Raw genomic sequence first — 144179 nt, forward strand, 5'->3', positions numbered from 1 at the left:
TCTTTAAAAGTCATTAGATTTCAGGTATGAAGGTTAGCTGCTTTGTAATAACTCAGTGGGAGAGTAGAGCACCAAGTTCAGCCAAGTGTCCAGAAAGGTGCTCCTAGTCCTTTTCCTAGGATTGCCTGTTGGTTTAGTTCGTATTTGTGCAAAAACAAGCCAAAAGAGGAGCTGGTTCCCACTGGAAGTTAACATTAACTATTTATGTAATTTTTTTCATTCGACCTTGCTTAGGTAAGAATGGGGTTTTCCAGAATCAAGTCAAAGGTGATTTGACACATGGATCCTCCGACAGGGACCCAGTGGAATGCTGCACGGGGGAAAATTGGCCCCAGATCACCCTGACTAGCCTGTGATTACCCTGCAATACTTGAAATGGGGCAAAAATCCTGGAGTATGGCCCTTGTTCTCTGCACTCACCTGCCCATTGCGTGCAAGAGGAAGCTAGGCTCCTCTGTCTGGTAAATGATTTTCTTGAGTGTTGAAACTGGGGAAGGCTTATCTAGTGGGTTATCTGTTCACCTGGTCTAGTAGGCCTGTTGGCCAGCTGACAAGTATCTTCAGGGATATATGTTGACACTTTCTGTTCTCAAACTGCTATGCATTTGCAAATGAAAATCATGAGTATCACATGGATCTGAGCTCATTAGAATGGGTTTTCCTCTTTTGATCTGCCCTGAGACCTGATGCAGGGGAATTTCTTTATTAGGGCCAAATGAACTCTCAGACTCTGATAAGTATGACAGAATGTAAGAGCAATGGTGAACCAATGCACGGATTCAGTTTTTCAATGAATATGCTCTTTTACCAGGTACTTTTCAAGACAACAGTAAACAAGCCAACATCCCTGTCCTCCTTGAGTGGAATTCTGACAATTCATATACACTAAGTATAATGAACTTCTTGTGCCTTTCTTCATGCTATGAGACAAATGACTACCTTAATTCCTTTCCACAAACTCGACTTCTCTTATCTTCCACTCCTTGGCAGAGAAGGTAGAATTTTACACTGAGGCAGATTTATAGACATGGCTCCTCAGCCCAGGAATTCTTTGTGGGCAGGGGAATTTAGGAAGGAATTGATCCTGAGATGAGTAAAGAGATCAGGTCCTAAGGCAGGCTGTTCTCCAAAGGAGGATGAACTTACTGCCTCATGCTCATAGGGAAGGCACTATTCAGGTACCTCCCTTGAATAGTCCTCCAAGTTTAAAGTTGAATTTGGCTTACCCCTTTTGACTCAGACAGATCATTTTGTGTCATCATTTCCATTCTGGCCTCCATAGCTGGAGGTATTTGGGCTGGGGCCAAAATGGATCTTTGGACCTCAAATTTGACACTCTTTTGTCCATGCCTGGACCATCCATATTAACTTGAGGCAGCTGGATCCTTCACCTAAGTCCAGGAATCCAGTATAGAGCACTCAGAGGTCCTGAGGCATTGTCTAAATGAATCTGTGTTCCTGAAATGCAGGTGCATGAAATAAAGCATAAGGGTTAGCCATGAAAAAGCAATTTCTGCTGGAAAAGTGAAGAGGCGCAAATGAATTAAAGATATATAAACAAATATATTAAACAGAATTAAATGTCATTATGTAATATAAATTTATATGTATAAGCTATATATAAGTATATATAATATATAAAAATTATACATAAATATATATAAATTATATATATAATATATGTGTGTGTGTGTATATATATATATATATATAGTGTGTGTGTGTTAAGGAGATCTAGAAGAGGAAAATATTTAATTACTCCCTCCCAGGCTTCATGCCCTAAACCTGATACTGCTTCCTTATCACATTGACAGGTATTAAATTCTTTGGGATGAAGGAGAGGAAAGGGAGTATCGCCGCCGCTGTGCGTTGGTCCACTCTGTGTAGAACATCAGGTTTCCTTGGAGGGGAGGTAGTGATACTGAAATGCCTGAGGGTACTTGTGTCACAGTGATGTAGACTTTGCACGCCTCCATTCAGGACACTGAGATGTGCAATAAGCAAAACTTCCAGAACTGAAATTCAGTTTCAAATAGCATTCAACTTTTTTTATTAGAGTTACCTTTGAAATATTCAACCTTTCCAACTTTGTTTATTTTTTAAAAAATATTTTATTGATATGTAATTGATTTACAATGCTAGCTTCAGGTGTACAGCAAATTGATTCAGTCATACATATACACATACGTATATATTTTCTTTTCAGATTTTTTTCCATTGTACGTTATTACAATAAACTGAAAATAGTTCCCTGTGCTATACAGTAGGTCCTTGTTGTTCATCTATTTCATATATAGTAATATGTTTCTGTTAAATTCCAACTTTGCTTCATTGGGATAAAGCAGGGAGTGAAAAGTCAAGTCATGGCCTCAAAGACACTTGTCATTTCCCTAAAAGCCAGGCATAAGAAGTAGTCTACATACAAGATCTGAGAATTTATTATCTATTCTGGTTTATTAGTCCCAAATAAGAGTACATCTGGTCTTTGAAATCTGCATAATGCTGTTTGTTTTTTTTTTTTTTTTAACAATGTTTGAGACCCAGAATAAAGGCTGTAGATCTGTTTCCATGCCAGTCTTTTTAAAATTGATTTAGGTATAGTTGATTTACAATATAAGTTCCAGGTGTACAATGTAGTGATTCACAATTTGATAAAATCAGAAGTGTTGAATGGGAGTTGCTTTTGACCCATAAGAACCCTTTCCACTGAGATCTCTTAGCCAGTGAAGTCTCATGAATTTTCTGGACTTTATTGATTGTTCTCAACTTTATCAAGGAGTGTTGGTTAACGTGCTCTATTCCTTTTTGTTAGCTGGCAACAAGCTTGTTAGGAAACACATCCTCACTTTCATCTACGGCCAAAACTGGCATTATGCTTTGGTGTGGCCTGTGGACTAATTGCTGTACATACAAGGTGGTGCTTTTGTTCGGCAGTAGTGTGATGAAGGGAACTCTCCACTCATTCCCCAAGTACTTGATGAGCTCCTACCAAATGTGTGGCTGGGACACACAGAAGCAAACAGAAGGACAGGCCCACTGAATAGAACTTTCAGTCGACTGACGGGAGAGACGAAATCATTTACAAACAACAAACCAAACTGTCTGATTACATGAGGGCTATACAGAGAATGAAACGACTAGATGACTGAGCGGCCGGTCTAGGTCGCTTTTGACTAGGTACTCAGGGAAGGCCTTCCAGGGGAGATGATATTAGAGCAATACTTACATGACAAGAGAACTCAGATATGCAAAGATCCCATGCAGAGGGAACAGCAAGTACACTTTAAGTGGGAATCAACATTGTATAGACAGTTTTTAAAAAATGAATAAATAGAAGTATAAAAACCACAACCAAATGTCACTGTTCCTGGAGCAGAGTGATCGAGGGGAGATGAGAGGTAAGAGTAGGCAAGGGCCACATTATGGAGGCATTTTGGACCTCGGGGCATCATAAAGAGTTTGGATTATAGTCTAAGTGCAGTGGGAAGTCATCAGAGTAATTTAAACAGGGAGGGACATGATGGGATTTAGTACCTATGGAAAAAACCTATCATTTTGAAGGGCAAGAAGCAGCTTCCTGGCACAAAATCCTATCCCCCATAACAAAGCAAATAAACTAGCTCTTCTATCATGGTCGTTTCCTTTAGAGCATCTCCAGCATTAAGCATCCTCCAGCACACTCACATGCATAAACATAAACATCCAGTGCGCCCATGAATGGCCAAAAATAAGTAGGGAGTAAGTTCCAAAGCCTGGTATTTCCTTCCCATGAGAAAGGTTCAAAATATATAACTCTGAATCTCTCTTAGCACCTTTACTCATTCCATATTTGGGGTGGTGAGTGACTTGCCTGATCGGTAAATGGGACAAGTAAATGGGTGTGCTCGATTCAGCTCCCAGATAGCCTTCATGAGAGTGAATCTGCACACACAGAGCAGATTCTGCTCTGTGCCTCCCCAGCAAAAGCACTACTTAGGCTCCATCTGGGTGTCCCACCTCCACCATCATTTCTGTGACCGGGTCAGTGAGTCTACCTACGTCTGAGCTCAGCATTAGCAAGTGCAGTTAGTTAATCTAAAGCCTGGTTCTCCAGTCTAGTCTCTGTTAGGCATAAAAGTGATATTTTGGACTTTAGTGGATATTTGGTCTGTTATCTCTCAGCTTGATTAGAAACAAGTTGGGGAAAATAAAGTACCATTTTTGGGCCGAGGGGTGCTTAGAGATCCCAGCTTCAGATGCCCACTGAGAAGACAGCACTGGCTTAGCCTCTACTAAAGGCACAAAGGGAAAAGGAAATACACCATCCATACTGAGGAAATTTATAATCCTTTGTGCTAGAATATTGTCTTGCTGACAAGGAAAACAGTTTCTCAGGCCAAACAGAAAATCTAAACTCCAGATTAAAAAAAAAAAAAAAGATTCGTTTAGAGTCCCCAAGGACTCTGCCACATGGTCTTTAATAATTACACTGTCTCCAGCACAAGACAAGCACACAACACAGAAGCAGAAGGAAGGACTCGTGGAAAGAATGGCCACCTTTTTCACTCAAGATTCTCCTTAACTGTTCATTGTCTTTTGTCGTCTCCCAAGTATTGATCTGCAAGCTTTGGCTCCAAACACTGCTTTCGTCTCAGTGACTTTTGACTCTGTTCTCCACTTTCTGTCCCACACCAGACAGTGGGAGAGGGATGCTGTTCTCAGCGCCTTTTCTCAAATGTCTCATATCGTCCATTTGGACATAACATTACTGAAGCTCTATTGCTTAACACACAAAGGAAGATGGTCATGTGGCGTTTCACAGTTTGCTCCAACTCTCAGCCCATACAGTGGAAGCTATCCAGTGTAACTTCCTACCTAACTCTCGTGTGGGAAAGGTGAGAGGTGGACAGCAGCACTTAAACTCCTGTCTGAGAGAAGCACTCTGGATGTAATGGAGACTCATGAGGTAGAGACGGTCTATTTTGTCAGCCTTACAATGAAACCAAATCCAGATCTGTTCATCTTCACTCTAGGAAATGAAGCTCTGAATCACTTACTGGGTATGATGATTGAATGAACTGAAGCTCCAACTATGCTTGATTTGCCTCCACATACTTTTAACATTTTTTTTTCACTTTTTTCAAGTGAGATAAAGAACCACCTTATTGAATTTTACAATTAGAATAAGGCACATATGTGTATTAAGGTATCATATAAGAGCTCTGTGTAACAGTTTTTATATATTTGCTTATTTTGATTTTTATTTCTTAGGTCCTTCAAGTTTCATAAATGGACTGTTTCTCAGTCCAAATGCATGAGGCAATTACAATACTTATTAGTACACATCTGAGTGTACTTGATCACAATTTTTGGACCTACTCTAGAACCCCTGCCCAAGGTATCTGGTCATTCTATTGGGCTTGTTCCAGGAAAAATGAAATAAAAGTGATCCTAAGTATAAGTGGCTGACCATTTTTTTTTTCTATTATAAAACTTACCCAAAAAGTCTTAGAAAGGATGGTCATAGCCTTCTTACCTGATACGTACCCATACCCAACAGGTTAAGACAGGAGTACTGTAGGTGTATGAATTAAAAGTTGTGGTGAATTTCCTGTGGTGTCACAGGCAGTAAGTGAGCTTGCAGAAACCACTGTGTAAGCCATTGCCCCCACAACTGACGTTACAACCTTTAATCCTCTAATTGGCCTCCTCTAAGTTCTGGGGAATGAATCAGCCATTTGGCATCCTGCCTTACTTCTGACTGACTAGAAGTACTTCCATAGCAGCTGCCACACTTTTTTTTTTTTTTGGAAAAGAATGGGTGGAGTTGCTCCTGTGAGTCATGAGGAGAGCATGGGAAAGACAAGGGTAAGGTGAAAGGTGGGTCAGAAATCCCAAATGCATCTCTCATGGAAGAGTCAAGGGGTAAAAAAGACCCAGAGTCAAATTTCTTCTAGAAACTTTTGAAGGAATTATTGATTAAACAAATTTTTAATGACTACTCTATTTCTGAAAGTCATCCTTTCTTAGCCTAAAAAATAGGAGAACTAGCTGGTAGTGCACTTGCTTTCCAGTGGCAGGTTTTAAATCTGGGTTTATGATACAACTGTTTCCAGACACTGGACAACGGATAGCACAGGGCTGAGATCCTTGAGAAAGGGAAACACTTAAGGTGAGCTTCACTTTCTCCCCTTTTGGCTGGACACAATTTCCAAACTGCAGCATGGAAGGTGGAGCCTGAGCAAAAAGTATTGTTCTTCCTGGTGGGTGGAAGAAACAGAGACTGGAGTTTGGGCCCTGGAATAAGGCAGCTAGAATTTGAAGAGGTAAGATTTGAAGAGAAGGAGCCCCAGGAATCTGTGTAGGAAATAAGCATCCACAAACACTCACACATAGTTGAGAGAGAGAGAACAATTAGCACTCATTTTCAATCCCCTATCGCAAATACAATTTTCCCATAAATTCCTTCATATCATACAACTAAACTTAACATTCTGAATGATTGGTCATAGATTAATTGAATGAAATCAAGCTTTTTAGCTCCATGCTTGGCCATCAAACAATGCATGGTCTTAGAAAAATCTATTTAAACACCAAGAATACAGTTTGATTATCGATAAGAAAAAGGTTTTTTTAAAGTTCAACCAGAACCCAATTTTCAGCAAAGCCCATGAAAATTGATTCTTTTAAGTTAATTTACAATTAATAATTTAATATTCCCAAAATAATATAACAGTATATGGGTCCAAGACTTTAATCCAGTAGATCTAATGAGAGGGCAGCAATCATTGACTGGGAGCATTAAGGCTCTGAGAACATTAGCTTAACACTGGCCAAAGCAGCAGGATTAGAATTTAACCAGTAAGTCTCCTCCATCTTTTGGAAGATAATTATGAGCCTATTAGAGACCCAAACTGAATTAAAACTTTGTTTATAAGTCAGTAATCTTGTTAAAATTTTTAGCTCCCTAGAAAAAGCTTTAGAAAGGACTTTCTTACCCTTATTTTTAAAGTAGACATGTCTAAGTTTCTACTGATTCAAGGTCTGACTAGACACTGAAAATAAGAGAAAGAAAGAAATGAGGTTTTCCCAAAAGATCTCTTCCAATGTGTCTATGGATACGGGGAGTGGTTGCACAGCCTTGCTCAGTGGGCAGGAGCACCAGCTGTCATGGCAGCCTGGGTTGGAATCCTGGTTCTGCCTCCTCCTCCTTTCTTCATCCCCTTAGATAACTTTTGACCTCTCCATACTCCTCTTTCCCCATCCTTAAAATGAAGATGGAGACATTACTCATCTGGTAGCATTTTAGAGATTAGGTATAATTTGCTTAGAACAGTGCCAAGTACATAAAAATTCCTCAAAAATGTACACTAGAAAAAACATGGAAGTCTGGGTAAGATAGTGGCCTTTTGCAGGTTATACAGCAACAGAGCTGAGATTTGAACTCAGGTCTCTGAACCCCTCACCTACAAGCTACAGACTTGGGGTTTTTATTGCCATTTCTCCAGAATGGTGTGAACAATTGTCATGCTAAGTAATTGGTGAAAATTAATTCAGCACTTCTGCCAAATAGAAAAATAAGGTTTTTTGTTTGTTTGTTTTTGGCAAGGGTTGGTGGCTTTAGTGATCTCTTCTGAGCTATTTAAATGTGTTAAAATAAGAAATGCTGCACATGAGTTGAGGTCTGGAGTACGGACTTTAATACTGTGACTAATGGGTTGTTCTTTCAGGGACCCATTTTACCTCCAGGCCTCTAAGTTTTGAAGAGCTGCTCTGAAGACCATGGTACAATTTGTAACATAATCATATTTTCTGTCCCAGGAAATTGACAGAGCTAGAAGGCACCAGAACAATGTCATTATCTTTAGTTTAATGTCACAATCCTTTGGGTCTCAACAAAACATTTGCTGACTATTGAAGACCCCATTTATCTTCTCACAGTCATCATAACCGTTGCAGGTTGCTAGTCTTTTTCCTCAAAGGGATGAATTTTTGGCCCTAAAGTAGGAAGCTGGCTGTGACACAAACTCCTAGCCAAACAAGACTGCATTTTCACTTGCTGCAGGATAAGACAAGCAAGCAATGGATGTGATGAAACACAAGTCCCGGAAGCAACGGCACAGTGGAAACTGTCAGTTACTGAAGATTCCTTTTTCACATGACTCACTTAGGTAAGATAAAGGCCGTTAGTTTTCACACACTGGTGGTCTAGGGGCACAGCTCATCATAAAACCTTGAAGGACGTTCTCTGAACCGTTCTATAAATTATCTGCTGACCCAGGAGAATGCCCAGGAGGGCCATGTTGGGGTCTAGTCTGAATGTGATTCATTCTTCCACATGCAATTTTTGTGTAAAGAGAATACATTAATCTATAACAAACATGTTTGGTTTCCACTCATCTCACCCGATCCTTATTTCCCAGTAAGTCCAGCCCAACCTTGAGTTCTTTAGATAAATTGGCTCTCCAGTTGTGATGACTGTTGTGATAAAATTTGAGTAGGAGTTTGTACAACTGTCTCTCCACCCCAAAAGAGATTTCTTTGATATAGAAAACTTAAATAACTGACTACTCTTATTTCTTCAAAGACACTCCATCCCTCTAGAAAAATGGTAAGTTGACCTGGAAACCACTTTTAAAAAGAATTCTGCCTTTCAGGTACCTAAATTAGGTAACCTAATTTAACAGTAATTTTTCTTATCGAAGGCTCAGTGACCAGATTCCACATACTTACCCTGTCTCTCAAGTTGCCTGTATGACTGTTTACTAAGGGTTCTGCCAGGAACAATAACAAGGTGTAAAGTTCATCTGTTGCCACTTATGGGATCCAAATAAAAAGAAACAAACCCATCTCCTTGGAAATATAAGTACCAGAAGAAATACAAGGAGCCTTAAAAAACTGTAAAGATTGAGAGCTTAATTTACTTAAAAAATGAATCAAAGATGTTTTTAAATGGGACTGTGTTAATATAAAGACACATATCATAGTCCAGAAGTAAGGCCACAAACACGTGATCAACTAATCTGTGACAAAGGAGGCAAAAAAAAGATAGTCTCTTCAACAGTAGTATTGCGAAAACTGGACAACATCATACAAATCAATGACATTAGAACACTCCCTCACACCATATATAAAAGTAAACTCAAAATGGTCTACAGACCTAAATAGAAGACATGACACCATAAAACTCCTAGGAGAGAACATAGGCAAAACTTTCTCTGACATAAATCTTGGCAATATTTTCTTAGATCAGTCTCCCAAGGCAAAAGAAACAAGAGCAGAAATAAACAAATGGGACCTAATCAAACCTAAAAGCTTTTGTACAACAAAGAAAACCATCAACAAAATGAAAAGACAACCTACAGAATGAAAGAAAATGTTTACAAATGATTCAATTGACAAGGGGTTAATATCCAAAATATACAAGTAGCTTATACAACTCAATAACAACAACAACAACAACAAAAACCCAATCAAAAAATGGGTAGAAGACCTAAATAAACATTTTTCCAAAAAGACATACAGATGGCCAACAAGCACATGAAGAGATGCTCAACATCATTAATTATTAGAGAAATGCATATCAAAGCTGCAAGTATGCACTGGTATGCACCTCATACCAGTCAGAGTGGCTATCATCAAAAAGTCTACAAATAATAACTGTTAGAGGTGTGGAGAAAAGGGAACCCTTGTACACTGTTGGTGGGAATGTAAATTGGTACAGCCACTATGGAAAATAATATGGAAGTTCCTTAAAAAACTAAAGATAGAGTTATTATGTGACCCAGCAATCCCACTCCTGGGTATGTATTCAGAAAAAATGAGAACTCTAATTTAAAAAGATACCTGCACCTCAATGTTCTTAATGGCATTATTTAAAATAGCCAAAACTTGGAAACAACCCAAGTGACCATCAACAAATGATTGGCTTAAGAAGATGTGATATGTATATATGTGGAATATATATATATATATAATGGAATTTTACTCAGTCATGAAAAAGAATGAAATATTGCAGCAACGTGGATGGACCTAGAGAATACTATACTTAGTGAAGTAGGTCAGACAAAGACAAATATATGATATCACCTATATGTGGAATCTAAAAATAATACAAATGAATCTATATACAAAACAGAAACATACTCACAGGTATGGAAAACAAACTTATGGTTACCAAAGGGTGAAGAGAGAGAGGGAGGTAGGGACAAATTAGGAGTACGGGATTGATAGATACAAGCTACTATATGTAAAATAGATAAACAACAAGATTTGCTGTATAGCACAGGGAATTATATTTAATATCTTATAATAACCTATAATGGAATATAATCTGAGAAAGAATAGAATTCCTTTGCTGTACACCTGAATAATACAATATGCAAATTGTATACTGTGAACTATACTTTAAATATATATGACATATGTAAATAAATAAAGTCACATTTAATAAAACAACACAAAATAGTATTGCTACAATGATGTAGAATGCATGGATAATGACAAGGGTTGGAAATGCATTGAGAACTATAGGAAGGCATAATTAAATTCCATATTTTATGGAATTTCCTTTAACATAAATGATTGAAAAATAATATATATGATTGAATTTGTATCATTGAAAATTCATATACATTGCAGAAAAATTCCTCAATGTGTAGAATCTAATTATGGAGGACAACTGATGTAAGAGATCATTTTACTAGTCAATTCTCTTAAATTGCAACACAGTTTATATTCATTCCATACACTAGAGGTGGAGATATAATGCTCAGAAAGATAGGCTTACTCACTGCCATCCTGGGGTTTACAGTCTAGTGGAGATTTAGTCAAGTTACCAGGCAATAACATTATCACCCTGTAGTGTTATGATGTAGTGTGTACAGAGACCTCAGGGAACATATAGGATGCACATCTTGTGGGTTCCAGGAGGCTCACTGGAAGAAGAGAAGGGAATTCTGATGATGGTGCTGAAGTAACCCAAAAAAGACAGGAGCTAAGAAAAGGAAAGAAGATAATTCAGGCAGATGGAAAAGCAAATACCTAAAAGCAGGAGAGCACTAGCTTTATAGATGGTCAAGGATGCCTATAAAATGAGTTTCAATTCAAGTCCTAGAGTATTCCGTCATGACTTACAAGATTACAATCATACGAGAAGTAGTTGGCAGTTATCTTTGTCTGAAAGTGGTACTTTTGATCCACAAGATTATTAGCAGACACACCAAGAGTACGATCAGAAATATTCTGATACCAGTAACTATAAAGATACAAAGTTAGAAGTTTCATTTCAATACCATTAAAGATGACACACACAAATGGTTAACCCCAAGATCACCCCAATATGTTTAATCCTCTGGATAGAATGTCATGTACAAAGGAAATGACAAAGCTCTTTGGAAGAGTGTTACATGTATCCTCTTTGTCGGGTTAAATCTTCCTTCCTCCCTAGTCACTCCAACAAAAGGTATTATTGTGCACATATTCTAGATAATAAGAAATACAAAAAAAAAATTATTAAATGGCATAGTTTTTGGCCCCCAAATGGACATTTTTCTTGGAAATGAAGGTAAATTGATATAAAAAAGCAGAAGATAATTAGCAATATTGAGCATCTTTTTCAAATCAAAACTACAATGAGGTATCACCTCACACCAGTCAGAATGGCCATCATTCAAAAGTCCACGAACGATAAATGCTGGAGAGGGTGTGGAGAAAGGGAATCCTCCTATACTGCTGGTGGGCATGTAGTTTGGTGCAGCCTTTATGGAAAATAGTATAAAGATTCCTCAAACAACTAAAAATAGACTTAACATATGATCCAGCAATCCCATTCCTGGGCATATATCCAGAAGGAACTCTAACTTGAAAAGATAAATGCACTCCAGGGTTCATAGTAGCACTATATACAATAGCCAAGACACAGAAACAACCTAAATGTCCATCGACAAATGACTGGATAAAGTTGTGGTATATTTATACAATGGAATACTACTCAGCCATAAAAAGGAATAAAATAATGTCATTTGCAGCAACATGGATGGACCTAACGATCAGTCAGTCTAAATGAAGTAAGCCAGAAAGAGAAAGAAAAATACCATATGATATCACTCATATGTGGAATCTAATAAAAGAAAAAAGAGGACAATAATGAATTCATCTACAAAACAGAAACAGTTTGGCTTTATTACTAAAATTAGTAGGAGGAGGATGAAGACCTCTCACTGAGTTGATAGCATGCAGTAGATAGAGTTATATTAATATTGCCCATAACAAACAAATCTTTTTGTAAATGTCATTTTAACACTACATCATATTTTCTCAATGATCCCTCTATTCTTGGATCTTCTTGGTTTATTTTTTTAATCATTCCCTGAAAATAGAGTCTCAGAAATGGAATGACTGTTTCCAAGGATATGACATCATAAAGATTTGGTGTCAGAACTGCCAAAGCTTCGTTGAATGGAAAAGCTCCTGCTGCCTTACTCTCTCACTCCACTTCCACATGAGACCTCCCATCCTGCTGTACTGTCACCCACCCTGAGTGATGTCCGTTTTTATAATCTTTGCCAATTGTAGCTCACTGTCCTGCTAAACTGTACTTAGCTCATTGTTATTGAGGTTGAATATTTTTGAAACATTCTTTTGGGTATTTTTTTTTTAGCATGTATCCATCTAGTTCTTAGCAAAACTAAGAAAACTTAAGGTTTTTCCTTTGATCTCCAGGAACTCTTTATACACTAAGTATATTTCTTCCTATTTCATAAAGTATAGTTTGAATAGGAAAAAAACCACGTGACATAAAAGTGAGCACAGAGCAGCTAGTTTTCCTTCCTGAACCCTGTAACTTTTGAGATACTTAGGTAGCTGCAAGTGTCATTTTTCCTCTTAAAAATCAGGTTCTAATTTCTACTTTTCTGTTACCGTTCTTGATTAGAAAGTAGTTCTTGAGAGATTAGACAACACCTCATTGGTGAGAAGTGCTAACCAACAAGAAGTCAATTTTGAAATTGTATATGACCTCTTGCTTTAATGAAATGAAATCACTGCTTTTAATGTGACACCTCTTTGACATTAGAGGTCTTTCACTCTTTTTCCCAAAGGCATTTCACCCTCACCCCAAGATGTCCTGGGCAAGATTCAAGAGCTGCCCCCCTCAAAAGCATGCCCCCTTGACTCTGACCTCTCTCCCTTTTATTTTTATAGCTGTGTTTCCAGAGATTGTCCTGGAACGTGAGGTGAATACCCTCACATTTAATCTCTCTTCAGATAAAACTCATCTGGCCTGGCAGTTGTAATTTTAAAGAGCTTGCAGGTTTTAATGACGGCTTTATCGCTACAAAACCAAGATGTGCGAATAGCAAGCCCTCCTGATATAGCCGCACCCTTTTTGTTGAAACACTTCCCTTGTTTTATTAAGCAAGGAATGTTTGTTTAGTAAATCACGGACTTTTATGAACAATGATACATGGTTCAATATTGTGTAGCATTTCCATGGACGTCTAAACACAAAGCCATCTTCAAAGAAGCAGAGGTCCCCAGGTTTGTTTGGAAAGAAACATAATTAACACGTAGCACAAGGCCACATTTAATCAGCACAGGCTTTGGGAACAGGGTGTGTTTTCTGTATGTGGCAGTGCCTTTTATAAAAGCAAAAATACTTAACTTGTTGGAAATGAGGTTCTGCTAAGGGATTTTTCACCAAAGTTGCTTTTGGTTTTGTTTTGCCTTGTTTTGTCTGTTTGTGTCATACTTAGTCTGTCCTCATCGAGGACATGGGGCAGAAGTCGGGAGGTAGATGATGGAGGTAGATGGTGGGGTGACACTGGGTGGGAGTACAGTGAACAACAAACTAGAACAGTGGTATAGACTAAATGAAAATTCAATACACTCCTTTTTTACAGTTGTCCGAGAGGGTGGTTGAAATGAATTTGAAATTACTTGGATGTGGATCCCAGCCCTTGATGTGAAGGAATGGATGTTATTCATTTTCAAAAAGCATAGCATTAGAAACAAAGTCACCCGTTTACTCGTTTGACTTATAGATTGTAACTGCTGCAAGCCCAGCGCTGCCCACCTAAGGCGAATTCAGAAGCGAGGAAGTCCAAGTTCCTGCTTGCATAGCACATTCAATCTACTTTAAAAATAATTCCCTTCCTCTCTCCCTTCCTTCCTTCCCTTTCCATACCAAAAAGGCAGTTATAAGAGAGTGGACACAAGGGTCCAGGAGGATGGGGGACAATATTCCCATAAAACTTTAAACTCCTTGGACCTCAGACCCCTTTATGCTGAAATAAAAGTTACAGTATGTAACATAAGGGGGAATCTGAGAAACAAAGTAAATATCTTCAAGGTGGCCCACAGAAAGCAAACACTCAGTAAATACAGGTTTAAAATGTTGTCTTTCATTAGGCAGAAAAGGAAAGACATGTTCTCCAGGCTGAGGGAATGTCCTGTATAAAACGTGCCAAGACAGGAGGTTTTGTTCAGAATCATTAATGCTTCATTATGCTTCTTGCTCAACAGAGAGATGGTACAAGATAGAAAAGAAGAAGCAGGCAGCTCTCAAGGGCTTTGGTTTCCTTGCTAGGGTGCTTGGGTACGATCCAGCAGGAGGGGGGTTTCAGCAGGGAAGCAGTGTGACTGTTTGTATGGAAAGTGAATGACGCTGAAGCCAGGATGATCAGTTAGGTGTCTGTTAGAGCAGTGAGAGCCAACGAGAGACAGACATATGACTCTGGATAATAGGGATAGAGATTTGCGGATGTTTAAGAGAAAAAGATAAATATGACTTGCATAAAACAGATGTTCAACAAATCTTATTTCAAAAAACTGGATGGACCACCAACGTAGTACTGAGTGTCAGAGTCCCTTCTGACCCTCCACCCCCTCGCTTTCATGTCACTTATTCTCAGGAGGAGCTGAGAAACATGAAAAGCTACTGGTATTTTTGTTTGTCTTACTAGCTCAGTTAAGAAAAGAGGGTTACTAAGATTCCACTTTTATTCTAAGTCTGGTGTATAAGGAATCCTCTATGTTTTTCATAGGAAAGTGTTCCAGCCTCTATTGAGCTCAACAATCCTATGAGTAGATGTTATTGGTGCCACTTCACAAATGAGGAGCCTGAGGATCAGAGAGGCTTGGTAACTTAGCCAAGGTCACACAGTCAATATGTGACTTTCTATCACAAGATACCAATCGAGTGTAGTCAACAACTTACTTCTCAACACTAGTTCAAGATCAAAATTATTAGGGGATTTTTTTACACAGAAATGTTTAGGTACCATCATAGACTTACAAAATCAGCATTTCCTGGGGGAAAGTGGGGGCATCTATGCTTTTTAAGATATCTTTGAAAAATTTCATGTGTGAGCAGAGTTGAGAAATTACTTCACAGAGGTAAGAACAAAATTCCACTCACATTGAAAAGTGAAATGAAATGAAAGGATTTATATCCTTATTTATTGGTTGGGAGGATTATGGATTATACTTCTGTGTAGGGCTTATGTTCACCTTTACAAGCAGATCATACACTATCAGAAACAGTGAACTACAGCAGGGTGGAAAGAATTAAATTTCACGTCTTCTCATCTCAGATTAACTAATAAGTAAATGTGGTACACAGTGCTCCAACAATTCTCACCTCAGATGTGAATTGATAGATAGGACACTTCCAGATTAGAAGTACCCATCATGCGCTGACACCGATCCAGGGAGTTTCTCCTCCCCTTGGGAAGGGAGATTTCTTCTCCCTTTGGGAAGGTGGAATTGGGATGAAAACCAGGAAGTGTGACCCCAGACCCTTCCCTCCCTAATGAATATTCTACCAACTCATTTTTACACTCTGTGTAACCAGCTTGCCAAAGAAACTCAGCACAGCTGCTCACCTGAGCCTGCCCGCTCTCCCCTTGAGAGTGCCTATCCCTTTTTCACTTTCTTAACTTCCATGTCTCATCTCTGAATTCTTTCTGCTACGAGACAAGAACCTAATCGCTGCTAACACAAGAATCGAAACTAAAAGCTCTAAGTTTGGAGTCAAAATCTTTCCCTCTCTCTATCCATCTTCACATGGCCAGCTCCTGCTGAATCTCAATGAATCAACTCAAAGGAGCCTTACCTGACCTCCATGCTATTTTAGAGGTCTCTCTGTCTAGAGTATAAGGTCCCTGAGGACAAAGGCTGCTTCTTATTCCACTTTATAGTCTCACACTCTAATGCAGAGCCTAGCACAGAATAAGAGATCACTAAAGATTTGCGGAATGAATGAATAAAAGGAAGGAAAGAAGAGAAGGAAGAAGGAAGGGAAGAAGGGAAGTAGGAAGGTAGGAAAGAAGAAAAGAAATTGGGAAGAAAGGAAACTAGAGATTTCCTTCAGAGATTATTGTCAACACAACTTCTCTCCAATCTGAAGTATGGTGCAAAACAACTATTCTAGTAATTAAAAATAAAGAAGCAACAGGCAAATACATTACATCAGATCCCTAGGAATGTAATAAAGTTGGAATTTCTTACAAGATTTTTTTTAATTGCATATGCATTTACTTTCATTTCAGCTAAATAATTTACTTACGGACACCAATAGGTAAGAAAAGGCAACAGTGCCTCCCTCAGGCCAAAAGCAGCAGCTTGGGAAGCAGCCAAGATTTCCTTCTCATTGGCTGAGCACTCAGGGAGATCCCAGGGAATGACTAAGACAAAAGGCAGGTGCCTGCACAGGATGGAAACTTGAAGGCTGAGGGCAGAGGGTGGGTGAGGAATTAAAGGGTATAAGAGAGACTCTTCCTTTCATGTTCCTTTTTCACTTCAAAGCACTAAATGCAGTTTAGTTACAGAAAATACAGTCTTGGCGATTGCAATTGAGCAGCTACACCAAAGATACTACAAAAACTTAAATAAAATAAAACAAAAATATGCTGTAGAGAAACAGTTGTAATATTTAATTTTAATATTAGAAACTGAGTAGATGCATTGGATACATCCTTGGGTTAATACCCATGAAAGTATGAGGACTGGATTTTCAATTGCTGCATTTTCATTGACTGCTAGGTTATCTGGCATAGAGTAGTTGGTAAATGTTTACTGAACAGATGAACGAATGAATGAATGAATGAATGAATAAATACAAATGCCTATGTGTTTCTTTAAGATGAAACTCCAAAATAGAGATCAGCGCACCTGCCTGCCTGACAGCTGACTAACGTGCATCCCTGGCTTCTCAACTGGGACACTTTGTGCTGAGCCTTCTGTTCTCAGCATCGTTGTTTATTATGCTTTCTTATTAAGAGGTTAAACCAGCAAAATAGTATTAACAGTCATTAGCCTTGGAAATTAAGAGTAGGCCCAAGCACAATTTAGTACTTCCTAATAGCCCATGATGAAGACAGGAATCATCAAAAATAAGTAACCCATTAGGTTGAGAGGATCATTGTCAACAGAAGCACTATCTCCTCATCTGCCGGGTGTGAGTCAGCCGCCGGACTTCACCTATGCCCTACATGGCAAGAATATGCTCCGATGCTTCACGGCCTCAAATCTCCTACCCAACCTTTGTCCCTTCAGCTCGGCTCAGGACCTTCACATTTACTTCACTAAGGACGTACAAGTTGCTGAGAATTTCCTCACCTCCCAACTGTGCTCTACAAATGCCCCTGAGTGCTGCAGTCCTCTTGCCCTCTTCTCCTTTGTCCCAAAAGAAGATGAGCTCCCTCCTTTGGCTGAGTGGCACTCTGGACTTCCTTCCCCTGCAAGCTCCTTTCCCACAGCCTCATGACCATCACCATCCCAGCCCAGTCACCCTTCAAATCACAGCACCCTTGCTTGGTACCCACCATTCCACTAAAACTGCAACGATAAACATTGTCAAGGACTTCCAACCCAATAGGCTAGTGGACTCATCCACCAGCGTTTATCTTTCTTGACATCTCCCTCCACTGCTCCCTTCCCTCCAGCAGTGAAGCACTCAGAAAAGGCACATCACATAATCTCCCCTTCTCGCTCTACTCTGAGCACCCAGGTAGAGTGACTCACCCCCCCCTATCATGAACAAATTTCTGCTTATGCACTTTCAAACTATACTTTAATTCATTTGTTTCCATTTCAGTCTTCTTTTTCAGATTATGACCTTCTTGCAGGCAGAGAAAATGTCTGCTGTATCTTTGCCTTACAAGTGCCTAGCACAGCACTTGGCACATGGAAGATGACCCACAATACTTTAATAAAAAAGAGAAAGAGGGAGGGAGGGAAGTAAAGTCTGAAGGCCATCTAGATATATCGCATGAATTCATTGATTTATGATGTCTGTGTATATAATGCAAAAAGACGTATTACCTATACCAGAGATGACTCTGTGTTTTAGGCAGCATGGAATTTCAGAGCATTGGATTTCCTTAAAGGTTATTTTAAAGTGAATAGAGAGAAAGGAAGTTGAAATCATTTGTCAAAATCCACACAACGAATTAGTGGAAAAACTCAATCAGGACTCCACAACTCCAAATCCAGTGCTCTTTTTGTTCTGCTACATATGTACTTCCTTAAAAAATCAATTGGTTAATTAACTAATTAATAAATAGCCTTTAAAATATTGGTTGAATGTTAAGCATCAGGATTGTTCCAGGTGCTCAAGGAATAAAACAATCATGGTCTCTGTTCTCATGGGGTAGACAGACAATATACCAACACAAATAACAAAATGTCAGATAATAACTGTTAGGGTGAAAAATAAAGCAATATTAAAGGACAGCTAGTGACTGGGGAGACTGCATTTTTTTAGATGAGCTGGTAATAAAAACTTCTCTGAGGAGATGATATTTGAACATAAAATTGAATTATGTTTTGAATGATTTAAGAAGCCCACCATGCAAAGATATAAGGGAAAAGCAAAAATAAAGACCCTGAGATGTGAATGATCTTGGTGTGATTGCAAGAGAGTCATGAAAGATAGAAGCAAAACAGGGTGTTAAGTGATTCTGGCAGCAGTCAGATCATGGGAAGTCTTGGAGAGCACAGTAAAGATTTAGATGTGACATTGATATTATAGGTTTGGGGTTGAGAATTAATGCAGTCTGGTTTCTGCTTTAAGATCAGCCTAGCTGCTGGAGGAATTGACTGTAAGGGGGTAAGAGAAGAAGTACAGAGATCATCTAGGAGGCTAAGGCAAGAGTCCATGGGAGAGACTGGGAGACGGGTCAAGGCAGAGCAGCACAGGCTGGAGAGCGGCCAGATGTGGATGCATTTTGAAGACAGATCTTAGATTAGTCAGCTGAAGGATGTATGAAAGGGGGGGATCAAGCAGGACTTCTAAATGTTTATCCAGACAAACCTAATCAATGATAGTACTATTTGCTGACACGAAGAAGACGGGGCAGGTAGCAAGCGGTTTGGCTGTCATGGAAGCAAATCAGGAATGCTGCCTGGGACACATAGGTTGAGGTGTTTTTTGGACATTTAATCAATAGATCATTTTACCTTTCATATCTGTTGTTGCTGAGAGTGATTCAGTTTTGTGGATGTTTTTAAAATTTTACTCTGTGTTATTGACCCAATGCCAAGTGCTCAGAAGGAAAAACGCTGGCTTTCCAGAAGTATCCTCTCAAACAGCCAGGAAAACAAGATGCATTCAAAGGCAAGCATCAAATCAACATCTATGAATCAGTTTAAGCCTCAGATTATGTAAATGTACACAGTACAGAACAGAGTACAGCCCCCCACTGTCCCTTAAACTTTATTTTTGGGAGTCACCTTCCTCTGGCCCTGAATGAAGAATTGAGTGAATCCATGACTTTTCTAGTTACACTTAGATAAGATTTCAGATCAATTTTACTCAGAAAATAGTCTGCATTTGGAACTTAAAATGACCAAAATCCATGCAAGAGTGAACATTCTGAACTTAGTTTAAATGTCCTCCCATTCCCCAGCTCAAACCTGATTCTGGCTATTCTTTCACTGGACCAAGCAGGGGAGGGAGGGGAGATTGAAGAAGACGAAGAGGCTCCCACTTGGCTGAGAGACTTTGGACTCTCAGCAGCGGGAAGCTAAGACTGTCCAGCTCAGGGGGCAATCTTCAAAACCCTCCAGCACGTCCCTGGACCAAGGCAAATGCTTCTCTAGGAGGCTGGTCTCTTGAACCTCCTTCCTCCTTGGGCATCCAGGAGCCCATCTCTCTCTCCCTTTGGATTTCCTGGTGGGAAGAGTCAAGCTCTGTCCAGAGTCCCTCTCAGCTTTCCAGGCATGAGCTGGCGCCTGCTCTCTGTGAGCCTATTTCCTAGTTCTCTGACTGGCCCCCTGAAATCCATTTCTAGACTAGGGTTTGGATGATAGAAGCCCCATTATCCTGCTACTAAAGAGAAAGAGGATGACGACTCACTGCTATCAGGGCCATACATTTCGGAAAGAGTTGCCTTTACCAATCTTATAGCCACAATCCCTCAACAACATCCCCCTCACCTGTGACCCCTTTTCGTAACCCGTTTAACTGAAATGGCAAAGGTGTTGGGCAGCTTCTCTTGGAGATCATTCTCCTTGTAAATATGCATATAAAGCATGGGAAGTTAGCCTCACGCCCCAGCTGAGTATCCGATATTTAGTTGTACCAATGCGTTCAAGTCTGTGTGTGTGTGAGAGCGGCTGTAGGAGGAACATCTCCACAGGAAGTAAGGCAGAGAGCTTCTGTCTGATGCTCTGAGTCTGCCTCCCAGTCAGAGCTATCTTCTCCTGTGTGCCTTTGATGACCCGCTTCCCTTTCCCTGTTTTGCCCACTAATTACCAATTTTCATCAACTGATTTACAGTAGTTAAAAAAATTAACCACAAATACATCCCCCAGCATAAGCATTCGATTAAAAAGGTGGTTTATAAAACAGTACCATTTCCATTTATCTCTCTTTTTGTGTTTCAAGGTCTCTGTAGCTGTTCCCTTTTGCCCATGTAATAGCTTGAGTAATTTCGCCCTCTTCTGGTGAAGTCCAAGTCCTGCAGAGTAGAAGACGGCAGTCGCATTTTGGACCATGTCTTTTCCGTATTTTACTCCCTAGATGTTTGGGTCTACCTTCTCCGTGGTGAGTCTAAACCTGAGTGATATGAGTGTTTCCAATGACTTTTAAATCTTTACGTTTCAAGTAATTTTTATCATGTGAAACATTTTGTTTGAAATTAATGTTAAGATCCCATCTCAGTGCAAAGCTGTGAGACACATGTACAGTTTCTCTCTTGTTACGCGCACCTGAGACGGTAGAAGTAAGCCATCTCCATTTTCACTCCCTGCTTTACCTTTTTTAATTGAACTTTTAATTTTGAGATAATTATAAATTAACATGAAGTTGTAAGAAATAATACAGAGATTCTGTGTACCCTTCATTGAGTTTTTGCCAGTGGTAACATCTTACAAAACTATAGGATAATGCAGCAACCAGATTATTGAGATTACTGCAGATGGAGACATTGAGATATACAGAAAATTCTCATCACCATAAGGACCCCTCATTTTGCCCTTTTTTTGGCCACACGCTTTGCCCTCCTGCCCTCACTCACTGTCTGGAAGCCACTAATCTTTTCTACATGCCTATAATTTTGTCATTTCATTTCAAGAATGTGATTCTGTAAATGGAGTCATATAGTATGTAACCTTTTGGACAAGGCTTTCTTCACTCAGCATAATGATCTGCAGAATCAGCCAGATTGTTATGTGTACCAGTTTGTTCCTGTTCCTTGCTGAGTAGTAGCCCACAGTATGACTGCACCACACGTTATCCATTCACCCAGTGAAGGACACCTGGTTTTTCCAGTTTGGGGCTATTGAAAATAAAGCTGCTATAAACATCCATGTGTAGGTTTTTGTGTGAACATAAATTTTTATTTCTCTGGGATAAATGCCCAGGAGTGCAACTGCTGGGTAGGTACTTGCTTAGCTTTTTAAGAAACTACTAAACTGTTTTCCAAAGTGGCCATACTATCTTGTACTCCCAAAAGCAGTGTCTGAGCCATCCAGTGTCTATGCATCCTCGCCAGCACTGTCACTGTTCTTCATGTTAGCCATTTTGATAGATTGATACTTACATCACATTGTGGTTTAAATTGGCAGTTAACTGATGGCTATAGGTGCTGAGCATCTTTCCATGTGATAATTTGCCATTATCCCCTTCAAAATTGTCTCTTCATGTCTTTGGCCTATTTCCTGATTGGTTGGTTGGTTTGTTTTTAACTTTTGTTTGTTTTAGCTTTGAGAGTTGTTTATATATGCTAGATACTGGCCCTTTGTCAGACATGTGGTTTGCAAGTAGTGTCTCTAAGTCTATAGCTTGTCTTTAAGTTTTTAATGAAGTCTTTACTGAGAAAATGTTTTAAATTTTGATGAAGTCAAATTTATCAATTTTGCCTCTGCTGGACCATACTTTTGGTGTCAAGTCTAAGAATTTTTCGCCCTAGATCCCCAAGAATTCCTCCTGGTTTTTTCTAAAAGTTTTATAGTTTTATGTTGCATGTGTAAGACTGTGACCCTTAATTTTTGTATAAGATTTGAAACTTAAGTTGAGGTTCATTTTTTTGCCTCTGAATGTTGAATTACTCCAGCATCTCCTGTTGAAAATGCTTTCCTTCCTCCATTGATTTTTGCCCCTTTGTCAAAAATCAGCTGGGCAGGACACAATCAAGAGAGTGGAAAGGCAACTCAGGGAATGGAAGAAAATACGTGCAAATCATATCTGGTAAGAGGTTAATATCAAGACTATGTAAAGAACTCCTACAGCTCAGTAACAGAAAAACAAGAATCTGATTTAAAAATGGGCAAAGATATATCTGGAGAAGACTATACTTTGAAAAGATACGTGCACCTCCATGTTCATAGCAGCACTATTTACAACAGCCAAGACATGGAAGCAACCTAAATGCCCATCAACAAATGACTGGATAAGGAAGTTGTGGTATATTTATACAATGAAATACTACTCAACCATAAAAAAGAATAAAATAATGCCATTTATAGCAACATGGGTGGACCTAGAGATTATCATTTTCAGTGAAGTAGGTCAGACAGAGAAATATCATATGATATCACTTATATGTGGAATCTGAAAAAAAAAGATACGAATTCTATTTACAAACCAAAAACAGACTCACAGACATAGAAAACAAGCTATGGTTACCAAAGGGGAAAGGGCGAGGAGCGATAAATTAGACATACATTACTATGTATAAAATAGATAAACAGCAAGGACCTACTGTATACCACAGGGAACTGTATTCAATATCTTGTAATAACATAATGGAAAAGACTCTGAAAAGAAAAAAAATATGTACATATATGTATAACTGAATCACTTTGCTGTACACCTGAAATTAACGTTTTAAGTCAACTACACTTCAATAAAAATTTTAAAAAATAGTAACGGGCAGAGGATGTGAATAAACATTTCTCAAGAGAAGATAAACATACGACCAACAAGCACATGAAAGATGTTCAACATCACTAATCATTAGGGAAACACAACAGAAAACTGCATGAGATGCCACTTCACATCCATTAGTATGGATGCTATTTTAAAAGTTTTTTGAGTATTGGCAATTATGTGGAGGAGCTGGAAGGCTTGTGCGCTGTCAGCACATGGTGAGGTGTAAAATGGTGCACTATACAAAAGAATATGGAAGTTCCTCTAAAATTTAAAAATATAATTCCCTTATGATCCAGAAATTCCACTTCTGGATGAATATCCAAAAGGAGTGAAAGCAGGAGCTAAAACAAATATATGTGCACCCACATTCATAGTAGCATTAATCACAATACCAAAAGGTAGAAGCAACCCAAATGCCCCTGAACAAAGTGTACTCGTCTCAAATCTTTGAGGATTTCCACCAACATCTTCTCTCCGAGTTGTCTGTACTTCCATTTGTTGTATCTTTTGTTTTGATCTTCCAAGCAAATTCAGTGTCCGTCACTGCTAATTAGTAACTTTAAAAAGAAAAAAAGCTTCTGCAAGCATTTAGCAAATTAATTTTCTGAGATCTATTTGTAGTTAGGAAAAAAATGGAGAACATATATCTTAATTTTATTTATTTTCTTCCAGTTTTTTTGAGATATAAGTGTAAGCTTGAGGTGTGCAGCATAATGACTTGACTCATATATATCATGAAAAGATTACCACAGTAAGTTAAGTGAATATCCATCATCTTATAAAAATACAAAAATAAAGAAAGAGGAAAAATTATTTTCTGTGTGATGAGAACTTCTAGGATTTACTCATTTAACAAATGTCATGTATAACATAGAGTAGTGTTAATTATATTAATCATGTTATGTATTATATCCTTAGCACTGATTTACTTTATAACTGGAAGTTTGTAACCTTTGACCACCTGCCACCAATTCTCCTTCCCCCCCAGCCCATGCCTCTGGCAATGACAAATCTAGACACTTTTTCTATGAGTTTGTTTGTCTTTGAAGCATAATTGACCTACAATGTGATTTTAATTCTTAGTGCACAATATACTGACATGGTATTTCTATACATTATAAAGTGGTCATCATGACACTCTAGTTACCATCTGTCACCATACAAAAAATTACATCATTATCAACTATATTGCCCGAACTGTACATTTCATACCTGTGACTAATTTATTTTGTAACTAGAAGTTTATACTGCTCAATCTCCCTCACCTATTTTTCTTATTCCCCCTTCTCCCCCCCGCACTCTGGCAACTACCTGTTTGTTCTTTGCATGACTCTGTTTCTGTTTTGTTATGTTTGTTCATTTGTTTTGCTATTTAGATTCCATACATAAGTGAAATCATACAGTATTTTCTTTGTCTGACACTTCATTTAGCACTTAGTAACCTCTAGGTCCATCCATGATGTCAAAAATGGCAAGATTTTATTTTTTATAGCTGAATAATATTCCATTGTATATACATACCACATCTTCTTTATCCATTCATCTGTTGATGGACACTTGGGTTGCTGTCATATCTTGGCAATTGTAAATAATACTGCAATGAACATAGGAAAGAATATATATTCTGCTGCCTGTAGATGGAATGTTCTATATTATCTACTAAGTCTATCTGGTCTAATGTATTATTTAAGGTCAGTATTTTCTTGCTGATTTTCTATCTGGATGATCTGTCCATTGGTATAAGTGGATTGTTAAAGTCCCCTTAACACTAGTACTGTGTTACTGTCAATTTTTCTCTTTACGTTTGTTAATATTTGCTTTATATATTTAGGTGTTCATATGTTGGGTACATATATATTTATAATTTTATTATCTTCTTTTTGGATCAATCCCTTTATCATTATGTAATGTCCTTCTTTTTCTCTTGTTATAGTCTTCATTTTAAAGTCTGTTTTGTCTAACGTAAGTATTGCTACCCCAGCTTTCTTTTGATTTTCATTTTCATCCCCTCACTCTCAGTCTGGGCATGTCTTTAGATCTGAAGTGAGTTTCTTGTAGGGAGTATATATATATGGGTCTTGTTTTTGTATCCACTCAGCCACTCTGTCTTTTGATTGAGGCACTAAGTCCTAAAGTAATTATTGATAGGTATGTACTTACTGCCATTTTGTTACTTGTTTTCTGGTTTTTTTTTTCATAGTTCTTGTTTGTTCCTTTCTTCTTCTTTTCTCTCTTTTCTTGTGATTTGAAGTTTATCTTTCTTGTTGTGTTTGGATCCCTTTTTCTTTCCTGGGTGTGTGTATCTGTTATAGATTTTTGGTTTGTAGGGGAGGAAGACCACAAAGGTAAAATACCTTTATCACCACATTATATCTAGGATATATATTGTTGATTACTTATCACTGATGATGTTAACCTTGGTTACCTGGCTGGGGTAATGTTTGTCAGGTTTCTCCGCTGTGCAGTTACTACTTTCTGACTGGACATACTGTGCTCTTTGAAAGGAAGTCACCATAGCAGCCCATACGTGAGGAGTATGCTTCACTTCCCTGAGGGAAGAGTATCTACATGCTTTATTTGAAATTCTTCTCCATGGGATTTTTGTCTCATTTCTCCCATGTATGTATGTATGTGTGTGTGTATTCAGTTGTTTACTTATATCAGTTTAGACTAATGGATATATATTCCATACTTTGAGTTATAATACAATGCTACTTTATTTTCTTGATCGAATTACTCCAGATTTGATCACTGGGGGCTCTTTCAGTATGATCCTCTTTCCGCTTGACCCCATGATTGTGAAGTTTTGTTGTTGCTGCACTTTCTTACTTTCTGACCCTATAAGATGTAACAGGCTCATCTTATGTATTTTCTTGCCCCAGTCCTAGAATCAGCCATTTCTCCATGAATTCCTGGATCCTTTTACTGGAGAATGATATTTAAAATCAACATCCAGGTGTTGACAATGCTGGTTGCCAGTGTGGTATTATTGCTTCAAGTCCCTCTCAATTTATGGAGCAAGGTGATATATGAGCTTATCAATAAATATTTACATAGTTATCCATCTGTATTAATGTAAACTATAGTTAATATTGATATCTCCAACTATAATTCATTGCTACATGAATCATTCTAGCCTTCTCCTTGTTTGCCTATAAACTTTCATTCCAACTGGCTTGTCTATAACAGGTGAAAAGCCTTGCTCTTCTGGGGATTTCTTTATTCATTGGTCCCATAAGTAATTTTGATTGCCTGTTATGTGTCTAGTATCACCTATTATCTGAAATAGATAGAAAGGATTGGGCAGAGAATAAAACAGACAGAAGTTCTGCCCCTGTGAAGCTTATGTACTAGCAGTCAGATGAAGTGAACATGAAACCTCTTTAAGGGATACATATTCAATCCAAGCCTCAGATTTTACATTTCTCACTTGCTTGCTAGCTCAGTGATATACTTTAAAAGATTCTTTTTTTATATTCATCATGTGTTGTTTTCAGCAAGAGAGTGTTCAGAGTATGTAATCTGCCATATTGCCAGAAATCAACAATTTTTTAAGTTAATTTCTTTTGAAGCTCAGTTTATGAAATAATCCCTGGATTTCAAGATCAACACTGCACACATATTTAAATGTACTTAGTCCTAGTACAATATACTAATTCTTGTGCTTTTCCTTTCTCATTTCCTTGAACGTGGCCTTTCCATTACTCTCTTGGAGGCATTCCCAATGCCTAAAAGAGAAGTAATATTATTGAAGCAAAAATAAAGAGGAAGAAAGAGTCTGTGTTATCAAGGGGAGGGTGTGTGTGGTTTAATTCTACAATAATCTTTTGGTAATCAAAAAGGAAGTTCTTTAGGAACCTTGGAGATTGCATCATAATAATTGAATGGGAAAAAGAATAGGGAAAGAACCAAACTTCTTCTCCCTCTCTAGATCCCTGACCTTGGAGCCCTGGTAACTTGCCTGGGTTGTTGGGAAAGTGAAGGAGGATCACTTGGAGAAAAGCAGAGACAGCCCCAGGAGCCTGGCTCTCCTGGCGGCTCTAGCCAATGAAGCCAGTGGAGACTAACTATGTAGGGATCTTTGGTCCTTCAGAGGAAAAGAATTACATTAGCTGTTGTCTCCTTGCCCTGCGGTATGCCCCTCCTCTGGTCAGTTCGCTACATAATGCATGTGACCCATCCAGTGGAACACCCAACCACACCCCAAGACTTTGCTGAGGCCCATCCAAACTGTCTTGTGAGGACGCCATCACCCTTTTTTCAACAGCACATGACACATGAAGCAAAACAAAGGGTGGAACCCTCGGTACCTAAATGAACAGTGGGGATATGGGAATGAAAGTCCAGCACAAGTGTTTGGTGTGGAGCTGAAGATGCACACACACATATGTGCTGCATTGTGTGTGTGTGTGAACACGTACACACTCACATACACACATACACACTCACATGCACACATACACCTTTTCCTTCATTTAGATACAGAGTAGAGATGCATCCAACCTAAATACATTCATCTTAAAATAAAATAAGTAAGGAAACTTTAAACCAGTTTTGCTGCCAAGTGTTATTTGGATGAGGATGAGGATGGACTTGGAAGCTGGAACCTAGTGTTCATTCTGCACTAGACTGAGCCTACCAGGGAACAGCCACAGCTAAGACATTCTCTAGCAGATACTTCCTAAGATGGACAAAAATCCACACCTTTTAGAAACACATTTAACTAAATAATTTATCATTGCAGGCTTTAAGGCCTATTCTTATGACAGACTACACACCAAACCTTTTAGGGAGTAGGGAGGCTTCTGGCAACGTGAGCCCTAGGATTCCGACAGCAGACCTGTCGGCAGGGCAGCCAGTTAAAACAGATGCTCCTAAAAAAAGCGACCTTCCAGGGAGAGATGTGAGATTTCACATTCAAACAAAAGCCACTCTGCTGTGGCCTCTACTTCTGCTAACCATGGACTAAAAATACCAAGTGAACATTAACAAACCCACACACCTCATCCATCTCTGTCCTCAGAGGAATGCCAGCAAACCTGCAACCATTCCAGGGAAATGTCTGACCAGACAGGGCAGAGCTCCAGGAAGCTGAGAGGATGGGACAGAGGCTTGAAAATTAGGCCAGACAAAGACTTTTTACAGAGAAGAGATTTCATCAACAATTTTTAAAATGCCTTTTGAAGTGGAAGCCTGCAAATGCTTATGACAGATGAGTATTTTAAAAGGAATCTTTATAGCACCTCTTTATCAAAAATAGAAGAAAATTTGTGGGCAATTTCAGAAGCATATTACATCCAAAGCTCTTACCTTACTGAGTGGAATGATGACTTTTTAAGGTGTTTATTTACACATAGTGAGAAACATGAGAAACTTCACTAGACACGGAGGATTAAGGAGCTCCAAAGACCCAGGGTGGACAGACCTCTAGTTGTCCGTCCTTTCCATGTCTTTCAGTATTAAATGTTCACCACACGCAATACACTCTTTCAGTAACTATCCATAGTCTTCTCTCCTGCCCTAGAACAGAGAACTTAACACATAAACAATGTGCAGTAAAAGGCATTTTTATCCAGTGTAATCGGAGAGCAGAAAGTATAATTGATTCTGTAGGGCATGGACTCTGAAAAGGTTGTCAACTAACTGAAACTTCCTTTTAAACATTGGTTTCTTTTACAGAAAGCTTCACAGGCTCTTTATTTCTTTCCTGAATTGTCTTCATCTTTCATTCCCAGTTTGCCTTCTGTTAATTCCCATCGACAAGGGCTAGTTACCTCCCCTAAGAAAGTAACACCAACAGTGTCCTCAATTTACCATGGCTTGAACCATACTCTTTATCCCAGGACGACTCCTCTGATTAACCCAAGTGTGGCCCGCAATCAGTACTCCCTGTGTTTGTCTTAAAGACGTATCCCAAGTGTCAGGGGTGCAGATGGCTGCAAAGTACTCCACCTTCAAGAGTCATCTTCTCCTTTAAGACATAAATAAAGGAAGCAGAATATCTATTTCACATACAGTGGAAAATCCGAAATCTCCAAAGATTCAAGGGAGAGGGGACCTTAACTTTCCTTCTTTCTTTTTTTGAAGTATAGTTGATCTACAATGTTGTGTTAGTTTCTGGTGTACAGCATAGTGACTCAGTTATACCTATATACATATTCTTTTTCACTATAGGTTATTGTAAGATATTGAATATAGTTCCCTGTGCTATACAGTAGGTCATTGTTGTTTATTTATTTTATATATAGTTGCTTGTATCTGCTAACCCCAAATTCCTAATTTATCCCTTCTACCCTTCCCCTTTGGTAACCATGTTTGTTTTTTATGTTTGTGGATCTCTTTCGGTTTTGTAAATAAGCTCAGTTGTATCATTTTTTTAGACTCCACATATAATTGATATCATATGACATTTGTCTTTCTCTGTCTGACTCACTTCACTTAATGTGATCTTCTCTAGGATCTTAACATTTTCCCAGCCACCTTTAGTGCCTGTCTGCTGCTCAGTTCTTTAACCCTTCTGCATCTTATCTCATTTCACATGACCCTCTCCCTCACCTGTTTACTGGCCAGCAGATGTTTCCCTGCTTCTTGAAGTTCCTACCATGCCACCAAAAGTGTGAGTACAGAAGAAATCATCTCAGTGTAGCTCTGCAGTCAGCCTAAAATCTAAACTAGCCCTACTGGTTCTTAAAAGTTTCTTCTGGGTTCCTGCCACTAGGAACAACAATTTCTCCACCTCCCCGATGCCTCAAGGTTTCCTAGGAAAGAACGAAGCTGCAGGGAGACTGAAGCCTACACTATTTCCAGGACCCTTTTTAGGATGAGTATTACAAAGTTATGGATACAAAACTAGATACAGGACCTTGGAAAGTGCCATCCAAATGAGCCTAAGCTTCACCAGCTTCCCTGTCTCCACATTGCTCTGACATTGACTTTCTTCCTTGTACACAACAGCCCCCAACTCTTCAATCTGTGATGTTTTCCTTATGAAGAACCAAGAGGGATCAGCTTTCATAACCAGAAAATGATAGAATATACTCCGCAAAATAACGTAATTTTCTCTCCAAATATTTCAGAGCCTACAGCTTCTAAATGAGCATGCTGAACTTCTGTTGTACTTAGCTAGCAAATGCATTTTGAGTTCCAGATTCCCTCTCCCTTTATCTACTTAGAAGTCACCCTTTCCCTCCACATGTGTCTACCACAACCATTCTAGCCAAGACATATAATTTCAGATTTCACTGAGAACGTAGCTCCCTTAAGTTGAAGGAGCTGGGATGTATTGCTAGCTGAGATATGACAGTTCCTGCTCAGGGGTGTGAGTAAACTGAGTGACAACTGATGTGTGCTCCAGTCTTTGGTTGAATAGGGAGAAGCACTTATAGAAGAGAGGCCCAGCCCTCTTCTGTGAAATATGAAGTAGAAAGGACATCATGATCTATTCAGCCAATTCTAAAAGCATTTTTCAAAATCCTGTATTTCAGGGCAAAAGCTGAGCTTCAAATGGTGGTGAGAGGTGGGAGCTATCTATCAGGCTATGTGGTAAGGAGACTTTGAGGGAAATCTATGTCCAAAGGCAGGTAAGTTGCTCCCAGCAAAGCTAGGCCTGATAAAATCTCATGAAGTGGGGTCCTTGATCTGTATCTTATTGGTGATGATAACAAAGGATAAATAGGGAGTTCGAGGTTTGCAGATACTAGCTACTATATATAAAATAGATAAACAATAAGTTTCTTCTGTATAGCACAGGAAACTATATTTAATATTTTGTAGTAACCTATAATAAAAAAGAATGTGAAAACAAATAAATGTGTATATATATATATATATAATTGAAACATCATGCTGTACACCGGAAATTGATGCAACATTGTAAACTGACTGTACTTTGATAAAAAAAGAGAACAATAACAAAAATAGCTGCCAATTACTGAGAACTTATTTCCAGCAGAAACTGTGCTAAGTGTGTTGGATAATAACACACTACAAATGACTCTTGCCCAACAAGGATTTGAATTGCATGGGTCCACGTAGACAAAGATTTTTTTCAATAATGAATACCACTGTGTGACATGATCCACAGTTGGTTGAATCCCCAGATACAGAACCGCGGGTGTGGAGAGCTGACTGTAAAGTTACACACGGATCTTCAGCAGCATCCCTAACTTCCATGTTGCTCTGAGGTCAACTGTAATTCTCATACCAGTTCTGAAAGGGAGATGTCACTATCCTCCATTTTACAGGAAGGAGACAGACCCAGGATCTGAAGTGATGCAGCTGATGGTGTAACTTACAGATTTAGAGTCAACTTCCTGACTATTTTAGAGCGGTGGGAGTGGGGGAAGTCAGCAGACTTCTCCTGTAAAGAGCCAAACAGGCAATATTTTTGGTTTCATGGGCCACATTGCCTCTGCTCACTACTCAGCCCTGAGGCTATGGTGTGAAAGTAGCCATAAACAGATGGATGTGGCTGTGTTCCAATTAAACTTTCTTTACCAAAATAATCTGCGTAGTTTGCCAACCCCCAACTAAAAGAATGCTTTCACCAGGTTTTCTTAAAGAGATTAGAGTAAGAGAACCATCATTTGATCTAACAGAGAAATCCCAATGGATGCAGAGGGCTTAAATAGATAAGGAGGCAAGATAGCATTGTGGCTAATAATCTTGGCTCGGGGGTCAGACTGCTGAGCTTTGAATTTCAGCTCAGACACTTGTTAGCCATGTGGCTTTGGGTAAGAACTTCACCTGAGCCTCAATTTTCTCATCTGAACAATGGAATAGTAATAATACCTACTTCATAGGGTTGTGAGAAATAAATTTTAAAAATCAATGTAATATCTTAGTGCAATGCTGGCTTATTATAAGCACTCAATAAATATTAATTAGTTGGGTGTTCAAGGGTACTTCCCCAGGTGTTTTGGCTTTTTCTGGCTAAATCCTCATAGCTAGGAACCCAAGTGATATGTCCCTACACTCTCTGAAGACATCTGCTCTTTACAACTTCCAAGCAGTTTATTCAAAGAGAGCAAACCCAGTGCTGAGACCATCACTCCATCTAGGCTCTGTTAAAGCACACTTGGCCTTCAAAAGGAGGGCTGTTGAGAATGGAACGCATGGAGGTAAAGTGGGGAGGTCAAGTGGGGGCCCTCTTCGCTTCACCTAAGCCAAGTAAGGAAAAACCTCCAGAACAGCTATTAGAGATGGAAGAGGAGACGGATATCTCACCCCTGTTCACTAAACCATGGAAGTGCAAGTCCAGGTGCTTCCATGAGAAAGAAGGAGAGCATGCCGAGAGAATTAATGGGGGGGAATGACATAGATACCTTTGAATGTATGGATTACAAGAACATAGAGGTTGATGCTGGTTTCCACATGGAGCATGTTGAAATGCTGGTGTATTCTAGGAGAGGGGAGCAAAAAGAGAAGGGTCAGCAATTAGGCAAAGTCCAGTCCCACCACTCAGTGATACAGGATGCATGAATTTCCCATGGGTCAATTATAGCCAAAACATATCCAAGCATGAGCTGCTGTACATGGGCCCTATTCAGAAGTGCCAGCACTGGAATGGAGGTGGTTTACCAGGTGGTCAGGGGGTAAATCTGAAGGGTTTCAATAGTCACCTAGATATACTCTGTCTGCATCAAGGAGTGATGGAAAACACTGGCAATCCCATCACTACAGCTTCAGGAGGGTATGACTCTGCACCTTTTTTTTCAATTCTTCCCTCTGTCCTAACCCTGGAGAAGACAGGGCAGGAGGGTTTACAAGGATTAAAGAGTGAACAAAAAGAGACCATGCCCCTTTCTCCTCACAGAAATCCCCAAACCAAAGGTCACTATTCCATTACTGGGGAGGGAGGCAAGTTTTTAATTGGATATGAGATTGAAATTTTGATTTTTCTACATTTTTTAAGGTCTGACAGTCAGAGTCACCAAAAATGGCTATTTTTCTAAGAACTGAAGTCAACAGAAAATATGTGAGAGCTGTCAAAAATTACATCCAAAGTACAGAAGGGAGATCAGAAACAAAATGTTTAAAGGGAGACGTGGGAACAAACTAAACCCTTTTTTGTTTGTGAGCCTGCTGACTTCAGCCCACTTAATAAACTGGTTGCATTTGCTATTATTATTATTATTATCATTATTGTTATTATTATTAAGACTGGACATGTGCATGTACATGAAGGTAGAGAATAAAATGTGTAGAAACAGTAAGGGGATATTTTAGCTAAGGCGTGTCCAACGTGTGGGATAGACAAGGGGTAAAGGGAAGCGATGTGAGCTCGAGCAAGGGAAATATACACTCATTGAGTAAGAAGACAGATCGTGGATCTGCAGGGGCACATGGATGCTCTCAGGCACACCAGTGGAGACTGTTTTCCCCACTGTCTTAAAGCAAAAGCTGTATTATCCATAGGAGAGGAGGATGGGCAGATCACAGATGTCTACCACTAAGAGCAAGCTCTTTGGCTGTGATTTTTCATACATAGAATCAACCCAGAGAAAATAGACAAGAAGCCTACTAAATGTTTAAGAAACTATGGTGGCAGGGGACCCCAGGCCTGGTGGACAAGCCTTGTGAGTACTTAACACATAAAGCAAAACCAGGGTCCCTAAACTTGTACCATTGGGAGGGGCTAAAAACGATGTGCAGTCACCAAGTGGGGCATCTTTCCTGTGTTCATGGAGGAGGACGAATAATGAGAATCCTCCCCAGGGGCACAGAGAGGGGCTGCCAGTTTGGTTAACCAAGAAGTAGAGTCCCTTTCAAGACAGACAGTCTTTGCAATTCTGCACCAGCATGATTTGGTGTTGCCTGTGAGCCAGACACAGCTCTTTGCTCACTGTTTCCATCACCGTATACTGTGCATGTTGAAGACAGATAATTTTGGTTTATGGGTCACTAGAGCATGAGCTCCATTCAGAGGACACCATGCCACAGCAGGTTTCTGAACTTGGAGCTGGATATGGTAACTGGATGAGACTGAGTGTGGTCTCCCTTGGGAAAGGGAGAATGTGTTCGCTGATAGGGAAGAAAGGCCAGAGAGGATGCTGGGGAGCCAGGGGATGGGCAGAGTCAAATATTTTGGATTATCTACCTTAAGTCTATTCCCTGTGCCCTTCCCCTGGACCTCCTCTATTACTAAGGCTGAAAAGCAAAATACCCACCTTCCCAGACATGCTTGCAGCTTGAGGTGATTGAGTGACCCAGAACTGGCCAATGAGGCGTAAATGGAAGTTACCCATGAGACTTCTAGGAAGTATTTTTTTTAATTGGAGTATGGTTGATTTACAATGTTGTGTTAGTTTCTGATGTACAGCATAGTGATTCAGTCATATATATGTATATATATATATACAATCACACACACACACACACACACACACACACATATATACTTTTTCAGATTTTTTTCTATTATAGGTTGTTACAGGATATTGAATATAGTTCCCTATGCTCTACAATAGGTCCTTGCTGTTTCTTGATTGTCTTTTAAGGAATGAATTTGGCCGCCATTCTCTTTAGCCCTTCCTCCTTTTTTGCTGACCTCCTCTTTTCTCTTCTTGCCTAGACTAGGTGGACAATCCCTGGAGGTGCAGCAGCCGTTCTACAGTAGAGAAGATGGAATTTAAGAATAGAGGAATAGAGAGACAGAAGGAACCACTTTGACATCACTGAGCAGCTGCCCCAGATCCTCACATCGTCTTATGTGAGAAAACCAGACCTCCATCTGGTGAAACTACTGTGATTGAATTTTCTGCCATTTAGATTTGAATTAATTCATGTGATAAAATGCTCTGCAGCAGTGAAGCACATGTTGTAGAAAGGAGAGTATTTATCAAAGCGCTAATAGATTTTTAATTTAAAAAAAGCCCTAAGATCAAACAGTTTGGGAAACACCAAGTTTAACCTGATTAAACAACTTGTTTTATCTAAGGAGGTAGAGCACAGTTTTGATCAAGCTTAACCACAGGGCTCCATTTCAATATCTAGCTCAGTGCCCTAGTTTTACTAGAATGAAGTTTGGGAAATTTTGTTGCATAAAAGATTAATAATACAGGAAATAGTTAATGACATTGCTAAGTGAAAAAAACAGTTTATAGTTTATATATTTCTGTTCTTTAAAGTTACGTCTAGTGAATAATTTTACCTCTCTATCATCTTGTTTTCATTTTTCAAACTCCCTCAATAAATTCCAACTACTACACATTATTTCTACAATCAGAAAAACACAATACTTTTTCCCGGTTGCTTTCTGTGTACTTGTGTGGAGTGAATGGAAGGAAGAGTGTTAAGCTCTCCTGCTCTGTAATAAGTAACAGATCTGCATTCCTGCAAATTACCCACCTGGATAACATGACCCTTCTCAGGTTGCCTCACAGTTCAAGAAAATACTCTGTTGGCTTTAAAACCTGCTGACTGAGCACATGACAAGTGGGGAAAGAGGGCACATGAAGAAGTAAGGGGAGGGGCCCAGATCAGACTGGGGGAGGGTTCTGAGGAGAAGATAGAAACTCAACGGTTTAAGGATAATCTAAAGAACCCCTCCCATGAGTTCCAACGGGACAAGCTCCTAGTGAGTGTGTGCTCTTCCAGTTCCTTCAAAATAATAAACATGCATTAAAGGATAAAGTAAAGAAAATTAAAATCACCAGAATATTATTCCTTTACATGTATTTCAAAGTATAAAGTTGCAATTAGGTCAAAAATATTTTGCCACAAAAAAACAGCAATTATTTGTAATTTATTTTGACAAAGATTGCTTTTCTAGGCTTTTTTGGTGAGTGCAAAAAGAAAAATATCAATTATCAAATCATTTTTCTCTGAGGGACATTAGAAACTGGAATGGGATAAGAGAATTATATGGAAATAATATATGAATATCAATTTCCTCATTTTGATAGTGGTCTTGTGGTGATATTTTTAAGAACTACCCACTAACATATTTGGGCATGATGGGACATTAGTTTGGAAATGTCTTCTCAAAAGGTTCAGTATTTTCCTTGCAGTTTTTCTGTAAGTTTGTGAGGATTTCAAAATATAAAATCTGAACTTTTTAAATGATGGTAAAGGAAACAAATATACTAAATTTCACTCTTCACTATTTTATTCCTCTCTCTAAACTGCATTGCTGTGGAAAGGCATTCTCTCAATATAGTTCTTCCTAATGAGCCCTTGATAGCATCTGTATTTCTACTTGGAGGCTGAAAATAGTTTATTTAAATAAACTATTTTCACCAATAAAAATATTGAATACTCAAAAAATAGTGAAGACGACTTTATATTTTTAATATTTCCTTCGTATTTTCCAAGACATTTCACATACCTTACATCACAGGGTTCTCATCAGATCAGCAGGCAACTTGGAGGAACTGAGAAGGACAGGCTGCAGACAGATTAGAGACGATGTGGACTGTGATTCCAGCCCCGTCAGTTCTAGCCATGGGACCTGGGGAACATTAACCCAGGTCTCTGCCCCTCTGCTCCATTGTCTGAACCTCCTTCATAGTAAATTTACTGTTTACAAAAATTACGCCTCCAATTTTGAAGATTTAATGAGGTATAAATCATAACCCAGGATCATCCATTCGTTCAGCGGACAGTCATAGTGCACCTGCCAACTTCCAGGCACAGGTGGTTTAGCCGTGACCCACAGGTACAGTCCCTGCTGTCACAGATTTCACAGTCTGGTGGAAGCGGAGACAGAGAGGACAATCAAACGGTGATGTCACAGAGTAACCGGGAGTAAGGTACAGTGTCTTTAGGTAAATCCAGTCACAGGAGGCTTCTCCCAGAAGAGCGGAAACTTCAGCAATGTGAAGCATCCCTGCTAAGATCTGGACAAACTCTGCTCCATAGTCACCCACCAAAGACAGCCCTCAGAGGGGCAAGACTGCTCTGTGGAAATACAGCACTGCCTACCACGGGGCCAGTGCCCTGTGATCCCCGTGACAGGCCTCAGGGGTTGTGAGACACCACAACCTGCCTGTGAAGCCAGGCTTCTCCCGTATAGAAAGGTGGTTAATCATGAGGCGTCGGCTCACTCAACTCTGGAGGTAAAGAAGTCCCTCAGTCTGCTGCCTACAAGCTGAAGACTCCAAAACACAGTGGTATAATTCAGTCTGAGTCTGAAGGCCTGGGAATCAACGAAGACGGTGATGTGAATCTCAGTCTGAGATGACGTCCCAGCTCAACAGTGAGGCAGGATAAAAGGGGGCAAATTCCTCCTTCCTCCACTTTTTGTTTCATTCAGCCCCTCAATGAATTGGGTGATGTCCACCCATGTTGAGGTGGAGGGGAATCTCCTGGGGGAGGGGGCGTTCTACTGAGTCCACCAGTTCAAATGCTGATCTCGTTTGGGAACATTCTCACAGACACACCCAGAAAAAGTGTTTAATCTGGGCACCCAATGACCCACTCAAGTGGACATGTAAAATAAACCATCATGTCCCTCGAAACCTGTTCTTGTGGAACATGCCTGGAGAAACCATATCAGGATGAACACATGTGCCCTATGCACCCCACCCTCTAACTCAAAGAGAAGAGATTCGGCCAAAGCACCCCCTAGGCTTCTTGGGGGTATTTTTACAGCTGGTTTAGTATTGTGTGTGTGTGTGTGTGTGTGTGTGTACTACGGGATTTTTTATTTCATATCATATTTTATGAGAATATTACTCCTGAAAACAGCTCTTCCCTGTTTTCCTAATTCAAACATTACACTCCCATTTAAAGACTACATTAGGGCAATTATCCCCAAGTGTGATTAGGAGCTAAAAAAAGAGCAAATGAAGCCCTTGTGGCAACATATAGGCAGACTACATTACCCTTGAATCGCCCTGATTCATGTAAGAAGCAAGACAGTAAAGAGAAGAGAAGTTATTCCAACTCTAAAACCTCCAACTGCCTATCCTAACAGTCGTGGATTATCCACAATCCGTGGACTATTGGTTTTATTGCCGTTTATTTTGAATGTTCACATCCAGAGCATTTTTATCGCTTGATTAATGCTTCAAAATTGCTTAATTAAAGAAGTTTTCATGACTCAAAAATGGAAAACTCCTGAATTAGAAAGCCTCATTTGCATTTTATGTGTCTGTCTCTTGGTGCTGTAAATGATTTCTCAAGTCGACATTAACATTCCAAGCTTAGACTGCTCTCAGAGAATTCTGAAATGCTTTCTATATTTGGTAGAACTGCTTCAGAGACCAAAATATGCCCATTTAATTTTAAGAAAACATACCATGCTTTACATGTAATTCTAGCTCCCTTTTCCCTTTAGATTTTTCTTCCACAGGAAAAAAAAATGTTCTCCAACTATTGTTGACAAAGGCCATTTGGCCTCTGACCAAAAAAATCTCCCAAAGATTTGTGGCTTCCTAGGAAAATGAGGCATCAGTCACAGACAGCGTGGTTCAGAAAGCTGGGCACACAGATCACCCCCAAGATTCTTACCCTCTCCCTCCCCATTGATCTTCATTCTTAAGAAGCATTCAAGGACACAGCAGTGTCAGGTAAATATTCCAAAATTAACTAAATGTGCAAAGATTGCTAATTTTCTCCCAATATCATCCCCTGCTTCTTCTTTTTTGCTCCTTAGTACTGGCTGAGTGAAAGTCTGCCCATCTGTAGGCAACATCTCCCATCGAAGTGGGGTCCTGTAGCCACGTGCTGAGTGCAGATTATTCCTCCAAGGAACCTGCGTGCCTCCACTACCCTTTATTATGGTCTTTGGACATAACAGCTTTGACCACGCAGATGAAGACAAATTCCTCAGGGGTAGTAAAGCCATGATATAAAGAATCCCAGCCCCTTGAATGACATCATGGAGCAAAGCCACCTACTTCTGGGGTGTTACAGGAGAGAAAATAAACCTCTGTTTTGTCTGAGCCACTGTATTGTTGAGTTTCTTTTTGACAGGAGTTCAATTTTTGTCCCGACTAACACCTAAGCAGCTAATTCAACATATATTCCACCACATGCGTTCTTCGTGCCACTGTAATATGCTCCGTGGGGAATAAAAAAAAGACAAAGCTTGGTTCTTGCCCTCAAGAAGCTTAAAAACTAGTAGAAAAAGATATGGACAGAAGGGACTACAAAGCAAGGGAGGGCACACCAGTTCCTCGGGGAAGGAAGGGAGCTCTGTGTCCTACCAGCTTCTCACACTGACACCCATGGCATTTCCTGATCACCCAGATATGGAATCGTGAGCTCTCCTTCCCCTAAAATAAGAACAGTGAAGTATATTTTCACTCCTATTTCCTGCCTGTTTCGTATTCTTTCTTCCACCACCAGGTACCCACTCTTCATGTTGCTACGAGCCTCCCTTGCAAAGCCCCATCAGTTTTGGATGGTACCCTATGTCCACTTTCCCATCAAAATATGTGTGTCCAGCATCCTTGGTCCTCAGGATCCTATTGCCTGGATGGCTTTGAAGTCAGTTTGAGCTCAAGTGTTAAAGGGGTAGTGAGTTGCTTCTTCTCTAATAACAATAGCTAATTTATAAACATTTACTATGTACCAGGTACTATTCTAAGTTCTTTATATGTAACTCCATAAGATTCCCATGAGGAAGGTACTGTTAGTAAGGAAACTGAGGCTCAGAGAGGTTCAGCAACTTACCTAAACTCACAGCAAGTAAGTGGTCCACCTTTGAATCCAGGTAGTCTGATTCCTGAGCTTCTAGACCCTGTGCCCTTAACCACCATGTTGCACAACTTTCAGCATTTAATCTTTCACCTTTGGAAAATAAGAGCTTTGAGTGCTAAGTGATGTGATCACAAAAGTTGAAGGTGCTTTGGCAGGACCATGAGGAAGGAGAATTTGGAGTAAAAAAAAAAAATCCCCACATCAGACCTTATAGACAAGAACCTACCAATTTTGTGTCAAATAAGCCCACTGCCCTCTTCATGAGATTAAATGAAGACTCCTAAGAAGATAAAAGATAGCTTCTGTTATCTCAAGGGCTTACTACCTGAAAGACATCTGCAGCATTTCCGTCTGTTCTGTGACGGTTGGTGATTCTTTTGGGAATGAGTGGGCGCCTATAAACAGGAAGAGAATCTATCTGGGTACGGTTCTACAGGACGGCAGTATTTCCCCAAGTGAGGAGTGCTGTGTTCACCTCCTCTTCACTCCGCCGGTGAGGGAAGGATCCCCTCCGAGGATTATGGAGATAGCTGGATGCAGGACATAGGACACTGGAGAGAAGAGATCACAGCAGCTTACTAGTCACATATTCTCAGCCTGGGGGAGGAGAACGCAGCACGCAAACCTGGAGCTGTTCACCTGGGAACAGAGTGAACCAGCAGGGCTTGTGGGAGGCCGTAGCAAGAGGGCAAGATTCCTGCGGAAGATGTGATTGGCTCACTTTCATAATCCCAGAGGCAGGCAGGGAACTGAAGCCTGCCAGTGAGGCATAAGCAGGCCCTGTGCCTCGTCACTGTGACTTGGAGGGTGGTTTGGCCAGGGGACTTTATCCACAGAGTGAGGGGCCAGGTAGCTTTTGGTCAGACCATTCAATCCCTCCCACTTTCAAATGTCGAAGCAGCACATGACAGGAAACCTCAATTTCCGACCTTAGACCACAAGAAGGGAGGGGCGCCACGGTGGGTAGTGAGACGGCTCAGATGCAGGTGGCTTAGACACAGTCTCATAATCACACTGAATCTTCGGGTGAGAAAGCTGCTCCCTTCTCAGGTCTCATTCCATCTCAGAGTTTGTCAGGGAGGAAATCTGGACTTAGTGCCAATGTGCCTTTACCACCTCTCTCGCACTTGCTAATTTCTCTTTCCGACAATAGCCAGGCAACCCCCTACCTGTTCCTTGGGCAGCTAACACTGTCCAGCCAGCAGTAAGAAATGCCATCGTCTTTTCATTGCATTCATTTGTTGTTTACCTTCCACTTCTAGTGGGTGAAACTGATTTTCCAGTGATGCCACAGAGGTGCCTTTTAAAATAAATATAAATTAAAAATGCAAGTATTAAAGGAATTTTGAATAAATGATACTATAGACAACAGTACACACAGAAGTAGTATCATTAAACAAAGAAATTATTAACATTTGGAAACTACTTCTGTAAGGGATATGAATTTCCTGGTTCATCCACTCTGGATGGAGAGCTAACAACACTTAATATTAATTGAATTCATCAAGGCTGGGTAATAACAATGATCTGAGGAAGTTCTTTTAAATTCCAGACACTTGAAGAATGAAAACCACACAAAAAAAGTTTAGTTGCAAGGACTAGAACCCCCACTATGGATCAATTATATACAGTTTTCCAACGAGCAAATAAACACAGCAGTTCAAGTAATGATATTAACTGATGGTAACATCCCAGGATAGAAATGAAGACTAATGTGGAGTAACAGAGGTCATGTCTCTCTGGCTCTAATCCTGTTGGCCTTAAGGCTACACTCTTACTTCTTTGTCATATGTTTTATGCACTCTTTTCCTTGTTTCTGAAATGCCATTGCACAGTACACAGAAAAGCAGAACTTTGCAGTGAGACAGACCTGGGTTCAAATTCTGACTCTGCTACCCTCTTGTTGAGTGACTTGGGCAAATTACTTAGTCTCTCTGCACACAACTTCCTCATCTATAAAGTGAAGATTATTTGAAAAGATGTTAGAATTAATTCTTGAAAAGGGTCTAAAAGGGTGCCAAGTCCCTGAGAGCTGGCAAATGCAGACAGTTGGCAAATGCTCACAGTTTGGGATTAAAACATATTGCTTCTCTGCCTGGAGTTCATATGACATCAAGTGTTTCATCCTCTATATTTCTCTTATTTGCTGTTGCAGAAACCTAACATCCAAAGACCATGTAAAAAGGCATCTCCTCCTTTTCCAATGCTTCCCAGCGAAATGCCTCTTAGAAGAATGCCTGCTCCAGGCAATGAGAAGGGTTCTGTCAACCAGCCTTTTTAAAGATAAGTCTCTCTCATGGGTTTTTTTATCCAGTACAAGCAAGGTGCCCAGAGCTAGAAGCCTCTGAAGGGCCCACAAAAAGGCTTGAGACTGGGAAAAACATATTGATACCAACACACAGAAATAAAAATCTGACTAAATCAAAATTGATAAAAGTTTATATGAAAAGCTACAAAATGTAACATTATACTGTAGTGGGCTAAATGATGGCCTCCAAAACATGAGGTCCTATATATCCAGGGGAAACTCTAATTCAAAAAGATACATGCACCCCAATGTTCACAGCGGTGCTATTTACAACAGCCAAGACATGGAAACAACCCAAATGTCCATCAACAGATAAATGGATAAAGAAGATGTGGTATATATATGTACGTATGTATATATATATACACACACACACACACACAATGGAATACCATCAGCCATAAAAAAGAATGAAATAAGTCATTTGCAGCAACATGGATGGGCCTGAATATTGTCATACTAAGTGAAATAAACTAGAAAGAGAAAGAAAAATACCATATGATATCAATTATATGTGGAATTTTAAAAAATGACACAAATGAACTTATTTACAAAACAGAAACAGACTCACAGACATAGGAAACAAACATGGTTATCGAGGGGAAAGAGGGTGGGGAGGGATAAACTGGGAGTTTGAGATTTGCAGATACTAACTACTGTATATAAAATAGACAAACAATTCTACTGTATAGCAGATGGAACTATATTCAATACCTTACAATAACCTATAATGAAAAAGAATATGAAAAATATATATAAACTGAATCACTATGCTGTACACCAGAAATTAACACATTATAAATTGATCACATTAAAATAAAAAAGTAAATTAAAAAAAATCAAGTCTTAATCTCTAAAAGTCTACAAATGTTAGCTTATTTAGAAAAAGGATCTTTGCCAATATAATTAAGTTAAGGATTTTGAGATGATGAGATAACCCTGGATTATCTGGGTGGGCCCTAAATGTCATCATTTGTGTCCTTATAAGAGATAGATAAGAGATTATACACCCAGAGAAGAAAGCAAAGTGCAAATGGAAGCAAAGATTGGAGTAACGTGGCAAGCCAAGGAGTTCGGGCAGCCTGCAGAACTTGGAAGAGGCAAGGAACAGATTCTTACCTAGAGTCTACAAAAGGGAGCATGACTCTGTCAACACCTTGATTTTAACCCAATGAAACAGACTTTGAACTTCTGGCCTTAGCAACTGTGAGATAATACATTTCTCTTGTCTGTAACCATCCAGTTTGCGGTGGCAGCTACAGGAAACTAATACATATGCCAACTTGTCACACACACCCCTTTCTCATATAAACTATAATAAGGTGTATATCATAAGACTATAAATTATTAACAGCCTTCAACTTTATAAAAGTCCTTTCATGAATTTTATAGCCCAAAATGATATGTCATATGCAAAGCTGGTATATTTTCACATATTTGTAGGATGAAGAATGGAGCCTCCAAAAATAAGAGTTCCTAAGAATGTAAGCATCTGAAGATGTTCCTGGCTTTGTGGGGTCCTGAGATACTCCGTAATTACTCCAAAATGCTCCAGTGACATTTTCCAGGATAAATCATTGGGATTAAAGTCTAATTTACTGCTTAACCACAGATCTCTTGTGGTCCCTCTCAAATACAAAAATAGGGAGATTAAGCACATGGCTAGAGAAAAAATAAGTGTACTTTTGACAAGAATAATGTTTTTGCCCAGCCTTACTTTTAATTATCATTTTTATAAAGTCCAAATTGTGAGATGCATTTACATAATTACCATTAGAACAGTCCAGGCTTTGTCTGCAATTCAGAACGTGTGTTTGCTTTCTGCAAGCTGTTGTTCTCTGAGAAACCTTGAAGATTGGAAAATTTAATTATTTCCCTGACACAATTAGAAAATAAAATAAAATAACTGAACACAAAAGGCAGAGTGATGTTGGGCAGAATGTCCTGGAGGAGCAGTCTGTGAGCTTGGGTGTACTTAGCTGTGCAGGCTCCGCACAGACTCACCTGCCTGAACACTGCCTTCATCTGTAAACCAAGGGGCTAGCCTGACTTTTAAAGATACCTTTATCCTCCTAAAATGTCAAAATCAGTTTGACATCATCTCTGGCTGGTGATAATGGATGATTTTTCCCTGTCTGATACTTTTTTGTACAATTTGAAATTTTTGACAGTGAGCAATATTTCACTTCAAAATCATAAAACAATAGAAATAAAGGGGGTACCTTAAATTGCATTCAATACGTATTTATGTTCAAAATGGGAGCCTGGACTCTGGTTTCTTTGCTTCGGTGCTTACTGATTATGAAAGTGGTATTCTTTGCATTGCCTGAGTCCCAGTCCTGGTCCAAGATTCACTAATGAAGAGCCTGAGGTACAAAGGGAGTTCCCCTCTTCACTCTGTATGACTCCTTCCCAGAGTCATTAGGGTCGCAAAGGGCACCTTATGTTATGGCTTGTTAAGGCACACTCTGAGCAAGTCAGCCCTGGAAGAGAGTTTCTGATATAACCTGCCATTTATATAGCAACGTCTTTTTAGCTGAGATGAATTTAATTCTTAGTCTCCCTTTGATTTGTAGGATGGCCCAAGGAAACTTATTTTGACCCAAGATGAATTCTAAGTAACTATAAATCTTTATTATTCTTATCAAGCTGTTGCATGTGTTCTCTTATTCAGGCAGAGACTAATCCACAAGGTTTGGCAGCTTACATATGGAGAAATATCATTTAGCTTTCTGAAGAGTTTCAGTTTTATCATCACAAGCACCATTAGGTTCACCCTGAATATAATTAAGGTGAGGCTCACCCAGCTGATAATTCAAAATCCACAGACTCGGCTCTGTGTCCCTTCTCTTTTTCTCCCTCTCACTTACTCGGGTAGTTGTGAAACAGAACCACCCCCCCCAAACTTCTTCAGAAAGTTGTCACAGATCATTGTGGAAACTACTCCAAAAAATACTGTTGCCATGGGGATAGGTTCCTATCATATCTTTCTTTTCAACTAAAGCCTGACTGGAATATTTTTATCCATGGATGGTAAAATCTGTTTATTAAAAGTTGTTATTAATTTGTGCAAACAAGTTTCTGTGGGTTGAAAGCAACTGTGAATCACACATATCCATGTTGGCTAGAATTTTGTTTCGAATCTGAGCTTCTAGATCTTTTCACCATGAGAGTTATTTCCTTCCAGAGCTAATTACTAAAGGAATCAAGTCGGGGTGAGAAGAGAAACAGTCAAACCAAGTGAGAAAAAAAAAAAGGAAAAAAAAGACAGATTAAGCATTTTTCTTGGGATCAGAGAAATCTCAATCATGTAACAATTTTTTTTTTTAACCCTGCTTGGCGAAAAACCAATTTCACTGACTTAAGAGAGATGCTTAAGAAGAGAACTGGGTGTCTCAGGAAATCACGATTGCCCCTGGTACCCAGGTCCCACAGCTGTAAACGAGGCCTTGGAGCAGCTCGGTGGTTTCTACGTTGCACTTGGAGGAATCTGGAGGGTTCCAAGCATAGGACTTAGGGGCAGTCTGGACCTTCCCTCCTCTAGCTTTTATGTGTTTTATGTGTTATATATGTTAACTCACATGAGATTTTGCTGGAAAGAAGTAGAGTCTGGGGCATAAGTGGGATTTTGTTTAAGAAGAGTTGAAAATGGGACTGTTAATGGTGGCTGTAATAATAAGGGGTACTGTATGGATGTATTGCCCCATGTTTTCTATCAGTATCCACCACTTCTAGTCCTCACAACAGCTCTGCAAGAGAAGAAATATTATTTCTGTTTTACAGACAAGATTAATGACCACACACAGTCCCTTCCTCCTCTCGTATTTTATTCAGAATGTCACAAGCTGTAAATGAGTGAATTACAGGGAAACCACTTCCATGGCCAGCACCTCTATTTCCCCACAGTTTCAGTATTTTTCCCAATTTGGAACTCCTTACATGCTTACTGCTTCTCTCTCTCAAGAAACAGGATACAGAGCATCAGTCCCTAGATTAACTCCCCTCACTAAGGGTGAATCAGTGACCTAAGACAGACCCTGCATTCACAGACTCTTCTACTTACTCCTCATTCATTCACTCCAAAAAGCCCTCTCTAGAGCAGGCGCTGGATATGCAGCAGCAGTCAAAATAGAGGCATGCCCTGTTCTCGTGGGGTTTCTGACCTGTGCCCCTGGAGTACCACCCCCAGTCTTTTCAACAGCATATCAGACCCTTAAAGCTGACTTCCGAGAGCAAAACGGGCACTTCCAAAGGTTTCCTCAGTGCTTTTCCCAGCAGGCCCTTTGGTTCTCCTTGCAAAGATTTGCAACTATTGCAACATTTACTGAGCCATGGATTGTGTGGTTCAGTCACCAAGCAGCGTTGCCCTCCAAAGCAGAGTTCAGAAGCAACACAGAGTTTTGAAGACTGATTTCTCAAATCATGGGAAGGGGGTACTGTTTCTTTGCACAACCCCTCTTCTCCCAGCAGCTTCTCTGACTTTTCTGCTCTGCTTCTCCTACCCACCCTCCCTGGAAAACTCCTTCCTCAGCTCAGTCCCATCTCATCCCCCTTCTCCTGTCCTATGTCTTCTGGATTCTTTATGGCAAAGGCCAAAACAACCAGCTTAGCAAGGCAAGAACCTCCCCGGAGAGCAGGATAGGCAGGCAAGAGGGAGGGAAAGGCCAGGCACATCTGTGAGTTAATCATGTCACCACAACATGAAGGGACAGAAGGTTTCTGCCCACCTGCCCTAGTGGGATACATCCTGGGGAGAAGCATTCCCATCAGTCTCATCTACATTTTTTTCCTCCTGGGATATAGACAGACAGATAGATATGTAGATAGGTATTCATACATATGATATATATGGATGTAATAATATCCATCTATATCTATGTGATATATGGATATAATTGTATTATATTATTTTAATATTATATTATATAGAATTAGTGTCACCTTTAGTTCCACGAAACATTCAACCAAGGTGGTCTTTCTTCTGCTAGTTGGTTGCATTTTATGAAGCATAGATCTATATATATAGAGAGAAAGAGAGAGAGAGAGAGGGAAAGAGAGAGGGAGAGAGGGAAAAAGAGAGAGGGAGAGAGAGAGATGTTTACCTATTCATTTATATATCCCAGGAGGAGAAATATATGTTTATATTCAATATATTTTATCAAATATGTTAATAATGCTATAATTATCTATAGCCATATTTAAACACCTAAAATATATTTCCATATATCTGTATCTATGTCCATATGACTTTATGTCTTTATATCTAGAGCTCCCTATATGGGTATAAATATAGATATATAGAAATTTATAAAATATATAGAAATGTATAGAGAGAAAGAGAGAAGGAAAGATAGATACAGGTGTAGATCTATAAAAATAAATATATAAAGAATCAACTTCCAAACACTAGTCAGAGATCCCTCTTTACACACACATGTGTGCACACACACACGTGCACGCACACACACACACACCAGCTCTGGTACATGGCCGTGACATGAGGTTCCATCTGTTGAGATGCTGTCTCTTTTCCAGCTTAAAGACACCAGCCAGCCCTGCAGTGCTGAGCACTTCATTTGTGACATGGTCTCCAGTAGATCATAAAATAACAGAAATGGGAATGGCCTGAAACTCCTTATTAGTTCTAACAACTAAGAATTCCAAAAGCCAAGTCAAAGTTCCAGAATGGAAATAAAATTTGTAAAGGATAAATTAATTCACTCTTGGCACTATTTGTTAGAGATGGTCCAGATATGACAAATCCATATTTGTGGTATCTTTAAACTGGAAGGGTTATTAATGATGTTAAAACCAACCCCCTCAATTTACAGATGAGAAAACTGAAGACAAGAGAAGTTAAGTGTCTTCCTCAAGATCACAAAACTAGTGTAGGGAAAGCTAAGACTCAAAACTAGTTCAGAGATCTTTAAACAACCAGAAAATGCACCTCACAGCTCCAGGCTCATCTGGAATCAGTGTCGCCTTGAGTTCTGTGTAATGTTGAACCAAGGTGGTGTTTCTTCTTCCAGTTGGTTGCATTTTATGAAGCATCCCCAAATAGGATATGAATTGTGTCTCACAATGTATCATCGTTAATATTGACCAATTTTAAATAAACCAGGGCTTCCCCCAGGAGCATGCCTATCTCGAGATTTCTGCGCACCCCCCTTCACTTTCCAAGTCTGGATCCTTCTACATTTATTTGCCTGTATCAAACTAGAAGCCACCTTTGCTGACTGTACTCAGATTAAGCTTGTCTAAGCCAAAAGCTGTGTCAATTTTAATATTTTTAATAGTTAATTTAAATGTAACTTACACAACAGAACTTCAAGTGGGAAACATGATATTTTATAGCATCTATTTTTATAACAAACAAAAGCTATAATCCTGAAACCCAAGTGCAATTAATTATACCTTGATATAAAAATATGAAAACAGAAAGAGTAATCCAAAATCATCTATTTCACTATAATCTACTTAAACCAATTGTATTAAATTGTGACTGTCTTAATGGAACAATCTCCCACTGGGAAAACAAGCTTTAGACCTAACTCCTCCAACAATAATCATGTGAACTTGGACAATCCAATTCTCTACAACTCCTAGGTTGTTTTTTTTTTTTTTTTTCTGTACATGAAGGGAAAAAAGGACTGGAACTAACAATTTCTCAGCCCCTTTTTAGCCCTAAAATGCTATGGCTTTTGGTCTTCAACACTCCATACTCTCCAGGAAAAAAACAGAATTTGTAACAGAGCAGGACCCTATGGGGTCTTCCCAGAACAGACTTCCCCACTCATGTCCTCTGCTTGCTTCTTGTCTGTAGAAAAACTTTAGCTTTCTAGGCCTTCCCTGAGTTCCAAAGGGTAAATTTAATCAGAGAAATGAGAAACTGTGGAAAGAAAGGAAAATAGCCAAACAAGACAAAATAATAATAGTTTAGCCATTAAACAAAGTCAAGGACTTTTAGTTCCTGCTCAAGGGCTGTAGATAATATTCTGAGCCATATCTTTTGAGCTGTTTTGCACATACTGAAACCCCAACCAGGTGGAAGAATTTAACTGTATGCTGCCCACACTCAGGTAGACCCCAAACCGGCTGGAACCAGAAGGTTGATGATGCTGACTCCCAATTACCTCACCTCAAACCAATCAGAAGAATGCCTACGGGCTGGTCACGCCCCCCACAACCCTCCTCCCTCACCTCGTCTTTAAAAATCTTTCCCCAAAAGCCTTCAGGGAGTTTGGACCTTCAAAGCACTGGCGACCTGGACTCCTTGCTTGGTGCCTAGAATAAGTGCTGCGCTTTCCTCCATCACAGCCTGATGTCAGTAGATTGGCTTTGCTGCATGTGGGCAAGCAGATCCAAGTTTGGTTCAGTAACAACTTCATATATATTCAATATAAAAATGTTAAATCTAACTCTGAGCAGAAATCTGGAATACATTAGTGTTTGTCCTATGATAAAGTAGATTTTGTGTTGTAAATTCCTGAAATCTACACCCCTTTTATGACAAACAGTAGGTAAGTTATATTGTGTTTGATTACTATAAGCCACCAGAAAAGAAAAAGAAAACGTGGGTATCAGAACAGCTACCTGCCCTCAGGAAAGAGTGTAACAAATGCCCTTCCTCCACTGTTAGAGACACTGTTTTTCAAGGCAAAGCCTTAAAGAAACTCTGTCAGCATCTCCTGAGGTGCTTGTTAATGTGCAGAGTCCTTATGTGCCCCTTCCATCGCCTAAAAAATCAAAATGTTGGCTGTAGTGGGGGGAGGGAGAGGATGCGTTAGCTCAGACTCCCATAATAAAATACCGTATACCAGGTGGCTTTAAAAACAGAAATCTATTTTCTCATAGTGCTGGAAGCTGAGAAGTCCAGGATCAAAGTGCTGGCCAGTTTGATTTCTGGTGAGAGCTCTCTTCCCCACTTGCAGATGGCTGCCTACTCACTGTGTCCTCACACGGCCTTTCCTGAGGCATCTGTGGAGAGAGAGAGAGAGAAAGAGAGAGAGAGAAAGAGAGAGATCTCCCTCTCTTCCTTTTCTTATAAAATTACCAGTCCTATCAGATTAGGAACTCACCCTTTTGACTGCATTTACCCTTAATTACCTCCTAAAAGCTTTATTTCCGAATACAGTCACAGTAGGAGTGAAGACTTCAACATATGAATTTGTGGAGGACATAATTGCAGTTCACAGCAGAGGTAGAGTCTGCAATTTTAACAAACTCTCCAGATTTTTCTTTTGCAGAATAGTATCTGGGAAGCACCGGCTAAGCTTCAAGGAGAATTAACTTAGCTTCAACAGCAAAATTTGAGATCACATACCCCTTCTTACTTTCACATCATAACGAATAAAAGGAACAGAAAGAAAAAGAGAAGAGAGAGAGAAAGAAAGAGAAGCAGAGACATGACAGAAACAGAAACAGGAATAGAAAAAGAACGTGCCAAGTTAAAATGAGATTTATAGAGAGCTTGTTTCTCTGAAACTTTGAACAAGCAGAAGACCCCACGATGATGCTGATATGTCAAAGGGACATAGGTGTCAAATGAAAGAGCTCCCCTGGACAAAGCTAGAACAATTTAAGCAACACAACAAATGAGCAGTAATGATGAATTATAACCCAAAGTATAAAATAAATATCCATGAATCCATCCTAATATTAATTAATTAATAGGGGGAGAATAGACAAATATCCTATGTAGAAGAATTTCAAATAATTTATGTAGATTCTCCACCCTCAGGCTAGTGGAGCGTAACTTCTCACTTTCATATGTGGGATACACATAATGGCTTCTTTCCAAAGGATACATTATGGAAAAGCTGCAAAGAGGACTAACTTGACCAGGAAGAAACCTGGCAAACACCACCTCAGCCAGCTGACCAAGGTCAACATCAACAGTGATAAATCATGCTGATAGTGTGTACTATTGATATAGTGTGATGCAAATGGTTCTTTACCTCTGCATTTTTCCTTTGACAATGCATGATCGCAGTCTAATCATGAGAAAAACATCAGACATATCCCACCTGAGGGACATTCTACAAAATACGTTACTCCTCGAAACTTCTCAGGTCATCAAAAGCAAGGAAAGGCTGAGAAACAGCCACAACCAAGAGAAGCCTAAGGAAACTCGATGACAAAATATAATACGGCATTCTGGATGGGAACTTAGAACAAACAAACAAACAAAAAAACAGTAAGCAAAAGCTAAGTAAATCTAAATCAAAAATGGATTTTAGTTTATAGTAATATACTAACATTGCTTCATTAATAATAACATTGTACGATACTAACGTAAGATGTTAATAATAGGAGAAGTTGAGTGTGGGGTATAAGAGAATTCCCTATCATCTTCACAATTTCTCTGTAAATCTTTATTTTGTTCTAAAAAAGTTTACTTTTAAAAGTGATTTAAATGAATCAGACTCTAAATGTCAAGAAACTTTAAGAATAATTTAATTTATTAATTTTTACCTAATTCTTAAAAAACTTTCAATAGGAATAAAGAAAGAGTTCTATATCTGAAGGGAAAATAAAAAAGCTTGTGAACAACTGTAATGCCTCCTCAACCTCAAAAGCAGGAAAAAATAATAAATTGCAAAAATTCGATAAAAGTATTTCCTTTATAGAAGGCACAATATTGCAAGTGCATTTAAAAGTAGCAGGGCATAACATTTATTTCCTTGACATCAGTCTTCCAAAGAGTTCAGTGTCTGAGTGTCAATTAAAAAAAGGATTCATGTGAAATTTTTATTAAACCAAATTTACTGTGAAGTTACTGCCCAGATAATACTTTATTTTGATCTTATTGAATTCTTTCCTGACTATTGAGCCCTTTATTAGAGCTTTCAAATATACCAAATACCTTAGAATGCAAATTTTTAAACTGCAATTACAATACCCTAATGAATTACATATTGTTTTCCTTTACCCAGATATGTCACATGGTAGACATCTAGTAAAATACTGAATGAATGAATGCAATTGCCTCTGATTCTTCATTCAGAGCTCTAAGTTTGTCTCCTGACTATCCCAACGGTGTAATCATCAGTTGGTTCAGTATCTTAGCTTTCTTCTAAATGCATCATCTCACAGCATAATCCTCACTGGAAGGCCTGATTATTGCAGCTAGAGATCTTTGTTCATTCTGGATTTGTATAGTTATTTGTGTGTGTGTGTGCATTAGTTAAATCCAGAGAATGGAGAGAAAAGCTGCTATAGCACGTGGATTTCCCTGCATTGTCTTAAGAACAACTACTCACTTAATACTATGTTATTAAAGATAGAAATGGAACTCCCTCCTCTCTACCTGTTGCCTAGCTGTGCAAATCCAAACAACATCACTGAGCATTTGCTGTGTAGCAAACCACCTCAAAACTTAATGGTTCAAAACAACAACCATCTCATTTATATCACGATTCTCTGGACTATCAGAGCTGGATGAGGACTTTCTTAACATCAAACTTCAACCTTCAGGAATGCAGGCTTTTTCACATGGAGGATTCCCAGAACAAAAAGGAGCAAACCCCAATGCACAAGAACTTTTCAAGCCTCCGCCTCTATTATGTTTTCTAGTGCCCCATTGGCCAAACAAGTCCCATTGGTAAGTCCATATTAGAGAGTGGAGAATAGATTCCACCTCTTGACAGAAGGAACTGCTAAATATTGTGGCTATTTTGTCTCACCTACCACAGTCCATTCCCAGTGCAAAATACACTGGCCTCCCTATGGCTATTCCCAAAGTCTGATCCAAGAGGGTGTCAGTCTCAAGGTCTAATACCTTGCAATTTGCATCCTGTTTAAATGTGGATGGAATCCTGGAGTGTGGCATCTTGGGTGCACACCTTCTTTGTTCAGAGACCTGCAAACTTATGAGAAGATAACTGCTCTTGACGCACTTAATGTGCAATGAAAAAACAGGGACAAAAGAACGATAACAGAGACTCTTATTCAAAAATGGAGGAATCAGGACAATACAGCAGTCACTTTTTCATAGCAATTCTGAAGTCCAGCTGAGTATACGTTGTCAGATACCCCACTAAGAGGAAAAGGAATGATCCTTGGTAAGAATGAAACTCTGCTCCCAGGAAGTGGTTACCTTGTCCATTGTTATGTCTTTTGGTTCCACTCCTGAAGCTCGCCTCCACCATCTGAGATGTCCATCATTGTCCGTATGAAATTGCACATTTGCAACTAAGTAGCTTTCTCAGTCTGCTTTCTCCCTACTTATAAAAATTGGGGGATCCAAAAATTTTTTGGGCTATCTCTGTCCATTTTAGTCCAAATTTGCCTAGTGTGGGGTTTCAGCAAGACTTCTGAAAGAAACAATGTTTAAATTGAGACTTGAAGAATGAAGAGAATTTTACCAGGCAAAGGAGAGGGTGACCAGTAAAAGAAAATACCATAAGCAAAAGAAATATTTTCTGCCTCTGAACTGTAGGACTGCAGGCAAGTTCCTTGAGCTCAGATTCTGAACCTGTTTCCTTCTCTGCACCTAGGTAATAGTACCTATATTATAGAGTTAGTATAGGTAAAGGAACAAAGAGGAACAAATCAGAGTTTGTCTAGTGCTTAATACCATATCTAGGATATTAGTAAGTACTTAATAAATATTCTCTAGCGATGATAACAGTCTGGAGCCAGACTTCCTGCATTAGATCCTGGATTTGCCACTTAATTAGTTGTGTGATCCTGGGCAAGGCGTTCACCTCGGGTCCTTCAGTCTCCTCTGCAGGGAGACACCAAGTACCAGTGCACAGGGCTGTGGGGAGGATTCCATGAGTTCCTATGCGAAGTATGAGAACACTTCTTGACACATACTATATGCTATATGAATGTTAGCTTGTAGTAGGAAGAAAGAAACCCCGCAAGAGTCCAACTGAGACGTTCTACGGCTTAGTAAAGAAATCGAGATGCACAAAGTGTAACTACCTGCCCAAGTTCACCCAGCTAACAAGCTCCGTGGTCTGAACTCAGACAGTTTCTTATCCGAGCCTCACCCCCTGATGCTTCCCTACGTTCCAGTAAAAACCGCCTCCTTGAAACTTCAAGAAACAATATTTGGCTAATTGATATAATAATATTACCATTGATAATAATGTTCCTTGGTCCTTGCAGTGAAGATGAATTTCCTGAGAAGTATCTGAGATATGGAGAAATAGGTGGGAATTCTTGTCACTCTGAATTTCTTAGGTCAGAATATTTTAACTATAGCACTAAGCAAATGATGCTTTTTAACAGGAAATCTGTCTCAGATTGGAATATGAGCAATAAGATGTGTAGGGGAAAATGCACAGGTCCTTGAAGTGCTCTTCTTCTTTTCAAAACAAAATGAGAGCATTTCAACTGACAGAATAAATTGTCAAGATACACTTAAGTAGCGTCTCCAATGTCAAAATGCTGATGGGAAAATATCACCAAAAAGCTGAAATGCACACCCAGGTCTGTCTGACTTTAAATCCCTTGTCCTGTCTACCACATCACTTCCACCAGCACATGCTGCCACCAGAGGTCATTTGCAATTGCTTTTTCATAAGCTCCTGAAAAAGGGGAAAAAGAAGTAGAGGAAAGATTGGTAAAAAAGTACTAACCTGCACAGAAACTAAGGGTTAGGGGTGTCGTTAGGAGTCACCTGGTATATCTCTGAAAGGGAACTGGGGTTCACATCTTCAAAGACAAAAGAATTTTTTTTTTTAGGAAAATGTCACTGAGGCCAAACAACTCCTTAATATTCAGCCTTCTCTCTCTATTCTCTCTTGGTTTGGTTTCCATGGCAACCTACACTTGTTGGGCAATTCTGTGTGTATTTGCTAAAGGCAGGTGATTGCTTTTGCTCAGCCGAGAAGGGGGGAAAGCAGTCTGGAGAGAGGTCATTTAGAAGAAGGAATATTATTTTATTTTGTGGGAACTCTAAGGCTGAAACCTTTAAAAATAACTGAGTTGGTTTCTTAAACTTTGAGGTAGGCATTATCAGAAAGATGAATTCAATTAAAACTAATTATAAGAACAGGAGGAGGAGGAAGAGGGAGAGAAGATGAGAAGAAGGGCAGGAAGGAAGGAGGAAGGGAATAAACACAGATGTGGTGTGTGGATTTTCTCTGAGGACCCTACTAAAGTCTAGCCATTTCCACTGCTTGCCTTCAGACTCCTAGGACGTCTTGCTATACCCACTCCTTTCTCCACCTCTCTTATCCTTCTGCACTCTGACTTCTACTCCTGTCACTGCAGTGAAGCAGAAGCGAGAGGCTGGCAGAATTGCAGGGAAGCCATGTGCCAAAACCACCACCACCACCTGGACGTCAGTCTCACAGATTTAGAAATGCTACCATCCCCCCGTCACATGACTCCATCTCTCTGCTTCTCTGCCTGAAGGCTTTCTCCAGCATCACATATCTCTACATGTGATCAGGACAACCCCAAAATACAAGGTGTTTAACCCTCAGCTGATGAGGGACAGATGTCTGTGGACAAAAATGCCATCTTGACACAAGCCTTGGTGGGACGCTTCTGAGGGGTATTCCACACGGTTCCTCAGTGGACCCAAGAGGAATTAAGCTCATTGGTTGTCTACAGCAGTAATTCTCTCACTAACATGCTCTTCTGGAGCTTCTCTGCCTCATTTTCCCAATTCCTCACTGGTATATCCTAGAACTTGTTCCCAAATAAATAGTTACTTCCCAAGTGCTCATCTCAAAGTCTGCTTTTAGGTGAAGACAATAATTTTTTGGCATTAATGTCTCTGGGAAATAATAATAATTAAAATGATCAATTATTAAACAATGATCATTGAAATTATTATGGGAAATAATAATAATTAGTTGAATAATTCAATTCAACTAATAATAAATATAAGAGGGTAATAATTAAAGCAAAAGGAAGTTGATATTTTTGTCATTGCTCCAATGCCTCATTCTGAGTTCCATCAGGGAAACAGAACTCCCCTGGGTTTCCATCTGGAAGGGTTTTTCTGCAGGAAATTAGACACCCAGACAACCCCTGGAAGAGTTAGGGAGTCAAAGGCCAGGAAAGCTATAGCTCAAGGCACGTGATTCTCAGGAAAGCATGTGGAAAGCACTGCACACCATATGTCTGTCATCTGTCAATTAGAACTGCTGCTGGAGAGAAAGAGCTTCTCTTTCCTCCCATCTTCCGAATTTGATGTGGAGCCATAAGAAGAAAAGGATTCCGGAAAACCGGGCTCCAGTTCTCTGCCCTGCACTGCAGAGCGGAACAGAGGAAAGGAAAAGGTAATTCTAAGATGATGGAGCACACACAGGGAGAATGCCCCGGGGGAGGCCAGACGCTGCCCTCGGACAAGGCTGGATCAACATTGACACGTTCTTACTCCCCGAAGTCTTCTGTTCTAGACTCCCTGAGGGCTGCCATGTGTATTATTCAACATAGTATGATTATGAAGAGAAGCTCCATTTCAACCAGTTAAATCAGACAACAAGCCTGTCTGAAACGTATATACCCAGTGACCCTGACTGACCAGAGGTCCCTTCTTAGGCTTCTCAGCCAAGCATTTACAAAACACCTCAGTGCATCCAAATCTCAAATCATCCTCACCATTCTGTCCCACCATCACCCACCATCACCGTTAACCCTGCTTCTCCTGCCAGGTCTCTATTTGAGTTAAACCAGTGTAACAAGTGTATATTGTGCATATGCTTTGTCATCTACAAAGAGCTGACTCTTGGGAGCTTTACTCCAAGAGGTCCTGTCTGCAAAAGGGTGGAAAACTTCCCATATTTTCTAGAGAACAGATAGAAACCTCTGACTTTTTCTTAGTTTCGTCCTAGTAGCACAAGCCACCACAGGTCACTGTCCCCAACTCGTTCCCTTCCTCTGTTCATTTGGTTTTCCTCACAATGCACTTGCTTTGTTCTCGTCCCATCCCTGGTCTTTCCTTCTGCTCCATGGCTGGGCCCTCTTTCTTCTCCAGTGGTTGCTCCCTTCAAGGCTTTACCCAAACTTTTCCACCTTTATCTCTATAGAGGTTCTTAACACTTGAGGGCAGGAGAGATCACTCTGAGGGTCTGATTAACTAAAGACCTTCAACCTAGGAAAATGACATAAGCATATATTGGTGGGGGGAGTATTAATTTTAAATTTCACTTTTCTCCTTTTGCTTCACGAGTGCACAACCCTGCCCCTGTCTTCTCTGTCTTGATAGTCAGCTACCCCCATCCAGAAAGCTTCATTTCCCTGTAGGCATCAGTTTCTTTGTAGCTGAGTTGAGAGCTAGTCGCCCTGTCATGTGGCCTGTTGCAGCAGAGTGAGATAACACTGTGGAGGCTGTGAGGGACCACTGGGTCAGAGGCCAGGTCAGGGAGGAGGGGATAGAAGACAATAAGATATGAGAAGTCACGTCAGCAAGAAAGGATAGTTGCTGCTCCCTGAGATCATGCCTGGGCCATCAGATAGGATGGTGAGGTCACCTGCCTCGGAATTCAGCATCCAAAGCCAGCCGAACACATTGCAGTCAGGCCAGGGGACATGCCCCCTGACAGCAGTGGATACGTGCCAGAACAGTCCAAGGACCCACATGAGGTAGGTCCCTTTTCCTCATCCCCTGCATACCACCTTCATGAGAGAAGCAGGAGGAGACGGCCACTCACTGAAAGCCTCAACTTCTTATTCCAAGGGATTCAGAAAGTTTCTGGAAGGTGCTTTTTACATTACACAGTTGGGCTAAGTTTAACCCAGACTGAATGTTTCATTAGCTGGCTTTCCCACTTACTAGCATGTGAGCATTCAAGGGAGAAAAATTAATCAGTAATGGACTGAATTAATTTATTAGATTTTTTTCCTGCACAATCAATTTGGAGTGAGAGTTACATTTTTTTTATTGTAACACACACAAATTTTCATCTCTTTTCAAGGATTTCATAGCACCTTTGATGGCTAAGTGTGCTGTCTATATTTGTAGTGAAATGCCATTCACTTGTGGAGGCTCCACCTATTTGCAAAATCTTTATTTTCAACCCTTGTATGTGCTTTAGATATTGTGACCACTAGCAAGACATCTTAATTTAGATGTTCTATAGACAACCCGAAACCCAATGAATGTACAGTAGAACCTACCTTCTCTCCCTAAAGTCAGCTCCCCCCTCACCTCTTTCTTGCTGTCATGATGTCAAATCCGGCAATTTTTTTCTTTTGAAGCGGATCTAAGCTTTACCCCTTATCGCTCCATTTCCACTTTCACCGCATTACTGCACATCAAGATGCTGTAGATCCTCCCAGCTCCTCATGACCCGAGCACCTGGGCACTTTAGTTCGTCTTTAGTACTCTTGGATGATTCTTCTTTTTATTTTTATTTTTCTTTTTTCACTGAGTTATAGTTAGTTTACAATGTTGTGTCAATTTCTGGTGTGCAGTATAATGTTTCAATCATACATGAACATACATATATTTGTTTTCATATTTTTCACAAGTTACTACAAGATATTGAATATAGTTCTCTGTGCTGTACAGTATAAACTTGTGATTATCTGTTTTATACATAGTAGTTAGTATCTGCAAATCTTGAACTCCCAATTTATCCCTTCCCACCCTCTTCCCCCTGCTGGTAACCATAAGCTTGTTTTCTATGTCTGTGAGTCTGTTTCTGTTTTGTAAATAAATTCATTTGTGTCATATTTGAGGTTCCACATAAGTGATATCATATGGTATCTTTTCCTTTCTCTCTCTGGCTTACTTCACTTAGAATGATGATCTCCAGGTCCATCCATGTTGGTTCCAGTGGTATTATTTTATTCTCATTTATGGCTGAGTACTATTCCTTGTATAGATATACCACAGCTTCTTTATTGGATGATTCTTCTTGAGGCTGCTATTCCATTATGTCTTTCTCCTGCTCAAGCCTCCTCTTGTTTTTGACCTGGCTTTTTTCTTGATCTCCAGGTTTACAATCCCAGTTGCTTGCTGAGTTCCCTACAAAGATGTTCCCAGAGTCCTCAACATCTCATTTTTGGAAACCAAGGTCATTATGTTACTACCTCACCAAACCTTCACCTCGTCTTTCAATTCGTATCTCAATCACACCAAGAACTGCCTGGTCATCAGTTTGCAACTATCAGTCTGCTCGCTTTCCTCTTTCACACCCCCAAATTCAACAGATCACAAAATCGTGTTGATTCTTTCACCAAAATGCCATAAGTCTATCACAGCCTTTATGTTACACCTCTCAATTCCAGCTCCTGTCATTTCTTCTTCCACTTCTAAGCTTTCCAGTTTACTGCTCACATCCCTATAGAATTATCTTCCTAAATGATATAGATTATCATGTCACTGGCCTGCTCAAAACCTTTTGTCATTCCCATCCAGTAGAGCTCAAGAATTCTTAGCAAGACATTCTTGCTTGGTTAGATGCTTAATAGGGAAATAGTGAAAGCCCTTCATATTTCTCCACCTTGTCTAGGGAGGGGATTGGAAGGAAGTGCACCAACCCCAAGACAAGGCCCATCCTATTTGTGAAAAGACATAGGCATTCGATGGCTAAGGCTGCTAAACTTGTCAGACGCCAGAAGGACCTGAGGAGACTGAGAGGTTTTGGTTTTCTTTTTTTAATTATGTGTATACATGGGGTTTTTTTTTTTTTTTTGGTCTTTTTAAAAAATTGAGGTATAACTGATGTACAATACTATATGAATTCCAGGTGTACAACACAATGATATACAGCATTTAAAAGTTACATTTCACCTATAGGTACCACAAAGTGTTGTCTGTATTCCCTGTACTGCACAATACATCCATGTAGCTTCTTAATTCCATACACAGCAGTCTGCTCCTCCAATCCCCCTCCATGTCCTGCCTGTCCCTCACCTTCTCTCCACTGTTCTCCACATCTGTGAGTCTACTTGTCTTACCCTTAGATTCCTGCAAATGGCAAAATTTCATTCTTTTTATGGCTGAGTAGTATTCCATTGTGTATATATGTATACCACATATATGTGTATACCATATTTTCTTTATCCACTCATTTGTTGATGGACACTTAATTTGCTTCCATATCTTGACAACCATAAATATGGTTATGAACATTGGGGTTCATGTACCTTTTCAAATTAGTGTCCTCATTTTCTTTGGATATATACCCAGGAGTAGAACTACTGGATCAGATGGCAGTTGTTTTCCTGATTTTTTGAGAACCTCTGTACTGTTTTCTACAGTGGCTGGACCAATCTACACCCCATCAACAGTGTACGAGGGTTCCCTTTTCTCCACATCCTCATCAACATTTGTTATTTGTGTTTTTTTTGATAATAGTCATTCTAACAGGTGTGAGGTGATATCTCACAGTGATTTTGATTTGCATTTCTCTGATGATTAATGATGTTGAGCATCTTTTCATGTGCCTGTTAGCCATCTGGACATCCTCCTTGGAAAATTGTCTCTTCAGGCCTTCTGCCCATTTTTAAATTAGATTTTTTGTTTTCTTGATGCTAAGTTGTATGAGCAGTTTATATATTTTGGATAGTAACCCTTTATTGGCCATATCATTTACAAGTATTTTCTCATATTCAGTAGGTTGTCTTTTTGTTTTTTTCTATGGTTTCTTTTACTGTGCAAAATCTTTTAAGTTTAATTAGGTCCCATTTGTTTATTTTTGCTTTTATTTCCTTTGCTTTAGGAAACAGATCCAAAAAACATTGCTACAATTTATATCAAAGAATTTTCCACTACGTTTTCTTTTAGGAATTTTATGGTTTCCCATCTTACATTTAGGTCTTTAATTCATTCTGAGTTTATTTTTGTATATGGTGTTACAGAATGTTCCAACTTCATTCTTTTACATGGAGCTGTCCAGTTTTCCCAGCACCACTTATTGAAGAGACTGTCTTTTCTCGACTGCATATTCTTGTCTCCTCTGTCATAGATTAATTGACCATATGTGCATGTGTTTATTTCTGGGCTGTCTATTCTGTTCCATGGGTCAATGTGTCTCTTTTGGTGCCAATACCATACTGTTTTGATTACTGTACATAGCCCTAAATCAGGGAATGTGACTCCGCAAGCTCTGTTCTTCTTTCTCAAGATTGCCTTGGCTATTCAGGGTCCTTTGTGCTTCCATACAAATTTTAAAATGATTTGCTCTAGTTCTTTGAAACATGTCCTTGGTATTTTTATAGTGATTACATTAAATCTGTAGACTGCCCTGGGCCTTGATTTGGAAAGAGGAACTGATCCCAGAGAACAGGGAGGGGAGAGGGTACTTGAAGGCAGAATGCTATGAGGGGGCAGGTAAAGAGGGAAAAGGTAAAGAATGGGAGTCCCTGTGAGGGCCCAACATGATGCTGACTGGGTCCAAATTCCTCTCTACCTGTTCTTAACTTGAAGAATTAGGGAATATTCACAGAAATCTTTTCAGAGATGAAATGGGTACACCACAGGGCTGTCCAGCACGGATTGCTTTAAGCAAAAGTAGGTGAGGCAGCATCTAGAACAAGAAGAGAATGAGTACCCCTGTATCTCCTGGTCACAGACAGGCTGGCCATCTCTTCAAGGTGGACTATTTAGGTCACTCAGAGCATCTCACACAGACAGTGACCCAGCGGGAAAAGGGTTAGATCGCAGCTTGAACCTTTCTACAGGAAGCTAAAGACCAATTCTAAAGACACAAAAAAAAAAATCAGAAAATAAGAAATGGTTGAACATGGCCAAAAGGTACAAACTTCCAATTATAAGCTAAGTCCGGGGATATAATGTGCAGCAAGGTGACTGTAGTTAACAATACTGTATTCTATTTTTAAAAGTTACTAAGAGAGCAGATTTTAAAAGTTCTCATTACAAGAAAAAAGTTTCTGTACCTATGTGAGATGATAGATGTTAATTAAAAGTATAGCCGTGATCGTTATGCAATATATAGACACATCAAGTCTACGCTGTATACCAAAACCTAATACAACACCATGTGTCAATTATATCTCAATAATATTTTTTTAAACCTGCCACATGACAACTCTTTATACTGTAATTAATACCTTCTGCCTCATCTATGGGGAAGGGTGACTTATTGGGGATGTCACTGGGTGATCCTTTGGGAAATAAAATTGCATTGTTAACTCATAGTGGACAGATGTGCTGCTAGAGATTGCATAAATATATTTCTCTTCCCTTCCAGGAGTCGGCAGGCTTTTGTGATCCTAAACTTTTGGCCTTTTTGGCCCAGAAGGTTACCAGCTCTTGTACGACCTTGAAAAAGAAAAGTTACTAGAGGAATGAGGAATCAAACTGATGAAATCATAAGCCAGACTTTGTGTCTAGATTCCATTCAATTTTATTGCTTGATAAGATTAAAGAAATGGACTTTTCATGTTTCAGGTGTTGAAAAAGTGAAAGCAACCCTGTTGCTTGGAAAATGGTTTGGGAGGAGGGGACAAGAATCTGGTGAAATGTGATCCCTCAGAGACTCAAAACCCCTAGAAGGTGCTGACTAATGGATCCCCATAAGGACGGGGCATGATGATCTGAGAGTTATAGAAGGCCATCCTTGTCTGAATTTGACCCACAGGGAGTGAAAGTGCTGAAGGGGCTGCCTGCCTTACAGCGGATCACTCTGGCACGGGCAGGGAAGACCCCCACTCTTAATGGAAGGTAATAGAGCTCTGAGGACTGGGGAGCTCCTTCCTGGACTGGGTATGTCTCCCAGTGTTGATGGACAATTCAAAAAGAGGAAAGGAACTTTGTCTTCTCCAAAATGCTATTGCATTTATAGTCACTATCAGTTAGAACTTCCCAAATGTCTCTATTCTCTCCTTCCATTTCATTCTGGTTCCCCTAAACAGGAAGCAAGGGCCATAACTAATGCAGTGTTTTCTTTAAACTCCCATATCCTCATGTCTGAGCACAAGACAAATGCTCAGTAAACATGTGTGTGCCCACAAATTAAGTACAATATAGCCAGGCCCACCAATGCTTTCTGAATGCTTATTCTGCGGTGAACAGGACCAACTATAGATAGATAGGTAGATAGATAGATAGATAGATAGATAGATAGATAGATAGATAGATAGATAATGTGCATGTTTATATATATACATATATAAAGTGCAGTTCAGTGCCAAATGAAAATACTGGGCACCATTCTCAGCATAGGGCCCATGTGCTACACAGGTCAAATGCCCATAAAGCTGGCCCTGGCCAGAGGCTTTCATGAACAGTATTTCAATCATGCTTACCACCAGTCTGTGGTGGAGTGGGTATTATTCTATCATATTTACAGACTAAGAAACTGAGGCTAAGTATATGCAGGTGATTTGCTCAAAGTCCTTTCATAAGCCAGGAATGGAGTTCACATTTAAATTTAATCCTAAGAACTTTATATTAAATCTCTAGAATGTTAGCAGGAATAATGAAATATAAAATTCATTAAGTCATAGTGAAGATTTTGTTTGTGGTTGTTTGTTTATGGAAAATTGCATGTAGGGCCTGCTGAGTTTAGTCCCTTCCCTGCCTTTTGTCGATATCAGCACTGGGATTAGAGTGAGAGTGAGGCTCTCACTTGCCAAAATTTAAGGAGACCAATGAGACATAAGATTCAAGATAAATAACATGCAATGTGATTTTTAAAATCAAAATAAATGCAAAAAGCCCATGATGAATAAACTGTCAAAATTATAAATAAAAATAAGCAGTGGCTATTTATTTTACAATCTTGAATTATATATTATGCAGTGGAAACAGTCTGCCTCAAATCAGCCTGCTTTCATCAGGTCCCCGTCAGGGCAAGTTTATGAGGGCTGACCAGTGCATGTGAAGAGAGAGGGCAATACAGGCCTTTATATATTAGTCATTTTTTTCCCCACATATTTGGTCAAGTTTTTTGATTATAGAATTTTTATTAACTTTCTTTTCATGGTTCAAAATGTAGGAGGATATTTTGTCATAGGGACTCACATTTTTCTTTTTGCCCCAGGCTGCAGTGTGTCACTGTTGATAATGTGGTGTATCACTGTTGATAACTCATTGTATTCTTGGGTATCAATTTACATGGTACCTCTGATTTATGGTGTACTCCTCACGGCATGCACTGGTACCATATGCCCCCTCTGACCATAGAAGTCTTAAAGAACATTTTGACCTATTGGGCAGAATACACTTCATTTGGTAGCAGACACTCCTCTTGGCTACATGTACACTTGTCCTGTTCATCATCGTAGTCCACATGAATATCACGCCAGGGCATTCCTAGACTGCTTTAGATACCTGGTTTAAGCGAGCATATTCATCCCTAACCAGTCATAGACTCCCCTGTGCTCTCATCTGCACTAACCCAGGCACTTGAACCTTCTCATCTATACTTGCCTCTCACATCCCACTCATTCTTCCAGGCCTAGATAAATGCCACCTCCTCTGAGAAGTCTTCCCTAATCCCTTCAGTCCCTGGTGCATGCTGGCAAGGCATCATTTGTACATGTAAAACTCTCACCTTCTCTACTATAGAGTAAAATTCCTGGGAACGTGGACTAAGTCTGTCTCATCATTTTATCCACAGCTCTAATGATGTGCGTATAGTAATGCTGAATATTCATTGGATGAATGAATGAAACTCATTCAGCTTTTTATTATAATTTTTTGTGTACTTGAAGAAATACACTATCTCGTGTTCTCCTCTCCACCCTCCCCGCACTTACAACACTTTTGTTTATGTGCCTGTTATCAGTTTTTGGTAATATTTAATCAGTTGAATTAGGATTTGAAGGTAGTTTACAAAAATGACAAGTTTAATTTCAAACATGTACTGTCACGTGAAATAATAATATTACCATGAAAAAAATATTGCTGCTGAAATGTATTTCTACATTCTCCAGGATAGATCACATATTGGCCCACAAAGCAAGCCTCAGTAAATTTAAGAAAATTGAAATACCAAGCATCTTTTCCAACATCCTTTCCAACCACAACACTCTGAGAGAAATCAACTACAAGAAAAAAAAAAAAATCCCGAACATGTGAAGACTAAACAATATGCTACTAAACCACCAGTGGATTTCTGAATAAATCAAAGAAGAAATCAAAACATACCTAGAAACAAATGAAAATGAAAACACAATGATCCAAAACCTATGGCACACAGCAAAAGCAGTTCTCAGAGGGAAGTTTATAGTGATACAAGCCTACCTCAGGAAACAAGAAAAATCTCAAGTAAACAACCTAAACTTACACCTAAAACAACTAGAGAAAGAAGAACAAACAAAACTCAAAGTTAGTAGAAGAAATCATAAAGATTAGAGCAGAAATAAATGAAATAGAGACAAATAAAAATAGAAAGGATTAATGAAACTAAAAGCTGTTTCTTTGAAAAGATAAACAAAATTGATAAATCTTTAGCCAGACTTATCAAGAAAAAAAGGGAGAGGGCCCAAGCTAATAAAACCAGAAATGAAAAAAGAAGAAGTTACAGTTGACACCACTGAAATACAAAGGATCAGAAGAGGCTACCACTGTGAGCAACTATCTGCTAATACAATGGAAAACCTAGAAGGAATGGACAGCTTCTTAGAAAGCTACAATCTCCCCAGATTGAATCAGGAAGAAGTAGGAAATGTGAACAGACTAATTATCAGCACTGAAATTGAATCAGTAGTTAAAAAGCTCCCAACAAACAAAAGTCCAGGACCAGACGGCTTCTCAGGGGAATTCTACCAAACATTCAGAGAAGAGTTAATACCTCGCCTTCTGAAACTATTCCAAAAAACTACAGAGGAAGGAAAACTTCCGAATTCATCCTATGAGGCCATGACCCTGATACCAAAATCAGACGAAGATATAACAAAAAGAAAATTACAGGCCAATATCACTTATGAATATAGGAGCAAAAATCCTCAACAAGATACTAGCAAATTGACTCCAACAGTGCATTAAAAGGATCATATACTATGATCAAGTGGGATTTATCGCAGCGATGCAAAGATTTTTCAATATCCGCAAATCAATCAATGTGATACACCACAGTAGCAAACTGAAGAATAAAAACCATATGATCATCCAAATAGATGCAGAAAAAGCTTTTGATAATTCAACATCCATTTGTGATAAAAAAAAAAAAACACTCCAGAAAGTGGGCATAGAGGGAACATACCTCACCATAATAAACTCCATATATGACAAACCCACAGCTAACGTTATTCTCAGTGGTGAAAAGCTGAAAGCATTTTCTCTAAGGTCAGGAACACGATAAGGATGTCCACTCTCGCCACTTTTATTCAAAGTATTGGAAAGGTTTTTAACATTGATACCTTTGTGAGTTTTAAAAAATACGATTTCTTCATTATCGTGAAGGTAAACACCTGCCTATTCCATGTCTAAATGGTGACAAATGCTGATGGGTGGGGTTTAAATTAATGAAGTTCCACTGAACTTAAGGGACTTGAACAATATGGAGTTAATTTGGGGTATCAGAAAAATATTTTAAAATAAATCAGTTCGTATAAAATTTTACTATTTGTAAAAGCTTCAGGAACAGCCAAATACTCTCCGGGCTTTTTACTTCTTCATATCCTTTGTGGTTCAAGAGATTATTTTGGTCCTACCAAATTGAGTACTCTCCAATAAGAGCATTATATATGTACCTTGACTTAGTGCGCATGCCCTGTTGCTCAATCTACATGTGTTTTATTTAATGTCATTTTCTCTTATTTTTAGATATTTTAACAGACTTCAGAAAAGATAGCTAAACCTGTTCAATCTGGCTGAAAGGTTGAATTCTAAAAACAAGCAAAGCTAATCAGCTGGTTGCCAGTGAATCCTTTTATCTTATTCCTGTTCAGTTTTCACTTTTGAAAATGTCTCAAATGCTGTCACACGTAGTAGTCATTTACTGAGCTAACTGGCAGAGTCTACATTTCTTTTTCTCTCCTTTGGAAGGTAAATAATTTCAGCTGTACTTTTATTTCAAGGTTTGAGATGCCAAAGTTAAGAGGCAGGTGACAATGATTTACAAGTAAAATGATCTGGCAGGATCTGTATGTAAGCCTCCTGAGCCTTAGGGTCATAATCATGCAAATGTGGATAATGATTCTTACCGTGCAAGCACACTGTGAATAAACAGTAAGAGAGGTTACTCCCTAGCCCAGGCCCAAATTATTTTTAACACCTCCAATAACGTTGAGTTTACAAGTGGTAAAGTCCAACTCCACATCCCAAAATAGCAGACTTATCACAGCACAATTTAAAAATCATTAGGCCTTTAATTATTAATTATTATTATTATTATTAATTATTTTCAATAGCATTGTAATAACTCTACTTCAGTTTATCTCATTGGGTTTTTTCAAGAAAGGAGTAGGGAAGGGAGGCGGGAAGAATATAGAGAGAGAAATGAGGCAGTCTTTAGGGCCAGTCACCAAGCTGGAATTCTTTACCTAAACATGGCTTGTTCAGACAAAGCAGAAAGACATTCCTTTCCATAGGGATCATGAATCCTTAAAAACACAGAAAACTTTTACTGCATCAGTGCACTGATTTCACTTCAGAAATGAGATCCTTGTTTTCCATAAGGGTAATCAGAGAACATCATTTTCATCATTATCACCCTTAATATTATTGGCCTTTCTAATAGTAATTAATATTAATTGAACGTTTACCTCAAGAATGCTTAAAATATTCCAGGTGTGAGGCTAAACATTTTGCTGGCTTTATCTCATCTAATCCTCTCAGGCCACCCTATTTATTATTTATTGTCACCTGGTTGATGAGAACATTAGTAGGGTTACGAAACTTGCCCAGGGGCTCCCAGTAAGTGAGAGATCAGGGACTGAAGCCCAGATCTGTCTGAATAAAGATCCTATGCTCAAAGCCTTTGCATTATAATAGCTCAGAAGCAAATTTCCCCCATCCCTATGCCATTTATAGAATAACCAGGACACTGGTTTGGTTAAGAGTTCAGAGATTTTGATGTGCAGATAGAGTTAAGAGGCAGAGAGGTGACAACCCAATATCCAAGACCAGATGATCTTCAGGAGTAAAATAAACAAAACCAACCAACAAACAAAAAACACTATGCAAATGATTCTTTTTTTTTAGGGTTGCTAGTTCTGGTTCATTGAGTAAACAAATGTTCCTAAGGTGTTAAAAAAGAATATGCTAAAAACAGGTTTATTAAAATTAGCTTATACATTGCAGTATTTCAAAAATGGTTTTACAGAGCAAGTTGGAAAAAAGTTCTCTCTCACTTCTTATTAAAACCCAACATATGACAAATAATTATCCAGTTTGGATCACAGAGCTTCAAAAAAATTTATCATTCTGCACACACCATACAAGAATAATTATACTTGCCACAGCAGCAAGCAACATTAAGGAGTTCTGTGTTTGTGGAGAATTCTGTTTTGTTAGCTTCTTTTAAATAAACTGAAGAAGGAGAAAAAAGAAAACAGTTACTGAAGTACCTCTGTTGCACTATTTTTTTGGTAACTTAAATTTGAGTAAGAATAATAAAAATGGGAGGAAAAAGTCTTTAAAAACATGTTTAGTTAACATTTCTTTTATAATACAAGCACGGACTATAATTGTAGATTAAACATTTCTGGATACCCACATTTTGAAATTTCCAATAGCAGAAGCATAATTTATCTCTTGAAAATAATTGCCGATATAGTTTTTGAAGTTATATAATTTATTTAGTTTCCTAATATAGAATTTCAGACTACTTCAAACACCTGACAGGTCCTGAGGGCAAATGAGTTTACAGAAGTGCCAACTAGATATTATTATAAGATACATATTCCCAGGATCAGTAACATTAGCAAGGATAGACTATTTGCACATTATGTTCCAGCATTAACACTCAGTTGCCAAAGTTGATCACATGGGAACAGGCTCCTTTGCCGAGAAATACTCTGAAGCACAGAGGATCCTTTGAAGAACAGATGCCCAAATACAGCACCTATGTTCATCAACCATAACAAAAAAAAAATGTGTAAACCAAGATTTTTACCCAAAGAAACATAGTTATACTTTTTTTTTTTGCTTTTGATTGTCATTATTAAAATATTTGAATTATTTGGGGATCAAAAGAAATGGGCTAATCTTACCATATACTGGGTTATTCTGTGAATGCTCACCTTGACTTTCATGCTCCAAGACAGTGGCATAGGTTAAAAGTCTAATGACAATGATCTCTGGATAACGTAACCTCTTGGATAAGCTTTGTTTTAAATTTAATGCTAGGAAAAATTATAGCCACTGCAACATAAGCTAGTGGGACCACGAGGTCATAGATTTTTGTTCACTGATGAGGTCCCAGAACCTAAGGTACTCAGCACTTAGTAGGTGCTTAATAAATATTTTTGAATGAATGAACGACAGCAATTCCCCAATACATTTGGGTTCTCATAACATAGTATATGCAGAATATAAACTAAATATATATGCAGAATATGATACTAAAATAAAGGTCTCATTAAGGTCATAGCTTGGTCTTAAAAGCATGGGCATTTAAATATATCCTAGACTTCCTTCACATAATTTTGCACAAACCAGGGCCTTTTCAAAAAAGCTAGTTATTTGACCCAGAATGTTTGACTCCACTCTCTACATAACCCTCCTTCACCATGGACAGTAATATAGATTGGGAAATGTAAAAGGGCCAAATAATACACTTTAGGGAAGAAATCAAAAGCCCTTCTCCATCTCAACCTATCGCTTAATGATGTAACATCACTGGAACCAGGAACATCTCACCTGACAGCTCACGTGCACATATTCTTCACCCAGTCATGCACGTGTGGTGGACGTTCTGAAACAAGGCATGAAGCCTTGATGCTGTCTCTTTCTTTTATTCCCTTGTAGCAACACTTATTAGTCTCTCTACTGCTAGAGCTTTCCAAGAAATTCCGTACAATTTGACAAGGATCCAAGAAATATCTGGCCTTACCCGGGATTTGGGGCAAAGACCTTTATTTCTCAGAGCTAGCCATCAATTCAGATGTAATTTCCTTCAGGGGGCTTCTCCAATTCCTGATGAAGCTGGCTAAATCATCCTCCTCTCCAATCCCCTAATACCTTAAGCCTTTCCCAGAGCACCAAATTGTATTGAAATTATCAATGAGTAGTTGTTTCTCCCACTAGATTATAAATTACCTAAGGGACCATGTCTGATTCTTCCTCATTATTTGTCTTGATGGGTGGCATTGTGCTTAGAATGCAGGAGGTGCCCAATCAGTGCTTGCTGGGCTCTCTGCTCCCAAGCCCATGCTCCCCTGCAATTGCTGTCCTGAATGGCTGTATGGTGAATACGCAACATTGTTCCTAGAAGTGTTCTGATACAACTGAAGGCACACTTTGATAGTACTGTTCCATAAAGAATGTTATTTATGCTTTCAGAGACTGTTATCCACAATCTCAAGATGCACCAGAGTAGTCAGGATCTTGGTTCCAAGTTACACAAATCCAAACAGAACTAGCTTAAGCCAAATGAAGAATGTATTATAAAGATACTAACATGTCTCATGGAGCCTGCACACAGGAAGGGAATAAAGCTAAACTTTAAAAATGCCCACAACAGTAACTCAAACTGCCAGGAAATTTATGTCTCACCTCCATTCTCTCACAAGCTCTCTTTGCTTTTCTGGTCCACATGTAGCAAAACATGACTGCCAATAGCTTCAAAATGCATTTTTATGCCCCACAAGGACTCAAAGAGGAGGAACTTTAGTTCAAGCTCCCAATCCCCCTGGGAATGGCTCCAATTGGCCAACTTCATTAAGTGCCTACCTTAGAGCAACCAAATGCAGCTGAAGATGGTGTTAAAAAATAGGGCCAGGCTGTGGGGCAGACAATCTCCTAGGTGGCTAGCGCACTTCTCAATCCTTCAGATTCTAAGGAAAACATATGGTCAAAATAGACTATTTCACATGTATTCATGATTGTTGCTATAAAATATAAACTTTTTTAAGGCAATAATGTTCAAATTTATTTTGATTAATAATTCATGGTAACAATAGAAAATTCCTAAGTAAACATACATTTGCTTTGTTTTAAAAATAAATTTATTTTATTACATGATAATACTGGCAGTCTACATAAACAAGGTCACTTAGCATATGCCAAACAATTATAAAATACATTTTGAAAAGATATAAATCTTTGAAGGTCTTTCTTGGTAGTTCAGACCTACCAAATTTCAAGAGACACCCTTAACATTTTTAGAATCAAAACAAAATTCCCAAGCTTGAATTGGCTTGAGAGTTTCCATTGGTCAAGCAACCTCAGTTCAGGAAAGAAGCAGCATTAACAGCATTGATTTTTTGACTTTAAACATTCTAATAAGCATTGGTTTCAAGCACTTTTAGTATCAAAGAAGACTGAGAAAGGGAAAGAATGACTCAGAAGGAGGCTTTTGAAAATATAGCATATACAATAGGGTTCAGTTGAATATAATCCTATTTCAAGGATGTTAAGTCAGAAGGAAAAATGGATTTAGAAAATTATCAGTGGTTTGACTTAGCCCTTATTGATATTTGAGCTATTTCTGTGTTACACCTTAAGCACAGCCTCAGTCTCACTTAAAACATGATGTGTGATAGACGGCAGTGTACAGCTTCACCTTTTCTCTGAACTCCCTTTTCCCTTGGTGTATGGCATCTACACTGCCAGGCAAAAGTTACAAAGATTCTGGAAAAGCTGCTTTGCTGACAAGCACAATAGCTAACGTGCCACAATTTGGGGACATCTGTCATCAGTTTTGAAAATGGTCCACTCAGTCAGAGTAGAACTTTCCATATTCTATGGAATTCCAGCTAAATGTGCATTTTGTTTTTTCAGTTTTAAAAGAATCTTTATTCAATGTAATATGGAGTTGAAGGAGCATTTGGCAAGATGATTCCAAGTAATAGATGATTATGGTCATGATTTCATTTCACCAAAATTTACCTGAGAGTAGTCACAGGCATTGTTTTTCAGAAGAACAAAAAATGAGGATGTGGTCACAGCCAGTCTCTGCCTGGGGTCTGCTGTGCTGTCACTGACCACTTACCAGAGGATAAATAAACTCTTTTAGAGCTGTTATCTCTCCTTTAATGAGCATAGACACTTACCTGGGACTTGAAGACTGTCAGACATTTACTTTCCATCTCTATTCATTACCCTAGCTATGGGGCAAATTTTGCTTAACTAATGTAAGAATGTATGAAAATCACTGAGAATTTATAAAGGAGCAAAGAAACATAATGCAAGTCAAGACTACAGAAAGCATGTTGGTAATAACAGTAACATATACCCAGGACTCTGAATTCTGAGTTTCTGCAGGAAAATGTCCCAATGTCCCAGAGTCATGGCAAAACAACACTTTAGTGTAAAATATTGGGTTATATTATGAATTGGTTTGCAGAACCGCCAATGAACAAAAATGATGGTTAACAACATGAATGTTGAACTTGGGTAAATCTTGGTTCCAATTTCAGCTCCACCAAATCCTGACTCTGTAAATCTGTGTTAAATTATTCAACTTCTTAGGGCCTGTTTCTATGCATGAGAAATGAGGATCATAGGTTCTTGAAGGAATTAAAGAAAACAATATATTTCACACTCTTAGCACATAGTGTCAGATAAATGGCAGCTTTATTATTAATTCAGTTCCTAAGATCTAAACTCCTTCCTATTTTCCTTGTTTGTTTGACTAATAATCCTGGTGACAAAACTTAAGTGGAAGTTTATTAAAATTTCCCTTCTTAACTGGGTGCTTTTCCCCAATTACCATACAATAATAAAATTATTTGTTCTTATTATAAAAACAATAGTAAACAACACAAGTTAACGTTACAAACAAAAAGTAAATACATTATTTAAAATTCATGTTGCTAGCTGTTTTCCTGAGACACATTCTGTCCATTTTCAAATGAGTAAGGCATTTTGTAGCTTGCCACCAGAATGGAGGTACCTTCATAAACTGTAGAAAAAAGAGGGGGGAAAAGGAGCAAACCATTCAAAAGAAACATACTAGGTAATTAAAAAAAAATCTAGAGCCAGCATTTTTGTTTTCAACTCATTAGTGTCATTTTGGTAATAAGTTAGGAGAACACTACAATTTTTTTGATAAGCCTTTACTCTACCCTATTAATCTGCTGGGAGGATCTGGGAAAGGAGATTCTTTGTACTGCTGGGAAAGCTATGGAAAGTCACTGCTGTTTCTTGCTTGATGGAGATAAGGAAGCATGTGGCCCTGATCCCTGCTGGCCTCTTCTATGACCTAAAATGAATTAGCCAAGGATGAAACCAACTCTTCAAATGGTGAGCAGAAAGACAGAAATAATATTTCTCTGCGTGGGAACTCTGATACAAGCAAGTGTGAATGCTACGCTTCCTCTGGACTGCCAGGGCATGTGAGCCAATACGTCTCCTTCATTTTGAACTAGTTTGGTTGGGTTTGATGCTGTTACAGACAAAACAATCTTGTCTGACTGAGCTAGCTGTGCTCGGTCTGCCCTTCCGGAACCTTCCTCTGCCCTGCTCTATGCTCCACGGGGCTGGCTGACCTCCAGATTGCATCACAAGGGCTCCCCTACCCTCTGAGTTCTCATGGGGTTTGGCTAGTGGGAGGCACCTGCTGAAGATCTGAAAGCAAGAGAGAGAAGGTTTGGGGTTATTCTTCCCATTTCCTGCCTGCTTCCTTGTTCAAGTGCTGGCAGTGGCTCTTACCATCCACAGCTACAGCTACAGTAGCTCCTGCCTAAACCGTGCCACCCCCGACCCGGGTGCAGCCAGCCTCTCAACGCCAAAATCACTCTTCCCCAGCCGTTCCATGCATAGGAGGGGCACAGCTGCCCACCATCGATAGACTCTAGGAGCCCCCACATTCCTATGGGCTCCCTCCACCCTGCCCTCCCAGCCCCTTCATCAGAATCTCTTTATTGGATCATCCGGGGGGATTTGTGATTCCCACTATCCCATTTGATAGAACATTTAAAGAGCTCCAAACAATGCTTGGCATGTGGTAACTGCTCAATAAATATGGTTATTATTAAAACATTGCTATGTTCTTTCAATGTGAGATATCTAAAATACTTCTTCCTGTGTCCCCAAATGAAAAATATACCAAATATCGCTAATATTTTATAAAAATATAAAGTCACTACTACAACCATGCAGAACCAGAAAGCACACTGATCTCAGTACATTAGAAAACATATATAAAAGTCCTTTCTCCCATGTGCTATCTCTGCAGTATCATGCAAAAGAAAGATATGAGAGAGTCTTCTATTTGGCTTCAGAGTCTATGAAAAAATCATCAACTTATTTTGAGATGTTTTTAAACACAATCAAATTCCAGTCAATGATTTACTAGATGCAGTTAAGCCCCACTTTACCAGGTAAATGTCCCTGATTAGTTTCCCATCAACCATGTTTATCGAACTTACCGTTAAGCAATACTAGTCTCTTGAATGTCTTCATTTATAGGAGTTGCATCTTTACCCAGAGTTTCCATTTCTTCTTCTTTCTTTCTTCTTTTACGATGTTTCCGAAGAGGACTTGGAAAATAAAGTGTTAGAAATTAGTGTGGGCCTATTAGTTCACAGAATCACAAAATTAATCATCAAGAGGACCTATGATCTTATTTCTAGACTGTTAGAAATGTATGGGTTCCTTTTAAAAAATATATATTTTACGTTCTCTCTTAATCCATCTCTTTCTCTAGGCTGAAATGACAGCTACAACCGCAACAGTGTGGATAGAATTTAGTTGTATCTATATAGAAAGGATAGGGTACCTGATTGTTGACAATGCATGGGGAGCAGAGGAAAATTTTTTGGGTCAAGCCATGTCACAAACTAGACTGATAAGTATTTAGTGCGTAAACAAGAAATAGAACAAAAAGGAAACAGACATGAGAAAACCAAAGAGAAGGAGGATAGCTCTGGATGTGCTATATTAAGAAATACGTTAGATATTCTAGACTGCAGTCCAGTTTTCTTGAAGCGTAATACAAAATTCAGTAAAATAGGGCATTTCCCAGCTCTGCCCCAAACTTGGCATTATAAAAATGCCAAGTATTTTTTTTTTGCCATAAAGGTAAAATGTTAAAAATAACTTTTGCTTTTATAGCTAGAAGAAATCCTATGGATTATTTGGTTTAATCCTCTTGTCTTACAGAAAATAAAAGTAAAGATGTTGAAAAATTTGTTCAAGTTCTCAAAAATGTTTAATGCCAGAGCTGGGATGAAAATCAAAGACCCTAGACTCTTGATAGCTATGCTCATGTTTTTCTACCAAGGATGCTGTAAAGAAAGGAATCACATGACACCCTCTTCTAAGGTGTACCACAGCTTCAAAGTAAGTGTAACAGTTCAGGAGACTTCTCAAGACAAGAAGCTAGCACTTTAAGATTCTGTGGGAGTCCTGGTCAGATAAAAAAAATTGACAGGTTTCCAAAACTAACTTAAGAATTGAAACAAGCCATTCTGTCTTAGAGAAGAAAACAAGGTTGTTCTTGATTACTGAGGCTGTGATATATAGTGAAAAGTAAAGACAGGAAAAACAGTGCAATTATCTTTTGGAAATAAAATTCAGGTTTTCAGTGTGACCAAGAAAAAAACATTTTGGTTTGCTTGTTTCTATCTTTCAAAGTTACTGTGTCATGGTACAGTTTAATAGTCTTGTTTAGCCTACTAACAAACACACAAAAAATATGACTGACTACAGGACTAAATAATTGACACACAACATTGTATCCTTTTCAGGTATACAGCATAATGATTTGATATTTGTTTATACTGAAAAATGATCACCACAGTAAGTTTACTTATCATCCATCACTACAGTTATAAAATGTTTCTTTTTTGAAATGTGAACTTTTAAGATCTTCTCCATTAGCAACTTTCAAATACACAATACTGTGTTGTTAACTATAGTCACCAGTGTACATTACATCCTCAGGACCCATTTATCTTACAACTAGAAGCTTGTACGTTTGGGTCACCTTCATCCATTTTGCCCACTTCCTTTTTTTCATTTAAGATATTTATATAAATTTTATTTTAAATTATAATAATTATGCTCAGTGAAATGAAAAAAAAAAATCAAGTGTCATGTGTTTCATTACTTCAAAGTAAAGGATGGCAAATTGTGAAAAGCAATTTACATAAAAGCCAAAAGGAAAGAAAAGGTAGGTAGGAGAGAGAGAAGGAAAGGAAATTGTGAACAAGATGAAAAATTTTCAGATTTACTTTAAAGTAAATTTAAAAATACTTACTGACAGCATGTGCAGACACCAACCACCAAAATGATAAAAATGACCATAACTGCTATCAAACAAATCACCAAAATCTGCCCTCTATCTCCTCTTAAGTAAAACAAGTCAACTCTCTCACATCTTGCCCCAGCGTAGCCTTCCTCACAGCTGTAAAAATAGAACAAGAAGAGGGCAAGAAAGTGAAAAGTGAAAAAATTTTAAGAATCTCTACTATGTCTTTTTCAAAGAAACTAACAGTTTTCATTACTTGGAATTAATAAAGGACACAATTGGTTTAAAAAAATCTTTAAGCTGTACAACCACTGCATTCATAAGTTTCATTCTTCACTTTGCTGAAAACTTGTCATCACTTGAACATCAGTAACAATATGCCTAATATAAATCACTAGGGATGGTAACAGTTTACTAAAATTTTCTTGAAATTTTAGATTCTGAGTTTGAAAGGGAGGGGTGATAAACTCCCTACACAGCACTCCCAAGTGCTTAAATACCTCCATGGCAGGGAATTCAAAAACCCCCAGGAGCCCTCATTTCATCAGAGGGCAATGCAAACAGTTTCAGCATGCACAAGTTCTCTTACTATAAATTATTTTTAAAGTATACGGTTTTATATAGTCAACCACGGAAGACACAGAAAGTTCCATAAATGTTATTCTACAGGATTTCTCCCCTTCCCCACCCCTGCTGCCCCCAGCCTCTCTTTATAACTTCCAGCTTTCAGGTCTAGTTCTACCACTTGTAGGAGTCACAGATTTTTAGGTGATGCTCTTCTATTCACCACCCCCCCAACTGCATCCCCTCAAAACATCATAGGGCTTGTCCTCTCCAGTTCCTTCATCTGATCCTCAAAGGCCCCATTTTCAGATCTGTACACCATCCCCTCCACTGTCCTCTGAATGCTCCCCTCTCTTCTCCATGACCCTGGTAAAGTGCAGTGACCAGAAATCAACAAGCTGTCCAAGTGGCACTGTCACCTCTCTCATTCTCCCAACTCTATCAATATTCAGTCCTGAATTCACCTCAACTTAGTAGATGCCCCCATGTCTGAAGTTACAGATACAGATCCATTGGACCAAGCCAAGACTGTCCAAGCAACACTCAACCAACTTAAGTAGCAGTGATTTACGGACCATCCACAGTATTCTCTGAATTGTGTCGGATGCTTAAAAGATGCATGAAAAGGACATTTTAAAACCAAAATGATACATTGCAATGTCAGGACCTTTACACTAACAAATATGTTCCCTTTTTTTCTCCTTGGGCTCATTCCAAACACAAAGAGATACTGGTCATATACATAATTATTTCAACCTCAGACACGTGAAACTCTGCTTCCTGAAAAGATTTAAAGATTTCTGTGTAACCTCATTTTTTGGTTATTGTTTGTTTGAAGAAAGGATCCATTGCCAGGTAGCTCTGGAGTTTATGTTTGATAAAAGCCAAGGCAGTTAACGCGCACAAAGCCTGTATTTCTCAAGTAAGGAGATCCCTTACTGACAATACTATAGCCGACACAATGCTTAAAAAATAAATCTAGCTCAGTCACAAACATCAACTGAAAGGTAAGACTAAATGTAAGCAAAGGACAAAAAACACCTAACGCTGTCTATTGCAAAATGACCTCAGCACATATGAGGGAAAATTTCTTCCTGCAGAATAGCTGGGATCTTCATTTCAAGGTCAAAATAACTGGAAGAGAGCTTAGAAATATCTTGAATATCAAAAATCTCTTGTATATAGGATTAGACCTAGGGGGAATATCACTTTTAATTGCATGTGTGGGAGGGAGATTTTTAAGAGTTTTTTTTAAAGGTTATAATTAAAATCTTACACATATAGTCTCTTCCAATTAGCTGAAATTTTTTTTAACAAATTTACTAAAAACAGCATTTTTAAACAATAACTTTGCCTATAAAAGACATAGCAATTACTTGCTGCTCTTTTAGAATGTTTTTCTAATGATAAGCTCCGGGTTCAGTTGCTCAACCATGCTTTAAATGACTTTCTCAGTGAGCAGTCCTTCCTGTAAGTTATAACCCAGTGAAGCCACGTACAAGGTCAGATTCTTATATAGCCAGTTATAATGGCTCTCACATTATTTCACTGCTCATCAAATTAATCACATATTAGCCAATGGCCATTTCAATGGGAGAGGAAGAGGCAAAGGGTGAAAGATGCTAGTAAATTTTTATTAAATGCTGAGTAAATGAATGAGTTTCTATCTAGTAAACATCTTATAATTAAATCTTATAAATTAAAATTAAAAATTATAATTAAATTAATTTTATGTTACAAATTAACATTATAAGTTAGAATTAAAAATAACATTTAAAGATGCTATGATAAATAAATAAATAAATAAATAAATAAATAAATAAATAAATAAAAAAAATGTATTATTATAAAGTCACTATGATTTAAAAAAAAAAGATGCTATGACCCTTGAGGACTGTTCAAAATCAGGATTTGGGGGGGTTATTCTGAAATAATCAGACAATGTTCTAAGAGATTTATGAATAGTAACTCAATTGATCCCTATAACAACCTTTGAAGTAGTTGCTGTTATTAACCCCATTTTGCAGGTGGAGAAACTGAGGTGTAGAGAGAGTGAGTGGGCCTAGGATTCAAGGCAGGAAGTCTGGCTCCCAAGGTCATGTGTCCAACCACATGTCACACTGCCTACACAAACTTTGCCACATAAATAAATAAAAGTTATGTATCTGAAAACAGATCAAACAGTTCCAAAAAAAAAAAAAATACTAAGAAGACCAAGAAGGGATTTCAGTTATTTGAAACACACTTTGGTTTTTTATGTAAGGACAGGAGTCCACAAACCCCTATGATCCCAAGCAGGAGGAGATATTTCTGGTTTCCTAAGACAGCATAATCACCAATAGCAAGGCAGTTTTGGGTGAATCAGGGCTACACCAAGTCACCTATAAAGTCAGGTCCAGGTGGAATATCTCCCATTCATTTCAATGGTACAATTTACCAAACATTGACTCTACACTGGGTACCACAATAAGTATTTTTGCTTGATGTATTATTTTGCTTAATTTTCAGCACTTGAAAGGAACAATTCTGTGGATGATAAAACACTTAGGAAGGGTGGCTGACCCATTGTTAATGCTGCTTATAACTGGTGGAAACAAAATCTTAACTTAGGTCTATCTGACTCCAGAGTCTATGTCCTGACTCCTATCCTCTTCCTCCTCCCCTCGATTTTGTATCATTCCACCACTGAGAAGGTGTTCCTGGTTCAGACGAAGGCCTTGGTTTTGACATTTAGCACAGCACTTGGGGAACCGTGATTGAGGGATTTGCTTGCTTATTCATCAGACATTTCCTGAGCACCTCACAAATCCTAGACACCGTGCTTGGCACTGAATACGAAAATGAATAACGCCCTCTAAGAGTTCACAGCTGCAGAGGGGACTTTCAAAGAAACCAACAGTTATGCTTCAGGACAAAAGAGCTTTCACAGAAGTGTGACTGGATCACAGAAGAAGGACATCTAACTCAAGTCAATGCGGGGGTCCAGGAGGAGCTGATATTTGAGTTGAATCTTAAAGCATCAGTAAGAATAAACTTTCCAGACTATGAGAAGAGCTTGTCCAATAAACCTTGCAAAGGAGTGTAGGATTTCAGACCATTTGGGAATATGATGAGAGATACAGCTAGAAAGATAAGCCAGGATCAGAGCAGCTATGGAAGAAACGAGTTTTAACCTCTGACTGAGGGGCCAGACTGCGTATTGATCTAAGGCAGGTCAATCTCATGCTGTGGTTTCATTCTAGAAGGCAGCAGTGTTCAAGAGCAGTCAACCACAGACAGAAGGACCAGTTAGAAAAATGTACTGGTTAAAGGGGATTATTAATCTTTTTAAAGTTCATTATACTCTCCCAAGCCAGTTAGTAATTAAATGAAAATTTTTTAAAATTAGCTCTATCTTTCCCAAGCACATCTTTCTTATTTTCTTACATAGCAATTCTTACTCTCCTCTATTATCTCTGTATATTTATTTTCTAATTAAATTTAATTATAATTAAACTTTGAAGCAGTCCATTCCTCTTCAATGTTCCACTGCATCAGGGCTTGGAATCACTGTTCTGAGATACTTGTTTTAAAAAAAAAGGGACTGTCGGGCAAGCACAGAGAAGAACATAAACATTCTATAAACCTTAGATCAAAATTGTGCTTAAAAACCACCTTGCTCCCTATGAGGTAGTCTCAGACAGCACTTTAGAGGAACATCTTTTTAGAAGAGAATAAATGTTGAAGATATGCAAAACATCTGTTTGTGCCTGAGTAAAATTAAACTTGGACTCCATCTGCTAAGAGTTGGAAAGAGAACTTTTCTCCCAGTTCCCCGCTATACTCAACAGGCTTCGTGAATCTCTGTAAATAGGACTGATTTCTAGCCACTGAATTGTCCCCTGCAAAAGTAGCTTTTAATTTGGCAGAAATGCCTTCATATTTACATTCGCTGTGAACCACCTAACACATGCCAGAAGAATGTGTTTCCACTGGCACCACCTGGGAGATTATTTGAGCTGAAAAGCATCCTTAATGCTGGACAGAAACAGTTTTGCTTGCGCAAGGCAGCAGAGGACACGGTCCCGCCTGGCAGGGGATCGCACGCTCAAATTTCAGCAGGAAAGTGTGCGTCAGTTTCTCCATAAGTAGCTGCGGGCCCCTAAGCAAGTGGTCGGGTGGCAGGACCAGCTAACTCGGTTAGCTCAGACTTTCCAGTGCTGTCAAGCCCCAAGCCGGCACCAGCCTGCACCTTTGCTGGTCAGCTCCTCGTGCTCCACTTACACACAGGAGGGCGTCTGCTCGGCCACCACGAAGCGACATCTCCCTTTGATGCAGTAATGCTTGTATTGCCTGGGGCACCGAGAGAAGTGGCCTCTTCTCTTTGGTTGTGTGGTGGTAGCTGAAGAATGAGAAAAGGTTCAATAAATCAACTCACTTTAAATACACATTTGGGAGGAGAATCATATTCCTACCTGTGCTGCCACTTTTTCTGTAGACCAGATGCCAATCTCTCATCTTCTCTCCTCACTGGAATATGTCTGAGTTTTGTGACCAGAAACTAACTCTAGAATGGGAATAGTAATGGGAATTGTGATGGGAACGTTTCATATTTTAATTAAGACTTGTGCCCAAACTACTTCTCAGAAACATTGGTATTGTTAAAAGGGTAAAGCATCGTTGTGACAAGAGAGAAGGCTCTTCTTTGCATGAAGACTGAGCCATAGGACTGACGGCACTGAAAAGTGAGACGGTTTTTTCTTTTCTTTTCTTTTCTTTTCTTTTCTTTTCTTTTCTTTTCTTTCCTTTTCTTTTTTAAATTTAAACACCTAGCACTTACTGAGTGCCTGATGCCAGTCTATATGCTTTACAAAGAGAATCTTCCCTCGGTATTCACAGGGACTGGTTCCAGGACCCCACGTGATACCCAAATACACAGATGCTCAAGTCCTTTATGTAAAATGGTGTTTACCGTCGACCCCCTATACTCCCTGGTTTGGTTCTGTGGTTGGTTGAATCCGCAGATGCACAGATTTGGAGGGAAGACTGTATTAACTCGTTTAATACTCATAACAGCCTTGTGAGGGAAGTATCCTTCTAATTCCTACTTATGGATGAGCAAAGCACAGCACACAGAGGCTAAGTCACCTTCCCAGATCATGCAGTTAGCGCAGGACTAGGGCAGAACAGGGACTCAAACCCAGGCGGTCTTGCCCCAGAGTCCAAGCTTTTGACTGCTCCGCTCTGGCGCTCTGTAAAGCAGGTAGCTGTCATCTGCTCTCAGCCTAAGGCACCCGGAAGTTCTGCTTGTCTGAATGGGAGGTTCTCCCTCTCATCTGACCTCTGGAGGGTTTCTCTTGCCCTGAAGGAAGAAAACACTGGGAGCTTCATATCTGGGATTTCAATCCTATCCTGACTTTCTTGTCTTACCTTTTAGAGTCTTGATTGCCTACTTTTTCAACGTGGGGGAGGGGAGCAGTAATATGTAACAATTTCTCCATCACTTACCTGTAGAAAGTTTCAATAAATAAGGATTGTCAAGAGAGACAATATAGAAATGCTAACAAGCTACTCCACGTGTTGACTCACGACAGACAGGTGCCCACGCCCAGAGAAAACAGCTGACTAGCCAGCTGCAGCCCAGGGTCGGACTTTCCACAGCCACGGACACTGTGGAACTAGAAAGACCGTGGTGGTCACTTCAGAAGAGCATTTCACACTAGGTTTGATACGGCACCCCAGTGACATTAAACAATCATTTTATTGACAGCAATGACTACTAAACAACTTAATTAATATTATGACATGAGTATATATGATTGCCCAGGGCCACCAGTAAGAGGAATCGCAAAGAAATCTGAGTGATCTATACACAGCAGATTCCTGTGATGCCAGGTCATAGGGTTTCAGAGGGGGTCAGAGTGTTGCAGAGGAGCTGGCTGACCTGGTTTTGATTGCTGACTTGATTACCAGCGATGCTGACTCCTTGTATGTGCCAGATATTTGTTCCCATGCATGCCAATCAACGGGACTCATTGAAATTTCTCCCAGGAAAAACTGCAACATGACTCAGAGGCAAAGATCTGTGTACTTTGGCAAAAAAAATCGATCAGTCAAATTCCACTGGTCAAGTACTTCCTCTTTCCAGAGCTCTGTAGTAGGCACTGGAAAATATCGAAGAGATAAGGGATAGCCTATCTAACTCTCTACATTGGTATTTACAATGGAGCAAATTAAAGTCAATAATAAGCGACCAACTAGTAAAAACAGCCATAGAAACCACACAGACAGTTGTGAGACACTGGAAACGAAATGGTGGGAAAAACAGTGGATTAGGAAAAGGAAATTAGTGTTTCATTTTCAGCTCTGCCTTTAGCTGGCCCTCTGGGTCCAGACAAGCTAATTAAGCTGTCTGAGCCTCAGTTTCATCATCTGGAAACTGAAGATGATAACATCTACCTTACAAGGCGGTTGAGAGGCTCAAGTCAAAAATACATGTGGAAATTCCTAGCAAAGTGCCTGGGACAATAAAGAGAATCTTGAAAATCCTGGCGATTCTAGAGAAACGGTAAATGCAAAAACTAAACTGTGAAGCATTTTATCAGTGTCTTAGGTAAGAAAGTGCAGAATGGATTAAAGTAGGAAGATGTCAAGGGGGGAAGGAGGAGTCCAAGGCACACCTGATCCACACAGACACACAGTATATGAGCCAGGGACAGGGGAATGAAGGGCGAGGAGATGAATTTAAGAAGCAGTACTGACAGATCTGCTGTGCTCCAGAAAAGTCTTTTCTACTTTGCAAAATACACCTGACTTTAAATATAAACCACATGGCTCTGTATCTTGTACTTTACTAATTTCTCTGGCTGCCGTGCCCCTTTAAATGTAGCCAGTCTTTTAATAAACACCACACAGAGCATGACACCAAGAAGTGCCTTAACCAGCAGCTGCTGGATGCAGTGATTTGATCAGCCTCGGTTCATCCAAGCAACACAAATCCATGCCAGGGAAATGGTTGCCAGGCCCTGTTTTGATTGCTCACAGAACTCTCTCCTTTGCCAAATAAGCATGCCTTTAAATATTCCCAGCGTTATTTGGATTTAAAAACCCTTCCATGCCACCAAGCAGAAAATGACCTGTGATTTCTCTATGGAAATTTAAAACCTGGAAGAAAAATGAATCACACATCCTGCACACCACCCCCCAAACCAGATGGGATCCTCTCTTCCTCTCTCATGGAAATGAGAAGGCTTATCAGCATTCCCCCTTTCGAAATGCACCTAAAATTCCAGTTGCTTTCATTTAATATTCATCAAGATCACATTATCTGAAAATTGAACAACTGTGACATCTAACATTTTCTGCCTATCAAGAGACCTGATGACACAGGGAACAGGATGGCAAAATCTACCCTTCCATCCCAGAGATGTTTATCAAGAAAAGGGAAAAGTTAATCCTATGGCAAAAGAATGATTAGTCCACCGTATTGTGTTTTTCTGTTAAGAAGTGAACTGCATGGTCTTAAAAATGTGAGAGCTGTGAAGATTCCCCTGATCCTGGGGGTGGTAAAACTTAATTGATCTTTTTCCCTTCCACCTTACTCTTTTCCAGCCCACATTCCCAAAATCAAAACAATGTTATGGGACAGAGTGAGTCTGTCTCATAAAACTGCACAGGCAAACTACATGCACTAGTGGGCCAGATCACAACACCATCTCATAAGTGGATGGGCACTATGATTAACATCTCAGAAACCCTTCATGAGATGCTGCATTTCAAAGATTCTAAAGCCAATAAAATAAGAAAGCACAAGGGCTACTGCAGGTCATTGATGTCAAAGTTTGTTTCTAAGAGTTGGTGAAAGGGATCAGAAGCAAGAACATCTTTCTTTGATAGCATGGGCAGATAGACAAGAAGTGGTCACCCTCCTTAGGTCACATAGATAGATGAGATGTGATGGATTCTCCTGCACCAAACTGAAGTGGAGGAACATAGCAAACACCTAAATGACTTGTTTTAAATATGGAATTTTCCTTAATTTGATGGAGGCTTTGATTAAACAGTGTGATTTCTTAGTCTTTTAGTGCATGATTCTTATTCTCAAGCCATGTGATTAAAAGCCTTCACCATTGATATACTAGGTTTATTTTTCATAAAAGCTTCCTTCACTTACTAGAATAATGTTCATTAAAATCTATGTAATAATTTTGTAAATGACATTAATATCAGGAACTCTTCTGAAATCCATTCTAAGGGTAATACACAATTATTATTACAATACTTTTTTTTGGTAAATCTCATTACAATGTTTATAATCTCTTGTATTTCTAAAATTTAGTTAGCTACATAGTTAGATCTCTGTGTAAGAGATTAAAAGGGGATACCAAATTTTTAGCTATAAGTCTCACAAGCGTTAACAAAAAGAGAGAAAAAGGAAAACAAATATCTATAAATTTATCTTCCCAAACAGATATCTGATCTAAAAAAAGGGGGGGGGGGGAGCAACACAGAAGAGTTAAATGGTAGCAGCAAAGTTTGGAGAAAAGTTTCCTCTTAGTCTATGAAGTAGAGCCTAAGGGTCTAACATTCTAGTTCTTGGCTTCCAGGCATCTTCCCAAAGAGGAGTTTCTTCTTACAACCTTCTTAAGCCAAGAGGGGAGGAAGAAAGTTTTATATTTTTTAACTTAATTTTCCTTCTTATCTTGCCAACTAGCTCCTTGAGACAGGGGAATGTAAATTCATGATGTCCTTGAAAAAGTGCAAAATTGGATGATGTATTGTAATTGAGGATTTCCATTTGTCTTACATTCAATGCCATTTCCTATAAAAATGTGAATGGGTCTGTCTCTCCAGGAAAAGAAAAATAAGTCCCACAGACATACTTGTTACCCTCCTGGGCTACTAGGAAACACTTACACAGGGCACCAGTCAGGCCTGATCAGTAGGTCTTTTCGCCAGAAGGACTGTGCCAACCATTTCTGAGCTTACAGGAGTGGACCTTCCCTTAGGGCTGCCCTTTTCCTTCTAGCTCTTTAAAGAAAGGAAAAAAGGGTTACGGTTTGAGTGTATTTCCTGTATTTAAAATTATTCAAGGCTAGGAGACAAAGACGAACGGACAGGAAAAAAACTATTTTATTTTGTTTTTCGAGAATGCATGTGATGCCTCCTTTGTTCATTCTCCCTTGCTGGTTCCACCTCAACTCCACAAACCTCTAAATTTTGCAGTGCACTGAGGCTCAATGTTTTCTTATCTCTTCTCCTCTCCCTGCCTCCTCGCTCGGTGTTTCCTGGCCTCAAACACCTTACTGGTTACAATGCTCAACTTTGCTTCTATCCCAGATTTCTTCCCTCAATGCCAGCTGTTCCTAACATCTAACTGGCATTTCAACCTAACTTCCAAAATGGAGCAAGAGATCTTCCCCCTCGAATGGGGTATTTCCTCATCTCAGTAAATGGCATCTACCTCTCTTTTCCCATTGCTTCTCTGACCTCACCTTTAACTATTTTGTTCATTGTTGCATCCTTGGCACATGGAACAGGGCCTCCTGTGTATTATGTGCTCATAAGTACTGGCAGAATGAATCAGTGTCTCAAGATAGAAAATAGAAAAGTAAAAATAGAATGCTTAAAGATTGGGGCTATCTGAAAACAAAATCCTAGAGTCATTTAGAAACAGGAAGGATTCCTAAAGATCATCTAATGCACTTCTTTATTTTACAGGTTGCAAGCTAAGTCTCTGAAAACTTAAGTGACTTGCTCAAGGTCACACAGTCACTCAACAGAAACAATCTGCTCCCACTTCACATTAATTCCTCTTTCTAGAAGCTACTGTCCTTATTTGGACTTTTAAGCAATTATTTTTCAGAATTTCCCCCATTTATACAGCATTCTGATCTCACAACATGATTCTAAGACTTTAGCATGGAAATTAACAACACACATTCTAGAGCCAGGTCTCTCCAAATTCATGTCAGCCTACTCCACTTACCTGTGACCTTAAACAAACTAAAAATCTTCTGCATAGGAAAGAAACAATTAAGAGACTGAAAAGGCAACCTATAGCCTCTATGGAAAATAGTATGGTGTTTATTCCACAAATTTTAAATGGGGCAATCATATCATCCAGCAACATGGCTTCTGGGTATATATCCAAAAGAACTGAAATCAGGGTCTCAAAGAGAAAGTTGCACTCCCATGTTTATTGTAGCATAATTCACAACAGCCATGTTGTGGAAACAAGCTAAATATTCACCAAGAGATGAATGGATAAAGAAAATGTGGTATATACAGATAATGAATATTACACAGTCTTAAAAAAAAGAAAATCTCACAATATGTAGCCACATGGGTAAACCTGGAGGACATTATGCTAAGTGAAATAAGCCAGTCACAGAAGGCAAAACTATACATGACTCCACTTACATGAGTTACCTACATAGCCAGATGCACAGAAGCAGAGAGTCGAGTGGTGGCTACCAGGGACTACTGGGGAGAGGAAAAAAGGAGCTGTTGTTCAATGGCTATAAGTTTTAGTTACATAGGATGAATCGTTTCCAGAGATCTGTTGTGCAACCTCAGATGCCTATAGTTAAGAATGCTGTATTCTACACTCAAAATTTTGTTAAAAGGTAGGTTCCATGTCAAATGTTCTTACTACAATAAAAACATTACAAAATACATTTAGGATAATGAGGAAAAAGACTTTTTAACACTGTCCACGTCAGATTATGGAATGACCTCCCAAAGGAAATGTGAAAATGCCATTGTTTAAGACATTTGAAACCAGACTGAAGAAAAGCACACAGACATATAAAGTTGGCTTTGTCCTTCTGACTACAGGGGCAACAAGACCCATACAAGCAAGACCTCAGACAGCGATGGATCCCACAGGCTATGGGTGCTCCCCAGACCACCCACTAGTGTGAGGGAGGATAGAGGAAGACTGGGCTGGAGCTGGTGACTCACATCAGGACAACTTGCTCAGCATGTTCCTGGCTCAGTTACAATGTCCCCAAGGTGCTAGGAAAAGAGCACTTAACCCCAAGTCACCACACTCCCAGCTCAGAGAGGCTTCCAGGGAACACAGGAGGCTCTTCTCCACTCTGTCCTACTTTTGGAATTGTCCTGTGTTGTGTTTTGTTTTAAAACAAGAAACAACCCCTGTAGGAGACCAGAGCACACAATCTATAAAGGACAGGCAGAACCTTAGACCAGGAATCAACAAACTATGGCACAATAGCCAAATCTGGCTCACAGTCTGTTTCTCTAAATAAAGTTTTGTTGGAAGATATCCAAGGCCATTCATCTGCATAGTGCCTATGGTTGCTTTCATAGCACAATCGCAGAGGTGAGTAGTTGTAAGAAAGGCCACATGGCCCACAGAATCTAAATTCTTATTGTCTGACTCTTTACTAAGGCTGGCTCTGCTTCAGATTAATGACTTTGAGAATACTTTTTCAAGAAACTCTAAGGTAAAACATATTTTAAAAATTGTTGCCTTCTTCCCTTCTTTTAACTTATAAAATAGCAAAAAAAAAAAAAAAAAGTTTTAATTTGAATAGAATATGCCAACTTTTCTATGGATCCAGCCCAGAGATCTCCTGCTAGAGGCTGGAGCACACATCTGTAATGCCCAAAATGGTATAATGACAAAGACTGGAAGCACTAAAATAAAAAAGACCTGAAAGGGAATCCCAGATTTGCTATATACCACTGTGTGACCTTTGGCAAATTATGTTTCCTTTCTAGGCTTCATCTTGAAATAGAGTAAAAAAATATCCAGCTCATAGGGTTCCTGCAAGGAGAGAATGAATTACTGTATGTAAAGCACTTAGCCCAGTGCCTGGTACATTAGCATGTGCTCAAAACACTGCTTAGTTTTATGATTGCTACATTATCAACAACTTAAAATTTAGGGAGATCTGGTTACAAGGACGGGGAAGTATGTGGGAAGGGATAAATTGGGAGTTTGAGAGGTGCAGGTACTATATATAAAATAGATAAATAACAAGTTGATACTGTATAGCATAGGGAATTATATTCATATATCTTGTATATACCTATGGATATACAAGATATATTCAAATATCTTGTAGTAACCTATAATGAAAAAGAATATGTATGTGTATGTATGACTGAAACATTATGCTGTGCACCAGAAACTGACACAACATTGTAAACTGACTATAGGTCAACTAAAAAGGTAAATAATAAATAACTCTGAAATTTAAAAAATAGAATAGGGAGATCACTGTTCTGAGACTGAATATAAAGCTGACAAAATACAAACAAATCACTTGTTGAGCGTTACCTGGGCAGTTTTCCCCGAGATCTCCACAGAGAAGGCCATCTTCTCCAGGACTCCTGGTTGAATTCCCATCTGCAATGACGTAGTGGAGGATCACTAGACCTTCAAATTCAAACAGAACCAAAACAAACATGAAAACATGCTCGACGTGAAAGATGCTATCAAAGTCATGACGATTTATGAAAATAACAAACCTGTGTCTCCCATTTCCAAGTCATTCTCCCACCGCGGAGCGGCAGGGTAGGGGGCGTCCACAGGTTAGCCTGTCTCATATTTTAAGCTCAGGGCTCAAGACAGAATTCTCAAGCCAGCATCATTTATATCTGACAAGGCCTGGCCCCTTAAGTAGGGAGAACTGACCATAGCATGTGGTGCAGCCTTATCCTACAAGCAGAAAAATAGAGGAAGTTCTCGGCCACTTGATGAATACACAGAATTTCCAGGGAGAAGGGATGGTGAGCCCCGTGTGGCAATGTATTTTCTCCATTCCACACAGACCCAGTATTTCTCAGGTATTAATTATTGTGTGTGCTTCCTTCTGGTGAGATGAAACCAGATACTCAGTTCATAGGGATTATTTAAAAATTTCACATTTCTCCAGCTAAGCATCTCTGTCTCTGAGGAGGACAGGCCTCATGGAAATGTATGAGGGAGAGAGGAACTCGTGTTGTGGCTAGGACAGCTCAGAATACAAAGTGTAGTCAACTGAGTGGGTCCTGATTCAAACAAACCAACAGTAAAAATCACTTAGAGATAATCAGGGAAACCTGACACGGCCTGGACATTAGATAATATTAAGGACTTGTAGATAGTTTCAAGTGAGATAATGATATTGTGGTTTATATTTAAAAAAAAAAAAAAAACAGAGTCCACATCTCTTACTTATTAATGAAATTAATGTATCTGAGACTTGCTTTAAAATAATCCAACAAGGGAAGAGGCGTGCGAAGTAGTGAGGGAAAGGGATAGATGAAACAAGATTGGCCGTATATTGATGACTGTTGAAGCTGGTTCACTCTGCTGTTCTCTCTACTTTTATATGCATGTTTTTAAATTTCTATCATAAGAAGTTGGAGAGGAGAAAGGAGGGGAGGGCAGAGGAGAGGAGATAAGATGGCTCGGCAATTAGCTGGTCCTGAGTTCATCACCCGTTTTTGCCACCTTACAGCCATGAACCTTGGACAAATTCATAATTTCTCAGTTCCCTCACTGGCAAAATAGAGATAATTATTATCTTTTCTGCAGAGCACTGTTGTGAGGATTCAATTAGGTAAGTACGTAAAGCACTTAATACAATGCTGACATGTAATCAATACTCAGTTCAATTACTCATCATTACGTAACTGGTAGGAATAGAATAACTTGCCCACTGGTTGTATTGACATTTATACGTCTAGCCAAGGTCTCTAAACTACGCATGTCCTCCAACACAACTCAGTTCAACAAACATCCACGAGCACCCAGAAATACACAGGTGGATAGGACATGCTCTACTCTCACACTGCTCCAAAGCTACTAAGGCAGGTAATCAGCCAACCAAGTAACCAAAACACAAAGTGCTAGTATTGAACCAGAGAACAACAGTCTACAAAGTTCAAAGGCCAAGAGTTTTCAAAAAGATTCTTTTCTATCCATTGAATTGGAAAATAATAATAAAAAGAGAGAGATGGTAACTAGCAATGGAAACAGTGAAGAGAAATGGAAATTCATTTCCATCAGTGATGGGTAAATTAGGACTACTTTTCTAGAGGACAACGTGTGCTAAAAGCTCAAAAGTTGAACAAATGCTTAAATCCAGTAATTTCATTTCTAGCAATTTGTCCTAAAGAAATACTTCAAGATACATTAAAAAGACATAGCTACAAATTTCTCTATAAGACATAGGCTATAAAAAATTAGAATTTACCTAAATATCTAACAATAGAGAACTGATTAAATACATGGAAATACTTCCATGCAATAAAATGCTATTCAGCCACAAAAAAAATGATTTTCAAACATTTCAAAATATTCTTCAGTAAGACAAGCAGGCTATGGGATAGTAGTGTAGTGGGATCTGCGAGAGTGTTTGTCTGCATGTGTTTCTGATAAGTATAAAATTATCCATATAGATAAATAGTCAAAAAAAAGTGGGTAAGTAAGTAGATAGAGAGTTGCTCACAATGGTTAGAAAGAGATTTTTTTCCTTAATTTTCCTTATTTGTATTTTCTAATTTTTCTACTTGAATATTTTGTTTGTTACAACAAGAAGAAGAGAGTAACTCAATTTTTAAAAGAGTGCAATTTGGCCACTATATTTCTAGATTTTTCATATCTTTTATCTCAATACCTGGCTCCCTCCTTTCACACTTAGAACACATTAGAAATAATCATTTAGGACTTCTCAAGCCCAGAAATTGTATATCACTCATCTCTGTAATCCTGGTACCCAACACAGAACACAATGGATATTCAACAAATGTTTAAAGAATGACTAATCTTAGATCAATCTATAAAAAAATGAACAAGACAAACGTCAAGACCAAAGATCACAATATCAATTTCCAGTCGAAATTTTTAATCAATTTCTTTGTTTTATTATAAAGCAGGTTTAACTCATTTTTAAAATCTCATACATGGGTTTTCTTCATGGGCATAATCAGGAGGCCTTAATTCTGGAGTTTCTCTCGCCTAATGGTGGAAATTTAAAAAAAAAAAAACAACTTCTAACTCTCCTAGAGATTCAATATCTGCAAACTGGGGGTGACAGCATCTCCTTCGCAGGGTTGTGTAAAAATTGAATTAAATAATATACAAAAAGGCACACAAATTGCTTAGCACATAGATACAATTTTTCATCTTCTTAATCTCCATCACACTATCACTTATAATTTAACACATCATTCTTTATTTCTACCCAACAGAGGAAATCTTGATTCCATTGAAACATTCCCTGGGCCTTGGAATATTCTGGCAGGCTGTGCCCAGGCCCTTGTCTTCTAAGACTCACTCCATATGCTGGCATCAGCTGGCAAAGGGATTCCACTGGGGTGACCCCTGGGGAGGACCCCTCAGAGTAGAGACATCCTCAGGCAGACCAGACATCAAGCTCAAGGCTCTGGGAGAGTGTTCACTGTTCCTCCTACTCCCACTCAATAACCTTCATCAGCTGGTGGTCATGAACCAAATGAACCCTGAAGAACCATTGTTTTGGTCTGCACAGTTTTTAAAAATTGAATCATGACAGTTCATATAGAACCTGGATTTTTCTGCTTGTATTAAAAAAGCAGGTCTGGTGACACAGATCTGAAACACTTTCATGGCAACAACTGGCTGGAGCCTACTAGCAGGTTACCCCCTTTAATGCCACAGATCCCATCAGGCATGTCACACCATTTATTTTAACTGCCTAGACTCTGACAGGCATTGGAGTGTTTGATCTGTATGGAGCAACCCAGAAATCAGAGAAACGCTCACAAGACCATCTACTCAATATTGAAGGCTGCTTCAGAGAGAAAGGACATTCCTGTTCCATCCATAATTCAACAGATATGTATTAGACAGTCTGTGTTTGGCATTGATGCAGGACACTGAAGGTTCAAAGATAAGAGAGGTAATCACTAACCTCAAGAAGCTCACATTCTGGCAAGGCAGACAGACACAGAAATGTATACGACATAGCATGGTAAGTACATCATAGGTAGCACGGGAATAACATAGGGTGCAGAACCAACTCTGCGTAGCAGCAAAGATTCACAGAAAAGGTGAGGACTATGGTTAGTTTTTAATGAGGAATAAATGAATTTTAAAACTTCAATTAACAACTTCTAGAAAACAAAAACTGTGTAAGCAAGACAACATAATTATAGTATACCATTTGTTTCAGCAGTGAACAATATGTGCTCATAATAATGTAAATACTGATAGTTTAACAAAAATTTGTCATAAAATCAGGACCAGTAATTAGCTCACATGGACCATGTGGTTGTGGTGAATCATCATCTGTGCTCTGCTGGTTCCTAAGTGTTTTGAGTATCACCCCTATAGTGACTCTATTGAAATTAGAAGAGAAAGTCAATAGGTAAATTCTAAACTTGACAAGGCAAGAAACAGCATTATAAGCAAATTGTTTAGCCATATGGAGGTGAATACAAAAGGTGAATACCATCACATTGGGTATTTGGAGGTCAGGCCTTTGGTAGGTGATTAGGTCACAAGGATGAAGTTCTCACGTATGGACCAGGGCTCCTGTAAAAGAGACCCAGAAGCAAAGAGCTCCTCTGTCCCTTCTGCCATGTAAGGACACAGCAGAAAGATGCTGCCTATGAACCAGAAAGCAGCCTCTCACCAGACATTGAATCTGCTAGAGCCTTCATCTTGAACTTATCAGCCTCCAGAACTATGAAAAATACATGTTTGCTGTTTACAAGCCCGAGCCTCCTAGTCTATGTTATTTTATTATAAAAGCCCAAACTGCCTAAGGCATGGAGAGAAATCTAGTTTTAGATACTCTTCTTTGAAGGTGACTATGGCTCATTTAGCGATAGTAAATGGATATTAGATCTAGAACTCTGGCATCAAGTCCAAGCTACGAGCTCTATATTTGGGAATCATGAAAAACAAACAGGTATTTAATACCATGGATGTGGGTCTGTTGGAAAGAGCCATATAAAAAGAGAAAGCTGATTAAGGATGGAATCCTGAAAAAAAATTATAATAGAGGGGCAGAGATGTTCAAGGGACAAAGAAGGAAGAGCTACAGAACTAAGAAGACATTTTTTTCTCGAAGAACTTGATCGACTGTATAAAAATTGATGGAGAATTAAAGATAAGAACTGAAGTATATGCATTGGATTTGACAACAAAAACACTAACAGTATATAGCTAGAAAAATAGTAATAGCATGAAAAATGTGCAAATAATTGTAGATTATTATTCAAAGATGTTGAACTAAGAAAGAGAGATGCAAGATTAGTCAATATGTACAGAAAAAAAGAGGATTGTTTTGTTCTTGTTTTTTTTTAATATGAAAGATAATTGACAGGAAGATGCCAAAGGTACGAGAGAGGTAAAGGATGGATTAGCAACAGAAGCAGAAGAGGCTAGAAAGTTAAACCCAAAAGGCAGGGTCTCTTCTACAACTGCAATGTAGTCCTTTGCAGTCAAAGTTAGCAGTTTTGGCAAATATAACTTTATTTTGAGTGAATGGAAAGTCTTTGGAAAATAAGAGCTTGAAAGTATTTTATAGGCAATACATCTTACCTCATTGCTCAAGGAAATCCAAGTTCTGGCTAAAACGAGTGGGAAACATCTAATGGGTTCCTCAGCTTTTACACTACTGGCATTTGGGGCTGGGAACTCTTTGTTGTGGGATGCTGTGCATTGTACAGTGACGAGCAGCATCCCTGGCTTTTGCTCATGAAATGTCAGTAGCATCCTACCTCCCTTCCTCTGCCCACTCCTGAGATGTCACAATGAAAACTGTCCCCAGACATTGCCTAATGTTTCCTTGGGGGAGAAATTACCCTGGTTAGAATCTTTGCAATTATCTCCAAACCCTTTTAATATTTTTTATCTAAAACATAGCTTTCATTTTTAATATCTTCGTTTAAGTTAATTGCATAGCCTCAAAGGCTCAAATTTTTACTTCTTAAAAATAATTTATTAGGGAAAGTGCCATCCTCATGTGGAAATATCACCAGACTTAGCCATCAATTCACCGTATGACCTTGAGCTAATTAACATACTATCCTGACCTTTTTCCTGAAGAGAAATTTGGATCATAATTTCCCTGCCTATTCTGTTATCTAGTTCACAAAAATCAAGGGAAATAGTATAGCAAAAGAATTTGTAAAGGAACATAATTTATTCAAGTTATCTTGTATATAAAATACACATGGATTGTATTTTAGAGAAAATGAAAGAAAATGTGGTACTTAGATTTGAAAAACATAAGATTTTCATTCAAAAGAGTCACAAATTATATTAAATTTCAGAATTAGTATGAACCTTAGAAAAAAGAGGTATTCAACCTCCTACCAGCCAACTCACAACTGCCCTGAAAACATCACCTGGAAGAGTTCATGAAGCCCGCCTTTAAAGTTTCAGCCCAGAGACTTCACTCTCTTCTAAGGCCCATTTCAATGAGACCATTCATCTCTTCCTTCAATCATACTCATTCATTCATTAAAAAAAAAATTAAGCACCTATTTCTAAAGCTCCATAGATGCTTCTTTATGTGGAATTGGTTTTTGCTTTCCTATAATTTTACTCTGCTCATTGGAATCACCTAGAATAAGTTTAATCTCTCTTTCCTATGACAGATCTTCATATATGTGAAGCCAGATATCAGTTCTTCCTGAAAGAATTTCTTTCTCAAGCTAGACATCCTGATTCCTTTAACCATATCTTACCTGACATCATCAAGACCTCTCATAAGCCTTGTCATCCTCCCTTAAATACAAGGTTAAAATAAAGTATCATTTCACACACTCTGGCAAAGATAGAATAGAGTGGGGCTCTTAGCCTCCACATTGTGGGCACCATATTTCTGATAATGCACCCCCATTGCGTATCAGCCCTTTTAAACCAACTATATCATTAAATACGGGGGTTTTATTCAGCTTAGAATAAAATGAAGCTCCTAAATCTTTTATACTACTGGAAAGCAGTATATTGATGGCTGTTTTGTTCTTTTTGTTTTTGTTCTGTTTGTTTCATTTTAATTTTCACCTAAAAATGATTTTGCACTTGCGTTGAATTTTACCTGTCATCCAAATATTTCACAGTCTTTTGGTTTTCTTGGTCTTTCATTCAACCTATTATTTGTGCTTCCCTGCTGCACATGACCTACAGGATTCTCAGATGCATTCAAGCAATAAAAACAAAGTAAAACAAAATAATGTTAGATTTGTTGTATTTACTAAGTGACTGGAAATTGAATCCCTATTTCTGGGGCTGTTTTTTTAAGCATCAATTCCATTCATAAAATTAAGGACAAAAAGGAAAAGAAACCAAATTCTGCTTTAGTGAGTCAAAGCTCCACTTACTTTTATGCACTTTGAGATTCTCAAGTTAAAAATTATATAGTGTATTAAAAGTGTTATCCCCATCAGCCAACATGGGGAATGAACTCACTGGGAACAATACAAGCATTCAAAAAGACATAGCTTGACAAGGAGAATGACTACTGTCTCAAAGTTACTACTTATGCTGAGGTAAGTCCTATACCAGCTGGGTCAACTACTTAAAAAGATCAAATGTGACCAACCTAAACAGTCATACACGTTGTATTTGCCTCATCTCTGAGCCGAACTTTCCATTTTTAGAGCCAAGTGCATTTTATATGTTCAAAATAAATATAACATTATCACAAAATGTCCATTCATCTGTATTCTGACAACTTACTTAGGACATCTTCTTAGATATCCTAACTTTTACTTGTGTCTACTAAATCCAGTAATTTCCTATGATATCATATCAATCTTATTTCAGGATTTGAACCACACTCCATTTCCCATTAGACACTCCAACTGTAAGTCAAAGGAGAATGTATCTACTTATGAATATAAACAGAAATTGGAAGAATATTTCATAGTAAAATCCCTGAAACTTTATTTGTATTAGAAGGAAGCAGTATAGAATAATAGGAAAAGGATAGATCTGGAGTCAAATGGAGCTGGAACTGAATCTTGAATGTACCTTTTAATCACCAGATTTGTGATTATGATTAAGTGACTCAACACTGAACGTCAGGGTCCCCATCTGAATCTTGAGTGTGCATGCTATACACAAAAAGTCTTTTCTAATTCTAAAGAGAAGACATGTCTAACACTGAGTTGAAAAAATTATTAGGGGGTGAAAATGCTGTTTTAACATTGTGCATGTGGGTGGCTGAGACAAAAACTGTGAAACAGATTGACTTTGAGGTTTTTCTTCATCTTTTTTTGTTAACTCCTTTCCTATCTTTTTCATTGTTGTCTTTTCCCCTCCTGTAAACCAGTATCCTCCTACTGCTTTAATGTTACCCCAAATAGAACAGAATTCCTTAATAGATTTCCCTTTCTAGATGTGTTTGCTTTCAATACAATTCTCTCCTGCAGGGAGACAAATTGCTTAACTCAACAGAAATACTCTAGCATCAAGTGCTTCAACATGGGTCTTCTGGATAGCAGAGCCTGAGATACAGATCAAGGGGTTATCACTTTATTGGGGAGATACAAGCTCCAGGCCTTGAGAATGAGATGAAAGGAAAGGAAGCAGAGGAGACAAAACAATGCAACGTGTGCACCCATCATGCTGGGTGCAGCCCAGGAGTGAACCACAGACACAGAAACAAGTGACATGTTCACTAATCCATGAGCCGTGTGAAGGGTTCAAACAGGGACGTCGTCTTCTAGTAGTCCACAGAAGAAAGGAGGAATTTATCTGCCCCCGTCACTTTCATCACCCATTTCCCATTGGACTAAGTTTACCCCACTGGGTGCTGCCTCCCCTGATCTCTGGCCCCTTGGTGAGTGAGAGGCTGGGATACATGCCCTGGAACATGGTGTTGTATCTAGGTCCAAAAAGAGGGGCAACCTGGTATGGGCAGAAAGCTGAGCAAGAGACAAAGGGGGTAGTTGAAGGGCTCTTAAGAAGTGTACAAACTTGTGTCCCAACACAGTGAGGATCTGGGGCATCAGAAGCTCTCAGGGGGAGTCCTGTTCCAGGACAAGGAGGGATTTTTCTAAGGTCTCTAAAATGACACAACTGGAGAACTGCCTAATCTATCAAACGGAAAGATAAGCTTCTAGATTTTCACAGCCGAGAGGGGAGGCCAAAACAAGGGCAGAGAAAAACTAAGAGAGTCTTCACAGATAGTTTATGTCCATCCAAAATCAAGAAAGTAGAATACGAACTCCAGCACAAAATTCTATTCCAAATGGTAGAAACAATATCCTGGTCTTTAAGAAGGGCTTAGAATGATGGACAACACTTTTCTAACTCATAAAAGTACTCCACATCTTATATCTTTGAAGCCCAGAGAGGGAAGTAATTTAACAACCTGTCATACATAAACTAACTTCCATATCTGAAAGCTGTCAACACCACGATAATGCCATTGCCACTAAACCAACTTTTTTTTTTTTTTTTTTTTTACCGTGACCGTTATTGAGCCTGTGACAACAATGACTAAATTGAATGGGAACCCTACAGTAACCTAGAGCGAGTTTCTTAGAAATCATCAGTTGTCAAAACTTGACCTTCTGATACTCATTCCTTTATGATAAGGCCAGATCTGACAGTCAGACATTATAGCACTTTAAATGAAAAGCTCTGGGCTCACCGAATTTCCATAATAGTTCAAAGAGAGGAAGCAAAGGAACCAAGGAAAAAGAACAACTTGCTGTCAGGGAGGATTATCTGAGTGCTAAATGAGGAGGAATAGTGGAGCTGGCCTCTGGATCCAGAGATAACACAGCCTCTGACCCATGAGGAAACAGTCACCAAACTTTAATAAAGCTAAAGAAAAGGAGATAGGGTTTCAGAGTAGATGCAGATCCAACCAGAAACAGCCCCAGAATTTAGGTCCTTAAAATGAGTTAGGATAAGTCAACCCAACTTAACATTAATTCATTACGACTTTATTGATCAAAACATTTGCAGATAACAGAAATATCAATCAACCAATATCAGACAGTATATTATAGGTGCCAGATATAAAGAAAATAAATTCTATTGGATTTCCAAAAAGAGACAATGTGTTAAGCTGAAGAAATTATAAGGAAATTTTTCACAAAAGAAGCTAGAAACTAAACTGGATCAGAGGCAATGACATAGAAATGCGTTTAGTGTGTCTGGGGAGATGATGAGTAAAGATGTGAAGCTGGAGTGAAGAATTATACAAAGAAGGATTAAGAAACAAGGGCTTCCTTGATATGTGTGGTGTGACTGTGAAATAATTCAATTGATTTTCTTGTGTGACCTATGAAAATAAGACTCATTAAGAAGTAGTCACACCACACATTTCCAGTTGTAACTTTGCAACATCTGTTCACCTCATCCTGAAAGACAGATTCCAAATAAAGAATCTGACTAACCTAGAAAAAACACTCACGTATTTAATAATGGTGCATGCTGTGGGGTAGAAATCAGTAAGAAAGAATGGGGTGGATTTCCTTCTTCAGACTTTTGCAAAGACAAATGGAAAGTGTATAGTTTCATCTCACATCTAAATCACATTTTGTTATTCTTGCCCTTTATTACAGGATAATTATCATTTATCTAAAAGTGAGTAGAGAATCTTCTCACAGAAGTTTCCTACCATAAGATGGCAATATTAGAACTTTCTCCTGAAATAACAACATCTGAAATTTTTGTCAATATAACTTATCAACTATCGTTATGCCAGGGTTTTTTCCCCTTCACTACCAGATCCCAGGTGATAATTATTATCCTAATAGATGGTACAATAAAGAGTGCAGAGTCTTTAAGGCAAAAACTGAGCCTGGAGCATGGGGTCAGTACTATATCCCAAGATATCCTGCCATCACATCATATGAGGCGAACATGATATCTACATGACATTACTGGTGATGTTAACTTTGATATTTCTATTCATGAAAAGACATGGTCACTGAACAGCTTTGGGTTGGGGGTAGAAGGAGGCTCAAGTGACTTCCTTTTTCAAAATTCTTTACCATTGGTTCCCAAAGTCCCCAAGTGTCCTGCCTTTTCTCATAGAAGTCAGCTGGCAGTTTCTTAGCTTGAAGCTCTCTACCAACCTCCAAAATATTTCCAAAGTGAAGTAACTTAGTAACACCTATCATTCACAGAGACATAAGAACACTTGGTGGTCATTTGGTCCACCCACTACCTCACCTAGGAATCACCTCTACAGAAGCTACCTGTAAACGTCATCCAGACCCCCAATATGTCCAGGCATGGGAAGCCCACTGCATCCCAAGACAGCTGATTTCATTTTTCCAAAGCTCTAATTGGGAAAAGATTTCCTAAATTAAGGAGAAAGCTGTCTTCTTGGAACTTTAGTTCATTCATCCAAGTTGTGTACTCTGAACTACACAGAGGAAACCTCAGCTGAGTCAACTTTCCAACTATTTTCAATTGTCTCTCATACTCAAAACTTTCTCTATTTTCTGCCCAGCACCCAGACCTCTGTCCATTCAAGTGTGGGTGTGTGGGTGTGTGTTTGGCTTCATCAATTACCATTAATCTCCTGGCTGGTCTTTCAAGAGATGATTTCCTCATAGCTCACTCTCCAGTGACCTCCTCTTGAGCCCCAGCCTCCTCCATCCACAGTATTTGATGTGGTTGACCTTCCCAAATCTTCCACCTAAAATCCACCCCTCTTTGGATTCCTGACTTGTCCTTCCCTTTTCGTTCAATTCTACCTGTTGTTTTTCTGACTCCCACACCACGTAGGTGGGTGCCACCAACACTCTCCTCCTCTCAGTCCTCTTTTTTCCCCAATTACTTATATTGTGGTAAGACTATATATATATATATATATATATATATTGTATATATATATATATATATATATATAGACACAATTTACCATCTTAACCACTTTTAAATGTACAGTTCAGTGATATTAAGTACATTTATATTGTTGGACAATCATAAATACCTCATCTCCAGAATTCTTTTCATCTTGCAAAACTGAAACTCTGTACCCATGAACAATAACTCCCCATTCCCTGCTCCCCAAGTCCCTGGAAACTGCCATTCTATTTTCTATCTCTATGATTTTGCATTGGTCTTCTTTTGTATAATGCCATTTGATCTCACAAAATACCCATAGGCTTAGTATTGGAACAAATATTTACTGGGGATTTATTGTGTGCTAGGCACTATGCTAGATCTGAAATTATAACCTGCTAAAAAATTCACTCATATTTTCAGCATTATGGTAGGTACTATCATAATTATCATCCTGTAGATGAGAGAATGCAGCACAGGGAAAGTAAGTAATTTTCTCAATGTTACAGGACAATTGCTATGGGATAACTTAAAATCTATGCATGGCTGTCTGCTTTTGAATATCTGAAAAAAAATTATTTTGTCATAAAAATTTCTTCTAAAATACTTGTTTATTTTCCATTGTATCATCATCCATTCTTCCAAAAGGACAGTTTTATTATTTTTCAGTTATGGTAACTATTTATATAACCAAAATAAATGAGACAACCCCACTTTGATGAGATTTAAAATATTAATATTATCTTGTAAATATTTTATTTTTCTCTGCTAGTAAAGGCCAGCCTTTTCTCTGATTCACCTTACGATGCTGGGTTTGGTATCAATGCCAGACATGTGCTACAAAGCTTTGCTCTGCATACAACTAGAATCAGAATCAGCAGTTGAAGAAGAATCTATAGAGACTTTTTTTTTTAGAAAGTGGATAAACATTTTGCTTTTGCAGTGTCATCTTCTTACATTTGTTCCTTGCTATCAAAACCAGCTAAAATACAACTCTTTTGAGAATTTTTATCTATTTCATAACTAGTGGGAGCAGAAATTTGAAAAATAAAGGCAAGGGAAAGTTTTTCCATCAGTTGGTAGGTCCTTTTTTAAGATACAATTATGCCTGGACAAACTAGCAGTCATTAGCAACACAAAGCAGAGCCATTTTAATCAGATTGCTTTCCTCTTAAATTTTACTTTTAGGGGATTCTTGACCAACTGGAACATGGATTCCTTGTGGATCCAGGGGTTTGTTAGCAATGTTGGAAGTGTTTCAGGATCACGACTTAAGCCTAAACTGCATTCAGCCCAGATTCTGGCTTACTTGGACCCTCCTGGCAAGACACTAATCTTAACGGAGAAGGTGACACGCAGGGTTCATGGATCGGAGGGGTGGCTCAGGGTGCAGTCTGGTGCCTGTTTCTCTGTCACTTGCCCCAGCCTCCTAGTGACATTCATGCCCATGTCCTGGCATGAACTGACTACTATCAGAGGGTGAGGAAAAAACAAGATGAGGCTTTCCCTGGATTGGACTGGGCTCTCCATGGATTTAAGGAGCACGGGATACTGGGGTGAGCAGTCACAGCAGAGATGGGGCAGTGCAGGGGCATGGACAGACACAGGTCCTCTCTGTCCTAGGCATCTTTGGCTTCTGCACAGATATTAGCAGGCCAAGCAACAGCAGGGCCACCACAGTGGTACAACAAAGCTTGCCTGCAAAACTGAGGTCTTTCTTCCAGAATTATTTGAGAATTTCCACACAACAACTGAGAACGGAGCAATAGCAAAATCTGATTTGTAACAGTTGTTCATAGGCGAGCGTGGCCTGTGAAACCTGGGAATTTTGAAGAGGAAAAAACCTCTCAATGCTCTTCTATGCCAAAGGGCACAACTGAAGAGGCAAGTCCTAAAATCGTCAGTGTAGGGGGCTTCAGTCACTTCCTTAGGACAATGAGAATCTTACTTGCTGCCACCTACCTACTTTACAACTTGAAAGCTAGATATTACATCATGAATACACTCATATTCTCTAGAAGAACTTAAAACCAACTTACGTAGATTAATGGTTTCAATTTTAATAAGGGGAGGGGGACATATTTTGACCTTAAAACTCACTCTTTTTTTTTTTAAAAAGAAACTTTTTTTTTCCTTTTTTCATGGACTATGGTTTCAGCTTTAGTCTCCTATAGCAACTGGATGAGAGGGAGAAATTTAAAAACAGAATTAAAAGGGAATCCAATTTCTTCAAGATAAAAAAAAGAAACACTTAAACAAAGTTATTGGTTCTTTACCCATGTTTATCAAAGAAACAAGCATCCATGGTTCTATTATGGCAAAGTTTACATGAAACAAAGATCCACTGCCAAGTAAGTGGAAGTTAAATATAATTGTAAAAAGATTTTCTCTTAAATTCTCAATAGAAATGTTGGTTAAAGATGAGTAGAATGTCAGGTTGGTAAGGACCTTTATCTCATCCAAAGCAACCCCCTGATTTTTCAGATAAGAAAAACAATACTCAGAAAGTTGTAACTCATCTCAGAGTCACAGAATGGTAGAGCTGGAATCAGGTCTCACATCTGCCCAGCGCCAGTTCTAAAGATGCACTCCACCGTGTCACACACACACACATCCTAGAACATCACACAGCCATGGCTCACATTCTTTTCAAGAAGTAAACAAAATAACATATGACTTAAGTTGGGGATGAGATTTAAAAGTAAAGTGTATATGAGAGAAATAGAACCACTTAATACAAACACTGGTGTCAACAACCTTTGTCATCTTGCAAAGAGTAAGGCTCTTAGGGGATCTAGAGACTGAATCCAATTCCCTAAACCAGACATTCAACAAGGCAATGGCACACCTAGATTACCCTGAATTACAATAGCACTGAATTAGAGTTCTGTTTTTTCATTTCTGCCTTTTTTATGAGTTTTGAGGGGGAAAAAAAAAAAAAAAACGATGCGATAGTATTTAGGGAAGAATGCCCATCAACCTGGAAGGGTTGTTTCTACCATAACATTTCAGCCGGCGCATCACCCTAATCGAGGCCTGAATTAGCTCGTGCCTAGATGATACCTATGAGACAGCCAGGTCCCCTGGCCCCTCCCCTCCTCCCACACTGCACATCACTGCCAGGTATATCTCCTTACATCATTGTTTGCTATATATTACTCCTGTATTCCAGACCTGTGATACTGTGTGTTTAATTGTTTATTGACTCATGTCAGTTTTTTTGGCTCTTCATAATTTATCTGCCTCTCACACATTCTCCTTTCTGGAAGGCTGATTATCTGTCTTGCTAGGAAAGTAATCTTATTCCCACATCACTAACACCGTACTAAATGTTTTTCCCCTCTCTTGTCCCCCTCTCTTCCCTACAGCTTCAAATTCTACCAAGCTTCAATCCTACCCACTCAGGTCCTCCAGGCAGCCTCCCCCCTGCTCCATTCCTCCCTGTTGAGCTCTTTTCTCTGCTCATGACTTTTTCTCTTATTGCTTCAGATCTGTCAGTCCTGCATTCCCAAGTCCAACATAACATCTTTTAGGGCAGAAATTATATCTTAGGACTCTCTTGAGCCAGATTCCCACCCTCATCCCCACAGCATCTAGCGCCTTGCTGACTGCAGCAGATTCTCAGTAAATACTCTGACTGTTGGGCAATCCAGATAAGGTGAAGGAAGAGAATGCCGGCTTCATCCAAGTGATGCTGGCAAAAGCACCAGCACTATCTCTAGGCCTCACTGTCAGGCCCATTGCCCTTCGGGCTCCACATCACTCATCACTAAATCGCTTCTGATCTCTTCCTCTGCAAGGTTTGTAAATCAGTCCTTTCTCTCTATCTACAATCCAAGTCTGATCCACTTCCAACCAAGGTCACGACACCTCTTTAGGCACCTCTCTTATTCCTAGAACATAGCTAAATGGAAGTTTCCATTTAGATCTCGCCTTTTTTCCTCCATAAGAGAAAGCCAAGCCCTTCCCAGGTTGGAAGGTAATGTCTTCATCACATAAACCCTTCAGCTAGAAACACCCATCCTCCCACCTCGATGCCCCAAGCCCAGGTGTCCCTATGACTCACTCCAGCTAGGACTACAAAATACTGCCAGTTTCCCTTCCCTCTGCTCGCCTCTCTTCAAAATGGCCATAATGCAGAGAGGATGCCTTGAAGCAGTAGGATTTTCCCACCTAAGTACCTTCCTGCTCCCTTCCCATACTGGAGGGTGAGGGGGGCCTTGCTTCCAGCTGCAGACTTTCCCCAGCATCTCTCTGCCAGCAGACTCCCAAGGAAGTGAGGGGAGCCTCCAGCAGGTTCCGGTGGCCTCTGCCACTCCTCCCACTGGCCACCTTTCCCTCACACCAGGTGACCACACCCAGCAGTCCCTAAACTAACAGGCCAAGTTTCACCTTCAAAGTGAGGAAGAAGTTTTCTCTCCGCAGTTTCTCCTTAAAAGAGGAAATAATATACTCCAAGTAAAGCATCTGTGTTTCATCAATAGCCCCCTCAGTAAAATATGTCATCTCTCTTTTCTTCCCTATCAGTGACAGGAGATTCAGGTCTCATAAGTTGAGTCTTTTTTTCTCCTACTGCTCCTCCCAACTTCGCCAGCAAGAAATAGGTGTAATAATTCATTCTCAGGCCACTGCCAGCTCTCAGCTCTCAGGGGTGGTCCCCCTCCAGTCCGTAGCACACGCCCAGGGCCCACACATCAGGCAAATCGTTCTCCCCCTTGCCCCGCACTCCCCGAGACCCGAGGCCCGCATCTCAAGCCAAGGGGTTCCCGTTTCTCTGTCGTCCGCGGGGTGTCTTCTCTGTTTAGTCTCCCAGGCTCCCGCTTTGGCGGATTTCCCTGCCACCACCCCTCGCGGGCCTGCACGGCGCCCCACGGCGGAAGGACACCCGCATCCTGCGCCCCGGCCTTTTGTGCTGTGCGGCCCACGCGCCCAAGCCCGCCGCGTCAGGTGCGGCCCCAGGTGCCTAATTGCGGATCCTTAACTTCACGCCGTCCCAGCCGTTCAAGTTCTGCGACCCGCCCCTGCCAGCCCCGGGACGCCCTCGGGTCCAGCTGCCAGTGCGAAAGATTCGCCCTCCCGCGACTCCACCCCAGACTTTCCTCCTGGGTCTCCAGTGTCCAGGGCAGCCACTTACCCAGAGCGAGGGCCAGAAGCAGCGGCAATTTGCTGGCGCTGCTGCCCGGGGCGACCCGGGCCATCAACCCCGCTGCGGGGCCCGGCAGCCCCGAGACAAGTCTCCCGCCTCCTCCTGCGCCCTCTTCCCGGGACGGGGTGCCTGGAAACGGATCCTGGAGCCAGCAGGAAACGAAACTACTCCCCACGCTGGCACCCTGGCTACCGCTCGGGCAAACACCCAGGGCGGGCGGCCGGCCGGCCAGGCGAATGTCGCCGGGAGGAGGGTGCCTCTTATTTATCCGCACTCTTTCTGCACACACCCCGCCGAAGAGGCGCAGGACTTCGTGGTGGTGGCCTCTACGTTGTTCCCACCCAAGTTACCCCACACCCACACCCACGCTCCAGGACACTTTCGGGCTGCCCTCGGGCCAGCTCACCACTCCCCCTGCTGGGTCGCACCTGCTGGTTCCTGTCCCTGTCCCTGGGGAGTCGAGGAGGTGGTGAGTGCGCGGAGGGGTCCGAGGTAAGGGGCCTGCAGGCAGAGCTGGGGAAAGCCGGCTATGAACTCCTGGAACCCACTGAACAAGACTCAGAGACCCGTCCGGGCTGGAATTCTAACTTCCCTTATTTCAGCCAACTGCTGTTGTCTTGGAGGGACCAGAGCCAACACCCACTGTGGTTAACCTCAGGCATTTGACAATCTACAATCCTTTCTTTTCTATATATAATTTGTTGAGTATCTTGGAGTTTGCGCTCACCAGGAGCTATTTTAGAAATGTCACTTACATTTTTTATTTCTCCATTTACTCGTTTATTCATTGTATTTTCATTTTTTTTTTTTTTTTTACTCCTCTACTTTGTCAAATCTCTGAGAACAAGGAGAATGCTTTTTGCATTTTGTGGCCTGCCAAGCAGGATCTCTACTCCATCACATCTCCGCTTTAGGGAGAGGGGGGATCTGATGGTTCTGCGCCAAGCATTTTCTGGAACACGAAGGCATCCTTACAGCTTTTAAAGAGAGAAAGCAGCAACTAGTTTTACCTTACGTGATCCATATATTTGCCTCCAAAATAACCAAAGGGTACAGCGGTTTTCATGCTGATCTATATTCCTCCTGCGAGATCTGTATGTGTAATCATGCCCCCTCAGTACAAAAGTTGTATTTCTAGAACATCCGAAGTCTGATAAACATTCATTTACGTAAGAAATGCAGTTCAGATGTCTGCCCTTTCCACCTCATTGTTTAAATTAAACAAATTATTATGCACTTTTCTTCCACAAGTGACATTTCATTTCAAAACCAATTCACATTATTTTAGTGCCCTAGGCAACGAGTATATCCAGAGGTCTAAAAATCAGTTAATTTTCAGAATCCCATTCTAGCCCCCACATGTCAGCTCATAAAGAATCGGTAGAGAGGACAAGCATGAGGTTGAGAGAAATCCAAGATTGTGGGATAGATGGAAAACACACTAATCTCAGGTAAAAAGGTCAAGAGAAAAAGAAACCAGTGGATTTGACATCATCTCTCTCCTTTCAATCTCCATCCTTCCCTTTTTCTTTCTAATACTCTCTCCTTCTCTCTGCATCAGGACCTTTGTTAAGGCAACTCTCACTCTGAGATGGTACCCTAGCCAACAACCATCCTGCTATCCTCAACAGAACCTTATTATTTTATTTTCCTTCTTCATAGATCCTAATATAAAATAAAGCAAACCTAGGCAAACAATACCAGGTGTTTGTCGAATATTGTAAAGTGCCAGGACTTGATATTCATGCCACTCGAATGGTAAATTAACTTTTCCAGGCCACTAGAGTATGAAATAGTGTACTTTAATATGTTAAGTAGGCCAGATAAATTAATATCATTCCCTAAGGGCTTTATTCACTGCCAAAAGTAAAAAGTACACCAGAGAATATGCCTTCCAAATTTTCTGGCACCAGAGTTCCAATCTCTTTAAGGTCAAGCAACTTTTTTCTATCTTTCTCTTCCTCTTGCTTTCCTTCGCCTGCCCTCCTTTCTTCCTTCCTTTCTTCCTGCCTTCCTTCCTTATTTCTCTTCCTTCTCCTCCTCCTCTTCCTCCCCCTTCTTCTTTCTGTGTCTCCCAATTCATTCACCACAGGAGAAGGTAAATCTGAGTTCCAGCCACTATCTTTGAAAGAGTAGGAGGTAAGAACTGACCTTCTTGAGGAATCATTCATGTAACTGAGGTGTGTCTCCATGCTTTAGATTGTAACCTGAGCTGTTACTAAAATAAGAACGGGTCAAATCGACACCAGAGTCACAAGGTACAACTTGTATACCCAGACTCCGCAAGCCAGAGTTTGCTTGAATGGTATTTTTCCTGTTCCAGCTTTAGGCTGGTATAACCAGCCCTTCCGAATCTGGTGTGAGGCTTAAGTGAATGCCTTCAGAGGCCTTTAAGCATCAATCTTTCCTCTTCCCACACAAAGCAGCCTCCAGCAGGGACACTCCACCCCCTTCTCTGGGCAGGACAAAATATGCTTGTGGTTACTTGTGGGGCACAACACCTATGTGGACAGACACACATGTGGTGGTAGAAAGGAAAATTCTGGAATGTATCCATTCAAGATCAGCACATATTCTCCAAATTATGACTTTTAAGCATTCAGTAAAGGAAGATTTCCTAGTGTTCATTAACAGTATTTAATTGAATAAGGGTAGATGAATAAAAAGAAATATGAATGGTGAATATAATGTTTTATACTAGTGATAAACGTTATGCATTATGGATTATTAAAAGTCAGTAGTACATGAGTGAAGAACTCAGTGCTCAGAAGCTGTATGCAGGTGATTATGCTTTACAATCTAGTTTGTCTCAGGGAAGGGGGTTATTATTTTTCCTTACCTATTTTATCATGCCTTCCTCTTCAGTCTTTCAGGGATTGTTTTTTTTATATGCATGCCTCAGTCTGTTTGACTTGCTGTCTTTTTTAAATGGCAGTTTAAGAGAAGTTTAATAAATCTTAAATATAACCCTCTCTGTAATATTTTATCTATCAGTTTCAGGTCATCATTATGACCTTCTCCTTTGATCATATTCATACATACTTCAAAAAGATACTTCTGATGTTTTTCTTAATCTGGGTTTGTGTGTAGGCCCTAGTTGTGGACTTGTGGACTAAGTAGGCAAGCACCTAAGACGCTTAATGATTTTAATGCTGTAACATGGCAGGCCCTAGACATCCCTCCCTAATACACCTGCCACAATGGCTTCATCCCTTTCTACATGGTCATAGTTTCCCATCAGCAAGGCACTCTTCTGGGTGGGACAATAGAGTGGAATACTACATACAATTGGTTTGGAAGGTTGTTTAGTCTGTTCGAATTGGAGCTTGTCACTGAATGTCTGGATCACAAATTACTCTTTTCTCTGAACCTCAGTTTTCTCATTTCCAAAATGTGATAGTAATGATTGGCACAGTTTTTTTGATTCCCAGTGATATATATCCCTAAGGCAAAATCTGGCATATTGGAAATTATTCAGTGTATTATAGTTGTTCAACTATTTTAAAGTCTGTTTATAGATTACATAGGAAGAACTAGTAGGAACTGGTTTCCTTCACTAACCTTCTCTTACTAATAGTCCTAGTGGAGGGAAGGATAGAGCACTGAGCAAAGCTCTGATGGGAAAGTAACAGTGAGCCTGAAATTCCATGAAATTCTTGGGCACTGTTTTTCCCTCTGGTACTCCCGTAGATCCCTCTGACCTTCTTTCATTTGGTAGCTTCAAATTTATCCCAAGATTTGGTGCAATTGTAGCAATTATTGGAACAAAAGATTAGAAAGAAGTTGTTAGAAGAGGAGGTGGAGAAACCTCTCTAGGAATCTCAGGAAAGCAGACTTATGAAGCACAGTAGAATGCATCAGGGGTCAAAAAAAATGTTGAGGGAGGGGTAAGGAATAGAGAAATAGAAGTAACATTGTGGCAAGACTTGCAAACAACTGGCCAAATAGAAAATATTTTCCTAACCCACACAGTGGCAAAATTGTCCCCTCTTCAATTTTTTTCTTCTTTTGTCCCTACATTCTAGTTCGCCAAATATATATTGAATACCCACCTTGCACCATTGTATTAGAAGGTATTGATGTTACCCAAATGAACACATCTGATATGAGGACATTTCGCCTGTAGCATCCTTTGTCCCACAGTGAAGAAACTTACTGTGGACAAGGTGAATGTTTCTGTCTCCTCCCCAATACCCTATAGGCCTCTTTCATGGGTAGGGGAGGAAATTTTTTCAGTTCAGGCTACGTGAGTTCATCAATCCTCTCCTAGAACAATATTTACAGTGAACACTTATTGATGCTTATGGGTCTAACAGGCACCATTCTAAGCACTTTATGTACATTAATATTTTAAATGCTCACCAAATACATTGTGAATTATGTATTATTGTTATTCTCATTTCGCACTGAGGGAAGTAAAACACGGAAATTAAATAAGTTGCCCAAAGCCACGTAGCTGATGGTCGGCAGAGCTACGCTGCACATGCTCAAGTTCTGAATCCTGGACACACTCTTCAAATCCAGTGACTTAGTGGGAAATCATTCCCTGTGACTTCAAGTGGCTCAAATAGTAGCAGTGAGTGAGGCCAATCCTCTAGACACCTGCTGAAAGTCTTATTTGAGAGCAACAGTGTATCTAATGAGTTCTTCACTTGACTTCCTGAAAAGTTGCATCTCTTCAAAATATAGAGGAAGAGACGGAGGAATTGCTGCGCTGGATTTAATTCTAATTCACGAGGTGATATTGGGTTAAGCAAAATAAAACAGAAGATAAAAATGATGGTGTGACCCTAGAATTAGTTATGGCCACAGAGGAGAAGACTGGAATCAACTATGTAGCATCAATTGAAAGAAGACAAGCTTTCAAAAGCATCTCAGAGAAAAACAGGCATATTAGTAGGGCTTGGGAAGCTAAAAAGGGTGAAAGCTCTAAAAAACACATCCAATTATATAATTATTGATCATTTCAGTTAAACATTCTATAAAAATTGGAGGGGAAGTCACATATTGGAATGCAGTCAAGGGTGACTGTCACAGACCTGTGAGAACAGCCTCTGAAGAGGCTGAGAAATGTGAAAATGACTCTCAGAACATGATCACAGAACTTCATTTATGTTCATAATGAAAATATCAAAGAGGAACATGACCAATCACTCTGTGCCAATGGTGCAACACACTTGAATCTCTCTTAAGCACACACATACACATACACATGTAAACTTTTTTCATTTTTATTGTGATTTGATTTCTTTTCTGCCAAGCATAACAAAAGGGAATAAAAAGAACATCTGAAGAGGTATCAAAACCCAAGATGAGTGAAGAATTTCCTTATTTTTTCAAGCTGAACAGTATTTCATTGTATGTACATAGTACATTGTCTTTATCCATCCATTGGTCTATGGACATTTAGATTGTTTCTACATCCTATTGTTATTCAGTGACCATAGATAGGAGTGTTAATACCTCTATTATTGTTATTGTTAACTCAGTAACCATAGATAGGAGTGTTAATATCTCTTCAAGATTCCTGATTTCAGTTCTTTGGAATGAATATCCAGATGTAGGACTGCTGGTTCATATGGTAGTTCTATTTTTAATATTCTGAGGAAACTTTTTGCTATTTCCCATAGTAGCTGCACCATTTTACATTCCCATCAACAGTGTGCAAGGGTCCCAATTTCTCCTCTTGTCACTTGCTGTCTTTTTTTTTATGTATATATAATAGCCATCTGACAGGTAAGTTCTGCAAAATGCAACCACATGGACAAACCTTGAGGACATTATACTAAGTGAAATAAGCCAGTCCCAGAAAGAAAAAATATTGCATGATTCCATTTATATGAGATATCCAAAATAGGCAAATTCTTAGAATCAAAGAAAGGAGTGGTGGTTGCCAGGGGCTAGGCAGAGGGAAAAAGGAGGAGGTACTGATCAACCGGCAGAAAATTTCCGTTCAGCAGGATGAATACACCCTAGAGATTCGCCTTCCATTGTACCCATAGTCAACAATAACATCACGTACACTAACAATTTTGTTACGAGGGTAGAGCTCGTGTTGTGTTCTTGACCTAATAAGTTAAAATTTAAAAATAGAAACTCCAAGATGAGTGTAGAAATTTTGAGAGTGTCCCCAAATCCTTTGATGAAATCAAGTGTTTCTATTCATATGAGTTATATTCCAAAACACTGGGGAGGAGGAAGAGCTGTTAGTAATCTATGTGAAATTAGTTTCCAAAGACTGCAGATAAGGAAATCTATTTTTAGTCATCCCAAAAGGGAAGAATGTGTATCTCATAAATGATAGTTTGCTAAATTTAACCAGATTGGTGAGGGTTCTTGCCTCTGTTTCACAAATAACAGTTCTTTCTGGGTTGTTTAGCCTTAAGCAGAGAGGACAAATGCAAGGAGGAAGGGAGGGAAGGAAGGTGGCTTGCATGATAGATGTCTTCAAATATTTGAAGAGTTGTCACATGGAAAATGAATTCTATTCAGATTACTCAGTCCCAGTGGTTGCAACAAGGACCTAAGGGTTCGAGGCAGATGAATTTGGATTCAATATAAAGATCTGTCTAAAGTTCTAATGAGATAATAGATTCCCTTGGGACCTAATGACTGGAAATGCACATGCTGTGTATTATAAAGGCAATTCAAATAATTTCGTTTCATTCTTAACCTGGAGGTTCTGAGATTCCAAGGCTCGATGACTTTAAACAGCCTTTTTCAGCCATAAAATGCTAATACAATATTGCAAGTTTTCTTCCTCCAACACTGTTTTAAAGTGACCAAATGTTCACTAAGAAACTATTTCTGCTTAAATAGGCCATGAAACTAGACATTTAGAAAATAATTTTAAAAACCAATTAGCATACAAATGGCTAAGAAGTCTCCCATATTCTAGACTATCTTCAAATTGCAACTTAATTTAAAATTTAATTTAAAACTGGTACTATTGGTTTATGGTCCATAATATTTACATGCCCACTGGCTCCCACAGAAATAAAAATTAAGCACTAAAATATATTTATTGCAAATCATGGTCGATTGGTCTCACAAATGATACAATTTAAAAATTTCTGCATTCTTAACCTATCAGCAAGTACAAGATTACGTCAATTATCAAATCATTTAAATGTGAAGTGCATAAGGTTAAATCTTGACACTGGTCAAATCACTATCTTTCAGCTATGTAGATCACACTCTTTAATGTATTCCTGAGGGCACAAAACGGAGATTTAACTTAGGGGTATGAACATAAGCTTGCATTTAAACAGAATAAATATTCCCATGAACAAAGACATCTAAAGGAAGGGTTCTTTTTAACTATAGTTGATGCCCCAAGAAGATGAAGGGTCAGATTTGCAATGTAGTCTAGACTGCAGAGCTGTTATTGAGAGTTCCAGCTGTGATGACAAATGACGTGTGTAAATCTTAATAACTTCTAACTGCTATATTCCTTTCTTTGGGCAAACTGTCAAAATGGTAAATTCAACAGAAAAATCCCCTCGAGTGAGTAAATATCCTTAACTCTCTCCCTCCAAGCGTTCATAATTTGAAAGTTTAGTTTTTCATGATGTAGCTTTCATTTGTACTTTCTTCTTCCTCAAAAAGCCTGGAAGCATCCCTTACCATTGCTGTCTCTTATCGCCTTTGTTTTATAAATACAGCATAAAGGAGTTCTATAACATGAGTCTCAGCATTAGAGCTAGAATCAAGGTCTTCTACCACTGAATCCAATACATAAGCTAGTACACTATATCCTTCTGTCTCCCTTGTGCTGACAACTTCATTAATAAAACCCACTTCAAGTCATTCCAGACTTGCAAATTGTCATTGCCTGTCATCCTACAGATAAGATAGAAATTATGCCTCTCCTTTAGAAATCTACTTAGCAGAAGATGGTGTGGTAAAAAAAATTAAAACATTTATTATAAAAACCTTCCCTCAACCCTCTCAATTTTGTATATTTCCACCATCTCTCTCAGTTTAAGGATATATGTACACTGCAGTACAACTATCTCCTTTATTATCAGCTAAAATATTTTCCCCCATAAATCAAAACGATAGCTCTGCAGACAATAAATGTCTCTCATAGCTTTACAGAGAAAATGTCTGCAAAGGCATTTCTGCCCAGAGATGAGATTCAAGCCGTCTGCACCACCTTAATGGCCACTTATCCAATGCCCTACTCAGAAAGAAGGAAATAAAATAGCTACAGGTGGAAAATATTATCTTCTCTTCCCTATCACTTCACAGCCTGGTTTCCGGCTTCATTTCCAATGCTATTGCATTAACTTGGACCCTTATCATTTCATGCATGGAATAAGCTTCTGATTTTCCCAACTCCAATATTATTTCTCTGCTTTAATTCTCTCATATATAAAGTGGGGAATAACAATGATTCTTCTTTCTTTGGGTTATTGGGGAAAATAAATGGATGAGTACATAAAAAGTATTCAGACTAGTATCTGGTGCCTAGTAATCACTCAATAAATGTTCCCTCATGTAAAATATTACCCTCTACAACTCAATACTGATAATTCCACAATAAAAATCTGAATATATCCAGAATCTACCACTTCCCATCTCTTCCACTGCTACCATTCTGGTCCAAACCACCATTATCTCTTGCCTCAGTTAGCACAAGAGCCTCCTTACTGGCCTGTGTGCTTTTGTTCTGGACAGTCTGTTTGGCTCGGTAGCTGAATGATCCTTTTGAATTTTAAAATGATATATTAGATCTATTATTCCTTTACTTCTCTCTGTCTCTCTCTTTCTCTTCCTAATGGCTCTTCATTTCACTAAACCAAAGTCCTTATAGGGTCTATAAGCCCCTGCACAGCCCATGACACCCTTTCCATTACTTCCCTGACCTCGTTGCCACCTGTGCTCCTCCTACCTGACTTAACTGCAGGCCCTCAGGGCTCTTCAAGATTCTTCACATTTGCCAGGCCTGCTCCCACCTTCAGACCTTTGGACCAGAACTTCCTTCTGCCTGTGGCATCTCCTTTCTTCCAACACGCTGCATCATTCACTCCAGTGGCTCCTTCAAATCTCTGATCACCTTCTTTCAAACTGCAACTCTTCCTCTCTCCCAAGTGCCACTGATCCCCCTTAACCTGTGCTATGTTTTTGTTTGGTACATACGGCCTATTAACACACTATATAATTAACTAATTGATAATATATATTTTTCCTGCCAGTAGACAGTAAACTCCATAGGAGCAGAGATTTTTAACTGTTAGTGTATTGATGTGGCTCTAATGCCTGGAAGAGCGCCCAGCAAGAAACATGTTCGAAAACTTTTTATTCTATAAAACACTGAATGAACAAATGAATAAATGTGTTGCCACCCTGCTGAATACCTTTCAATACTTCCCCATGGCCAGGAGTCAGTTCAGACCCCTCAGCCAGCATATAAAGGCTCTGATGATCCAGCCTCTTCTGGTTCCTTCTACCCTGCACTCTGACCGTCGCCACCTCACTGTCCCCCTACTACAGTCCCACTGGACTATCTGAACTACTTGCAGTTTCCTGACCATAAGCTGAACATCTTCTGCTGACCTGAAAGCCTGTGATCGCTTATCTACCTGGCAGATACTGCTCACATTTCAGGGTATTACCTCGACTGGGAAGCTCTTCTTGACTTTCCAGTTCCTAGTGGAATATATGTGTCTCTCCTTTATGCCCCTAGTGTAACCTGAAGAGACTTGTAGCTCAGAAGGAAAGTCACCATTTTGGCCTCCTTTTTTCCACCTCTGTTCTCCTTGACCACATCATAGGGTACATGAGAGCAGAGACCCTACTCAGACACCCAGTATTTTGCAGAGTGCAAACTGGGTCATGTGGGTCACAGACACTCAATATATAGTGGTGTACATTCATAAGAACGAGTGAAAGATATACAGTGGATTCTGCCAGTTCTGGTTCTAATAGCAGTGGCAAGATTAGCAGTGGCAAGGTTAGAAAGTGAATTTCCTCCAGGTCAAATATTCTGCCCGTGTCATTCAAACAAACTCAAGACACGTGCTGATGCCTTCAGGGAAGATAATGGAGGTGAAGCAGAGAGTACTGAATGTGGAGAAAGGACAGTTTTCTAACCAGTAGCACACAGAGGTCTGGGGCATGCATACCTCTGGTCTTCACAACTGTTGGTGGAGGCATAGCCATCAAGGGAGGGTCATATCTGGACCACCTGGATCTCTGGGTCTTTCCTGAATTACATTAACTCCAAGGAAGTCTCTTTTGAAGTGTGGGGGCTAGAGGAAGGGCAACCACTAGTGGAAAGATTACTCCAAGGAGTTTCCAATAATGTAAGCTAGATAAAATGTTGAGACAGGAACAAGTAGAGAAGCCATAGACAGAGAAAAGGAGAGAGAAAGAAAGGATTAGGAGGAAGATGGAAGAAAGAAAGAGAGAAAGAAAGAGAGAAAGAAAGAAAGAGAGAAAGAAAGAAAGAAAGAAAGAAAGAAAGAAAGAAAGAAAGAAAGAAAGAAAGAAAGAAAGAAAGAAAGAAAGAAAGAAGAAAGAAACTGCTGCTTTTTTCTCCACCAAAATTGCCCTTGCAATGCCCTGCTTGTCATTAGCCCAAATTTCAACCCACATCCTTTCTATGGGGACAGTCCCAGAGTACGCGTCTCATAAAGATTTTTTCTATCACTGCCCCTTAAGCACGACTTTCAAATGTCCTCCCCTTTTCCCATTGATCATAAACCCTTTTCTCAGTCCAGGCATTTTTCCTTGTTTTGTTATCTGTTCCTTGGGCCAGGGTCATATCACATGCTGACTAAGGTTAATTACTTCATTAATTCTTCCACTTTCCTGATGCACAGTATTACTTTTATCACCTTCTGTTCAAAAATGAATTGAATTCATTACTAGGATTTTTGTGCATGAAGGTCAGTTAAACTTCAAATTATAGGCCAAGAGACAAGGAATAAAAAGAGCCCACAGTGCTACTGCTGAATGTTCTCTCCACATGTAACAAGTGTGCCTTCAGGTCATCTCGCTGGGAATATTATGACATAACCTGGGCTCAGCTCCATTTCTTCCACTTCAGCTTTTCCAGAAAAATGCACGGCTGCAGCACTAATTGACCAGAGACTCTCTTGCCCTCTCTTCCCAAAGAATCTCCTTTGCGGTCACATCTATTCAATTAATTCACTCAATAATCAGGAGAAATGCACCCACTCTGTGTCAGGTACATGGCAAGCCTCCAGGCATATTAGATTAAATAAGACTAGTCTCTGCTCTCAGAATGCTCAGCACAATTAAAGAACAGAAAACAAAATCAAAGATCGCTGTAAAGTATGATGAATAGAATGATAGTAACAATAACAGGAATAATAATATTAACAGATACACTATTGTATATAAAATAGATCAACAAAGACCTACTGTAGAGCACAAGGACCATATTCAATTTCTTGTAGTAACATATAATGGAAAAGATCTGTAAAGAAAATATGCATATGTATGTGTATGTATAACTGCTTTGCTTTGCTTTGCTGTACACCTGAAACTAACATTGTAAATCAACTACACTTCAATAAGAAATAAAACTAAAGAAAAGAATAGTTGCTGAAATGTATTGAATTTCTACTATGTGCCAGCCACACATTTTCATGGATTGATTCATGGATTTGACTCATTCACATATTAAGTCACACAACCCTATAAAGGCAGAGACTTATTGTTCTCTATTTTGCAGGTGAGAAAAATGAAACACAGAGAGGTTAAGTAATTTGTTTATCTAGTTGATAAAGGGCCAAGCCTTGGTTTGACCCCATACACATACCCTAAAGCATTTAAATCAGACCAAGTAACCCTACTTTTTGGTGTACACTGAGTACTCTCTGTGTACCATGTGCTGTGCTGGACATACAAAAAGCCTCCTAAGACCTCACGGTTTCAGTGGAGCAGAGAGCCATGTAAAGATGTAATAGTAAAGTGGTACCCTTGGCACTATAAAGAGAAGGTGAAAGTAAGGTACAGAAGAAGTACAGGACAGGAGGTGGGCATGTTATCAACGGTAAGGCCTGGGGAAGATTTCACATGGGTGGTGTTTGCCCAGCCAGAAGCAAAAAAAGACCTCTGAAAAGACAGCACTTGGCAGCAGCAGGAAGGAGGCTCATCCTTCTGTGGTTGTGTGATCTCTCTGGCAGCATCACAGATTGCTAAGTGTCATAAGGCAAACTCATCTCCTGCCTGGGGATTCAAGAATGGTCAGACTCTATAGATCCAGGTTCAGGGAAAGATGGGAGGAGAGCCTTCTATCTAAGGCAGGCTCTCCAGGTCTGGCCATACCCTGGCCAGAGGCACCAGACAACTTGTGAGCTCACTAGAAGGGTCTGGTCTCCATTAGGGGCCTGAGATTTCCCCAGGGAACTTGGACTCTTTTGGCAGAGAGAATCTGTGCTCATATAGAATATAAATTTGGAAGGAAAGAGGATCAGGTTTACTCATTTTTGAATCCTTGTTGATGAAACCCCCAAGTTCCATGCTCAAATCACACCTGAGGCACACCACTTCTAGAGCTACACTAACTGTTACAATGATCAGAAACATCTCGCAGGATGCAATTACAAAGAGACTTTATGTTTTGTTTCCTACAGTTCTTATTTTGTTGTTGTGGTTTCCTTATTTCTGGATGAAAACTTAGAAAATTCTTTTTTTAAAATATTTTGAAATCTGATTAAAGTTGTAAAGTCTCAATTCACAATCAAGACGTCTGGTCCTCACTCAAAGGTGAGACATCTCCATTCTCCTCCAGCCAGGTTCTGCAGCCAGCAGCAAGGTTGAAGCTGGGAAGGGAGGGGTGATGGGCTTCTCCCCTTCTCTCTCACATTCTCCCTCATCAGCAGTTGCTGTCCTTAATGCTTCTGAGCTAAGAGACAAGGGTGTGGGAGAGTGAGAGGGAGAAAAAGGGAAGGAAAACAGGAAAGCTTTCATTTGACACAGGCCCTGTCATAAGCTCATCTAGAACTTTCAGAGCCCAGCAGATGATTAGAGCCTGCTTTTCCTTTGCTGGGCATATTCACTTACTGTTCAGGAAACTTCCATCACTAGGCTTGTTCTCCCTGAAGTTCTCTTGATTCTCCTGGGTTCCTCCCTATTCCACCTTGTGGCCTCGAACCTAGGGACTTGACCATATCCTCAGCTTCTCTTTTCTGAGGCTTGTTTGGCCATCCAGAGGGTCTTCTGAAACGAAGACAACTCTAGGCCAGCATTCCCACTGTGTGCAGAACCCACTGTGTGCAGTCCACATCAGCAAAAGGGAAACACACAGGTATCCTTTCACAGCCACCCTGGGGGTACAAGCCAAACCCAGGACACTGATCCATCAGCTTATCCATCAGCAACTAGACTTTTCCACTTTCTTTCTTCAGGCAGGATTCCCACGCAGTCACTATGAGCCTGTCAAACTGCAGGCAACTCACAATGATCTCAATGAATTTTCAGTGGTCTCCTTAGAACAAACACCTCCTTTTTGAGTTGAGGTCCAGGGGAAAGCCTCACCCACCCTTCCCCTTCAAAAGGAGATAGAACTCAGTACACAAATGGTCCTCTCCCAAAAGTCCTCTTCCTCCTCAAAGCCTCTATTGTTATAAAGCAACTAAGTCTTGGCCACCTACATTTTTCAAATTCAAATCAGTGCTCTCTCTCATAACTCAGTTATCTGATGCTTCTATTTTAATATCCTGTTATGTAACCATTGCTCAGCCTCAATGAATAGATAAGAATGACTGTGGTTATCTTATCCAAACATTACAGATTCAGAGCTTATATTGTCATTGTAACTACATGCTTCATTATATCTTAGTTATGTTGAGTACCTTTCTATACTCATGAGCTTAATAAATTCCTGTAATTTGTAACTCTTCAAATTCAAATTAGGTATGATGATGTCACTAAGGACATTCAACCCACCCTCCACGGTGGCAGTTGGCTCCTTCAGTGACATACTAAGAAATTAAGCTTCCATTTTATAGAGATATTCTGGGTTTGCCCTAGTATCCTTCAGTGTGACTTCATTCCCCACCAATCAAGACACAAGTTAAGACAACGGATAAAGGAAAATTGATATTCTTAGCTATCCTCTAAGCCAGTAATTCTCAATTTTATTGTGTATTTGAACTTCCTAGGAAGTGTTTTTGTTTTGGTTTAGGTTTTGTTTTGTTTTTGTTTAATGCATATCCCCAGGCCCTGATCTCAGAACTTCTACTTCCATAAATCTCAGTTGAGCAGGGATCAACCACATGACAAGCCTCCAGGTGACTCTGATACAAGTGTTTGATTTTCAGATCATCCTAGGAGAGATCTCGATGCATGCTCACATCTCCTTTCCTAGGCAGGAACTGCAAATTATGATTTGATTATGGTTTGCAGCATAATCATCCTATTACATTTTCTCCAAACCCAGGACTGGTGTCCACTGGTGTTCTTATTGGACTGGAATCACAACCACTAGGGTAACAATGTAATGAAGCTTCCCCAACCCCCTGCTTTGTAGCTTGTCTCTTGATTCTGTTACTCCCCGGAACTCTTTTCTCCCTATTTCTGCTTATGAAGCAGACTGGGACTACAGCCATCAAGAAGAGGGTATAAGGATTTCCTTTCATCTTAAACTGCCTTTAATTCCTATTGGTACATTTCTGACCCCCTGAGCCATTGCCCAGACACGCCTGTTAGCTTTTTTTATTATCAAAGGACATTTGGACTCATGAGGCCATAGCTGGCTTGACCAATTGATTAAGAGAGTTTCACCTCGTTGGGAAACTCAGCCTGAAGTAGACAGAGGAGAGTGCCAAGTGGAATCAAAGCTTCATATAGAAGTGTAAAGCCTTCTTAATGAATCTGACTGGGCTTTGGCTATAAAAGTAAGCACAATTCTGATTTGTCCATTAAAGTTAATTGGTTCATAATTGCCCTTTAAGTTAAAGAAATTCTGGCTTGGAATATCTGCAGTTCTCAAAGTGAGCTTCCCAGGACTGCAGATGAAGAAATGGTTCTCTTTGTTGTTATCCTCAGAACCCTGTGCTCACCATCATTTGTCTCTTTTTGAAATTTTAAGACAAATACCCATCAGTTATCATTTTGTACCCATGTACACCTTGTTTCCACTTATTCTCTCAAACTACCTCTTCCTCTTCATTTTCCTTTATTCCCACATACTCTTCTCCATCCTGATACACATAGACACACGCACACACACACTCATACAGTGGCCTCACCACAATCTTCCTGGGCCTCAGCCCTCTGAGATGAAGCCTTGCAACTCTGTAGCAGTTCTCAGGGGGCCAGCATCACCTGCTGGATGCAGCAGAAGTAGACCTATAGACTTAGAATGGCTTCCTCCTGTCGGAAAACCAGAAGGTGCTAATAGCAATAGGAAATGGAAAGGGAAGAGCTTACACATATCTGGAGAAAAATAAAGATTGAAGCTAGGGGTTCTCTAGAGATGGGAACAGGCTCCAGCTAGGCTGCCCCAAACAACGACTAGGCCTACGGCAAGAATGAAAATGGAGGCCCACATAGCATACTTCTAAGTATTGTAAAAATTTAACTCAGGCTAAAAAAAAAAAAACAACAACAAACAATAGAGTATATTCTGTCCTCTCATCCTAATAAATACACATTCATAACAACAAAATAAAAAGTTGTGTGAAGCTATGCTTTGCTTCTGACTGAGGATGACTCAATCGAATTGTTACTATGTAAGTCTAGGTGTTCTGTTGATAGTGGCTCAGTCTGGGCGGCCTTGTGATGAGCAGTTGAGTAATAAGAAAACACACATAATTTATAAAGTACTGGTATCTGTTCTTTAAGATTATTTTTCCTTATTTGCCTTCATTTCAGCAAAATCACTAATTATGTTGTTACAGTAGAAAGTATCCACATAACTTAATGGAAAACAATATTGGAGATTCCTCAATGAATTAAAAATAGATCTACCATATGATCCAGCAATCCCACTTCTGGGTATACACCCAAAGGAAACCAAAACAGAACTTTGAAGAAATATATGCACTTTCATGTTTATTGCAACATTGTTCACAATAACCAGATATGGAAACAACCTAAATGTCCATCAGCAAGTGAATGGGCCATCTGTGATATGTATACAATGGAATATTACTCAGCTGTTAGGAAGGAGAACATCCTGCCATTTGCAACAACATAGACGGACCTTGAAAACATTACCAAAGTGAGGTAAGTCAGATAGAGAAAGACCAGTAATGTATGATGTCACTTATATGTGGAATCTAAGAAAGTAAAATTCATAAAAACAGAGAATAAAATGGTCACCAGGGATAGAGGTGGGAGAACAGGACACATGTTTGAGGTTCCATACTTACAGTGAGTAGTAAATAAACCCTAGAGATCTAATGCATAGTATAGTTAATATAGACAACAATATTGTATTATAATTACCAAACTTGCCAAGAGACTAGAACTTAATTATTCCAACCAATAAAAAGAAAGGATAATTATGTGACAGTGATAGGGGTGCTAATTATCACTACAACGACGATCATACTACAATATACAAATGTACCAAATTAACATGCTGTACACCTTAAATTCACAGAATGTTATATGTCAAATATATTTTGATTGAAAAAAAAGATTATCCAAGCAATTTGGGTTCTATTGACAGTGATGATCTAAAGGCTTAACAAGTAAAGCATAATTGTAAAAAGGCCAGGGACTGGACTCTTGCTGACCTCACTTCAGTCACATGTTTACCATGAACTTAGCACCATGGCCCAAGGGATGGAATGCTCTGATCGGTCAGATCTGTGTCATCTCAGCAATCATACAGCCAATGAGAAGGTCTTTATCCACCTCCAGCCCTTGCCTTTCTTCTTCAATTTCATGCACACACCACAAAGACTCAAGGAAAAAATATCATAGAGGGTAATCACAGGTAAAAATGTGCAGCATTGCTGTTTCTCATTTTTCTTCCAATTAACATTTAATGAAAGCGTGAAAAGGGAACGTTTTTGGAAATGAGGTGCCTTTGAAGGATTCTTTTTAAAATTGTATCTGTGGTAACATTTTGAAAGGGGACATGTAATCATAGTAAATAGCTAAAGAAAATCTTGCTTTCTATTTATATATGGTTCAAAAAGTACAAAACTAAAAATATATGATTTTAGGCTCTGTGGTCAAATCTATAAAGAAAAGCAAGAGGATAAAAAAAAAAAAAATCCCACAAAATTCCAGCAAGTGGTTACTTTTAAGGAGAGAACAGGGCAGGGATGAGATCAGAAAAGGCACAGAATGGGTATTGTTAATATTCCATTTCTCAAGCTGGGATCAGTTACGTAGGTGTTCATTTTATTAGTAGTATTATTTTATAATATTATAAATATTATGGGTATTTAACCTTTAATTTTAATTAAAAAAAAAGAAAATCTAGCCTAAGTTTAATTGGAGACTTTTGTAAGTAGGAAGTTGCAGGGATTGTGGTTTGACTAGAATAATTATATTATTTGTAGTAAGTATGTGAGAGGCCCCGTTCTCTGCCTTTTCTTTACCTTTGACCTCCTGTTTAGTTGCTTGAATCTGCCCTGATTCTGTGAATAAAGCTGGAATTGAGTTAGACAGTGATGCCGTCACCTCCTGCCCAGCAGTCTTATAACCGTCCATGGCAGTATGACTGCTATGAAGTATTCACACTAAACAGCTGCTTTGGACTTGGGAACAAGAAAGCTCTAGGTGCATTCTCTTCTGCAGGCTTCTTCCTGATGCCCCTGTGTAAAGCAGACAGTCTACAATCTCAGATGCTTCATCAGAGATGAGACTGTGTGTTATGGACTAACTGTGTCCCCCCGAATTCATATGTTGAAGCCCCAACCTGCTTTATGAATGTATTTGAACATGGAGCCTTTTGGAGGTAATTAGGGTTAGACGAAATCATGAGGGTGACCCCCTCATAATGGGACTAGTGCCCTTTTAAGAAGAGGCACAATATTTCTCTCTCTCGCTCACTCTCGTTCTCGTTCACTCTCCCTCTTTCTTTCCCTCTCTCTCATGTGGGGACATAATCAGGAAGAGGGGTTATCAGGAAGCAAATTGGCCAGACTTTGATCTTGAACTTTCCAGCCTCTAGAACTGGGAGAAAATAAATTTCTGTTTTTTAAGCCACCCACCTGTGGTATTTTGTTAAGGCAGCTCAAGCTGGCTGATATATAAAATCAATATCATTAACTAAAGAGAAAGGCGATGTGTAGCAGCAGTAATTGATCTCATAGGATTCGTAGTCTTGAACATTAAAAGATAGTTTAACATTAAAAAGATAGTTTTTAATGATAAAATTAGGGCATCACTTTTGTTATATTCCATGTGTACCCAGCCTCATTTGGAGTAAAATGAGGCAGTTATATACACGATATGATTTCCTGAAATTCAGTCTCTCCTCCAGCTGTGACAGTGCCTGAAGTTCTCTCCCCTTAGGGTCACTGTTCAAAAAACTTCCAGAAAATAGGCATTTTAAACTGTCATTTTCAAGGAATAACAAAAAACGTGTAACACATTCGGAGGGATGACTTGGACTTTGGCAAAGCTGTTTCAGGTTTTATCATCCGAGTCTCATGTCAGAAATGTGACAAAAGCAGGGCAAATACTATTATTGTTGTAGAAACAAGTGTCAGGGGGAATGAATGAGAGGCTTGCCTTAATCTACACAGGGTGGCAGATTCAAAACAGTAGAAACGCATAACCATCCCTCAATTTCCTTGGACTCAGGGGAAGAAACTGAGAAGTTACTAAGCGGGAAGATACTAAGCAGGGAGTTACTAAGCAAGGGGGCTGGATGATCCTGAGGGCTATTTGATCCAAACCATGAGAGAACTGTGGTGTGATGAACTGCTCCTTCTCACCATGGTAGGCAGCTCACTCAGGGAAAGTGTCTCTCTACCTGAAGGACACAGAACTACCACCAACATGTTCCTTTCTGGTTCTGATCTCCAGGCTGGCCAAGCCTCTTCTTTTTGCTTTAATTACACCTCTTTCTGTATGCAACAGATTTTTATAATATATTGTACTTTAGGAATACGCATTGTCAAGATTAGGCTCAAAGTGATTATTTTCTAACTTCGAGCATACCTGCAAGTCTTTGCACATGTCATTACTCCCTGGAATAATGATAATATAATATAATATAATAATAATAATATAAATTATATTACCCTCATTTTACAGAAGAGGAAACTGAGGCTCAAAGATGTAAAGTAACTCTTTCAAGGCCTCACCAATACTAGGTGATAAGCTGGGATCAGGACTCAAGACTGCACAGCTGTCCTGACCCCCAACATCACTTCTCTCTACTCCTTCCCAGAGTGACTGCATACAAGTAATTAACCATGTTAACATGAAAGTAAGATTAACTGGACACAACCAATCTAAAATTATAAGTCAAAAACACAAAATTTTGAGAATTGTACTTGTTGTGAGGCTCTATTAAAATGAAGATAATGTTGTCAAGACAATGGCAAAAATAAGGTGATAAACAGGATGGAACCTAATAGGAAAAGCATTTGAATCTGTAAAGGAATGTCAGTTGACATTAGGTTCTCCAGGCAGTGGATACCGAGACAGATTTAGAAATCCAAGAGGTTTATTGGAAAGATGTCTCAGTCCATTAGGGCTGCAATAAAAAAAAAACAACACCGTATACTGGCTAGCATATAAACAACGGAAATGTCTTTCTCACAGTTCTGGAGGCTGGGGAGAAAGCAAGGACATTCTCCCCACCCCCTATCTTTCCAATTGCCCATCACAAAAGACAAAGAGGGAGGAAGAAGGTGGATTGGGCAGGAAAAGCCTTTTAGCCACAAGGTTGACTTGTCACCTGCAAAAGGAAAGTGAAAAGGAAGCAAGATTGGACAGGGAAAGCCTCAAAATGGTGATGCTGATCTAACAGGTCTCTGCCAACTCAGTGGGTCATTCCAAACCCATTGGGTAAAAATGGCGAGGCCCAAGGAGCCCCACCCTGCCCACTGGTTGACTGGGAGTTGCCCAGAAAGAGTTTGGCCTCAGCTTGAAGGCTTTGGTAGACCCCAAAGGGGCTGCAGCTGGAGGCTGTCAGTTTTCTGCCCTCTGGGTGGCTGGAAGGCAAATTCTTTCCTAAAGAGAGGTTGGAGTGGTTATTCTCCATGGCTCACTCAGACAGTGCACTTTATTAAGGAGTAGGGGGTCTTCCTCAAGATTTGTTGCAGCCAAGGTGAAATATCTCCATGTACATCCCTTTCTTTAGTCACAGCTTCATGTTCATTAAGTAACATTCAGATGAGCCATTTGGTTTAGTAGGTACTCCAATCCTGGAAAAGAAGTCATTGAGAAACCCAACTCAAAGTATGACAGCCACTAGGGGAGAGGTTACCCATTGAAATGAACACACAGACCATCAAAACAGTATTGCTACTAGCCCATTCCACAATTTTACAGGTGAGGAAACCAGTCCACAGCAAGGCTAACTCACTTGCCTATGATCATAGAATGATGGAACCAAGTAGAATCCAGATCCACTCTACCCACTCACTCTTACTAAGAAGCGTCAGAACACATTAGACCAATCACTGCTGCATACCACATAGAAATTCTGTGTCTAAACATGAAAAGCTAAGGACCTAGTTGGGATTCTGTTAATCATTTAACAACCCGTGAAATTTCTCCAGAAACAGTCTGTTAAACATTATTCACATGTGTCACACATTGTGTTATAGCAGGTATTTTACATATACGTATTTTTTTATTGAAGTATAGCCAGTTTACAATGTTGTGAAAATTTCTGGTGTACAGCATAATGCCTCAGTTATACATGAACATACATATATTCGTTTTCACATTTTTTAATGGCTTTGAATTTTCAGTCCATTAATGTTGCTGTAGCTAAAACAGATCCATGTGTAGCACAACAAAATTTTTCAAGGGCCCTCTTATGATGAAGTTGCCTATCTTTCACAGGCTTTATAGTTTTAAAACTTAGTGGAAAATTCTGTAGTCCTAGGTGAAATATTGGTGTCTTGTATGTCTTAGTACCTATTTTGAGATCAAGGCCACAGGTCATGTACATTTTACAGCAAAAGTCCATAGGGCATATATAGAGGAGAGAGGAAAATATTTAACTTTTAAATCAGTCCTTATGTATAACATTCTCACAGTTGCTTTTAGATGAATAGTCATCTATAGTCATCACATTACCATATTCATATTATCAAATAGTTTTAAAATTTTTATTAGAAATTATGCATAATTTACGATGATTGTCCCCTTAACAGTTTTTAAGCAGTTCACTGTGTTTATCAGACTCAGTAGTCAGTCAAGAGAGCGATAATCTCCATTTAAATGAGATGGTATTTCTACTCTCACTCCGTCCTAACTCACTCCCAACCTCAAATGAAAACCAGGTCATTTTGCCATATTGGTAAAGCCAGTAGGCAGACATCTAAATATTATATGAAATAAGGAGCTCGGAAACCTCATTTGACCAGAGATGTCTCAAGTTTTGATATCCTGTGATCACTAACTTTCTTCTGCTTTGTCTGTAACACTCCTGGGCTCAACCCAACACCCTGGGCCCATCCCAGCACCCTGGGCACATTTCCCACTCACCTACGCTTCCATACTGGAGACCCCTCTCCACCAGATCGACTGAGGCAGGGGACCTCGTTTTACATCTTCTCTCCTACTTTCTCATTCTGTTGCACTTTCTTTTTGCTGTAGCATTTACCAGAATTTTAATGCATTATTGGCTGAGCACTTATTTGCTGAATGTCTGTCTCCCTACAAGATTATGGAGCTCGGAGGGGAGGGGACAGTGTTTTCCTTGTTTTCTGCTATATTCCAGGGCCTGGAACTAATAAGTTTTGAAAAAATGGTATTTTTCTTCCCCTAGACTCAGGTGCACAAAATTGGCCCATCTCTTTCCTCAGCTTGTGGTACAACATCAGCACTGGCCCAGGCCACACCTTCCTTTAGTTTATCCCAAATCATGTTTCTCAACCTACAGTTAGTTTACCCCTACCCATATTTTCCCGATCCTCATTCGCATTTCTCTCGCCACCTGTAAGACCTCAACATTCATGTATTTTGTATATGATCTGCCACTTGACATCTTTGGAAATGATCGGTATTTTCCAGTTCTCTATCTATGCAATGGTTACCTAGATTGATATGGATACTTGAAAAGACATATAACGTTGTTTAGTACATGTACTTATTTTTTAATATAAATTTTATTCAAGTGCAACACACATAAAAGTTGGCAAATCATTAAGTCTACAGCACAATGAATTCTACAAAATAAGCACAACCACATCTGGCATCCACACCAAGAAACAGAATATTTCCAGCACCTTCCGAAAGCCCCACCTGTGCCTCCTTCCAAATACCCTGTTTTGGGATCTTTTACAATCGCTTCATGTTGTACATACTCTTGATTCTTGCTTGTTTCCCTCAGCACAATGTTTCCGAGTTTCATCCTTGCAATTGTTGGTAGTTATAGTTTATTTATTCTTATTACTGTATAATATTCTGTTAATATATCATAATTATTTTATCTAACTGTCTTTACTTATCTATTCTAAAATTGGACATCTATTTTTTGTTATTATGAATAGTGTTTATTGGAACATTCTTGTATAAATCTTTTGGCGAACATACGTACACATTTTTCTTTTCTACATAAGCTAGGAGTGGAATTATAGATCTATGTGAAGAATTTCTTTGGGGTATATGCCCAGATGTAAGATTGCTGGGTTGGAGGGTATTTTCCCATGTAATTTTACTGAGTAAGTACTGCTAGATTGCTCTCCAGAATGCCTGGGAAAGCTGTCACTTCCCCCACAGGCATGAAGGTTGTATTTTATCCACATTTTTGTCAGCACTTAATATTATCTAATTTCTAACATTCTAATTAACTTTCTAATTCTTGACAAAATTATGAAGGAAAAGTACCATTTCTTTGTTATTCAATTAGCAACTTCTTATTTAATAGTGAGATGGAGTCCTTTATGTACCTGTCGGCCATTCAGTTTCCCATTTTATCAATTACCTCTTCATACCCCTTGGCATTTTTTGAAAATTTTCTGTCTTTTTGTTGATTTGCAAAGGTTTCTTACATAGACTAAATATTAATCTCTTGTCAGTATTGGAAATGTTCCTTCCAATATGTTACCCAGATATTAATTGTTTACAGGGATCCTCACTGTAAAAAATTATTTAATTTTGCTGTACTTACTTACACTTACTGGTTTTTTGGTTTTGATTTTGGATTTTCTTGCCTTTAGTGTTTGTACTTCTGAGGTTTTATTTAAGAATGCTTAACTCATCATGAGCTTAACAAGAGTTTTGTAGTTTCATCTTTCACAATTAAATCTTAATGCATTTTTTATGCTGTGTGAGGGATCCAACTTTATTTCTCTCCATATAGTTAGCCAATTTGTCCTGATTTGTAATATGATTCCTGATACAACCTAAATATCCATGGATTTGTTTCTGGACCCTATTCCACACTAGTTTCAAAATAACCCTGGAAGGGTGAATCTCTGCTCTTTAATTTTTCTTAGTTATTTGTAGACCTTCATTCACCCATATAAATTTTGGAATTAGTCAAATTTCTCCCAAATAAGTTCTACTAGTATTTTCTTGGAATTAAATTGAATTTATAGAATTAGTTTAATTCAAATGGGTATATTTATAATACAGATTGTCTGATCCATGAACATGGTCTTTCTCCGTGTTCCTAAGGATTTTCCAAGAACATTTTAAGACACTTATATTAAACTCTTATGGTACCTACTGTTATACTAAAGAGAAATACACAAGTGTAAATAAAATGCTTTGTGGGAAAGATACAAACAAAAATTGGTCTATGTACCTCGTAAGGGGGATTGTGCCTGTCTGTGGCTTAGAGAGCATAGAGGTGGGGAAAAATAGTGTAGACTAGAAAGTTATAAAATCAGGCATCCCAGGAGTTGAATTCCAGATTCTTTACTCACTGGCTGTAGAAATTTAAGCAAATTACTTAATCTCTGTGCCTTGTCTTCCTAATCTCCTGGATAGAAACAATATCCATGCATAAACGAGATGATGTTTAAAATGCCTGGCATGTGGTAGGTGTCTGGCAAATGTCAGCTTTCTTTCTCTTTTAAAATTTGTTCTCCTGGGAATACATCCCATGAAAACACTAATTCATTTTCCAGCATTTTTGGTAATGGTAGCCTCATCTTCAACCTCCACCACCCCTACCTCTGCAGTCTTCTCTCACCCCTAGAGTGAGCAAATAAAATTCACTACAGTCTTAAAAGAAACCAGACTAATGCCTCTCCTTCATTATCTTCCTACATTATTCAAGTATTAAATCCTCAGGCCCTCAACACAAATGATCATGACTTTAACCAGGAATGTGTAAGATACAAACACAAAATTCCCTCTTCTCCATTGTGGAAAGAAGCCTTTGAGTACAATACCATATTCTTAACCATACATGTAGTCACAGTCCATATTTCATGTACACTCCAGGTATCCTTTATCACATTGTTCTATTTAAATATTGCATGTATTTTTCAGGTCACAATTATATATTCATGTTAGTTTATGCATTTGTTGTCTCCCTCCTCCACTAGCCTGTAAGCCCATGAAAACAGAGACTCTAATTGTTTCATTCATCATAGTACGCCCAGGACCTGCTCTCTGCTTAGAGTACATACTTAATAAATATGGGTTGAATGAATAAATGAGGGTTTTGATTAATTGATTATCTAGGTCTGAGAACCAATTTATTGCCAACCAGATAAGGAATTTTCTTTATTTGCAGACTTTATAAATTGACTTACATTGTTTCTGTATATCTACATTATTAAGTCAGATCCTTTGATTTTTCAAGGTAGAGAATTTAAGTGATGAAACCAAACAAGGAAATACTAGATCTCACAGCTTCAGTTGAAATTAACTCTTCTCCTTCCATTCAATTTTTTCATAAATAAGATTCAACCAGAAAGTAAAACTCTATACAAAAGTGGGTATTCAATAACTCTTGTTAAAGGAGCCAATTAAATTTTTATTAAAATTTGGACACTAAAGTTGAGATTGTTGCAAAGAAGGAACATCAGAGTGTAAAGAGAAAACAATTTGGCCTTCTGGTAATTAACTGGATACCAAGGAAACCATTATGATTCTAGGAACTGTAGATGAGATGGGATGCCTGGGTCATGTTCTGCCTTGTGAGACATTAAGACAAGTATTATAAACTTTCCATCACATTTCCATAACACACACACACACACACATATGTGCACACACCTACAAAATCTCCTCCATTAAAGTTCACATGGTTGTTGCACCTGCGTATGGGGACGAGATTTTTAGAGATCCTAATTGGCACAACTTGTATTCACTTGTGAATGCTAGGTTTCAGGGGCCTGGTAAGAGGAACTGCAGTTCCCCTGGGAATCCCTAAATTCCCACACCCTCTGAGTTATGGAGTTCACCATAGCAACATCTGTGTACATCACCACTTCGATGCGGATGGGCCGCAGCTGGTAAGCCCTACTGGGGATCCATCACGCCCTGTCTGGCTGCATATTAAGTCACAGTTTTATTCCAAGGTTTCTGAGACTCTCGGAGCCCTTGAGCTCATCCCAGGAGAAATAATTAAAGTCATACTGACTTGAGTAGCATATGGGATAGCAGTATGTCATTAGCTATTTTATGGTTCTAGGGTAACAGTCATTTCAGAAGGCAGCCAACTGCACCTGAGAGGTGTGGTTCCTCTGAGTGGCTCAGAGAAAAATGCGCTCAGCAGTGTTGTCCCAGACTGAGTTATCTCAGCCAGGGTGGCTGGGCAAAGCCCCATGGTACCAGGTCACTAACCGCACGTTTTGTTAGGGGTGATAGGGTTTTTTTTTTATTGCTATGACTTCAATTAAGTAATGCAGATTATCCCTCAGGTGCCTGAGTGAATGCTCTGGGAATTTCCAGTTCTGAAAATGTCTAAACACAATTGGGCAGATATACACTACAAAGATATCCAACTAGAGAAAAAGAGGCCCATGTATGCTTTTCACAGGCCGCCAGATCTAATCTTCCACACATCTGTCAACCCTGAAGAGACAGATATTAGTTAAGTTTTTATTTCTCAGGTATGGCCTTCAAAGTGTCAGACCTAATATATGCAAAAGCTTACTTGTTGAGATACCTAGTTGAATGTGTTGAAAAACTGCAGCCTGCTGGGGCTCTAGAGAGCGTGTATCAACAAGATAAAAAAAATAAAGAAGAGAACACAAACCAGCTATTCCAGAGTATAGCATCTCAAAGGAAACTCTAAAAAATGCAGTTCTAAGGATTTTATTACAAAGGATCCTTGTGAAGAAATAAGGAAGGCTTGATAAGAAACTCATGTGACTCTGACAGCATGTGAGTGAGCCTGGATTGAAAGAGAGGTATGATGGGTGCTCAGGATATGGGGAGAATATGGAAGCACAGCAAGAGCTTGTACCAACAGTGTCAGAAATGCAGGTTGAGGCCAGTAAAGATTAAGAAAGGGAACAGGGAGGAAGAGAAGCAAGATGGCAGAGTAGAAGGACGCTTGTAGCTCACCCTCTCCCACAAATACACCAAACCTCACATCTACAGACCTACTCAGCCAACCAGAGCACCTGCGGAACTCCCACAGAACATCGCCCTCTTCAAAAGACAAAGACACCAAAAATCTGGTAGCAGAAAAGGAAAAAAGAAAGAAGAAAAAGCAAAACAGTGTGGAACTGATCCTGTGGGGAGGGAGTGGCAAAGGAGGACTGGTGCTCGTTTGCTGGGTCTTCCCTCTCCAACGGAGAGGCCAGAGGGACGGAGGGGGAGACTCCAAGGCTCAGATCTGCCCCGAGTACCCCTTGACGGACAGTACTGAGTTAAACAGGCACAAAGGGTCCCCACGACACCCAGCCCAAGACGCGAGCCGGCAGCTGGGGCTGGGACAGGCTGCCTGAGCCAGGCGGAGGACTGGGGCGGCTGCACTGAGGCAGCCTCAGGGGACTGCAGGGGACTGTGCACCGTGGCTGGGAGGGGATATGAAGCAGGACAACCTCGGTCCCCCATAAAATGCAAAAAAAGCAAAGCAACGCAGCTGGTGTGCCCTAGGGGGAGGGGCGCCATAGCCTTTGTCTCCTCAGACCTGCGCCGCCATTACTGGCGCTTCTCGGGAGAAGAGAGGCGGGGCGCAGCCACAGCCGCCATCTCCTCCTATGTGCAGCTCCCAAGCAGGGGTGGGGCCAAGACCCAAATCTGTACCCGGGGGCAGCCCTGCTCTGAGTGCCCGTGGTACCGTGTCCTCTCACCACATTTACATATTACAGTGGAACCTTCCTTGGCTACTTATAAGCCTGTCTCCCTCCCTAGATTTTGAGCTTCTTACAGTAGGGAGCATGCCTAACTCATTTTTTTCTCTTCAACATCCATACAAGCACACTGTCTGCTCAAAAAATATCTACTGAACTCTAAGTTACATCAAATATAAATTCTTCAGATGGCCTATAGAGATTTCTACTATTTGGCCATCAAATCTATGCAAAGTTATGCTCCCCTCCCCCAACACCTTCCTATGGGATGCACTCTTTACTGCAAGTCTAACTGATCTCCTCCCTGTCCCAAGTGCACATCTCTTCATTTCAATGATTCCCTCTCCCAGAAACACCCCATATTATGGGCCATGGAGATGCTTGCTTTCCTTCCTTATCCAGTTCAAGGACAAATATTTGTGCAAATCCATCCCTGATGGCACAGGTCCTCTTTGTTTCCACCTGTACAGCAAAACCATTAAATATATGCCCAGTGGAAGCTTGCTGTGCAAGGACAAGGCTTCATGACTGTTCATTTCACTCTAGAACAATTAGATTGTTTGTCGGGTTCCCCCAATGACAGTATCTAGAGGCCTTTTTCTAGTACAGTGAAGATTCTTCCACTAATCCTTCGCACTTAAGGGGGTATACCTCTGGCTTCAGCTTTTTGGAAGGAGACTAGGAAAAATGAGATTGTGAGGTTCACCATTTAGCATGGAGATATTTATTTAATTTCTAGCTTTCACTCTGCTTTCTGATGTGTCCAATGTCCTTGTCTCTCTCATTTATAGTTTCTCTAAAGAATAAACCCACGCATTCCTCTGGGAGTGAAGAGAGGATGCTGGCATCTGTCTGCTCCATATAGAGTCTTTTAATCAATGCCCACTCTTTTCAACCTCCTTCTTGCCATCACTTTCTGTACCTGGTACCTCCAACATGTGAACCACTTTGGGGTTCTCTACAGTGAGCAGGCTTCCTGGTATTTATCCTCCTCAGTAAGATGATAAGTTGCAATATCTGATCAGTATTTGCTTTAAAAAATTCTTTTCCACCTTTCCTCAAAATATAAGTTGATGAAAGCAGGAACTCTGTTTTGTTCACTGCAAAGAACAAAGCCTGGCAGCACTGTTCTATCTGATATATATACATCTTGACAGCTGAAATAGTCCTCACTCTCATTTTCTCTCTCTTAATGAGTTTATAATTATTTTACTTCTCTACTATAATTTTAGTTGAATTTTAGGAGAAATCAGAGATAAATGTACATACTCAACACACTGACTTTAAGAAAAAATCTAATATATATACATAATATATATTATGTATATATATATATATATATAAAATATATATTCATTCTCCTCTTGTAGTTTATTGTGATCCTGTTGGGACTTAAATCATATTACATCCTTTTTGTGCTCAGATCCCTCCAGTGATCACCTTCTCTGTTCACCGTGAGTAGAATCTAAGGCCACATGATGCTTACACAGTCCTACAAACTTGGTCCCTACTACCTCTCCACTACGTCTTTAATATCCTCTCCCACTTCTCATCTTCCTCTCATTCTGCTCCATCCACCAGCCTTCTTGCTCTTCCTGAACACACAAAGCACATTCACCCCACAGGGCTTATTTCCTCTCTGTTCCTTCTGCCTAGAATGCCCTTTCCTCAGAGAGCTGCAGTACTAAATCCCTTTGAGCATTTCATAAACTCTCTCCTTCTCAATGAGTCCTACACTGACCACTCCATTTAAAATAGCAACTACCACCAGTACCCCCATATCTTCCTCCATCACCTACTTTATTATTCTCCATAGAATTATGACCATCTGACAGTCTATGAATTCATTTTTTTATTTAATTTATTTTCCACCCTTGCTCAAAATATGTCAGTGAAGACAGAGACTTTATTTTATCCACTGATAAGAACAATGCCTGGCACAAAGTAGGTACACAATACATATTTGTTGCATATGACTGAATGAATATATGAGTAAATGAACAATCCCACTCCCCAAGAATTCAAGTTAGAAAAGTCTGTTGGATAGCACAGGATGGCCCTGAACAAGGTCTGCTAGCAGATGGAGACCCCAGTGAGAGGTATGGAGAACTTGCCAGGAGGGAGAGGTGAGTCCAGCCCAGTGATCCAACATCAGTATAAGACCTGAAGTCTTTATGAAGAGGCTGACTTCATCCCAGTGTGTGGCTGGGTCTGGAAATCTCTCCAAATCAGGCAATCTAGCCTTCCTGGCATGGTGCTGTAACATAAGGAACATTGCCCAACTCTGTGAGTGTGGACAGAGCCCTGTAGACCAAGTGCAGGCAAGACCATGGCTGAATGTACCCTGGGTCAACAAGAGTGGATGCCTGCACGGGAGACAATTCAGGACCTATATTCAGTAAAGTAGGCTCTGTGCAGTTGGAACAAAAGCAAGTCTTAGCAATTCTCTCTTTCTTCTTGACCTGTGAGAATTGGACTGGCTTTTTTAAAACTAAGTAAGTCCTCAGGATCCTAGAACAATTATAAGGCATGGTGGGAATGGAGAACAAGGCCATGGGGATGGGGAGTCAAGAGATCCAAAGGAGCTTCCTGATACCTGGGTGCTAGAGTGACTGATGTGGAAAATCAAAGAGAGTTGACTCATTATTTCTATGAAGCTGATGAAACAGACCATATTGGTTAAAATATGAGTATTTAGTGAAATAGTGATGAGTGTCACCTGCCTTTAGGCTTACTCTGATTATTTGTTATAAAGCACTCAGCAGCATCCAACACACAGAAGTGCTCAAAAAAATGAGCACTAATGCTGTTACTAGATAAATAGTACAGCATCCCCCAAAATATTAGTTGTATTTGAACATCCATACTGCCAAAAATTAGGTCAGTATAATTTTCTCAGTTATTCCTCATCAACAAATTTAGAAGTTGGGCATCTTCCATCTAGGCACCGAAGCTGTGTCACTAGCATTATATAGGGGAAAGGTTACATCAGCTTCAAGGAAATTAGTATTCGTCACTTAATTGCTTTGCCTTGCAAAATAATATAGACCTTTATTCCAGTGACTTTGTAACTATATTTCTCCCATTTTGACTTCAATTCCCTCCCCTGTAAAAAGGAAGTAATGCCTACCTCACACGCATTTTATGAGGATCAAATGAGATCATGATTGTCGACAACATATAAATGAAAGGCTTTGGCATTATTGTCATTGTCACCACTCCTGCTGAGCACACACTTACTTTATGTTTTGAAAAGGTACCCTTTGCACAGTCCATGAAGCCTCTGAGGAGATAGCTTACGCCAGACATCTATGCTCCCCTTCCGACCCCTTGGACCCTCTGCCATGGGCAAAATGGAAACAATTTACATGAATGTTCCATTCATAAGATTCTGGAAGGATTTAATGTGAAAGACACTGCATGATGGCATAAGGGCATGTTTGCTTATTTTCCTTATTCTTGGAATTCCTGGGAGGCATTACTAAATCAGAATTGATTGTAGAAGGCAAATGACCATGGGGACAATCCACCACTAATATTTCCACAGTATATTACCCAGATGTATAGTAATTAAAATTCACTATGTATGTAATTCATTAGGATGAATGTGAAGGCCATGATGGATAATTCAGAAATCAAATAACCACGGGCCCTCTGGGGCTGCGGTTGTGTGATAGATTTGTATGGGTTTTGTTGTTGTTGTTGTTAGTATGTTTGCTTTTTATTTTGCTATTCTTAAGGATTCTTGAAGGGTTTCCTGCTCTTGCCTTCAAGGTAGAGTTGCTAGATTTGACAAAAATACAAGACACAGAGTCAAATTTCAATTTCAGATAAACAATAAATAATTTTTAGCTTTTTTGAAGAGTTGATCACTGATTTCCATTTTAACCCAAAGCAAATAATTCTCTATAGTCATTTTGGGGAAAGAGGAATGACTATTTTAAAGCAGCAACAAACCTACATTTTCTACACAGATTTCTTTTCTTAATATAATCTGCAACTAGAAGGAACTGAATGTTTTTAAATATGGGAGTCAGTTAATCAAAACTTCACCTTGGGATGAGAGTTCTAGCACATAATGTGTGTACAACAGGTGGGGATCAGCAAAACCAGCCAAGATCTTGTTGTTCAGGGCAGGAGAGACGTCTGAAACTCAGAGACAGAACTACAAATAGGAAAGGAGGAAACTGCGTGGCAGACACTGGGGCAGCAAGTCTACGTGGTGAAGTAGTCATTAAATGAGGAGGAAAAGAGAAAATTGTGTTAATTAAATCTGGAGTTCTAAGTGTGGAAGAATAAGCCTCACAGAAAATTATAAGGACAAAGATTGTAAAATATCTTTAGGACTTACAGAATTGTAAATGTCCTACTAATAAAGCATATCTAAAGCTAAGGCACATAAGTCTGCATGGGAATTCAGAATGCACGAAAGTCACTTCCCAATGAAAGTAGAAAACAAATGCACGCTCACATGCACACACACACACACACAGCTTTAAACATAAAGAAAAAATTATATAATACTTCTGACATGACAAATTCCAATTGTAATTTTCCATTCAATTAATTTTCCCTCCCAGAAAAGAGAAGTAGTCATTAGTATTGTATAATTTGCTTAATCTAACCACCCCTTCTGAAGCCTGACTCCGGTCCCGCACTGTTCCACCAGCTGGGGCTACAGAGGTGGAGCTCACAGAGCAGGGCAGCTGCAGGAGTAAGTGCTTAATACAGTGGATCGTTTCAGGGGCAGGTAAGCTCTAAGGATAAAACTAAAACAGGATATGATGGAGTCTCTGGGTCGCTGTCTGGGGAGGTCAAGGAAGGTCTCTCTGAAGAGGTAACATTTGAACAAGGATCTGGATCAAGTGAAGAAACGAGATCTGGTGGAAAAGCATCCCGGACAGAAGCAGCAAAGTCCCTGAGGCCAAAAGGTAGAGAGTTCTGTGTGTCAAATGGTTCCTTCCCCACCCAGCCCAGCAGGGGCCCTGCGCAGCTTCCCAGTCAACAGCCTCAGGCTTGGGAGTGTGCTGTACCACAGGGCCAATAGTACAGGAGTGGATGTCATAAAATCACAGCCCACAAGTTTTGAGTGTCCTCATGTGGTTTGTCTCAGTCCCCAGTATTCCTGCCATCCGTCATAGGAAGCACGGACCCCAGTGGCCGCCGCTCCCAGGACAAGAGACTGGGGTGGATACCACCCCAACCTGACCCCTAGTCTGAAGCAGAACCGCCCCAACAGCCCACAAGGCCATAAGCAAGAGAACAGTTTGCATTTTAAGCCACTAAGATCTGAGTAGGTGGGGATTACACAGCATCACTGCAACAGAAACGTGACTGATACAACAGAAAGGAGCTTGAACGTTGGTAGAATAAGAAAAGGTCAGAATGGCTGGAGCAGAATATATGGCAGGGAGACTACTTGGACACAAGGTGAGAAAGGAAAGTGCTTTTGAAAAGCATTAAATTATGGAAGCTCTTAGGGGCCCTCCGTGTCCCTCAAGACCTCTTATTGACTCTAAAGTTCACTGTTTTCAATTTTAAAAAATTAACTTAGACAAGAGGCCACTCAAAGGGGTTCAAGTTTGAAATGACAGGATTTTAAGGTTTATGTTTTTAAAACATTCCAGGTCCTTCTGGAAGCTTTGTGAAGAATAGAATTAAAGGTGACAAGAGTGGGGAGGCCTCCCATGAAGAGATGTTTTGAGCAGTCTTGGCAGGAGAGAATGGTGATTATACCAAGTGTCGCAGTGCAGAGGGGGGACAGGATTCCATTTGACACGTCTTTGAAAGGTGAGATGGCAGGACTAGCTGTGCGTTGGAGGTGGAGTCTCAGGTCCAGAGACATGGAGGGTGATTTCCTGGGGTTTGGGCCTGAGTAACTCCCTAGAATATTCCCAGCACTGCCACTTGCTCTGTGAGAGAAAAGAAACATAAGACACACCTCCCAGCTACTGAAACCTTATAAAACAATGTGTAAATTTTAAATCAAGACAGTAAAGTGTCTTGATTTGTAAAGTGACTATAACTCAATAAAAACATGTTAAAAAAAAAAAAAGATAGCCTTTGCTTTAGGACAAAAGAAAATTAAAACCTTAGAATACATATGGAAGATTTCCAGAACATGTTACATAAGAAATAGCACTGTTTATATATGCGGTACATACACAGACTGTCTGCTACACGCGCACTCACACACACATGCATACATGATTTTAACCATGATTTATAGCTACCTTAAGGGGTACAGACACTCTGAGTTCTGAGTGACTTGCCAGTGACATTCTAATTTGAATTAGGGTTTTAGTAGCAGGAACTAAAAGAAAAAGACAAGTCGGGAAGACTTTTCAGGGAATTTGCTGATTATGATGATGCTCATTCATATGAGCAAGAAGTTAAGCACAGCTTTAAGGCTTTAAGTAAGGCTGCCGGGAAAAAGATGTACTCTAAGGAAAAAGAGAGGTCAGTTTGTGGAGGGAGGTAATGCTGGGTTATAGAAGTGTCATGTTCAAGGTGACAGCAGAGTATTCTGTGGAAATGAGCAGTGGTGCCTGGAGAGGAAAGGCTGGAATAATAATAGTAATCACCTGCTAACAGTTTCTGAGCACTTACTAGTCGCTTGGCACTGTCTAATAAGCACTTTGCATGTATTATTTTATTTGACCCGCATAAAGCCCCTAAAAGCCAGATTCCAGTGGGGAAACTGACTGGGAGAGTCGCTCAGCCTCGCAAGTAGTGGAACCAGGCCAATGGAGCCAGCCAATCTGGTTCTGGAGCACATGCAGTGCTATGGAGGCCAGAGGGAGGGGACAGGTGTAGAGAGCTTTATGAATTAAGTACATCCTCATCCTCTCCTTGAGTCCCATTTAGACTGGTTTTCATCAGCACTGCTGCAGGATACCTGCTTCCAGTTTGTCTTTCCTCCCCATTCAGGCTTCTAAACTCCTGGGGAAGTCCCCTGTCTTACAGTGTTGGATATCTTCATTCATTTATTCATATAACAAATTCTTATTGGACATCAGCGATGGACCAGGCAGTGCACTAGGAGAGGGGGCAGAGCCGAAGGACTGCCAGGCTCTTCGCCCTTGAGGAGACATCCTCTACTAGGAAAGAGGGAGATGTGAGCTAGTCATTACCCTGCAGTGTGGTGATGACAGTAACTCAGGGAAAATGCTGTGGCCGGCATTATGTACTCTCTTTGACCAGATACTAGAAGAGTGCATTAATTTCTGAGGACTGTCATTGTAGAGCACCACAAATTGGGCAGCCTAAAACAACAAGAATTTCTTCTCTCCCAGTTCAGGAGGCTAGAAGTCTGACTTCAAGGTGTCAGCAGGGCCTCCAAAGGCTCCACAGGTAGACCTGTACTTGCTTCTTCCAGCTTCTGGTGGCTCCTGGATTTCTTGGCTTGTGGCAGCCGAACTCCCACCTCCACCTCCATCTTCACATGGCCTTCCAAGTGTGTCTCTCTGTGTCCCCTGAGGAAAGGACATCTTATGAGGACATCGGCCACTGGATTTAGGGCCCATCACAAAACCTGATTTCTTCTCCAGATTCTTAACTAATTATATTTGTAAAGACCCTATTTCCAAATAAGATCACACCTGAAGTTCCAAGGTTCATATTCAGAGCAAATGAATGATCTTCCCAGCCAAGAACAACTCTGGCTGCAAGTGACAGAGACCCACTTGAGCTAACTTGGGCAAAAAGGGGAAATTGGGGTTCACACAATCAGAAAGGGCAGCAGTATGAAGTGGGGACCCAATACTGCGAACTTTTTTCTCCCTCTTTGTCACATATTTATTCTTCCAACTCTAGGTCAGCTTCACTCTCTACACCTCTTCCTAAGGCTGGAGACCTAAGGGCCACTGACGGCACCTGCACTCATTTCCTTACACCTTCATGGTCAGGAAAGAAAGAGGCACGTTGCCCAGCTCCAGAGCCGAAAATCCTCAGGTTAGACCCAGCTGGGTTGCCTTTTTCCAGAAAAAAGAAAGCTGTGCCACATAAATCATGGAAAAGGAAAAATACATGTTCTCCTTGGATGGCAAAAAGGAATACAAAAGGCGAAGTCCATCGCCAAAGTAGAGTCAAAGAGAAATTGTATGGCTTAGAATTTTTGATCACTCTTTGTAAAAGTGGCTGCCATTCTTCTGATAAAATAACAGTTTAATGCTTTTTAAAGCACTAATTAAAAAGCAAAAGGAACAATTAATTTGACTCATGGGAAAACAGAATATCATTATCTACCTTGAAGAAAAGGGTGGAGTAATAGAATATTTCTTTGGTAACTAAAGATCATGACAAAGATTTCTATTTTAACTTTCTATGTAGGATGTGAATAATACAGGAGTTGGCAAACTTTTGCTGTAATGGGCCAGATAGCAGAAATTTTAGGCTTTGCAACCAAGAGGCAAAATTGAAGAGATTATGTAGGTACTTATATAACCATTTAAAATATAATTATTTGAAGACATAAAAAAAAAAAAAGCACTTTCTCAGCTCACATAAAGCACAAAAACAGGTGGCAATCTGAATTTGTTTTCCAGACTGCAGTGTGTTAAGCCCTGCTATAGGCCTCCAGGCAGCAAACCTTCAAAGTCTACTATTTAAGTTTGGTTTTCTTTAAACTCATAATCAGTTACCTGTGGAGATGGTTAGGATGATAGCGCTCAGCTAGTTTGATATTTCCATTGACCTGTAAGAAAATGGCCCAGGGCTATGAAGGAAATTGCTCATGCCTTCAGCTCTAGTCTGTAGCAGAACCCAAACAAGAACCCAGCTCTTTAAACTCCTGATCTGGAACCTTTTCCTCTAAACCAAGGTGCCTCTTACAGATTCATTCTTCTCAAAGAACCAACACCAAAGGACTTATATTTAAATACTCAAGCATCCCTGCCTAGGCTAGGCCTGATGACACATTGGGTCCCAATTCAAAGACTGGTGGAAATGGCGTGGCAAACTTAAGCAAAGAAGTATGACAGCTGTGGGGAAAGGGTTGTCCCTTTTGGTAAGTCCCCAAGACATTGAGTGCTACAGCCCAGGCCGCCAAACTCCCAACACCTCCATAAGTGGCTACAATACCATGAACAATGACAATTATTAACATTTTTGAATATGTATTCTGTACCAAGCACTTTTGTTAGAGCTTGCAAGTATTCATTCATTGTTTCCAGATTCCAAAAGGGAGATAAAATGACCTTTGCAGGGTTTTTTTATGCATATCATCAGGAGACAGCCACAGCCTGAACACAGAAATAGTGCACATTGGTCATTAGTGAAGTTGGCTTTTAAAGCTTGTAATTTATGGCTCTGACATGCCACTATAAATTAAAACAGGGTGGGTGTCCAGTATAGCTCACAGGAATGACGTCCCACCCATGAAGTGCAAATTCTCTGAGGTGGGAAGCAGCCAGCGTGACATGATGCAACCTTACGTGTGATAACTTGTGTTCTTTGGCATGTCACACATTTATTTCCCAACACAGACACCTCCCCTACCCTCTCCAGTGGGTAATTCACTCTTGTCTGTTGTGAATTTTCACAGTATTTCATCAAGATCCCACACCTGGGACCAGAGAGGCTGATGGTGAGACCACCATGGAAAATGTTGCTGAACGAATTGGAAAATTGGAGTCTGTTTACTGGCAGAAAGCAGACGAACAGAAAATTTTAAAGAATGAATATAGAAAAGGCCAGTTTCAGTGTCTAAAGAAACAAACGAAAAGTATTCTAGTGACAATAAAGTAAGCATACAAGGTCCTAAAAATGCCTCTGCAGCCTTACCCTTCAGCCAATCCAAACTGTTTTCTATTCTCCCTGTGCACCTTTGCTCCCCAGCCTTTATTTCTCTCTCCAAGCTGGTCTCCGTACCTGCAACCCCCTTTCCCTATCCTGAGATCTCAACCAATGGTTCTCAACTTTTTCTACACAGATACAACTAAGGGTTTCAACTCACTCCTTGTAGCTGACAACCGCTCACATTAACTGTGTGAACCAATGGAGCCATGTCTCCAAAGAATCATTTGCCAATTGAAAACATTCCTGAGAATAAAGGAAGGGATATGCAGGCTCCCAACTGAGAGTCACTGGTGACCTTATGTTCTTAGAACTTCTTGGGAAGGGGCACTGCTGTGGACACTTCTGCCTTGCCTCTCACGTGGGTCTGTTTAAATCCTCTGCCCATTTCTAAATTATCTTGTGTGCTTTTTGGCTATCCAGTTATATAAATTCTTTATCTATTTTAGATATTAACTTCTAATCTGATATATGATTTGCAAATATTTTCTCCCATTTCATAGGTTGCCTTTTCATTTTGTTGATGGTTTCCTTTGCCGAGCAGAAGCTTTTTGTTTTTATTTTTATTTTTACTTTTGTTGCCTTTGCTTTGCTGTCAAAAAAAAAAATCATCGGAAAAAAAAATCTATGTTATTGGTTCTCAAATTCAGCTGCACAGTCATAAAACCTGGGAAATTAAAAAAAAATGTCTGATCCCTAGGCACACACCCAGATCAACTGAATCAGAATCTCTGGAGATAGTACCGGGGAACTGCTGAGTTTTAAAAGCTCCACAGGTGATTCTGTCAGTTTTGAGAACCACTGACCTAAATTTGAAATTCTGCCTTATCCCCTAAGACTTCAGCTTTCTTAAATCATCAAGTGCAACACCCATAAGTACTCCTCTACAATATCTTCCCTGAAACCTGGGGTCACATGTGTTTCAAAATTCAGAATTATTTTTGGATACACCGTGTATGTGTGTGTGTGTGCCCGCGCACATACACACAGGGCAGTGTATTAAAATATGTAATGCCGTCAGAAAAGCCTAGGGCAGTGCCCCGTAATCAAACACAGTAACATTCTGCGGTGAAACAAACATCCATAAAT

The 144179-nt window shown here is 39.6% G+C and overlaps 1 protein-coding gene and 1 long non-coding RNA gene across 6 annotated transcripts; both read right to left on the reverse strand.

Annotated features, from left to right (window-relative positions):
• Positions 1 to 28703: 28703 nt before the first annotated feature.
• On the reverse strand, positions 28704 to 37031 carry LOC116156502 (uncharacterized). Its single transcript, XR_004140338.2, has 3 exons — positions 36684 to 37031; positions 32680 to 32756; positions 28704 to 29327 (listed from the first exon to the last, which is right to left on the reverse strand). It is a non-coding gene; the product is annotated as an uncharacterized LOC116156502 (long non-coding RNA).
• Positions 37032 to 49815: 12784 nt separating this feature from the next.
• On the reverse strand, positions 49816 to 108144 carry BTC (betacellulin). 5 transcript variants are annotated; one of them, XM_031470700.2, is made up of 7 exons: positions 105946 to 106336; positions 89352 to 89450; positions 81326 to 81443; positions 76508 to 76654; positions 74676 to 74786; positions 71035 to 71138; positions 49816 to 50288 (listed from the first exon to the last, which is right to left on the reverse strand). In XM_031470700.2, the coding sequence occupies exons 1-5, from the start codon at positions 106007 to 106009 to the stop codon at positions 74678 to 74680; spliced, it is 537 nt and encodes a 178-aa protein (XP_031326560.1). In that variant the 5' UTR covers positions 106010 to 106336; the 3' UTR covers positions 49816 to 50288; positions 71035 to 71138; positions 74676 to 74677. The 5 variants fall into 5 exon arrangements, with proteins under 5 accessions (XP_031326560.1, XP_031326559.1, XP_010981227.1 ...); XM_031470699.2 differs by lacking the exon at positions 49816 to 50288 and adding an exon at positions 67346 to 68670; XM_010982925.3 differs by lacking the exon at positions 49816 to 50288 and adding an exon at positions 68915 to 69205.
• Positions 108145 to 144179: the final 36035 nt, after the last annotated feature.

The sequence above is a fragment of the Camelus dromedarius genome, chromosome 1 (assembly GCF_036321535.1).
Source record: "Camelus dromedarius isolate mCamDro1 chromosome 1, mCamDro1.pat, whole genome shotgun sequence".
NCBI classification, from domain to species: Eukaryota; Metazoa; Chordata; class Mammalia; order Artiodactyla; family Camelidae; genus Camelus; species Camelus dromedarius.

Bases quoted from the DNA above. Each gene is read 5' to 3' on its own strand.
- BTC (XM_031470700.2), bottom strand. From the start codon at position 106,009: ATGGCCCGGGTCGCCCCGGGCAGCAGCGCCAGCAAATTGCCGCTGCTT. The intron at 89,451-105,945 runs GTAAGTGGCTGC...TTGAATTTGAAG, and splicing joins GCTTCTGGCCCTCGCTCTGG to GTCTAGTGATCCTCCACTAC. The intron at 74,787-76,507 runs GTAAGTATTTTT...TTATTTTCCAAG, and splicing joins GGTGTCTGCACATGCTGTCA to TCCTCTTCGGAAACATCGTA.